Below are 127,134 nucleotides of genomic sequence, written 5' to 3'. Positions count from 1 at the left end.
ACAGCAGCAGCAGCTGACGGCGGTACAGCAGCAGCAGCTGACGGCGGTACAGCAGCAGCAGCTGACGGCGGTACAGCAGCAGCAGCAGCTGACGGCGGTACAGCAGCAGCAGCTGACGGCGGTACAGCAGCAGCAGCAGCAGCTGATGGCGGTACAGCAGCAGCAGCTGACGGCGGTACAGCAGCAGCAGCTGACGGCGGTACAGCAGCAGCAGCAGCAGCAGCTGACGGCGGTACAGCAGCAGCAGCAGCTGACGGCGGTACAGCAGCAGCAGCAGCTGACGGCGGTGCAGCAGCAGCAGCTGACGGCGGTGCAGCAGCAGCAGCTGACGGTGCTGCAGCAGCAGCAGCAGCAGCTGTACCACCAATAGTAGCGATGGTTGATTGGGGTTTATTATACAACCTGGCCAGCTCGGAGACACACACTCCTTTCATACTTATCAATACTCTTTTTCTTCATCTCTATAGTAATTCTCACCCTTATTGCTGTAGGGTTGGCACTAGAAGCTTTCTTGGGGCCCATGGTCACTTATTTTCCAGAAAAAATCACCAAAAACACTAATAATACGAAATGTTCCAATTGTATGCTTGGATGTTACTGCGGAGGCTGGCTGGTAAACAATGCCACCGGCGGAATATGTGAGTGTGGCTCAGGCCGCACATTGGACACGTCTCAGACGAAGGGCGGTGAGCGGGTTTTTGGGCGGTATGCGAGGCAAAATTTTTGTGAAAAAAGCGAGCGGTATGCGGATTGTACGGTATGCGAGGGTCCACTGTGTATATATATATATATATATATATATATATATATATATATATATATAAAATCACACACAGTAGGGCCCCACTTATACGGCGGGTTAGGTTCCAGGCTGTCTTAAAAACACACAGTAAAATACATTCACAGTAAATTCATTACTTATCTTAAAGTATTTGTAATCTTAATGTAGGGAGAGAGGTGAGTAGTACTTGTAGGAAGTCAGGTGTAGGTAGCACTGGCTCCCCGTCTCATACTTAATATACGATATTTAAAACATCCCAGAGAGGTAAAATACACATGCAGTACACTCATTTTTACCTTAAAATATGTGTAGTCTTAATATAGGAAGAGAGGTGAGTAGTATTTATTTGTAGGAAGTCAGTGTAGGTAGCCGGTAGGTGTAGGCCTGGGCTACACCTACCGGCTACATACACTGTGGCCCAGAGCATATTATTAACATCAACATGCCTTGTTCACTGAATTTAATCATTTCTAACAACTACCTTCAGATGCCATCATAAATGAAGGTAGAAGTAATGAATAATTCATGCCGAAAATTGTAAACAAAAGCAGAGTGAGGGAGTGGCTGGGCCAAACGCAGGTTCAGACACGTTTTCTCTGATGGCTGAGCAGAGAAAACATAATGTTGTCCCTCCACCCGGCTACCACACAGCTCCACAAGTATTATTATCAGAGCATATAAAATATGCAATAAATGCCAGACAAGTTTACACAAACTTATATTAAGTTAGCAATAGAAATAGGCATTAAAAACACAATAAAAGGTAAGATACACACAGGGTACACTTATTACTTACCTTAAAATATTAATGTGTGTGAGGTGAGTGGCAGGGTGTTTATTGAATAAAATCAGAATGGTACACCATCATCCTCTAACTTGGCACTTAAAGCAAGAGGCTTACGACTTCTCTTTTTATCACATCTAACCTTAGACGCCATCGTCAACGAGAGCCATCTAGTTAACGAGAGAGAGAACGAGAGTTGAGACAATGTAAGAACACAAACTGAACAGGTAGTGGACGATCACTTGGTCAGGCGAAATAAATGCGTATTAATGTGTGTCTGCTTTTAGTTCATTCACGTCCATTTGTAAGGGTTTGTAAAACGTTTACCTCAATATTTTTTTATTATAATAATAATTACCTCACAATACAAATACTCTTACATTGTGTACAAGTTGTACAAGTTAGTTCAAAAGAAACAAACAGCAACACACCATTTTTAGAGTGAATGAAGATAATAATATTATTATTATTATTATAAGCTCTAAACCCACAAGGGTCATGAATTGCTATATATAGAGTAAAGGCATACGAAAAGAATATTTTTTTACAGTTATCCCCCAGTTTGACTAGAGAAAACGTAATTCTTCCGACACTACACAGCTGCTTGGTAAACAAATCTCATATTTACCTCAATTTTTATTCTGTGAGTGTATGTATTATGTTTATATGCTATGTAATGGGTTTCATATATAATTTTGAGGAAAATATCATTGATGGATTAATGAAAATGCCTATATTTATGTAAAATAAGACATTTAGTGTGCCAAAGAGTGCTTATTACGTAGTATTGGCGTTATGAGTAGAGAAAGACTTAGCGACTTTAATGTGTACCTGCACACCAGCACTGTGTAAGTATATTTAAGTACAGGTACACTTAAGTATAATTATCAGAGTACATATAAAATATGCAGTAACTTTAAAACACTTGAAATTTTGGAAAGTTTCCTGACGTAATAGATGGTCACGGAAAATGTAAACAAACCGGATGGGGGCGCCGTATTTGAAAGACCGCTTGCCGTATAGCAAATTTTGGTCATAATTTGACATCGCCATATTAGCAGAACGCCGTAAGGCGAAACGCCGTAAAGCAGGGCCTTACTGTATATATACATACATACATACACATCTCATATTTATGTAAATTTTGTCTGTTGGTGAGTGTAGTATTATGTAAAGTGTTTCTTATATAATTTTGATAAAAAATATCAGATGGATTAATGAAACTATTAACGTAATATGACATTTAAAGCGCCCCAGTGATTATTATAAATATAGCAGCTTCAACACTGAGTGAGACACTGATTTTGATGTGTACCTGTATGTCAACACAGTGTGTAAGTTTAATTTAGGTACAAATACAAAAGTACGTATAATTATCGAGAACCGTGCAACTTCGGCTTACGAACGCCCCCCCCCCCCTGCGAATTTTTCCGGATACGAACTGTCGTTCGGTTGACTTTTTGCTTCTGGATACAAACGAAATTTCAGGATGCGAACTTGCCCCTCAAGGGAGGTTCCTTAACCCTTAAACTGTCCAAACTTGCATCTATGTTCGCTCGCGAAGCACTCCGAACGTAGATCTACGTTTATTTTTACATTCTTTCTTATGGAGAAAATCAAGGTTGGAGCTCTGCGTGCGCAAACATAGATCTACGTTTGGACAGTTTTAGGGTTAAATGAATAAAATATTTATTTCTTTGCAAAGGTTACAATGTGTGTTTACACATGATTGGCATAAAGAAAGCCACCATCATGCCGAGGCATTTCAGACACTTAACCTAATATACTAATAGACTGCTAAAAGTGTACTAGTAGTGGTTTCCAATGTTTTGCTGGTGGTGGTGCCAACTACTGGCAGCCTCTTGAAGTTTCTCCTTACTACTGCTGCTGCTGTTAGTATGTATGTGGTGATGGGCTATTGATCTAGGGAATTGGATCTGTGCTCCAGTTCCCTAAATTAATAATAATAATTATAACAATAATAGTAATAATTTGTCATTTTTTAGACATTTTTCATATTTTTTTTTTCCACGTTTTTGTGCCAAATGCTTCAAAATACAAATTAGTAAACCTCTGGGTGGCTGTAGCTACTGCGAGATCACGGCTATCTCAGTGCCAGCCAATGGTCAAAATGAAGAGGTGTCACTGAGTGACCGCAGCAGACCCTTGGGCTGCGTAATTATTTCTTGTATTGTACAAATTTCTTACACAATGCCTCGCCCAAAGAGACAGTATTCATGTACAATCAGCAAGAAGCTCAGAAAGCGAGTAGAAACTATGAAAAAAGCTAGAGAAACGAAGGCAGCAGCACAGTGAGGCAGATGGCCATCACCACCACCACTGGTGGCCAGTGATCATGTCTTCACCTATATATACATCTGTCTTGACCACACCTGTGGTTACATGTGAGACAACCTCACCACTAATCATAGATAAACACAAGCTAGGTGTGGGGTTATGGACTGGGAAGATACTAGTGGGAGAGTAAATGGTAAAAGCCGCTGCCGCTGGCATCGCCATCACTTGCCATATTATGACCTATTTTATTCATTTTTGAGTATATATGTTATTAATATTGTTTATTATGTCATTAGATGAATTGTGATAGATAACTAAGCCTTAGAGTTATTAGCATTATTTGTCGTGCCTCCAGAGAGGCTGAAACGGATTAATTGCATTTTAATTAATTTAAATGAGGAAAATTGACAGCATACGAACAGGTCAGGATATGAACAAGGTCATGGAACAGATTAAATTCGTAAGGTTCCACTGTATATATAAAATAGGCAATAACTTTAAGACTAAATTTTGGAAAGTTTCCAGACATAATGAAGAGACGGGGGGAGCGCGTATAATGAGTTTTGTTCATAATTTGAAATGTCCATATTAGTGAAACTGAAGATGGGCCCTACTATATATACTGTATATATTTAAATTTTATTTAGCGACCAGGATGACCCATGTTAAGGCTGCTCCTCCTCCGTTGCATACATAAGGCACACAATATGGGTTTCCTGCAGTTCTTTGAAACCTTACCCTTGGTGAGCTCGGCAAGTTTTTCTACTCCTAGCCCAGCCTTGGGCCAGTTTCATCTGGTGCTTGTCTGACCCCCACAACCATCACACCTCGATTGATCTGGCATGGAATTCCGAGTCTAGGCTTGGGGCAATGCATGTTGTCAGTGGCTTTTCAAAGTCCATTGGTAATAGGGTTATGTCAAATTTTCAAAATGTTGGCAAGACTTTGGGTCTTGTTAATAAACAAAATTCATTTGAATTGTCCATCTTGAGTCTGATCAATGGCTCCTAAACATACTCATGTTGGTACTTCAGTATCTCGTTTCTTTGCTGTCATCAGTGTAAGTACAGTCATGTCTAAGGTCAAGCCCAATACTGGTTGTGGTTTTTGTCTTCTGTTTGCTGTGTGAAAATAAATAGTATTTGTAATTTCTTAGTTTTATTTATGGCTTTTAGCTCCTGGGTCCTGCAAGATTCATTTAACTGAAGTTCAGTATTTGATATTTCCTCAGTCAGTGTTTCCTTCTGCATTTCAGGTAGTCTAGCCCTCTTGAGATGATGATTTTTTATCTTCACCTGTAAAGGGAGTCTCTTTCTAGTTTCTTTTTCATTAGGGAATGTGTATTGGGCATATTTAAACTTGCCACAGAGTTGATCCTTTCTAGACAATGATTTGTATCCATGTCATTTATAACTTCCCAGCTTGTTTCATTAAGATGATTTATTTGATCCCAGTTGATCTTGTTAGTTAAATTTGGTGAAGGCACCCTCATAACTTTGCATTTTGCTGGTCCAGGCCCCCATGCATGCAAGTCTGAACTTCGATTAGATTATAATCTGAATAACTGTTCTTGATACTGTTATATTTTGCACCAGGTCATTATTTATGAAAATTAGGTAGTGTACTTTCCAATCTTGGCTCCACTATTTGCTGGCTTAGTATATTTATTAGATTCAGAAGCCCATTTCTGTAAAATAGATTTTAATTGGTTCCTTGCCAGTAGTAATTTGAGATCATCCTCAGAGTAGCAGAGTTATTCTATTTTGGTCAGTTTTGCTGGGGGTGGGTATTCCCCCTTCCCCCCATTTATTTTGAGAGTTTATTGGGCCTTATTCGATTATGTTTGGGGTAGCATAGAATGCATGCACCAAGTGTGACAGCATAAGTTCATGGGATGAACAAGGCCAGATTTGGCAGTTGTGGCTTGCTTGAGGACTGTCTTCATTAATGATCAACTGCTTTTCCATGTCAGGCAGTGCTGTTGTTAAAATTTCTGCTATTAGAATGGCAGCTGCATCCACTACTGCTTTAAGAGGAGCAATTGTATTAGTCCAAATGTGATACTGAAACGTCTTGCAGGTTTAGTTGTGGGTATTAGCAAGTCATTGTCTCCTGACTTGATGAAGTTAATTTTAGTCTCCAGGAATTTAGTTATCTGTTTAGTTGATTATTTGTGAAAAGGTCCTTAAGCTTTATACCAAGGTTCTGCCAGTATGTGGTAACTTGTAGAGAGCACCTGTGTAGGGCATATAAAAAAAATCCAGGGAAGCAGGGAGGATTATGGAATCTCACTGTTGAACTTCGTCCTTGTTCCAAATTCAGGTTGTAACCTGGGTTTGGGGGAAACCTGATTTAGTACAGTTTGATAAAAATATTGGAAAGTGGCACATTTGAAGGTACAAAAAATTTTGTGCTAGTACATTTGACTCTGTTTAACCCCTTCAGGGTCCAAGACCAAAATCTGAAGTGGTGCCCCCAGTGTCCAAGAATTTTCCCCCCAAAAATTATTTTTTCTTATGAAATGGTAGAAAATCTTTTTGTGAAGGTAATAAAACAAAAAGTATGAAATTTGATGGAAAATTTACGAAATTATGCTCTCGCGAATTTTGACGTGTCAGCGATATTTACAAATCTGCGATTTTTGCCGACTTTGACTCCCATTTTAGGCCAATTACATCATTCCAGTTGACCAAATTCTTAGCTATTTCACTAGTATTACTTCTATTCTATCGATTGAGCACAAGAAATAGCCAAGTCAACTGTTTCAACTACAAAATAAAGTGATTGGAAATTGGTAATTTGGCCAATTTAACACAGTTCAAAATATTCCAATTTCAAAATAGCGTCCAGAATAAACAATGTAGGCATTCCTGGCACTAAACTAACATTTCCTCTGTTCATTAGTTACGTTTTGAGGCTTTACAAATAAATCCCATTTTGATTTTTTATTCACATAATGAATTTTTATTCACACCAAAAAATAGAAGATTTACTGTTATGCAATATTGTAATAATTGTGTAAATATCATCACCACATTTGTGAATGTATATTAGACCCACCAGCTCGCGTGTATTAGACGTGTGAGGTCGATTGTTTACTCTCGAACATCAGCAAAAATTTAACATTTCCGCTACTTTGAGCTCAGTTTCAAGCCATTTCTAGTGGTAAAACCAATCAAAATCATCTCTATTTCTGTAATATGTCTTCCATTCTATCAAATGAGACCAAGAAATTGCAAATACAACTATAAAAAACATACGAAAAAACACTGCAAAGTTGCTGTTTTAATCGAAAATCTTGGTTTCATTTTTTTTTCTCTCATTATACACAGTGTGCTGCAGGATTTGTTTTATGTGGTGCACACATACCACATAGATGTATTCTCTCATATCTAGGCCCAAGTGTACCACTCAGTTTATCAGAGAGAGCTGAGCTCATGAGGTAGATCTATGGTTTGGACCCTGAATGTAAAGCCGTAGATCTACGGGACGGACCCTGAAAGGGTTAAGGTTTGACTGCTTGCATCATAACCTCCACAGCTCCTGCTGTCTCCATATTTTTTCACCTCTGCATTTGACTGAGGAAGACTACTGCATATGTAAAATTGTCTTAAGAAAGATGCCTAGCTGTTGAGCTTGTTTTGTTCATATAATAAATAAATTTATAAAATGTTTAAGGGAGGGGCGAGCCTTTTTCCAGTTTCAGGAAATTAAAATTGAAAAATTATGGAAAAAATGTTCTTACTGAAAAATAGTACAAAATTCTGGCAACATTTTGATGTAATCTGCTAGTTTCTATCATATTTCTAAGTATGTTTTTCATTAACCCTTTCAGGGTTTTGGCCGTACTAGTACGGCTTACGCACCAGGGTTTTTGACGTATGTACTAGTACGCCTAAATTCTAGTGCCCTCAAATCTAGTGAGAAAGCTAGTAGGCCTACATATGAAAGAATGCGTCTATGTGGTCAGTGTGCGCAGTATAAAAAAAAATCCTGCAGCACACTGCGTAATGAGAAAAAAAAAACTGACCGTGTTTTTGGTTTAAAACGGCGACTTTGCACTGTATTTTCGTATGGTATTTATTGTTGTATTCTAGTTTTCCTGGTATCATTTTATAGAATGGAAGACATATTACAGAAATTGAGATGATTTTGACTGGTTTTATCAAGAAAACTATCTTGAAATTGAGCTCAAAGTAGCAGAAATGTTCGATTTTTACCAAAGTTCAAAAGTAAACAAATCATGCTATGCATCCAATACACGTCAACTGGTGAGTCTAGTATTCTTTCACAAGTGCGCTGATATTATTTATACGATTTCTACACCAATGCAGTAGTCTGCATAACAGTAAATCTTCTATTTTTTTTGTGAGAATAAAAATTCAAAGTGGAAAGCAAAAGAATGTAAGAGGGGCATGGGGATGTGACTAATGAACAGAGGAAATGCTATTTTAGTGCCAGGAATGTCTTTCTTGTTTATTCTGGACCCTATTCGAAAATTGGCATCTTTATAAATTTGTGTGAAATTGGCAAAATTGCTAATTTCTGACCACTTTATTAGATAGTTGAAATCAGTAAATGGGTGGTTTCTTGTACTCATTCAATAGAAAAAAATGGAGTTCTAGCGAAATAGTTATGATTTTTGTCGACTAGTACACTGGAATTGGCTGAAAATAGGGCTCAAAATGGGCGAAATCACCGATGCATAAACATCGTCAAGACTGCTGACTTCATGAGCGCATAATTCCGTAAGTTTTCCATCAAATTTCATACTTTGGGTGTCATTATGATCGGGAAAAGATTCTATCTTTTCATAAGAAAAAATTTTTTTTTAATTTGGCCGACCGTGAGAAGTCTCTGAGAGGGCCTTTCGACCATGAAAGGGTTAAATGTATTTTTTTTTTTTTGCTGCTGCTGTCAGCAAAAATACATGTTGGCAATTGGTATTGTTTTTTTTTTTTATGATTGTTACATTGTAAATACTCTACATGGCATCTTCTGTGCTAGCTAGTGTGTGGAGTGCAGTGAGGGAGTCCCTCAGTGTCCTGCAGGCTGTCAACAAGCAAGGAGGGGTGCAACACGCTTAGATTTGGCGTGCCATAACCGTAGAGTTTCACACCAAACAAAATCGATAATAAATCAGAAATAAGTTATTGACATTGTAATACCTATCCTGCGATAAATATTAATAGGATTGTCATGATTTTTGCAGATGTTTTTGAGGAATGATGGTTCTAAAAACACCCAGGGTGGATTTGTGATACTGTTTACAGCTTTGTTTTTTATGATTTTTTTTTTTTTGTACAAAAAAATACTACAACTGTGTGTGTAAAATCGACTGACATTATCGCTAAACTGTCTACTAAATTGGCAAGATCATTGTACATCTTGCCAATTTAGTAGAAAAAGGAAAGTCCTAGGACCCATAAAATTGTTCAAAATTTATTTTTTTCTATTACTTGAAGGCTAGCAGTCAAAACATACACAGCCTATATGTTTTTTTATGCTGCTTAATCCAGTCACAATCCCATTGAAATCTGATAAAAAAAAAAAGTTGGCGATTCTGCTCGCCCCTCCCTTAAGCTTGTAATGTTTGCATTGTGGTAATTGTCTTGTCTATGAGTGCTCCATACAGAATTATCCTTTAGGCTTTGTACTTGTTAAATTTTGTTTAAATATTCTTGATGCATATGGGATTGCGATACCATTTTTATATAATTAAAAAAATTTATACAGTACAGGGAATTTTAACCGATTTGTATGTTTACAGCCATCCTCAAAGGTGCAGATCTTGAAACTTTATCAGCCAAAAAAGTTCGTCAGCAGCTTGAGGAGCAGCTTGGTGTTGACCTTTCAGATCGAAAAAAGGAAATAGACTCAATCATCATGGCTGATGTAGAAGATCAAGTTAACTCACACTCAGATGAGGAGGTATCAGAGGAGGAAGTTCCCAAAGCCAAGGAGGATTCAGAGTCAGAGCCAGAATCGGAGGTAAGAGATAACTTATTTCTGTAAGTAGTGGTATATGAGCTCTATAAACATTACTTGCTTAGTATCTCTAAAGCTAAAATTTAGTTTGTTCGTACATTTTGTTATATGCATCTTCTATCTAAGTAGTTTAGTTTTGTTTACTATGTGTGATTTTTAACCCTTTGTGGGTTGGTCCCGTTGTTCTACACCACGAGCTCGGTAAATTTGGGCCTAGATGTGAGAGAATGGGTCCGTGGTAAGTGTTCACCATGTAATAGGGAAATTGTGACTTGTTTTTGGTTTAAAACGGCAACTTTGTGGTTTTTGTGATTGTATTCTTGATTTCTTGGTCTCACTTGATAGATTAGAAGATATATTACATAAATAGAATGATTTTGATTGGTTTCAGGAGTAAAAGCTTGAAATCGAGTTTGAAGTAGCAGAAATATTAAATTTTTGCCACTATTAGAGTACACTTGTCCAATACATGTTCATCTGTCCAGTCTGATAGGCTTTTAGGAATACAGTGACATTATTTGTACAATTATTACAATAATACAGTAGTCTGCATAACAGTAAATTTTCTATTTTTGTGTGTGAATTAATATTCTACATGGAATTCATGTGTAATATTGGAGAGGCCTAAGAACATAACTAATGCAATTTTCGCCCACTTTAGGTCCTATTTTAGGCCAATTACATACATTGTTCCAGTCGACCAAATTCTTTATTATGCTACTATGCCTTCTATTTTATCGATTGAGCACAAGAAACTGCCTAATCGACTATTTCAGCTACTCAATAGTGATCATATATTGGTAATTTGGCCATTTTCACAAATTTCAAAATATTCCATTTTCAAAATAGGGTCCAAAATAAACAATGCAGGCATTCCTGGCACTAAAATTTCCTGTTCATTATTTATGTTCCCAGGCTTCGCACATGAAATTTCATCTTCATTTTTTATTCACACGCACCAAAAAAGATTCACTGTTATGCAATATTGTAATAATTATGTAAATATCACACATATGTGAACACAAATTAGACCCACCAGTTGATGTATATTGAGTTTGTTTACTCTTAAACATTGGCAAAAATCAAACATTTCTGCTACTTTGAACTCAGTTTTAAGCTATTTTCATTCCTAAAGCCAATCAAATCATCTTTGTTTTTGCAATGTCTTCCACTCTGTCAAACAAGACTAAGAAACCATGAATACAACCATAAAAGCCATACAAAAATACATCGCAAAGTCGCTGTTTTAATCCAAAAATATGGTTGCCGTTTTTTCCTCATTGCACTGTGTGCTGCAGGATTTTCTTTGGTGCACTTACCACACAGATGCCTTCTTTCATATCTAGGCCCAAATTTACTGCTCACAGTTAAAGGTATTTTATCATTGTGTAATATGTTCGGAGTGCTTTTCAGCATGTGTAGCTGAGGTAAGGCTATATCGAAAATAGTATGATTCTAAAAGATGATTTAATAATTTAAACGGGTGGTGTTACATCTTAAGCAGATTGGTTATGAATGCATGGAAAGGTTGAGAATATCTTGTGTAGAGAATCTGAGATTGAACAGAAGGCTATGTGAAGGAAGTGAATGCATTTAACTGCTAGTAGATTGATTGAGAAATAGTTGAATAGATAAGGAAAGGAAGGGTTAAATCTCCAATGGAAAAAGAAAGTAATGGAGCACAGTATGGTTGTGCCAATTTTGTATGGACAAGGATCATGGTCTAGAAATACTGTAGTAAGGATGTTTTAGACAAGGCTAGGTTAGATTGTTGTGTTCATGTCTTAAGTTAGAAGTTGTGCAATTTCTGCATTGGTTGGCCTTCTAATGGTCATTTGTATGAAAGTAGACCACCTAAATAACTATGGGTATGCTGTACATTGTTTTACACAATTTTACTTTGATTTCAAATACCATATTGTCCATAAATTCTAGGGTAAGGGTGGTGATGATGATGATTACGAACCCGGTTCCAAGAAAGGCGCAAGAAAACCTAAGGCTAGTCCCAAGAAACGTAAAGCTGATGATGACGATGACTCTGATGAAGAATGGGGCAAGAGGAAGAAGGTAAATGAAACTGTTAGTCAACATTTTTTTGCCCTGTTAATAGTTAGTGTTACATGAAATTAATGACATGCTTATGTGATGTATAAGTGCTACATTAATATTTCTTATTTTAGGCACCCAAAAAGGGTGGTGGCGGCGGTGGCGGTGGCCGTGGTAAAAAATCTGCTTTTACCAAGTCCTTCAAATTGTCTCCTGAATTGGCCGATGTTGTGGGCTCAGATGTGATGCCTCGTCATGAAGTTGTAAAGAAGCTATGGGCGGTCATTAAGGAACGGGAGCTGCAGGATCCTAAGAATAAGCAATATGCAATCTGTGATGACCAACTATTGAAAGTGATTGGTAAGTAAGAAAGCATTGAACAATAGGTGATTGGTAAGTAAGAAAGCATTGAACAATAGGTGATTGGTAAGTAGGCAGGGATAGGATAATCAGTTAAGACTTCATGTTTAAACCTGGGGTGTTTAACCCCTTTCAGGGTCGAGAGGCCCTCTCCTAAACTTGTTCTCGGGGTCGATTTTTTTTTTTGGGGGGGGGGGGATTTTTTCTTATCAAATGAATATTTTTTCAATCATACTGACACCAAAAGTGTGAAATTTGATGGGAAACTTAAGAAATTATGCTCTTGCGAAAATAATGGTCTCGATGGTGTTTATGCATCGGTGATTTCGCCCACTTTGAGCCCTATTTTCGGCCAATTCCAGTGTACTAGTCGACAAAAATCATAACTATTTCACTAGAACTCCATTTTTTCTATCGAATGAGTACAAGAAACCACCCATTTACCGATTTCAGCTATCCAATAAGGTGGTCAGAAATTGGCAATTTTGCCAGGTTCACAAATTTCAAAAGATGCTAATTTCCAAATAGGGTCCAGAATAAACTAGACATATTCCTGGCACTAAAATAACATTTTCTCTTCATTAGCCTCTAACATTTCTTTTGCTTTCCACTTTAAATTTTTATTCTCGCAAAAAAATAGAAGATTTACTGTTCTGCAGACAACTGCATTGGTGTAGAAATGGTATAAAAAATATCAGCGCACTTGTGAAAGAATATTAGACTTCCCAGTTGACGTGTATTGGAAGTGTGGCATGATTTGTTTACTTTTGAACTTTGGCAAAAATCGAATATTTCTGCTACTTTGAGCTCAATTTCAAGGAACTTTTCATTGTGAAACCAATCAAAATCATATAAATTTCTGTAATATGTCTTCCATTCTATAAAATGAGACCAGAAAAACTAGAATACAACCATAAATACCATACGAAAATATACTGCAAAGACGCTATTTTAAACCAAAAACACGGTCAGAGTTTTTATTATTATTATTATGCACTGTACTGCAGGAATTTTTTTATACTGTGCACACTGACCACATAGACCCATTGTTTCATATGTAGGCCTACCAGCTTTCTCTCGCTAGATTTGAAGGCGCTAGGATTTCCTCATACTAGTACGTCAATAACCCTGGCACATATGACATACATGTACTGTACTAGTACATCGGAAACCCTGGAAGGGTTAATGGGGAATTGTTTTGAGAGGAAAAAAAAAAGTTAGTGGGTTTCAGCTAAGTGTGCTGTGTGGGATTTGCAGAAGTTAGCTAGCTAGACTGCTGCAATGCATTGCCTGCATTTTTAAATTGATTGAAACTTGTGGTTTACAGAGTTTAGATTGAAATATCAGCACTTGTGATGGATGTTTAATTTTGGTCACCCTTGCTTAGAAATGGCAACTTTTAATACTACAAGTGGGTCCTGCTTTACAGCATTTTTCAGTTATACCCATTTTCCATTTACTCAGGTCTAGCTCAATTGCTCACTTAATATATGATAGGGTACACACGTTATCAGGCTTTTATATACAATTGAAAGTTAAAATAAAAAAAAAAAAAGCTATGACTTCCTTTGGTCATTTTTGCTTTGCAGCAGTAGCCTGGAATCTAACCTGCTTTATAAGCAGGTTAGATTCCTGTAATTTTAACCGATTTACGTTTAAACACACCCTAAATTGCCAGCTGAAGGTCAGATAACTAAAAATTTGTAAGGGGAAAATCTTCTTTTCTTCTTTCTTTCAACACACAGGCTGTATCCCACCGAGGCAGGGTGGCCCAAAAGGAAAAACAAAAGTTTCTCCTTTCACATTTAGTAATATATACAGGAGAAGGGGTTACTAGCCCCTTGCTCCTAAGGGGAAAATATCTAGTGTTTTTTTTTTTTTTTTTTTCTCAAATTACTGAGTTGTCTGCATTTTATGGAGTAATACTGATAGTTAAATGGGTAGTTGCATGTGTTTCTCTGATAGAATGAAAGGCATACTGTTGAAGTAGTTGGAAAAAAAAAAAAACTTTGTTGAATTGAGCAGTGGAATTGGTTTAACCCATTAACTTTCCTAACGTAGATCTACGTTCTTACCGTTAGCGCTCCAAATGTAGATCAGCGTTTTCTTTTTCCTGCCTCCAAATTTGGGACAATTGGCCTGAGATGTCTGGTCATTATAGAACGAGTCTTCACACTTGGTGTGCACAGTATTAAAAAAAAAAATCTGGGAGCCCCAGTTCAGTCGAGCACCAGCTAGAGCAAAGAACGTGGCAAACACCAGGGATACACTGATGTCATGTCTTCACTTTCCTCTTAAAAGGGGAATGTTATGTTGACCCTGAGTTTAGTGGCTTTGAGATGGATATGGCCACAAGTGGTCAAGGAAATATAAAAAACCTCGGTAATAACCAATGTGCAACATTTGTGTAACATCCTTTCAATTTTGATACCACTGGTAGTGTCATCCTGCCAGAAAGTCCTATAACCTATGTCGTAAGTAAAGATAAATAATTCTGGAATGTGTGTAATACGTGTTTGGCAGGCTGGGTGGCTAGCTGATTGACTGGCTGTCTGTCTGTCTGTCTGTTTCTATTTCTGCTGTCTGTATCATGGGTACACAAAAATAGTTATCATACATAGTGTAGGATAACTCAAAAAATCCATACAGTGCTTGTGATGTAAGGTATAATAAGCATGATTGCCAAGTAATACACATTTTCACTTATTCAGGAATTAGATGTGACAACTCTGCATCATGTGTAATACCTGTTAGTTCGTGAGCAGCTCTGAACCAGAAAGAGAGAAGCTGACACACACAGGCAGACAAATAAGCAGAGACAGAGCTAGACATACATGTTAAAATTTTATTATCACACTGGCCGATTCCCACCAAGGCAGGGTGGCCCGAAAAAGAAAAACTTTCACCATCATTCACTCCATCACTGTCTTGCCAGAAGGGTGCTTTACACTACAGTTTTTAAACTGCAACATTAACACCCCTCCTTCAGAGTGCAGGCACTGTACTTCCCATCTCCAGGACTCAAGTCCGGCCTGCCGGTTTCCCTGAATCCCTTCATAAATGTTACTTTGCTCACACTCCAACAGCACGTCAAGTATTAAAAACCATTTGTCTCCATTCACTCCTATCAAACACGCTCACGCATGCCTGCTGGAAGTCCAAGCCCCTCGCACACAAAACCTCCTTTACCCCCTCCCGCCAACCCTTCCTAGGCCGACCCCTACCCCGCCTTCCTTCCACTACAGACTGATACACTCTTGAAGTCATTCTGTTTCGCTCCATTCTCTCTACATGTCCGAACCACCTCAACAACCCTTCCTCAGCCCTCTGGACAACAGTTTTGGTAATCCCGCACCTCCTCCTAACTTCCAAACTACGAATTCTCTGCATTATATTCACACCACACATTGCCCTCAGACATGACATCTCCACTGCCTCCAGCCTTCTCCTCGCTGCAACATTCATCACCCACGCTTCACACCCATATAAGAGCGTTGGTAAAACTATACTCTCATACATTCCCCTCTTTGCCTCTAAGGACAAAGTTCTTTGTCTCCACAGACTCCTAAGTGCACCACTCACTCTTTTTCCCTCATCAATTCTATGATTCACCTCATCTTTCATAGACCCATCCGCTGACATGTCCACTCCCAAATATCTGAATACGTTCACCTCCTCCATACTCTCTCCCTCCAATCTGATATTCAATCTTTCATCACCTAATCTTTTTGTTATCCTCATAACCTTACTCTTTCCTGTATTCACCTTTAATTTTCTTCTTTTGCACACCCTATCAAATTCATCCACCAATCTCTGCAGCTTCTCTTCAGAATCTCCCAAAAGCACAGTGTCATCAGCAAAGAGCAGCTGTGACAACTCCCACTTTGTGTGTGATTCTTTATCTTTTAACTCCACGCCTCTTGCCAAGACCCTCGCATTTACTTCTCTTACAACCCCATCTATAAATATATTAAACAACCACGGTGACATCACACATCCTTGTCTAAGGCCTACTTTTACTGGGAAATAATTTCCCTCTTTCCTACATACTCTAACTTGAGCCTCACTATCCTCGTAAAAACTCTTCACTGCTTTCAGTAACCTACCTCCTACACCATACACTTGCAACATCTGCCACATTGCCCCCCTATCCACCCTGTCATACGCCTTTTCCAAATCCATAAATGCCACAAAGACCTCTTTAGCCTTATCTAAATACTGTTCACTTATATGTTTCACTGTAGACACCTGGTCCACACACCCCCTACCTTTCCTAAAGCCTCCTTGTTCATCTGCTATCCTATTCTCCGTCTTACTCTTAATTCTTTCAATTATAACTCTACCATACACTTTACCAGGTACACTCAACAGACTTATCCCCCTATAATTTTTGCACTCTCTTTTATCCCCTTTGCCTTTATACAAAGGAACTATGCATGCTCTCTGCCAATCACTAGGTACCTTACCCTCTTCCATACATTTATTAAATAATTGCACCAACCACTCCAAAACTATATCCCCACCTGCTTTTAACATTTCTATCTTTATCCCATCAATCCCGGCTGCCTTACCCCCTTTCATTTTACCTACTGCCTCACGAACTTCCCCCACACTCACAACTGGCTCTTCCTCACTCCTACAAGATGTTATTCCTCCTTGCCCTATACACGAAATCACAGCTTCCCTATCTTCATCAACATTTAACAATTCCTCAAAATATTCCCTCCATCTTCCCAATACCTCTAACTCTCCATTTAATAACTCTCCTCTCCTATTTTTAACTGACAAATCCATTTGTTCTCTAGGCTTTCTTAACTTGTTAATCTCACTCTAAAACTTTTTCTTATTTTCAACAAAATTTGTTGATAACATTTCACCCACTCTCTCATTTGCTCTCTTTTTACATTGCTTCACCACTCTCTTAACCTCTCTCTTTTTCTCCATATACTCTTCCCTCCTTGCATCACTTCTACTTTGTAAAAACTTCTCATATGCTAACTTTTTCTCCCTTACTACTCTCTTTACATCATCATTCCACCAATCGCTCCTCTTCCCTCCTGCACCCACTTTCCTGTAACCACAAACTTCTGCTGAACACTCTAACACTACATTTTTAAACCTACCCCATACCTCTTCGACCCCATTGCCTATGCTCTCATTAGCCCATCTATCCTCCAATAGCTGTTTATATCTTACCCTAACTGCCTCCTCTTTTAGTTTATAAACCTTCACCTCTCTCTTCCCTGATGCTTCTATTCTCCTTGTATCCCATCTACCTTTTACTCTCAGTGTAGCTACAACTAGAAAGTGATCTGATATATCTGTGGCCCCTCTATAAACATGTACATCCTGAAGTCTACTCAACAGTCTTTTATCTACCAATACATAATCCAACAAACTACTGTCATTTCGCCCTACATCATATTGTGTATACTTATTTATCCTCTTTTTCTTAAAATATGTATTACCTATAACTAAACCCCTTTCTATACAAAGTTCAATCAAAGGGCTCCCATTATCATTTACACCTGGCACCCCAAACTTACCTACCACACCCTCTCTAAAAGTTTCTCCTACTTTAGCATTCAGGTCCCCTACCACAATTACTCTCTCACTTGGTTCAAAGGCTCCTATACATTCACTTAACATCTCCCAAAATCTCTCTCTCTCCTCTGCATTCCTCTCTTCTCCAGGTGCATACACGCTTATTATGACCCACTTCTCGCATCCAACCTTTACTTTAATCCACATAATTCTTGAATTTACACATTCATATTCTCTTTTCTCCTTCCATAACTGATCATTTAACATTACTGCTACCCCTTCCTTTGCTCTAACTCTCTCAGATACTCCAGATTTAATCCCATTTATTTCCCCCCACTGAAACTCTCCTACCCCCTTCAGCTTTGTTTCGCTTAGAGCCAGGACATCCAACTTCTTTTCATTCATAACATCAGCAATCATCTGTTTCTTGTCATCCGCACTACATCCACGCACATTTAAGCATCCCAGTTTTATAAAGTTTTTCTTTTTCTCTTTTTTAGTAAATGTATACAGGAGAAGGGGTTACTAGCCCATTGCTCCCGGCATTTTAGTCGCCTCATACGACACGCATGGCTTACGGAGGAAAGATTCTTTTCCACTTCCCCATGGACAATAGAAGAAATAAAAAAGAACAAGAGCTATTTAGAAAAAGGAGAAAAACCTAGATGTATGTATATATATATATATATGCATGTGCGTGTCTGTGAAGTGTGACCAAAGTGTAAGTAGGAGTAGCAAGATATCCCTGTTATCTAGCGTGTTTATGAGACAGAAAAAGAAACCAGCAATCCTACCATCATGCAAAACAGTTACAGGTTTTTGTTTCACAGTCATCTGGCAGGACGGTAGTACTTCCCTGGGTGGTTGCTGTCTACCAACCTACTACCTATGTTAAAATTTAACAGTGAAAAATAAACAAAGCCAAGGCAGTGCACGGTCATCATATGTCACAGCTGCAATGTCAGCATTGGAGTGACAGTCTTACACCATGCTTCAAGGAGTTTCATATATAATGTAACATGTCTTAAACATTGCTTGGACTTATAATTCCCCCCCCCCCCCCCCCCCAACAAGTCGGTCGTCTCCCACCGAGGCAGGGTGACCCAAAAAAAAAGAAAGAAAATCCCCAAAAAGAAAATACTTTCATCATCATTCAACACTTTCACCACACTCACACATTATCACTGCTTTTGCAGAGGTGCTCAGAATACAACAGTTTAGAAGCATATACGTATAGAGATACACAACATATCCCTCCAAACTGCCAATATCCCAAACCCCTCCTTTAAAGTGCAGGCATTGTACTTCCCATTTCCAGGACTCAAGTCCGACTATATGAAAATAACCGGTTTCCCTGAATCCCTTCACTAAATATTACCCTGCTCACACTCCAACAGATCGTCAGGTCCCAAGTATCATTCGTCTCCATTCACTCCTATCTAACACGCTTATGCACGCTTGCTGGAAGTCCAAGCCCCTCACCCACAAAACCTCCTTTACCCCCTCTTTCCAACCCTTTTGAGGGCGACCCCTACCCCTCTTTCCTTCCCCTATAGATTTATATGCTTTCCATGTCATTCTACTTTGATCCATTCTCTCTAAATGACCAAACCACCTCAACAACCCCTCTTCTGCCCTCTGATTAATGCTTTTATTAACTCCACACCTTCTCCTAATTTCCACACTCCGAATTTTCTGCATAATATTTACACCACACATGTCCCTTAGACAGGACATCTCCACTGCCTCCAACCGTCTCCTTGCTGCTGAATTTACCACCCAAGCTTCACATCCATATAAGAGTGTTGGTACTACTATACTTTCATACATTCCCTTCTTTGCCTCCATAGATATCGTTTTTTGACTCCACATATACCTCAACGCACCACTCACCTTTTTTCCCTCATCAATTCTATGATTAACCTCATCCTTCATAAATCCATCCGCCGACACGTCAACTCCCAAGGATCTGAAAACATTCACTTCTTCCATACTCCTCCTCCCCAATTTGATATCCAATTTTTCTTTATCTAAATCATTTGATACCCTCATCACCTTACTCTTTTCTATGTTCACTTTCAACTTTTTACCTTTACACACATTCTCAAACTCATCCACTGACCTTTGCAATTTTTCTTTAGAATCTCCCATAAGCACAGTATCATCAGCAAAAAGTAGCTGTGTCAGTTCCCATTTTGAATTTGATTCCCCATAATTTAATCCCACCCCTCTCCCGAACACCCTAGCATTTACTTCTTTTACAACCCCATCTATAAATATATTAAACAACCATGGTGACATTACACATCCCTGTCTAAGACCTACTTTTACCGGGAAGTATTCTCCCTCTCTTCTACGTAACTTACCACCTATTCCATATACTTGCAACATCTGCCACATTGCTCCTCTATTCACTCTATCATATGCCTTTTCTAAATCCATAAATGCAATAAAAACTTCCCTACCCTTATCTAAATACTGTTCACATATATGCTTCAATGTAAACACTTGATCTACACATCCCCTACCCACTCTGAAGCCTCCTTGCTCGTCCGCAATTCTACATTCTGTCTTACCTCTAATTCTTTCAATTATAACCCCTACCGTATACTTTTCCTGGTATACTCGGTAAACTTATTCCTCTATAATTTTTACAATCTCTCTTGTCCCCTTTCCCTTTATATAAAGGGACTATACATGCTCTCTGCCAATCCCTAGGTACCTTCCCCTCTTTCATACATTTATTAAACAAAAGTACCAACCACTCCAACACTATATCCCCCCCTGCTTTTAACATTTCTGTCATGATCCCATCAGTTCCAGCTGCTTTACCCCCTTTCATTCTACGTAATGCCTCACGTACCTCCACCACACTTACATTCTGCTCTTCTTCACTCCTAAAAGATGGTATACCTCCCTGGCCAGTGCATAAAATTACCGCCTCCCTTTCTTCCTTAACATTTAAAAGTTCCTCAAAATATTTTCGCCATCTACCTAATACCTCCCTCTCCCCATCTACTAACTCCCCTACTCTGTTTTTAACTGACAAATCCATACTTTCCCTAGGCTTTCTTAACTTGTTTAACTCACTCCAAAATTTTTTCTTATTTTTATTAAAATTTCTTGACAGTGCCTCTCCCACTCTTTCATCTGCTCTCCTTTTGCACTCTCACCACTCTCTTCACCTTTCTTTTACTCTCCATATACTCTGCTCTTCTTATAACACTTCTGCTTTGTAAAAACCTCTCGTAAGCTACCTTTTTCTCTTTTATCACACCCTTTACTTCATCATTCCACCAATCACTCCTCTTTCCTCCTGCCCCCACCCTCCTATAACCACAAACTTCTGCCCCACATTCCAATACTGCATTTTTAAAAATATTCCAACCCTCTTCAACCCCCCCACTACTCATCTTTGCACTAGCCCACCTTTCTGCCAATAGTCACTCATATCTCGCCCGAACTTCCTCCTCCCTTAGTTTATACACTTTCACCTCCCTCTTACTTGCTGTTGCCACCTTCCTCTTTTCCCATCTACCTCTTACTGTAATAGTAGGTGACCAAGGCAGATGAAAATGTTCACCTGTCCGTTGGTGTTTGACTGAGTACTATTTCAGTACCTAATATTAGTGTCAGAACAAACATTGGCTATGAAATCACGAAAACTACTACAAATTGTAATTATCAGTATGTAAAAATTATATGAATTAAAAAATGAGAAAAATAAAAGGTATATCGGCAACAGTTCTGCAAGCGGCAGGACTACATGTTGCCTTCAGGTGAGCATCCAGTGCCAACTTCATGGTCTTGTATCAGTAAGTGCTGACCCTAAAAAAAAAAAAAAAAAGTCTTATTACACACAAAATTGCCCTCTAATTTGAGAAAAAAAAAATTCTCAATATTTGGAGTGCTGGGCGACAGAATTTAGATCTACGTTTGGACCGTTAGTAGGGTTAAAATAGGATGAGGGGGGGGGGGTGAAGTAGAACAAATGTTGACCAGTCTACTTGGTAAGCTTTAGATTGGGGGATGAAACGGGTGCATTTTCATTGGAATGTTACAAGTATCTGGTTTTTAAATTTCACAGAATAGATGGTAATGTAAAATTGTAAAGGAAGTAAATGCTAGGGTGTTTGGGAGAGGGGTGGGATTAAATTTTGGGGAATCAAATTCAAAATGGGAATTGACAGTTACTTTTTGCTGATGATACTGTGCTTATGGGAGATTCTAAAGAAAAATTGCAAAGGTTAGTGGATGAGTTTGAGAATGTGTGTAAAGATAGAAAGTTGAAAGTGAACATAGAAAAGAGTAAGGTGATGAGGGTATCAAATGATTTAGATAAAGAAAAATTGGATATCAAATTGGGGAGGAGGAGTATGGAAGAAGTGAATGTTTTCAGATACTTGGGAGTTGACGTGTCGGCGGATGGATTTATGAAGGATGAGGTTAATCATAGAATTGATGAGGGAAAAAAGGTGAGTGGTGCGTTGAGGTATATGTGGAGTCAAAAAACGTTATCTATGGAGGCAAAGAAGGGAATGTATGAAAGTATAGTAGTACCAACACTCTTATATGGATGTGAAGCTTGGGTGGTAAATGCAGCAGCGAGGAGACGGTTGGATGCAGTGGAGATGTCCTGTCTAAGGGCACTGTGGCTGTATAGATAGCCCTTGTGGCTTAGCGCTTCTTTTTGATTATAATAATAAGGGCAATGTGTGGTGTAAATATTATGCAGAAAATTCGGAGTGTGGAAATTAGGAGAAGGTGTGGAGTTAATAAAAGCATTAATCAGAGGGCAGAAGAGGGGTTGTTGAGGTGGTTTGGTCATTTAGAGAGAATGGATCAAAGTAGAATGACATGGAAAGCATATAAATCTATAGGGAAAGGAAGGAGGGGTAAGGGTCGTCCTCGAAAGGGTTGGAAAGAGGGGGTAAAGGAGGTTGTGGGGGCAAGGGGCTTGGACTTCCAGCAAGCGGCGTGCATGAGCGTGTTAGATAGGAGTGAATGGAGACGAATGATACTTGGGACCTGACGATCTGTTGGAGTGTGAGCAGGGTAATATTTAGTGAAGGGATTCAGGGAAACCGGTTATTTTCATATAGTCGGACTTGAGTCCTGGAAATGGGAAGTACAATGCCTGCACTTTAAAGGAGGGATTTGGGATATTGGCAGTTTGGAGGGATATGTTGTGTATCTTTATACGTATATGCTTCTAAACTGTTGTATTCTGAGCACCTCTGCAAAAACAGTGATAATGCGTGAGTGTGGTGAAAGTGTTGAATGATGATGATAAGTATTTTCTTTTTGGAGATTTTCTTTCTTTTTTTTTGGGCCACCCTGCCTCGGTGGGAGACGGCCGACTTGTTGAAAAAAAAAAAATTGTAATGTGTAATTTAGTCGCATATACAATAATGACTTAATTTACTTTTCATAAATCCCTATTCTTTTTTTCATCTTACAGGTGTAAAGCGCTTCCGTACTTTTGGCATGATGAAACACCTAAAGGATCACTTCCTGGAGGCTGCATAAGAAACTTCATATAATAGGGACCCTGTCAGTCTCCAATGCCCGGCACACCACGGCAGTCGACGTCGCCAAAAGCTGCTGTTCTCACCCATATTCACTACCAACTTTGCTTAGTTAAGAAGCCCCGTTTTCTTTTTTCTTCCCCTATGCCTCATTTTATGCAAATGTGATTTGATAGATGAGGTCTCTGCTTAAAACATAAATTGATTCAGTAGCATTATTACTGTCATAGAAAATCTATAAATTAGGTAAACTGTTATAGGGGTTTAGCTAAGGAGGACATGTTTTGTCCTTTTAAAGCATTGTTTGGTGTGTGCCTTTTTTGTATCCTTTGTCAGCAATGGAAACGGATTAGTTGATGTGCTTGTTTTTGTCAGGTAAGATTGTTTATTCATATGTTGGAGATTACCCCCTCCCGATGTCTAATGTGTTCATAAAAATGGAGAGTTAACCACTCCTTTGCAGACTCACTTCTTCATATATATAACATTGTCATTAATCATTACATTTCCGTTTTGGACAGTAGCAATGTAATATAAAATATTATAATTTTTCTGTGGCTTGGAGTAGATAGGTTCTGCTTTATAGGTTATATTATTTATCAGGTTACTGCATTCCACATGCTTAGAATGCTTTGTGACTTGGAATTTTGTGGAATATGTTAAGGACTTAAGAATTATTTTTTGAATTATCTTGTGTTTGTGATATAAATAGCCACAGATAGTTAACAAATTAATATTAAAAATCTGTCACAATGGTACGTCTTTTAATAAAATATTTTGTAAAATGTAATGGATTAATTAATCCTCGCATTTTTGTCGATGACACTTTCGGTTTGTAAAGTTGTATGTGGTAATGCAGCGAGCATGTACTATAGGAAATGATTACCATCTCTAGATGGTAGTCACTTTAAAAAAAATCCCAAGAGGTTCCTTGATGCCAGGGAGGGGCTTTGATCCAAAGAATGACTTTACTTGGCATTAACCTGATTACCTCTCATTCCTCCAGACACTATGACCCTTATGATTTGAAGGCTTCCCTTGTATAATAAATGATAAATGGCTTTCTAACTTGTATATGGTATGGACAAGTTAATCCAAAGGTTGATGGTGAAAAATATATTTACATCTTTTAATTTTATTTGAGCATACTACTTTTAGGCTCTTCATTATTGTAATAATCTTAAGTGCTATTGGAGTGTGAGCAGGGTAATATTTTATGAAGGGATTCAGGGAAAGTGGTTAGCTGGGCTGGAGTCCTGGAAATAGGAAGTACAGTGCCTACACTTTAACCCTTTCAGGGTCCGTCCCGTAGATCTACGGCTTTACGTTCAGGGTCCAAACCGTAGATCTACGCCATGAGCTCAGCTCACTGATAAACTGTGAGTGGTACATTTGGGCCTAGATATGAGAGAATACATCTGTGGTATGTGTGCACCACATAACAGATCCTGCAGCACAGTGTATAATGAGAAAAAATGAAATCATGATTTTTCGATTAAAACAGCAACTTTGCAGTGTTTTTTCGTATGTTTTTTATAGTTGTATTTGCGATTTCTTGGTCTCATTTGATAGAATGGAAGACATATTACAGAAATAGAGATGATTTTGATTGGTTTTAGCACTGGAAATGGCTTGAAACTGAGCTCAAAGTAGCAGAAATGTTAAATTTTTGCCGATATTCAAGAGTAAACAAACTACCTCACACGTCTAATACACGTCAGCTGGTGGGTCTAATATACATTCACAAATATGGTGATGATATTTATACAATTATTACAGTATTGCATAACAGTAAATCTTCTAATTTTTGGTGTGAATAAAAATTCATTGTGAATAAAAAATCAAAATGTAATTTATTTGTAAAGCCTCAAAACATAACTAATGAACAGAGGAAATGTTAGTTTAGTGCCAGGAATGCCTACATTGTTCATTCTGGACCCTATTTTGAAATTGGAATATTTTGAACTTTGTGTTAAATTGGCCAAATTAACAATTTCCGATCACTTTATTTTGTAGTTGAAACAGTTGACTTGGCGATTTCTTGTGCTCAATCGATAGAATAGAAGTAATACTAGTGAAATAGCTAAGAATTTGGTTGATTGGAATAATGTAATTGGCCTAAAATGGGAGTCAAAGTCGGCAGAATCGCCGATTCGTAAATATCGCTGACACATCAAAATTCGCGAGAGCATATTATTATTATTATCAAAAAGAAGCGCTAAGCCACAAGGGCTATACAGCTCGCGAGAGCATAATTTCGTCAATTTTCCACCAAATTTCGTACTTTTTGTTTTATTACCTTCACAAAAAGATTCTCTACGATTTCATAAGAAAAAAAAATAACAAATTTTTTTCTTGAAAATTCTTGGACACTGGTGCGTGACTCCAGATTTGGGCCTTGGACCCTGAAAGGGTTAAAGAAGGGGTTTGGGATATTGATAGATGACAGCATAGACATCCCTCCAAACTGAGTGCCTCTGCAAAGACTGATTATGTATGAGTGATGGTGAAAGTGCTGAATGATGAAAGTTTTTTTTTTTTATTTTTTGGGTCACCCTGCCTCGGTAGGAAATGGCAGATGTGGGTTGTTTCAGTGCTAAACTCTTAAGGGTCGTACAGCATTGCTTTGGGGCCTTTCAGGGTAGGTACTTCAGATGGTGAAATGCTCTTACTCCAAGGAGTTGTAGCTACCCTTTATCAAATCTAACATGTTCTCCAGGCTTATTCATGGTCATAATTATTCAGGTACTTTTGGGAACCATTTGACAGCCTAAATTTAAAATGTTAGTATTTTGAAAATTGAAGGCAGCCCTTTTCAAAAAGCAATGAAATCTACTATTTGCTTAGTTAAAATATTGCTCTTTTATTTCTGATAGTTTGAATATAATAATTTAAGCACTAAACCGAGTTATAATGTACTATCTCCATCTATTATAATAAAAAAAAGCAGCACTAATCCTACAAGGGTCATACAGCACCTTCATCTTGAGAGCCCTTTGAGGGTACTGCTTTGATGCCAGTGAATGTATCTTGAACTCGAATTTCCCCTTTAATTATTGCCAAAAAGAATCCCCTTTAACTGTAAGACTTCATTTCCCAGGCATTATATGAATTGAGTTTTGTGCTTGATCCCTGATTAAAAGTATACTTTCAGAAAATATATCTATAATGGAAGGGGGGGGGGGGAATCCTCGAGAGGTCCCTTCCAAGAAATGGCACTTTCCCCTAATTAAATTGGGCCTCTGGCCTATATATTCAATGTTCAAAAGGGTCATATTGTAAAGCGCTAAACCCGAAAGACTTGAGGCTTTGGGGTGTAATATATGATCATGCCTAAGTGCTAAACCCACAAAGGTCATTCATCTCTTGGGTGTAGGGCTTCCTTGAGAATACACGTATAATCAACACTTGAAAATGTAAATGCTTTCCCATAAACATTGTGGGTTTATTTATTTCTTGCCTTGAATTTTATGCTGTGTGTATTGCAAAAAAGTTCATGCTACTGGTTTGTGTAGGTTATTGTTAGAGGGAAAGTGCTGTTATCAAAACTCGCTAAGCCACCAGGGGTCATACAGCTCTGGTGGTAAGTGCTAAACCTGTAGGGCTTGTACAACTAGGAAATGGTAGACCATCAGGTTCAATCCAAAGAGGATGAGCACAATTCTGTTGATCAAGAACCCTTCAACACCAAGGAACCTCCAATGAGGGAGGGGGGGGAGCTGCATATGTATGTGCTCTGTTTGTTGAAGGCAATTACTGGAATGTAACAATGAAGCAGCAGCTTTACTGAGAGATTACCAGTTTAGAACAAAATCTTGGGCTTTTCTATCTTGGAAAAAGCTGTCCAGGATAATTAAAAAAAAAAAATGTTCGAGGCAATGAGCAAGTGGACTCTGCTATGCCATCAGCTGTTCACGAGTTCTATTCTCAGACTTGTAGAGATACAGCAACATTGTGGCGTTGTATGATCCTAGTGGGTTTAGCACTTGGTTTTGATAATGTAGACGCCTCAACCACTGGCAACATCGGTGGTCAAGAGTGGATACCTCTCGTGAATTATTATTACAATTAAGGGGAAGTGCTAAAGCCGTAGGATTATGCAGCCCTCTCACTCGTGAAGAAATGGCTAACGCCACTAAATTGTCAAGTTCTTGTCAGTTCGCCATCTAATACTGTTCTGTATCAGCAGACACCCAAAATTTACCTATGGCATCATCACCTCTAACAAGCTTAATTGATCTAGCCTTCTTGCCGACGGCTCCTCTGACAGTCAATGACACATGCATTTTCTAAATAGCTATAATCATAATGGCTAGTGCATCTTGTGTAAAGGATACCCATTAGGGCTTAGGCTGTGGCAGGTCAGGATTTGGTAGTTTTCTAACAGTTTATTAACTTTAAATTGTTGGGCACTATGATGACCCTTGTGGGTTTAGACCCCCCCACCCCCAGGGCGGTTCCTTGACGCTGGTGAGGGGTTCTATATAGGGAATTAATCTGTGCTCCGGTTCCCTTTCCCCGTGTGCGCTGTATAATCCTATGGGTTTAGCGTTTAATTTTGATAATTTAAATTGTTGGATTCTGTGCATTATAATGAAGCGTTAAGCCTGTAGGATTATACAGCACGTGGGGGGGGGGATGTACTCAGGCTCAATTCAGGGAACCGGAGCACAGATCCAATTCCATAGATCAAGAGCCCCTCATTAGCGTCAAGGAACCTCCCTTGAAAGGTGGATTCTGCAATAACTGGATAATTAGACAATTTTTAGAGATTTTTTGCCTTGCATTGATTCTGGGTTGTGCAAGTTGTTTTAATTTGCTAATTTTATTAAAATTTGAAATTACTAGAAAATGCCTCTCAATTAAATGCTTCTAACCTTGAAAGCTGGTGTACTTAGAGGTTTGGATTGTTCTTAAGCAGTGTAGGTGTTAATATCAGAAATTTGGAAAACTTACACTTTTTTACAGGAGATAATTTGTGAATTCCTTGTCAAATCGATCTTAAGCCTTCAATTAAACACTGATGACCTGAGAATGCAAACTTGAGCAGCTTCTATGAATGCAGGAGTACCTTAAGTGGATGGCAGTGAGACTGGGCTGTTATCAATTTGCCACTTTTATTGAGGAACAGTTTCTCTTCATATTAACTTTAAATCTTTAAGCTGATATGTAGCTCCAATATAAACTTAGGCAGCACTCTGTTCCTTTTGTGTCTACCGAGAAAGATGAAGCTAGGCTTATGTTTGCTTGTCACCCCCAAGAAACGTAAGTTAAAGTTTTAAGCAGATTCAGGTGGCTACGAAAGGCAGCCATTAACGCTATGAGAACCTTCTAGGACATGTGACGGATTGAGAAATTTGACTTGCTCAGAAATACATGAAACCATGCGGGAATAGAACTATGAGGTATATTAAAATTAATTTAAGGCTAAACTCGGGTTATACAGGGCTGCAGGGAGGGATGTGAAAAGACTAGGAGTTAAGGGGTAGGGTGTGCGAGGATGGGGATTTCTCGAGACTGCAACAGTAAACTTTAAACCAAAGTTGTGCAATAGGCTCCCTGTGAAAGCAAAAGACGGCAGGAGGTGCAACATCCTCCAGTGACAAGCAGGGGTGCTGCTAGTACCCATCTCGAGTGTGGGTGCAAGCCTTCTGTACAAGAAGGATCAGAAGAAAGAAAAGAAAAAGAAAACTTTAGAAACAATAAATAGGAGTATACCTCATCGTAGGCCTTTTATAACAATTTGTGTATGGAGATAGTGCAATAATTGTCAAGAGGCTAAAATTGTTTAATTGCCTCTCAGCATACATAAGGGGAATTACCAATAGACCTCTTAGCTGTCTTCCAGAGGGAGCTGGACAGATACCTAAAGTTGGTACTTGACCGACCAGGCTGTGGTTCGTACATTGGATTGTGTGCAGCCAGCAGTAACAGCCTGGATGAAAAGGCCCTGATCCACTGCAAGGCCTGAGTCATGGGCTGGGCTAGTGGACCGTTAACTCCCGGAACACTTCAAGTTGGCTAGTTTCTGTTCAAGTCAGTCTACGTCAAAGGTAGGACTGTCAGTGAGGTCATACTAAGTGTGTTGGGGCGTTGGAAATATAGGAAGTGAATCCTGTGTGCCCGCTGACAGACGGGAAACTTAGTTTATGGTAGACTGATGTGACCTAACAGTCCTCACAGGAAGCGGCCGGGAGTGGTCTCCATGTGATATCCATGAGAGTTACGTGTCAAATTCCTAAAACTGGAAAGTAGTGTCCCAGACACCACAACGGTTTGAAGATAGCCAGAATTATAAACTAGGTTTGATAGAGTTGTTATAATCAAAACTAAGCACTACCTGCCTGGAGTCTACCTGGAGGTTATTCCGGGGATCAACGCCCCCGCGGCCCGGTGGACTGACAATGTTGCCAGCGGTTGCAGAGTAGTTGAGAGGTGAATGAAAAACGCCGAGAAAGGAATACTCCGTGGGCAATCAGAGGGTTATGAATAGCTGACCATATGATTGAGTCTGCGTGTTAATCGCCCTGAACATATCGACAAATCCAGGGACCCCAACAAAACAATGGCTTTTTGTTTACTAGAAATGTGACCTAACCAAAGCTGTATATGAAGGCCCCTCAAGGAAGGCTCCTTGACGCTGGTGGGGGGCTCTTGATCTAGGGAATTGGATCTGTGCTTCAGTTGGATCTGTGCTCCAGTTCCCTGAATTAAGCCTGAATGCCTTCCATCCCCCCATAGGCGCTGTATAATCCTACGGGTTTAGTGCTTCCCCCTTGATTATAATAATAATAATGTATATGAAGGACGATGGGAGTCGAATTTTTTGTCAGCTTGTAATGCATTTTATAAGTCCGTAACTACGAATGACAAGGCGGACATGGACAAAATGTGTATGATAGTGAGAATTTCACGTGACTTGTGAAACACTGGCCTATTCTAATAAATGATCTCGGGTTATTCCTTCAGGAAACACAGCTACATATCCGACGCCATTATGGGATTTAGAAAAATCGTGTTCACTACAACAGCATGAGAATGAGAACAGAAGTGGCCAATAGAGTGGGAAGTTTTAGTAGGCAAGCGAGGTTTTTGCACATGGAAGTGGGGAGGAGCAAACATGAATCGTCAGAACTTCCCAGGGCGGGGGTCAAGATACAAGGGGACCGTAAAGGGGATGTAAATTAAGGAAACCTACTTTTGAGCAAATTAAGGCTAAATGAAGGTGAATGATTTTTCTATTACCCCCCGCACCCCAAGAACGATGGGCCAAAGTTTTCTGGAAGTTATAGCGGTTATGAAAGCTACTTGTCATAACCGCTATATTATTATTATTATAATCAAGGGGGAAGCGCTAAACCCGGAGGATTATACAGCGCCTGGGGGGGGGATGTGGAAGGCATTCAGGCTTAATTCGGGGAACTGGAGCACAGATCCAATTCCCTAAATCAAGAGCCCCTCACCAACATCATAACCGCTATAACTTCCAGTTTTCTGGAAGTTATAGCGGTTATGATGTTGGTGAGGGGCTCTTGATCTAGGGAATTGGATCTGTGCTAAAATTCCCCGAATTAAGCCTGAATGCCTTCCACACCCCCCCCCCAGGCGCTGTATAATCCTCCGGGTTTAGTGCTTCCCCCTTGATTATAATAATAATAATATAGCGGTTATGACAAGTAGCTTTCAGGGAGGTCATGTGAGGATTCCAGCAAATTCGATGATCAAACAGAAGACTGAGAAATTTGACCGTATCCTGTTCAGAGATATGGGTGCCATGCAGGTATAGAACTGCACAACGGATAATGGAATCTTTGTGAAGGTCAACTGGTGTGTTTTAGGAACAAAACTTAAACCCACGAGAGTCATATTCATAGTTAAGAGACCATCAGGGTACACATTTTCGGTAATGTTTACCCGAGATAGCAATTAATGCTGCAACAAGAACAGAGGTGTTAAACGTTAAAACAACGCACCTGAAAATGATAAAGCAGGATCAGGAAAAGCTGTGTGGCGTGTATAAAGGACCCAATTTGCCACGATAATAATATTCTTACACCCGTTGGGTGTAAGAATAAGTAATGAAGGAAATGATCACTGTCATTATCTCACTGTCAAGTATCTCTCTCTATGCTCGTCTAGAGCATAGAGAGAGATACAGAAAGTTGTCTAAATGTACTCGCTTATTTGTGGTTGCAGGGGTCGACACAGCTCCTGGCCCCACCTCTTCATTGGTCACTACTAGGTCCTCTCTCTCCCTGCTCCATGAGCTTTATCATACCTCGTCTTAAAACTATGTATAGTTCCTGCTTTCACTACATCACTTGCCAGACTATTCCACTTCCTGACAACACTATGACTAAAGAAGTACTTCCTAACATCTGACTCATCCGAGTCTTCAACTTCCAATTGTGACCCCTGGTTTCTGTGTCCCATCTCTGGAACATCCCGTCTCTGTCCACCCTGTCAATTCCTCGCAGTATTTTGTATGCCATTATCATCTCCCCCCTAACCCTCCTGTCCTCCAGTGCCGTCAGGCCAATTTCCCTTAACCTTTCTTCGTAGGACATTCCCCTGATCTCTGGAACTAGCCTTGTTGCAAATCTTTGCACTTTCTCTAATTTCTTTACGCTTTTGACCAGGTGTGGGTTCCAAACTGGTGCTACATACTCCAGTACGGGCCTGACGTACACTGTGTATAGAGTCTTGAACGATTCCTTACTGAGGTATCAGAACGCTGTTCTCAGGTTTGCCAGGCGCCCATACGCTGCAGCAGTTATCTGGTTGATGTGCGCTTCAGGAGATGTGCTCGGTATTATACTCACCTCAAGATTCTTGTCCTCGAGTGAGGTCTGCAGTCTATTTTGCCCTTCCCCAGTCTTCATGACTTTTCATTTGGCGGGGTTAAGTTCGGGGAGCTTGTTGCTGGACCAGGTGCCCAGCCTTTCCAGGTCTCTTTGTACTCCTGCCTGGTCCTCATCTGATTGAATTCTCCTCATTAACTTCACATAATCTTCAAACAGGGTCACTTATGAGTATATCTCTTCAGTCATGTCATGTATACCAAAAATAGCACTGGTCCTAGGACTGACCCCTGTGGAACCCTGCTTGTCACAGGTGCCCACTGTGATACCTCTCCATGTACCATGATTCATTGTTGCTTCCCTGTCAGGTATTCTCTGATCCATTGCAGTGCCCTTCCTGTTACACGTGCCTGATCCTCTAGCTTTTGCACTAATCTCTTGTGAGGAACTGTGTCGAAGGCCTTCTGGCAGTTTAAAAAAATGCAATCTACCCACCTCTCTCTCTTTCTTACTTCTGTTACCTTGTTATAAAACTCCAGTAGGTTTGTGACACAGGATTTGCCTTCCATGAATTTATGCTGGTTATTGTTTATAAGCTTGTTCCATTCTAGGTGCTCCACCACACTACTACTGATAATCTTCTCCACAACTCTGCATACTATACATGTCAGTGACACTGGTCTATAGTTTAGTGCCTCTCCTTTCTTAAAAATGGGACCTACATTTGCCATCTTCCATACCTCAGGTAGTTGCCCAGTTTCAATGGATGTATTGAAAATTGTGGTTAGTGGCACACAGCATCTCTGCTCCCTCTCTAAGGACCCATGGAGAAATGTCCAGTCCCACCACCTTTGAGGTATCAAGGTCACTTAGCAGCTTCTTCACCTCCTCTGTTGTGTGTATTTCATCAAACACTTGGTGTACCCCTCTGTTTTGACCTCCCAGAGACCTTTCTGTATCCACTGTAAATACTTCCTTAAATCTCATGTTGAGCTCCTCACATACTTCTTTGTAGTTTTTTGTGAGCTCCCCACCTTTCCTCAGCCTGATTACCTGATCCTTGACTGTCGTCTTCCTCCTGATGTGGCTATACAACAGCTTCGGGTCAGACTTTGCTTTCGTTGCTATGTCATTTTCGTAGCTGTATAGCCCTTGTGGCTTAGCGCTTCTTTTTTATTATAATAATAATATATCGTTTTCGTACTGTTGCTGGGCCTCCCTCCTTATCCGTGCATACACATTTCTGTTTCTTCAATTGATCTCTGTTTTCCTGGGTTCTTTGTCTTCTGTACTTTTTCCATTCTCTAGTGCACTTAGTTTTTGCCTCCCTACAACTTTGGGTAAACCAAGAGCTCGTTCTGGTCTTCCCATTACTTCTGTTGCCCTTGGAAACAAACCTTTCCTCTGCCTCCTTGCGTCTTGTTATTACGTAGCCCATCATTTCATTTACTTTCCTACCAATTCTCTTTCCCACTGAACCTGCATGGGTACTGGTGTTTAAGACATGGAGATGGAGAGAAGTGAGAAAAGCCTGTAACTGGTCCCCACGAGAGTTGCAGCAAGACCCTCCCCAGAGAAAATGAACATTAAAATCACCCAATAAAAGGGGTGACATAGGTAAGGAAGAAATTGGACATCAGATATAGATAAAGGGCAAGAAGGGGGAAGATACAAAGAGCAAACTGTGTACATTATTATAATCATGGGGGAGCGCTAAACCTGTAGGATTATGCAGTGCATGTGGGGGAGATGGAAAGTATTCAGGTTCAATTCAGGGAACCTGATCACAGATCCAATTCCCTAGATCAAGAGCCCCTCAGCATCATCAAGAAACCTCCCTTGAGGGGCAAACTGTGTACAACTTGCCTTAATAAACACGTCCTACAGTTTAATGGAGTATGACCTGAAAGCAGGAGAAAAAGTTGTATCATTGCATACAAGAAGTGCATTTTTGCTGTACGTCTCTTTAGGAAAAGGGTCAGGGATTATACTAAAACATGCCCAGAGATTGGCATGCCAACAGATGAACATAACTTGGGTTTCTGTAAAGAACTGCATCGGGAAAACTGGGAGCGCAACATTTGGAGTTACCCTAATTTCCTCTATCTAACCTTTGATATTCCACTGTAATAAAGCTATTAGCTGTGATCAGTAAGGAGCAATGGGTGTGGAACCATAGATGGAAGATGTAGGGCAGGAGCAGATGTAGAGGGTGGGAAGGTGAAAGTAAGGGAGAGGGGTCGACGTCCATCACAAGTTTTGTCTCTCCGATAAAAGTCGAAGTGGCCTCAATAGTTTCTGAGGTTATGGTAGCATGACTCAAGAGACGGAAGAGAAAGATGGAACAGAGTGATGAGAAAGTTAGCTGCCAAAATGGGAAGAGAAAGAGGGGAAGAATGAAGGAATCTGAGTGGGGACAGGGAAATGGGGTAGTGGCAGAATGTGGGAGATGGGTGGACTTCCACAACTGTCAGACACAGGAGGCGGCAAGGGGCAAGACACCGAGGAAGAGATGAGGGCCCTGCCGGGAAAGGCTGTAGGTGGAGAAAAATAGGAAATGGGAAAGGATGAAGTAGTAAGAATGAGAGGTAAAGAGGTAGGTATGTTAGAGGTGAAGACCTCATAAGGGTTAGACACAGGCAACAGTACCGAACAGCTCTGGAGTAGAAGAGATGTGATAGTCATCCCAAGGGACGGAATCTAGTCATTCATAGCGTACGAAAGACTTTCCCCTCGAGACAATAGATTTTGCTTTCTCATAAAAAAACGGGCAGTGGCGGGCATACGCCAGGTGAGCTCCACAGTCGAGGTAAGTGAAGGATTGGGGAGGGGGCCTGGCTACAAAGGGATTACCCCTCAAGGAAGGTTCCTTGATGTTGGTGAGGGGCTCTTGATTTAGGGAATTGGATCTGTGCTCGTTCCCCGAATTAAGCCTGAATACCTTCCACATCCCCCCCCCCAGGTGCTGTATAATCCTCCGGGTTTAGCGCTTCCCCCTTGATTATAATAATAATAATACAAAGGGATTATTATCAGCTGCACTGCAGACTGAGCATTCTGCCAGTGATCTATAATACTTGGCTGGGTGGGCAAAGTATAAGCAATGTCTTCATTGATGTGTTGGGAGCAGTTCCTACACTTGTAAGAGCTGTCCTGCTATATAAACTGAGGCTAAAAGCTCCTGACAGTCGGTTAGTTTGGCAGTGTTGCTTGGATACATCTCCATCCTCGGGCAGGACACACACGTTTCCACTTTGTCAACGAAGGTTCTGGAGCTCAAGGTGCGCAAATTCTTGTTAGACTAGAATGTGCAGGATGAGGACAGCACTGTAGCTATAACTGAGGAAGGAATGCATGTATTGTGACTAGTATCGTCGATAGGACAAAGGGAAAGATTGTCAGCTTGTTCAGGAACCTTTACAGTGACAATATGCATCTCACTCTTGAGGGCATATTAGGATATGTTTTGACCAACATGCCTCTTGAGTGTTTTCCTAATGCTTTGACCAGTTAAAAAAAAAAAAAAAAAAAAAGTCGGAGTCGTCGGTTCAGGAAAAGAGAATTTCGACTGTTTGAAATACAGATTGTAGGGAAAGACGCTGCCAGGACGAGTGTTTCTTAGGACAGGAACGAGGAGTGTCAGTTTATCGTGTCAGGATTAAATGTGGGTCGAGGTAGCTTGGAGGACTGTTTCGAGCCAGGCTGTCCTATGATGTGCGAAGGATCCGAAAATCGACGCACCACTGAGGAAGAGGTAGTATTTAGATTCGATCAGAGAAAAGGGTCTAATTCCTAGGATCGAGAGCCCATTCGGCCAGGCTAAAGCATAGACCCCCCCCCCTTTCCCTGAAGGAGGGTCAACTAATAAAGCTCCTGTCGAATGAAATATTTAAATGTTTTATTATTGCAAAAGTGTCTACTCGTCTAACATTTCGTGGGAAGTTTTAATCATTCTTTTGTTTAATATACAGTAACTGGCAGCCTTAATGACCTAGATGTAGTCGAGAGACTTTATACCTAACTAAATAACAATAAAATATACTTTAATGCACTGAGGGGGGTTCAAAAGGTGACAAAACATTTATGAGTCATTTTCTGGCAAATTTCATGATATGCACTTTCACCTGTTTTGGGTGCGTCGCGCACTGGTGGACCACACAGTCAGAAAGTTGAAACACAGATATTTAAGGCAAGCCTTTGATGTGTCGTAATGGTGTATTGTCCTGCAAGTCTTCTTGCTGATGAACTTGCAGTGGGACTTCTTGATGTAGAGTTTTATGAGAAGCGTGGAGTGTTCCATGTCCACTATGTAGCCAGGGATGTGCGGATAGGGGTCTGCAAATAACCTCCCCGTTGGAAAGTGAAGCAGCAGTGTCTGTCGTGCAGAGGAAAGTGAATGAAAATGGCATATTGCTAATAAGTATGAAGACGGACATAAGTTGCAGAAGCTTATACTGAGACACGGAAACTGCTACAATAATAGTTTAACTGTCTTTTTTTCGTCTTCATGCAGAGGATTCATTTATTGCTTTGCTATTGGGGGTAAACACTCATTGAAACTAAAGAGCTCAAATAATAGGCAACAATATCACTAGTAAAATATTACTATACTTTTAAATGGATTTTAAACTATCTGTATAAAATGGAAGAAACTTTACCATATTAATAAGAAGCACTATATATCTTGAGCATTCCGAATTATTTTACATACGTATATAATTTTTAATGTCAGTAGGACTAAACCTTACGTTGGAAGTTCTAATCATGGAGATGCCTTGATGTCGGCTAGGGGCTCTTCATCTAAGGAACCGAACCTGTCCTCTTCCTTGGATCGAACCTGATTGCCTCCCATTTCTCTGGCGTCATATGACGACCACGGGTTTAGCACTACCCCATAACGAAATGCATTAAAAAATAGATGAAAAATAAAAGGTTATCAGGTTGTCATAAAATGCATGTTGAGTATTGCAATACCTTAACATCAAAGTGTTGGCTGTAAAGGACATCCATTATTCTTTTCTCGTCCTCATCGACTCCCGTAGCTGAGCTGAGGAAGTCTATGGTGGTAATGTTGGCAGCCAGCAGGAGTGTGGAGAGAGGCATACAGGGGACATTCACGAAGCTCCCTCTCTCTTCATCCTGCAAGCACACTCGTAATAAAAGAGCACTGCAGTAGTCCTAACAGAACATGCAAGGCACGTACTGCTCCCATCAACCCATTTCCACTCGTGTATTTGTCTAACCTGTTTTTAACTAAAACTAACCACAGTTTTCTCTTTAACGGAGCTACACGTCTAAAACTGTTACAAAACCAGTGCTTTCCTGAACAAGTCCCCTCATGGAAGGTTCCTTGATGTTGGTGAGGGGCTCTTGATTTAGGGAATTGGAACTGTGCTCCAGTTCCCCGAATTAAGCCTGAATGCCTTCCACATCCCCCCCCCCCGGGCGCTGTATAATCCTACGGGTTTAGCGCTTCCCCTTTGATTATAATAATAATCCTGAACAAGTACTGGGATGTTAATACCATCAGGCAAGGAATAAGACAACCATGCACACTCCAGCCACTGACTGAAGACTCCGCCACAGGTGAAAAGTCACTAGTGGAGAAATGTCCCATTCAATAATGTTTTAATAAACGTGTATTTTATTTCCACTGCTTTCCTATATCCTTTTAAATTTCAATTTATCTCACCTGAATCCATTGCTGAGAGTCTTATCTATATAACACTTTCAGCACGTTATTTATTCTGAAGTTGCAATTAACACTGGCTGTAATCTGCATTAGTGAAGTGTTAACAGTTTTCTTACCATAGCTTATCCTTCAAGGAAGGTGCCTTGATAATGCTGGAGGGCTTTTGACCCAAGGATTTGAAACTATCCTCCCCTTTTAGATTATACTAGATTACTGCCCTCTCTCATTTCTCATACGTTGTAAGACTAAAGGATTTAGAGCGTCCATAAACAAACTAAAAACTCACCAAGACAATCGAGACAAAAGCCAATATAATCAAGACAAGAGTAATGAAACAATAGGGCTGTGATACAAATGCTGGAACAAACAATATATAAAGAAATTTCAATGTAGACGAGACTACTGTTCCCTAGATCAAGTTGATGACCAAGACACGTGAAGCACCTACACAGCAACTTCATCAATTTAATAGAGGCATGAAGGGGAAACTTTTTATACTGGAGCCAGTGGAAGAAAAGGGGAACTGCAGTAGTTTAGGTCTTCACATGTAAACGGGGCCCACCTTAGGGTCCTAACCTACTTCCAGTAGTGGGCCCTGCCCAGATATTTTTTAACTGCTCCACATTTTTTTCCCTAGCTGCAGGACAAAGGGTTCCGTCCTCATGCCTCTATTAGACTGATACACACTTGTTAAAATTGGTGATCTTGGGAGACTACTCATAAAATGACTTCGAAGAACTGTAAATAACAAAGATCTGAGAAACGTCTTGAGCCAACATGAGTAAAAGAAAACTGCAAAATTGGTATTTCCTGCAAGTGAAGTGGTCCAAGTAACCAAATATGAGGAAGTTCTAGAAGCCAGTGACCACGTTACAACTACCTGGTGGAGGTATTACTGCAGAAAAGCATAAAACAGAACAAGAGGTAATTACTACACAAGAATGAGGGGGCTTTTTGAATACAGTATTTTTTTTTTTATTCGCCGGTATTCTCCCGGCCCGGGTCTTTTCCAAGTAGTGGTGACCCGGCCTTGGCTCCCTATCTGGGGAGGAGGTACAAGTACCTCCTCATCTTTGGGACCAAGTGTCCCCAGGCCTAGCCACATTCCCCGCCCTTACGGGGCTCGTAGGGAGAAGCTAGGCCTCTGGTCTAGCTTCTGCCCCGCCCCAAAGGGGCTCGTGGGGATGGCAGTCTTATGAGCTGCAGATGGTAGCAAGCTCAGGCCGTTTGAATACAGTAAAGAGAAATGAAAGGGAAGGCAGCACATGAGAGGACAGATGACTAAAGCGTAACACACATTCGTACCAGCAAGGCATTATGGGGGAAAAAAAAAGCCCATAGCCGACTGAAGTGTAGAGAAGCCAAAGACCCGCAGTAAAATAGCACTAAAACAAAAAGCATGTTGGAAAATAAATAAGCAGGAGAGTTAGTAACGGTAACTATTAATGAGAGAGAACCTAGGGGGTGAACATCACACTGAAATTATCGATAGGGACAAAATGGGATAATTTCAGATTTAAACAATGTTAGCAAATGTAATGAAATCTACGAGGATTCTCCACAAATGGCAGGTACTAGTTATTTAAGGGATAAACAGGTAAGCTAGTGGAAGGCCTCTGTCAGATGGCCAAAAGCTCCAGTGGCGGGTTATATGACTAAGACCCGTGTCAGGAAGCAACTGTTTTGTTTCCTAACAAATTTCACCAAGCCTAACCTCCACAAATGGCAGTTATTTTCTTTATCCTATGGTACTACATCAAAGACAGTATTAGTCATCAGGTGAATTAAACACGTGTGCCTTCCTCTTAGCTGACCGAGATGGAGCCTACAACACTCCGTAAACCGTGACCTACACAGGTTTAGCATTTAACAAAAACAATCTACAAGTAGAAAAGGCAGGAGGGATGCAAGGTCAAGATTGGTACTAACCCCAGTGAGTATGTCGTCGATCAGTTTACTGCGTGCCATCAGCAGCTGCAGGAAGTGATCAGGAAGGTCCTCGTCCAGGTCTCTCAGCCAAAACTTTCTCTGTACAATACATCTTGCTATTTAATTAAGCTTTTACAGTGTACTACCTCAGCACAATAGTCATATTGCCAACATTGAAACTAAGCTATTTTTCTTTCACTTTAAATGATCTGATGCTACATATTATTCCCAAAGTCAATCAATAAAACTTGACAGTAATCAGCTAAACTGTTGTATAGCGGTTACTAACTAAACTGCTGTCTGGCAGTTCTTAACCAAACTGTTGTCTAGCTTTTAATAACCCAACTGTGTAAATATTGGCAATGCAAGGTAAAAAAAATGAAAAGAGCGACTAACGAGACATTTATTACGGCTGTCCCTTTCCAGGAGCTTTGTCAGGTCGACAAGTCGACTCGCAACCTAGAAATCTAATATAACAAGAACGCCTATCCTTACTGAGAGGGGTGCCAGCGACACCGGAACTTCTATGAAACAATTTTTGGGTTTTACAGCCTATAAAAGCCCGGAATGGAACACTATCCTATTAATAATATCTATTTCTACATGTACAAGGTATACAGGCCAAGCAACATCAATGACATACTATATTGAAAGCTGCTTCTTTTTTATAATAATAATAAATAATAATAAATAATAATAATAATAATAATAATAATAATAATATATTGAAAGCTCCTTGTTATGCAGAGCATTTCGGGCAAATTAGGTCAATTTTGTCCCAGGATGCGACCCACACCAGTCGACTAACATCCAACTACCCATTTTACTGATGGGTGAGCAAGGACAATAGGTGTAACGAAACACTCCTAATGTTTCCACCCTTGCCGGGAATCGAATCACGGAACCTCAACGTATGAAACTAGAGCTCTGCCTACCAGGCAAATCTCCCGAGAATAACCTGGAGAGCATTGTCATGATACATAATTTACCTGCGTGAATGGTGGAGTGCTTACCACGAAAGGATAATTGTTGTGGATGCAGACGGGGGAGGTCCAGGCGTTGCGGCGGCGCTCCTGCAGGATGCGGTAGGAACGAGGATCCGGCTCGATCAGGAGACCCGTCCAGCTCAGGTTCTTTTCTAGCATCAACGTCTGGCTCATGAAATCCCCGTCCACTGCCCCGATTTCCACGAACATCCCTGGACCCTGCAAGGTAGTGTTTCTCAGTGTCCCATAGCCCATTCTGACCTCCAACACCTCAGGAGCCTATATTTCAGTTTAACTCGGGGTCTTGTGCCTTACTCTATCAACACTCCAGCACCAGTGTAGAAGACGAATGTTCCGAAGCACACATTTTTATCTGGACATTTCATTCTTGCGTAGAGTATTATAGTCATAGGACTACCTTTCAAACAGGGACAGACTCACACTAATTTATGCTGTAAAAATTACCTTAATTTTCTAAAAATCGTTACACACACAAAAAAAAAAACGACTTACCATATACAATATGCCTGAACGAGAAGAAATCCCAATCCAACTCTAGATCTATATCAAGTTAATCACTGATAATTTACAACTTAACCTCAGAACAAAACGCAATCAGCGTGATAACCAGGATATACAGAATTACCAATAGCAGCAACAGAATATTTTAATACACAAATAACTCATGCATAGGAGAAACTGACTAGTTAAAAAGGGGCCAAGTCGAACTGAAACTTCTTAAGTCTCCTATATAAGGGTTATTTGTGTATTGTCCCAGTCACGGTATTTTGTTTTTTATTCTTATTTGTAATTTACTCAAATACAGAATTATTGGTGGGGTTTGCAAAGAGGAAAACTCAATTCACATAGTCAAGAATCCACTAAAACCACAACAGATTAGTACAAATATAGGATGCTGAAGTTTATAATGCAGAGTCAATGTCGTGGATGGAACAATTAGCACAACTAACCCACAAACTGGAGATGAAAGCAGAAGACATTTCAGCCCACCATCGATTCAATTATTCTGGACGGACCGAAACATCTCTATTGTAAATAGTGCATATTAATACAATGAATTATATCTGAAACACTTATCTACAGTTGGATATAGTCTTACATTACTATAATTATTACATTTATGAGAACGCTAAACCCGTGTAGAGGTCATACAACACCTGGGGTAATGGGAGGTAATCAGGCTTAATCCAATTAAGTGAATTTCATGACCAGTTCCATTGATTAAGTGCCCCTCACCAGAGTCCAGGAACCTACCTTGAACACAGTACTAAAAGCCCAAGCCAATTTGCCTTCCAACCCCAGAAGTGGTACAAATTTTGCCATACTTAAAATTCTTAATGTACTTTACCATACATATGACCAAAGTTAAAAAGCACAAACTAAAACACTGCTAAGATACACCAGCTTTGGAAGCTTAAAGCTGGTAAGGGTCATTGTCCCAAAATACACCCACACTTCGAGTTACAAACATTTAGAAGTTGCATTCTCAGCCATTAAAGATTGAATATTTTCATGATCATTTTCAAGTTTTTTTCCACGGGAAAATATATTATACTAGTAAACTGGCGCCTAAACATTCCATCAACAATCCTAGCTTTCCTTGAAGTAGAATGCACCAATGTTGAATATTTGAAGTCTAAGAGAACAACTCTTACCATGCTGGCTTCAAGTGACGAGTTGCCACACGGAAACCTAAATCATGAACTGGCTGTATAGACCTTACCAGAGGGGCACCTACACATGTCAATAGTTACTTAGACCTTTCCTTATTTACAACCAAAGGAAACCTTGGAGGGGTAAAAATAAACTGTCAACCATATAAAGGTGTCCCTTAGAGGATACCTAATAAAGAACTCAAAGTACGGATGCATGCGAGCTGTAAACCTTGAAGTTACAGTGAAATAAATGACACTAATACAAATATATATACTGTACTGTAACAGCTAAACATGACTATTTACATTTATCCTAATGTGTTTAAGCTTATATTCCTAAAATATCTTTATTAGTAATACAGAGTAATTATTGTAATAACAAAGGCACAATACCGTGACTGGAACGAAATCACTGTGTGAATGTAAATGGTCCAAGTCAGACCGAAACGTCGTTGTAAGCTCCTCTATGTGCAGGTTATTTGTGTAATTATTGTAATTCTACATACAACCATTTATTGCAATAGTACCGTTGTGTTTCAAAAGCAAGGGAGGAAGGGGGAGGGGGTGCCATAATGCTGATAAAAGGATTCTTGATCGAAGGGACTTGAGTTACCCTTCCCTGTTTGGATCGAACCTAATTTCCTCCCCATTCCCAAGACGCCTACGGGTTTACCACATTCCGATTAATGTGATTATTTTAAACTCAAGTGAAGATCTACATTTTAGATAAAATCACACTACGTATTTATTTAATGATTTCAAACTGTATGACCCAAGTGGGTTCAGCGCTTAGTTATGATTGCAATAATAATGATTTCAAATGGTTATAATCCAATATATGCTCAGTCGTGTTGCTATTACCATTAACTTGCTTGAATGTGGTGTTGCCCTCTTTGAGGCTTAATTATAGTTGTACTTCTGAATAATTTTTCAGCAGGCGTAGTGAAGAATGACAGTATTATAAGAACATAAGAATGGAGGAACACTGCAGAAGGCCTACTGGCCCATACAAGGCAGGTCCTTATCAAAACGACCTTTACCCAAAGTTTTTTTTTTTTTTTTTTTTTTTATTTAAAATTCAGGTACAAAATATATATGGGCACATAATCAATATGTAACAAGATACAAGCAGTAAAACGATAATCTGCAGTGACTACACAAATACCAAAGAAGCGACATCGGCAAGTTTGCCGATGACACCAAAATAGGCCGTCGAATCCATTCTGACGAGGACATTCGAGCACTCCAGGAAGATTTGAATAGACTGATGCAGTGGTCGGAGAAGTGGCAGATGCAGTTTAATATAGACAAATGCAAAGTTCTAAATGTTGGACAGGACAATAACCATGCCACATATAAACTAAATAATGTAGATCTTAATAGAGACAGAGAGAGAGGGTGAAGACGTGTCACCGTGTGCTCCACAAACTTTCTTAATATTACTTAAATACGAGGGTTGGTGAGGATAAAAACTGTTCAGTGACGTAGTACTACTTACAACACATTAGTACAAGTAAGCCAACTCCTCCACTGAGGTGAATATAAGCAATATCAGTGATATTAAGTGTGGTATGTTGAAGGCATGGTGTGAGGGGACTGGCAGGCCTTAGGAGTGTCTTCACTATTGCCTTCAGAGTGAGCGTCTAATATTATGTGTGTTTTGTGCTATGTACTAGCATCTGGTGCTTTATAACAACGTGGCTGGTACAATGCAACACAGTGATTTGTGTAACATCTTCCTTTAGTGGAAAAGTGGACAGCATAAACAGTGTTTATTAAGTGATAGTGAGAAGGCAACACTTCCAGCTAGTGGCCCACTGCCGCCCGCCCTCACTACCCACCGGCTATAAACACCCCCACCCACCCACACTCCACCCCACCCACGTATCACCACCCACCCTCTCTCTCTCCTGTGAACTTCAAATTATACAAGCCTCCTCTGGGATGACTTCACACCGCAAAATAGCAAGATTATCTACGCTATCTGGCTATTGTCCCAGTAGATACTGCAGTGTTTGTGGGTATACCACAAGGGACAAAGATCTTCTTGGATGTAAAGAGCCTACTTGTTCCAACTACTGCCACACAGATTGCACTCCAGAAGAAGAATTTTGTTGCAGCCAGGTTGAAAATTTCAGAAAATTTAAGGATATCCATAATCCTGTGGTATATGTGGATACAAGCCTGGAGCTACAGGAGGAAGGTTCAGAAGTCCTACCTCAGGGACTCCTGTCCAAAGATCAAGACTGCCCTCTTGGGCTGTGTTGTAAAGTTGCAGCTAAGATAATCCATCACAGGGAAGCACTTCATGAGCTCCTCAAATCATTAGATAACCTACAAGCTATTGTAGAAGGCCAGTGCAAGCCTACATCAAGTGACGCAAGCTGCTCAGCTGATGGTGACACTATTGACAAAGACTGGAAGTCCCACACTGAGCTTAACTCAGGGGTAAACATCTGGTGGAATTCTGTCATCGCTAAGGTCCCACAGACTGACAGAGTTCAAAACACTACCTTTGGGAATTCTAACACAATTCCTCTGACCACCACAGAGGGAACAAATCCTCTTCCCAGCAACGTGGGAAGCCTTGGATCTGTTAATTCTCCTACACCTGACATCTCTGCTTCAGCCACTGCCAGTCTACTTGACAGTGCACATACCATCCCTGATCCTACACCTGTCAGCACACCTGCCGATACTATTCTAGAATCTGGTAGTAGTGCTTCGACAGCAAGCTCTGAGCCAGGAGTTTCTCCACCAGAGAACGGTGCAGTTAGTGATCAGGGAACTATCACTGCACCTGATCACCTGCTACGCCGAAGTACGAACAGCAGGGACACATCTGTCAGAACTGGTAGAGGGCGGGGTAGAGGACGTGGAGGAAGACGTGGTGGAGGAAGACATCTACAGCCGTCTCACCCTCCACTAACACAGTTCCAGCGGCAGAATCCGAGGACAAATCTGCGAAACACAGGAGGTACAACAAATCCTAGTCCACCCTCCCAGGCACCTAGGCTGTGCTCTCGCTGTCACCGGAAGGGGCACTCTGCCAACAACTGCCTGCGAGATACCAGGTGTAACTACTGCTACAAGAAAGGACATAAGGAGGACCAGTGTCGGAAGAAAAAGGAACTTGACAGACAGGGCCACCTGTTTAGAGACCTGTTCTCAGAACAAACCAGCAGGATCTCTGAATTGGTAAACACTCTCACACGTCACCCACTTAGCTACTCCTATCCCAGCCCATCAGGTGGGATTGGGCCTTATACAAGACCACAGACCTACATCCCTGCAGCTGCCTCAGTACCCTACCTCTCTCAAGGGCAGGCACCTTACATTCCCTACACACCCACCACCTCAAGCTGACCACTTCATCATGAGGAGCCAGTCTATCAGCATCCTGTCGGCCAACATTAGAGGTTTCATTACTAATGTTGGAGAGCTCACACATAGCTTTGTGAACACTCGACGTCCCGACATGATAGCTGTTGTTGAAACATTTTTGGATGACAGGACTCCAGAAAATTTTGCAAGAATTGCTGGCTACACCTCATGGATGAGAAGAGACAGGCAAGGGCAAGGAGGTGGTGTTGCTGTGTGCTTCTCTAAAAGTGTTCATGCCCAGCACATAGATGTTGCCACCCCTACACATCTTGAAATGATGTTCTTCAAGCTCTGTATAAACACTAGTACCTCTGTACTAGCATGTGCAATGTACAGACCTCAGTGGCAACATGCAGACCCTATCAACTTCCTAATGGAAAATATTGACTCCCTTCTGCTACAACACAACTGTCAACATATTATAATTGTTGGTGACCTCAACCAGCACCTTATACAGAGGGACTTTGATGACCTTCTTGCAGTGTTTGACATGAGAAACTTTGTTGATTTCCCTACTCATATCTCTGGCTCCTCCCTTGACCCAGTAGTGAGTGATCTGGCAGAAGGCATAGTCACTTGTCAACCCCTCGGCTACGTTGGATCGTCTGACCACAAGGCTGTTTTTACCACACTTAAGATCCCAACAGAACGAGGTGAGGAGTCCACACGCACAACCTGGCTATGGGAAAGAGGTAATTGGCCAGCCCTTTGCTCTGAGCTCGCCACCACCGACTGGAATGCTCTTCTCCAGGGGGATGTTGACAACCAAGTGAAAGCCTTCACTGGACACATCCTTAATCTGCAACAAGAACACATTCCTCACCGGCAATATGTGACAAAGCCTACAGATCAGCCTTGGTTTGGCTTTCGTTGTAGAGAGGCTGCTACTGCTAAGTACAAAGCATGGCGAAGGTATAAGAGACATCCTACCACCTATAACAGGAACTTGCACATGCAAGCCTGTAGGCATATGGGTGATGTTCAAAAGTGGGCCATTACTAAATGGGAGGTGGACACTAAAAGAAAGTTAGCATCAGGTAGGGTAGGCTCCAAAACCTGGTGGTCCCTGGTCAAGGACAGACAAGGTTATCTGCCTGATGAACTTATTCCACCTCTAAATCGACAGGATGGGACCACCTCTACTAGTAGTCAAGAGAAGGCGGACCTCTTTGCTGAACACTTTGCTACCAAAATGCAAGTTCCTGATCCAGCAAGGGACCCTCCTTGGCTAGCTGCAAGAACTGTGTCAAAACTGTCAGTGGTGACAATAAGGCAGGAGGAGGTGCATTTCCTTCTTAAATCACTTGACCAAGAAAAGGCTGTGGGCCCAGACAAGTTGAGCCCAAGATTGTTGAGAAGATGTGCAGACCAGCTAGCAGCACCTCTAACTCGCATCTTTCAGCACTGCCTAGTACAGTGTAAATGGCCCTCTCCATGGAAAGAGGCAAATGTAGTCCCTGTTCACAAAAAGAAGAGCAGAGCAGAAATCAGCAACTACAGACCAGTGTCACTCCTGTCAATCACTGGTAAGATCCTTGAGACAATAATCTCAAGACAAATGACAGATTTTTTTGACTACCACTCACTACTTTGTGATCGTCAATATGGCTTCAGGAAAGGTTACTCTGCTGCTGATCTGTTGTTAAACCTCTCCACTAAGTGGCACCAGTCACTGGATGAATCCAAAGTCAGCTGTGTGGTAGCACTGGACATTGCTGGCGCTTTCGACCGGGTGTGGCACCAGGGCCTCTTAGCAAAACTTCAAGCACTGGGAATTGCAGGCTCTACGCTATGTCTCCTCAGTGATTACCTTCATGGTAGATCTCTAAGTGTAGTCCTCAATGGAACGGAATCAGCAAGGCATCCTATTGGGGCAAGCGTTCCACAAGGAAGTGTGCTGGGTCCACTGTTATGGAATGTCTACTTCAACGACCTTCTTCATCTCATCCCAGAATCACATGCATATGCAGACGACTGTACACTGACATTCACTTATCCAAGAGAAGAAATGCCAGCTGCTCTAAGCTACATCAATCACCAGCTGAGAGCTATATCAGCTTGGGGAAATAGATGGCAAGTAACATTTGCACCTGAAAAAACGCAAATGATGTTCGTCTCTAGGCACCATGATGGTAATGCTGGCGCAGTAGTAAGGATGAATGGGACGATGTTGGCACCTGGAGAAGAAGTTGATATCCTTGGGGTGAAATTTGACTCCAAACTAACCATGAAGAACCATGTTGTAAATCTTGCAAACAAGGCAGCCAGGAAGCTTACAGCACTTCGCCGTATCTCGCATCTGCTTGACAGTAGGGGTTGCAAGATCCTGTACGAGGCACAAGTACGCTCACACCTTGAGTATGCTCCACTTTCTTGGTTTGCCTGCCCCCCCTCTCATCTGCGACTGCTTGACAGAGTAGAGAACAGAGCAAGACGTCTCATCTCTCGCCTGGACCCATCCTGGATAGATCTGTCATTTCAGCAGAGCCTTCAACATAGGAGGGATGTGGGTGGCCTTACTGTTATGTACAAGGCCAATATTGTCAAAATACCACACTTGGATCCACTTCGAGGACAGCGTGAAACAAGCTTTTATGCCACAAGACGGGCAGAAAGCAGCAACTTCACTCTGGCTGTACCCTTCTCCAGAACATCACTCCATCTGAGATCATACATACCCAGGATGACTCGAGTATGGAACACATTCGTACAGCATAATGATGTCAACGAGATAACGTCAGTTGATCAAATGAAAATGCTGGCCCACAGATGGCTCCAACTTCGTCCTGTTCCCTACTTGTATGTCTCATAACAAAAATGCTTTCAAATGAGCTGATGTAGGTAACAGCTCTTAGCTTGCCAATAAAGTTAGGAATCCTTAACCTGTAAATAGCTGTCAATAAAGCTAGGGATCCTTAACCTTGTCAAACCCTGTGTAAAAAAAAAAAAAAAAAAAAAAAAAAAAAAAAATATTACGGATTGCGAAAAAGATTTAGGAGTTCTGGTTAGCAGTAATCTGAAACCAAGACAACAGTGCATAAGTGTTCACAATAAAGCGAATAGAATCCTTGGCTTCATATCAAGAAGCATAAATAATAGGAGTCCTCAGGTTGTTCTTCAACTCTATACATCCTTGGTTAGGCCTCATTTAGATTATGCTGCACAGTTTTGGTCACCGTATTACAGAATGGATATAAATTCTCTGGAAAATGTACAAAGGAGGATGACAAAGTTGATCCCATGTATCAGAAACCTTCCCTATGAGGATAGACTGAGGGCCCTGAATCTGCACTCTCTAGAAAGACGTAGAATTAGGGGGGATATGATTGAGGTGTATAAATGGAAGACAGGAATAAATAAAGGGGATGTAAATAGTGTGCTGAAAATATCTAGCCTAGACAGGACTCGCAGCAATGGTTTTAAGTTGGAAAAATTCAGATTCAGGAAGGATATAGGAAAGTACTGGTTTGGTAATAGAGTTGTGGATGAGTGGAAAAAACTCCCAAGTACCGTTATAGAGGCCAGAACGTTGTGTAGCTTTAAAAATAGGTTGGATAAATACATGAGTGGATGTGGGTGGGTGTGAGTTAGACCTGATAGCTTGTGCTACCAGGTCGGTTGCCGTGTTCCTCCCTTAAGTCAGTGTGACCTGACCTGACTAGATAAGATAAGATAAGATTTCGTTCGGATTTTTAACCCCGGAGGGTTAGCCACCCAGGATAACCCAAGAAAGTCAGTGCGTCATCGAGGACTGTCTAACTTATTTCCATTGGGGTCCTTAATCTTGTCCCCCAGGATGCGACCCACACCAGTCGACTAACACCCAGGTACCTATTTGCTGCTAGGTGAACAGGACAACAGGTGTAAGGAAACGTGTCGAAATGTTTCCACCCGCCGGGAATCGAACCCGGGCCCTCCGTGTGTGAAGCGGGAGCTTTAGCCACCAGGCCACCGGGTGCATTGGCTTAAGCCGGTAGGAGACTTGGACCTGCCTCGCATGGGCCAGCAGGCCTTCTGCAGTGTTCCTTCGTTGTTATGTTCTTATGTTCTTATATAATGACATCAGAATTGGCTGCTGCACTCCAAACACTACTTTTATGTACTGTGCTTCACGTGAAAAGATGGTCTTATAATAAAAACGATAGTCCTACCTAGTAATGCTTACACTCCCCCCCCCCCTTGAAAAACATACCACTTTCACCTTAGTATACTCATTGACATCTCTTATACATTTATTAGAGCATTAAGGACATTATTGACAACATGTATAAACACAATCCAGCCATCTAAAAGGCTGACTATAATACAAGGAATATCTGAACATGATGGCACACATCCACCAAAGAAACCAATCCACACTCTAACCCTCATATACCCCATGATAACAATCAATATCGTGGACGGTGGTGGGTTTAATACACTACCGCTGACTCTTCACCCCCCCCCCCCCACATGCCTAGTAACTGTGTCTGCTGTCACCACTCATAACCTCCATCAGTCACTGAATTTAAAAATACATTAAAATACAATAACATAAAGGAATATGAGAACCTCTTATCGTCTCCGCCACAGAAAAATAAAATTTTTACATTTTCTAAATACATACTGCTGATTCATCTTTGTGCTTACAAAATATCCCCCATCCCCTATGCTTTTTATCTCTTTACTCCAAAGCTAAAAACCAGATTATACATTTCATCAATCAATTATATTACAATAAGCATAATAATATCAATACTTAGGCTCCAGGCGGACATCAACCAAATCTTTCAGTGGGCTGCAGAAAACAATATGAAGTTCAACGATGAGAAATTTCAATTACTCAGATATGGTAAACATGAGGAAATTAAATCTTCATCAGAGTACAAAACAAATTCTGGCCACAAAATAGAGCGAAGCACCAACGTCAAAGACCTGGGAGTGATTATGTCGGAGGATCTCACCTTCAAGGACCATAACATTGTATCAATCGCATCTGCTAGAAAAATGACAGGATGGATAATGAGAACCTTCAAAACTAGGGAGGCCAAGCCCATGATGACACTCTTCAGGTCACTTGTTCTATCTAGGCTGGAATATTGCTGCACTCTAACAGCACCTTTCAAGGCAGGTGAAATTGCCGACCTAGAAAATGTACAGAGAACTTTCACGGCGCGCATAACGGAGATAAAACACCTCAATTACTGGGAGCGCTTGAGGTTTCTAAACCTGTATTCCCTGGAACGCAGGAGGGAGAGATACATGATTATATACACCTGGAAAATCCTAGAGGGACTAGTACCGAACTTGCACACGAAAATCACTCACTACGAAAGCAAAAGACTTGGCAGACGATGCACCATCCCCCCAATGAAAAGCAGGGGTGTCACTAGCACGTTAAGAGACCATACAATAAGTGTCAGGGGCCCGAGACTGTTCAACTGCCTCCCTGCACACATAAGGGGGATTACCAACAGACCCCTGGCAGTCTTCAAGCTGGCACTGGACAAGCACCTAAAGTCAGTTCCTGATCAGCCGGGCTGTGGCTCGTACGTTGGTTTGCGTGCAGCCAGCAGCAACAGCCTGGTTGATCAGGCGCTGATCCACCAGGAGGCCTGGTCACAGACCGGGCCGCGGGGGCGTTGACCCCCGAAACTCTCTCCAGGTAAACTCCAGGTAAACTTATCATCCGACTAATAGGTGTACATTATTATCACCCTGAGTTCCATGAAATTTACATAAGAATTAATACATATATTGACAATCCTCACAATCCTTCCCGTCTTCTAAATACAGTGTACATATATCCAATGACATTTCGTTATGATCCAATCATATTTACTTTACACTTCCCCTTTTCCCCAGTGCAAGATAAATGCCACTTGCACTAGAGTCACAACACCTTACATTTGTTCACTTAAAACGTATAAAATAAGAACTAACATAAATAACTTATAACAATATATAGATAGTAATTATTTGACAAAGTGAAGAATACCAACTAATATGGTAACAGTACACTAGAAATTGTAACTCACTCACTAATACATATTCCCATTTTTTATGTATTATCATGTTCAACAAGATATATATGTTTATTAACAATGTTCCAGAGCATTATCAGACTTACTCTGTCACGCACTAAGTTACACAATATAACTTATGGCTCCTAATAAAACATGTACCGGGCAGTACTACCTCAATCATTAACAAAACCAACCTGGCAAAAGACACTTCAGAAAGCCACCCCCTGCCATCCCCTGACCCCATGCTATCTGTATTAAAAACACAAACTCACGTACCCTTCCATGCTCAAGTTCGTACCTGACGTCGAAAGTCATAGAACCCCTGTCTCTTAACTAAATGTCACCAGTTCACCCCCCCTACGCCCCCCCTCATTCCTAACGACTTTACACCCATATGCTCCACTACCACACTTTTATTCCACCTTCCATCCTCCACTAATCTCAAAAAAGAACAAGAATGCCAGTTTAGGGAGAACCAGCCCAATCCAGCTCTAAACTACACCCAACCCTAACATTACACCTACCGTCAGGTTACGATAACCCAAGGGAAAACTATTTACCCACAACCTCCCATATAGTAGCCTATTTCTGCATACTGTACGATACACACTCGCCGCAAGCGCCCGCACCCTATATTCACCCCCCACCTCCCGCATGCACCAAGACATACAAAAAATCTCCCACTACATACATCACTGCCCTCCGAATGTCCTTGGAAACCCCTCCCACATCAAAATGCAAAGCCCTCAAAGTCGAAATGTTTCTCCCCCCTCCCGCCACTATACCCAGAACTCTCGCTAACCATGCCCTTACAAAACCCAAGTTTTCACAAAAATATATGGCATGAAAAGCCGTCTCCTCTTCCTCACAATGCAAACAAGTGCCAGCACCTACATAACCCATTCTATATAGCACTGACCTTGTAGCTAGAATTCCCATAAAGAATCTATAGACCACTTCACGAACCCTTGGCTTTAATCTGATCTTCCGAAAGTCTTCCCAAATGCCCCTCCAATCATACATTGGGTATGTAGCTACTCCCTGTATCACTGTACCCTGCCAACCTGTCCTCCCAAGCCTACTTACCCTTACTTTTTTTGCTTCCCTTACTGCCAACAAATTTCGCACCATCTCTTCACACTCCAGTAGTGCCTTTCCCTTCCACCATTTTTGCACATCCTTCATGACCTCTCCCACCCTTCTACCCCTCTCCCCTCCCAACCTCAAGTACTGCTGATTCACATACACTGCCTTCACTCGTGTGTCCAAAGGTATAAGACCCAGCCCACCCTGCCGCACGCCCATCATCACCACCTCCTTCCGTAGCCATGGCTTCCCATAACCCCACACATACCTCAAAACCACCCTCTCCAGTTCCTGAATATCACACGACCTCAGGGGATATATTTCTGCCACGCCCCACACTTTACTGTACACAAGTGTATTTACTACCACCACCCTCTGCTGCAATGTTACATCCCCAGCCCTCCACCCGCGCATCCTACCCATCGCTCTACTCACTACTTCCTTGGAATTTATTCTCTGTGCCTCCCCAGCGTCCGCCATATACACAACCCCACATATCTTAATTCTATCCACTACGTTCCACCCATACTGTTCCCCCAACCCCCCCCACCCACGTGCCTTCTAATAACTTTGACTTTGCTCCATTAACCCTCATCCCTGTCGCCCCACCAAAAATCTCTATTATACGTCCCACATTCCCCAATCCTATTTCCCCTCCTACCAAAACTGTGGTGTCATCCACATACCCCACAATACCACATCTCCCAGGACCCACCTCTCCCTGTTCCCACACTCCTTCCTCTATAAGCCTATAAAAAGGGTCCTGCATGCATGCAAAGAGGATTTGAGACAAGGGGCAACCCTGTCGCAAACCCATCCCCATCTGCACCGGCAACCCTAACTTCCCATTAACCTGTACCCTGACCGTTGCAGGCGTATACAAAGTAGTCGCCCAGCGCACAATCTCATCACCAAAACCTTGTTTTTTTAAAATACACCACAACATATGTCTATCTACACTGTCATAAGCCTGCTTCCAATCAATCCCTAAGATCCCCCCCATTGTCTACCCTCCACAAAATCCTTAATTCTTCCATGCCCCTCACGCATACTTCGACCTGGAATCCCACACTGTCCTCTATGTAGGACTTGGTCAAGCACCTTTTTCATACGGTTACCTAAAACCTTCGCAAAAACTTTATAATCTGCACACATGAGGGAGATCGCCCTAAAAGCACCCAAGTTCTTCCCCCCCCTCCCTTATAGACCAAAACTAGTACCTCCGTGCCCTGCGATTCCCCCAACACTCCCCTTTCTTTCATACAGTTAAACAACCGGACCAAACATTCCTTCATACAATCCCAATGTGTAATATAGAAATCATTAGGAATTCCATCAATGCCCGGCGCTTTTTCCCTACTCAAGCCCATTATCGCCGCCTCCACCTCCTCCTCACTGATCCTACCCTCTATCACCGCACTCTCCTCCTCCCCTAAAATACCTCGAATTCCTTCTCCCAGAATCTCTCCCTCCCTCTCTCCTCCCTCCCTCTGCTTAAAATTCTCCCTAAACCAATAATCAGCATAATTGCTCATTCCATCGGTGGTACTAAGTACCTGCCCCACCCTATATCCCCCACCCCTTTACACACCTCTAATCCCATAATCGTGGTCATCTGTTGCCTATTCCTAAATCTCCTCAAAACACATCCTGACGGTTTGTCACCCCCATAGAACCTCCTCTAAACCTTCCCTCACACGTATCGCATCAAAACGAGAATTTTGTATATCCCTCAATCTTCCCCTTAAAACCTCTATTTCTCCATGTCTATCCCCCCCTCCCCTTTCATAACAATCATTTAGCTGCCCCTCTAAATATTTCTGTAAACCATACCTCCACCTCGCCTCATCCCGTCCTCTATGCTGGTAATACTCCCTAATCTGCAATTTAGCGTGCTTCTCCCACCATTCCAAGACATCCTCCTCTTCGTTGCGAGCCTCCCATAGTTGCTTCCACCATTCCCTAAAAAACAACCCCTCCCCCTCTCCCTGAAGTAACCTCACATTCATTTTCCAATAACCCACATACCTACGAACCATCCCTTCCCATGCCATCTCTGCCAAAACGGCACGATGGTCCGAAAAACCTAAATCTATCGTCATTACACGTTCTACTGTTATATCTCTAGTTATATATATACGATCCAACCTGGCCGCATAACCCCTCCGCATAAACGTGTGCTCTACTTTCCACCCATCGCCCCTGACTATGTCATAAACCCCTGCATCCCCCAACAAATCCCTCAATACCCCAAGCACACACCCTGCCCCTCTCGGCTCCACATCCTTATTCCTGATTACACAATTCCAATCCCCACCTATTATAGAAACCACTGGTAAACCCCGCATGTAGAAAAGCAAAACCTCCCTTACAAAATTCACCTTTACCCGTATGTTACTATCTGCCGGCATATATATCCCCAGAAAACATACTCTAATCTCACCCCATATCCCCTCCACCCTCACCACCCTCCCCTCCCCTCCCTCTTCCCAATTGAGCACGTGGAATGGGCTGGACTCCCTCACTGCCACTGCCACCCCACCCTTTAATTTCCCTGAACTACCAACATACATCCTAAAACCGTTCAGCCTCAACTCTCTGCCATACTTGAAATTGTGTTCTTGAATAAAACACACATCAATGTTAAAACGCCGCAAAACATCCTCCAACCATACTCGTTTACCGTCAGCTCTAAGGCCATTCACGTTTATCGTTAGACACTTAAAGATTCAGAAAGGGTGGCTTTCCTCTATGTCTCTGTGTCCTGTCTGTTCCACTTTTTGCTACTTCTGTCTTTTCCCGTGCACTCTTTCCCGCCTGTACCCCCTCCCCCCCCTGTGCACTACCCTGCCCCTTCTTAATCACTCCCGCCCACGTCTTCTTCCCTGTACGCTGAGCTGGTGTTATAACCTCCTCATCCGACGAGCCTCCAGCCCTCTTTCTAGATGTGCCCTCAATTTTCATATCAGTATTTCCATTCCCCTTGTGCACCTCATTTCACCTGTAGCAACTGCAACATGCCAGGCTCTGACCCCAGAGGCTCTGGAATCTGCTCAATCAAGTCCTTCTCAACCATCAGAATTCTCCTGTCTGTAGATGGGTTCTCCTCCGCAGGCACGTCCAGGAAAGACTTAATCATCTCCTGTAGGGGCGTAGATAACTCCTGTGTATCACCGGTCTCTCCCACCCTCACAGGCTGCTGCTCAACTCCCGGGCCCGTTTGCGGGGGAGCATCCGAAGCCACTGGTAGTGTCACACAATTCTCTAACACGCCCTCCACTTCGTCCGCCCAATTACCTTTGCCTGCTGCACTCAAAGTCTTCGGCAGAGGTACCGCCTGAGACTCTGTGACTACTTGCCATTCCCAAGGCCGCGGCGCTGCTGCTTTACCACATCCAGCCGCCATGTGGTCAAAAGCGCCGCACAGGCGACACGTCTTGCGTTGTCCCGCGTAGGTCACATACAGCTGTGTCCTAAAATCCTCCAGGACAACATACGATGGAATAGGTCTTCTTAAAGACATCTTGACGGTGTAAGATCCAGCCGGCAACCCTTCATAGATTCCCTCCGTCCATCGAACTGAAGTTATATCATGCACCTCACCATATCTTTGAAATGTCTCTCTGATATCCACATCGTCTGCCTCGAAAGGAACGTTGCGGATCCTCACCCAGGTGTAGTATTTTGAGGCATCCCGCAGGCGTACCTCCAGACCAGATGATACGGTGATGTTCTTCTGGTACTGAGTCACCGTCCTTTCATATGTCTCCACTGTGCAGAATTTTATGAAGATTCGTGATGAACCATTAAGTGCTATTCCGTGCAATTCTTCAACTTCAATGCCAAACGTGTCCCGTATAATCGTTGGTAATAAAACAGAGGCATTCATAGGGTAAATTGCGCCTTTAACAAGGTCAACACACACGGTGTTGCTCCTCCTGCAGTAGCTGGCAGCCATCTTGGTGAAAACAGGAAGTTGCGCACCAGAGAAAGCAGGAGCTGTTTGCGCAGTGCGTCCACTCAGCCCGAAAGCGAAGAGGACAATGTTACCCAAAGCTACCCAAGAATTAACTCCCGTACCCAATGACACTAATCAAACCCAGCCCCTCCCACTCATATATTTGTCCAATCTCTTCTTAAAGCTACCCAAGGTCCTAGCCTCTATCACCCCACTGGGAAGATTGTTCCACGCATCCACAACTCTGTTAGAAAACCAAGACTTACCTATGTCCTTTCTAAATCTAAATTTATCCAACTTAAATCCATCATTTCTGGTTCTTACCTGGTTCGACACCCTCAATACCTTATTAATATCTCCTTTGTTTATGCCCGTCATCCACTTATACACCTCAGTGATATCTTCTCTCATTCTACGTCTCTCCAGAGAGTGAAGATTAAGGCCTTAAGTCTATCTTCATACGGGAGATTCTTTACACAGTAAATCATTTTAGTCATTCTTCTCTGTATGTTCTCTAATGAGTCTATATCCATCCTGTAGTAAGGAGACCAAAACTGAGCAGCATAATCTAAATGAGGCCTCACCAGTGATGTATAGAGCTGTAAAATAATTTTTGGGCTTCTGTTACTTATACTTCTTGAGATAAATCCAAGTAATCTGTTTGCCTTGTTGCGCACAGTTAGGCACTGCTGCCTTGGCTTTAGGTTTCTGCTTACCATGACTCCCAAGTCCTTTTCACACTCTGTATGATAAAGCTCTACTTCACCTAGTTTATAGCTTCGAGGGTTATTTTCATTACCAAGGACCAGTACCTTACACTTATCCACATTGAACTTCATCTGCCATTTTTCAGACCAAGACATTAATTTGTCTAAATCCTCTTGCAGTTCATTGCTATCCTCCTCAGAATGAATCATACGGCCTATCCCTGCATCATCAGCAAACCCGCTCATGCCACTCGTAATCCCTTCATCAAGGTCACTAACGTAAACTACGAACAAGAGAGGGCCCAAAACTGATCCCTGCGGAACGCCACTAGTAACCAAGCCCCATTCTGATTTGAACCCATTAATGGAAACTCCCCGCTTTCTATTGGTAAGCCACGCCTCCATCCATGCTAGAACTTTACCTCCTATACCATGAGCTGCCACCCCTCTCAAGAGTCTCCCGTGAGGCACTCCATCGAAGGCCCCACAAAAATCCCAATAAACACCATACTCCTTATAACTGTCCATCGCCTCAAACGTTCTATTGAAGAACATCAATAAGTTTGTCAGGCAGGAACGACCTCTCGTAAACCCACGCTGAGATTCATTTATAAAGTTATGCTCTTCAAGGTGACTCCTAATAATGTCAGCTACAATTGATTCCAGTAACTTGCCAACCATAGATGTCAGGCCCACTGGACGGCAATTTGAAGGAGTGGACCCTTCAAATTGCAATGAAAAAAAAAAACAATATAACACAAGGAAAAACTTAATATGACCACTGAGGCGGTGGCCCCATGAGTGGAGCAGTGTTCTACGTACCTGCCCCTGCCAGATCTCCTTCAGTTGCTCCTGCACCACATTCCAGTCTACCAGTCTGCTCCACACTGGCTCGTTAATGTCGATGGGTGTGGTGTCTGGATTAGCAGGTGGTGGAGTTAGGTACTTTTCCCTCACCATCGACAATAGTGCCGGGTCTGTAAAGTTGGGTGGACCAGCGAAGTATGTATCCAAGCATTCTGTTGGGAGAATTCACGACTTAATAAACAACTCAGTACTATTTAAGTGAAAAATTTTAAGTAGTTCATTACCACTAACTTGCTTAGCTATCAACAATGTTGGGGGCCATAGTCCTTAGATTCAATATGTGCCACTAAACTGTTTGGAGAACAGTTATCAATTTCAGAGACACCTGTAACGGCAGTACGTCATTAAAGATTATAAATTCACGAAAGTTAAACACGTTTAATTTCCCAAGCTCTGACGTTCATAACATCAGTGAATCTTAGCATTGTTCTGTATAACAGCACTCCCCTGAGATGTAAATAACGAAAGCCCCTGGATTTTTTCCTTTAAGGTGAATTGCATAATTGCGATTGTTGCACACGACGAAAAATTTAAATTGCTACATAACTAATGGTGTAGTTAAGAGGTACTGACGGTTGTGGCAGGAGCTGGGCAGCCAGGGAAAGAGCGAGGAGTAGGTGTTGAGGAGGTAGCGGGAGAGGAACACTGCTGCAAACACCACCACCAGCAGGTTCAACACCACACTGCTCTGGTACATTACCTGTCAACAACAACAACAGCTGTACGTGCTGCACACCCCACATGATGTACCTACACTTCCCTTCAAGGATGGGGGAGGTATTTATTTTAGGTCTCAGACACTCCTTAAAGAGGGAGCCAAGGCCGGGCCACCACTTGGAAAAGGCCCGGGCCGGGAGAATACCGGCTAATCTTTAATAATAATAATTAGTATTACGCGAGTGTTGAAACTAAGGCAAGAGTGAGGATAATGCTATAATGGCTTGACAGACCTAGGTAGGCAAAGCACTGCCTTAATGTCTCATGTTGCATATATATCCGTTTATCTATTTCCAGTATTATTACCGATCATTATATATTCTTATATTTTTAGTCTGGCTGACACACTGAGAGGAGAGTGACACACCAAGAGGTTACTACCTCTAGACATGAACCACTCAAACTTCAATACCTAATTAAGGTGACCCAGCTTTTGGAAGAGTAGAAGACACCTCAGTGGTAATGAATTACACTAAGATATTTATAAGGCAAGGCCCGGGAGCTGTCAACCACGTAAGCACAACTATGTAGGAATACGCGTACATATTTTGAACAGTTTACTTTGTTTTCATTTATACAGAGATATTAAAAAAATCCAAAACTTTAAGAGATTCACTTGACTGAATTTTGTATAAAAGTATAAAAAATAGGGAAATATGCGAATTTACAATGCTAGAACAACACTGTTTATCTCACCATTGTGAAGACGCTGTCACACTAGCCTCTAAGTCGCGCACACTTCAATTTTGGTTAGTTTTCCTGCAATTCCCTTCCTCGTGCAAGTGTTACACACACCAACAGTTGCAACTTGTCAGTACCCAGATGTTAGCAGGGATAAACTCCGGGACTGGGCTGTACCACGTCATCATCCACGTAATTGTCAGACTCAATGGACAAGTTTCCTCTAAACTCGTTGAGTTTCTCACTGCGCGCACGCACGCACACACACACACACACACACACACACACACACACACACACACACACACACACACACACACACACACACACACACACACGACGGAAGGAATAAACTCCGAAGTGTCCCTGAGAATTCAATCGAACGAGGACCAGGCAGAACTACAAAGGGATCTGGAGAGGCTGCAGGTCTGGTCCCGCTACTGGTTCTTGGAGTTCAGCCCTGCCAAGTGCAAAGTCATGAAGATTGGGGAAGGGCAAAGACGACCACAGACGGAGTACAGTCTAGGGGGCCAGAGACTACAAACCTCATTCAAGGAAAAGGATCTTGGGGTGAGTTTAACACCAGGCACATCTCCTGAGGCGCACATCAACCAAATAACTGCGGCAGTATACGGGCGCCTGGCAAACCTGAGAACAGCATTCTGACATCTTAATAAGGAGTCATTCAGGACCCTATACACTGTGTACATTAGGCCTATACTGGAGTATGAAGCACCAGTTTGGAACCCTCAGCTAGCCAAGCATGTAAGGAAACTAGAGAAAGTGCAAAGGTTTGCACCAAGACTAGTCCCGGAGCTAAGGGGTATGTCCTACGAGAGGGGGAAATCAACCTGACGACACTGGAAGACAGGAGAGAGAGGGGGGTATAAGATAACAACATATAAAATACTGAGAGAAATAGACAAGGTGGAGAGAGACAGGATGTTCCAGAGATGGGACACAGCAACAAGGGGTCACAGTTGGAAGTTGAAGACTCAGATGAACCACAGGGATGTCAGGAAGTATTTCTTCAGCCAGAGTTATCAAGAAGTTGAATAGTCTGGGAAGTGATGCAGTGGAGGCAGGATCTATACATAGCCTTAAGGAGAGGTATGATAAAGCTCACTGAGCGGGGCCAGGAGCCGAGACTCGACCCCTGCAACCACAACTAGGTGAGTACACACACACAAAAGGATACCAGGTGTTAGTCGATGTTTGTGTAGCAAGCTGAATATAAGCTGCTGGTTTAATATAGTATAATACAGACAAATACAAAGTTCTAAACATTGGACAGGAAAATAACCATGCCACATATAAACTAAATAATGTAGACCTTAATATTACCGATTGCGAAAAGGATCTGGGAGTTCTGGTTAGCAGTAATTTAAAACCAAGACAACAGTGCATTAGTGTTCGCAATAAAGCGAACAGAATCCTTGGCCTCATATCATGAAGCATAAATAATAGAAGTCCTCAGGTTGTTTTTTCAACTATATATCCTTGGTTAGGCCTCACCCAGATTATGCTGCACAGTTTTGGTCACCGTATTACTGAATGGATATAAATGATCTTGAAAACGTACAAAGGAGGATGACAAAGTTGATCCCATGTATTAGAAATCTTCCTTATGAGGATAGGCTAAGGGCCCTGAATCTGCACTCTAGAAAGGCGCCCCTCAAGGAAGGTTCCTTGATGTTGGTGAGGGGCTCTTGATTTAGGGAATTGGATCTGTGCTCCAGTTCCCCGAATTAAGCCTGAATGCCTTCCACCCCCCCCCCAGGCGCTGTATAATCCTCCGGGTTTAGCGCTTCCCCCTTGATTATAATAATAATAATCTAGAAAGGCGTAGAATTAAGGGGGATATGACTACGGTGTATAAATGGAAAACAGGAATAAAGGGGATGTAAACAGTACTAAAAATATCTAGTCAAGACAGGAAAAATTCAGGTTCAGGAAGGATATAGGAAAGCACTGGTTTGGTAATAGAGTTGTGGATGAGTGGAACAAATTCCCAAGTACAGTTATAGAGGCTAAAACGTTGTGTAGTTTTAAAAATAGGTTAGATAAATATACGAGTGGGTGTGGGTGGGTGTGACTTGGACCTGACTAGCTTGTGCTACTGGGTCAGATGCCGTGCTCCTTTTTTAAGTGAATATGACCTGACCTGACTAGGTTAGCGCATTACCTTAAGCCGGTAAGAGACTCGGACCTGCCTCGCATGGGCCAGTAGGCCTGCTGAGGTGTTCCTTCTTTCCATGTTATGTCAGATGTTCAGTACGAGCGAGGAGAAAGAGGCATTCCAGGAAATATATTCTGATAAGTTTTCCTCGTGGAAGTTGGGAGGAAAAAGCTTCCAAAATCAATTTTCCATAAAAACGAACAGTTATCCCTTGAATAATATATCATTGTTTTCATTTAAACAGAGGAAGCGCTAAACCCCTAGGAAACAGCGCCTGGGGAATGAAAGGCAATCAACTTTGATCCAAGGAAAGTGAGGATAAATCTAGTTCATTGGATCAAGAGCCCCTAACCGGCATCCAGACACGAGCCCCTAACCGGCATCAAGGGAGTCATTAAAACACTGTCCTAAATCTCGGAAAGAAAAATGGATTACCGGGTAAATCTCAAGAGCCGAGACAATGAGAGTTGACTGCCACGGTGGCAGCGCTGAGAGAGAGGCTGTATTATCACCAGCGAGGCTGCTGCTGCTGCTGCTGCTGCTGCTGCTGCTGCTGCTGCTGCTGCTGCTGCTGCTGTCACCAGTCACTCTCTAGTAACCAGTTAACACCACAGGTGTCTCTACTATGTGCATGTTGATGTGCGAGAACTGTGCTGATATATATGCGAGTACTGTATTGTGATATGTGCAAGTACTGTACTGTGATACGTGCAAGTACTGTTTACCTGGAGTTTACCTGGAGAGAGTTCCGGGGGTCAACGCCCCCGCGGCCCGGTCTGTGACCAGGTCTCATGGTGGATCAGAGCCTGATCAACCAGGCTGTTACTGCTGACTGCACGCAATCAAACGTACGAGCCACAGCCCGGCTGGTCAGGTACCGACTTTAGGTGCTTGTCCAGTGCCTGCTTGAAGACAGCCAGGGGTCTATTGGTAATCCCCCTTATGCATGCTGGGAGGCAATTGAACAGTCTTGGGCCCCGGACACTTACTGTGTTGTTTCTCAAGTGTACTCGTGGCACCCCTGCTTTTCAGTCAGAAACAAGTGACCTCTGCTAATTATTATTATTATAATCTAAAAGAAGCGCTAAGCCGCAAGGGCTATACAGCGACCTCTGCTAAGAAAATTAGATCTTCATGCAATCATAGCCAGCCTAAAAAATGTACTTCCTCTGTTTTATATATAATGGTAGCAGCAGCTTGAGATAATATGGTAATGGCTCCTAACATCATGATATAATCAAAACCAAGTGCTAAACCCACTTGGGTCATGCAGCGCTGCTACATTAATAAGTTTACTTCTTTCAATAACCCACTGAACTGGAATTCATTATAGTGTTCATCTGTGGCAATGCGTTTTAGTTCAAGTTCTTAAAAGTAGTTTCCTTGGCTGGAATGTGATTACCTCCCATTCCACAAGTTTTGTGTGACCCCCATAGATTTAGCGCTTCCCTTAAATATAATTAAAAGTAGAGCTAATTTGTCCTTACATTACAGGTGCTGGATATTTAAGAGGTGTTATGGAGTGCTGGGGTGGGAGAAGAGCACAACACATGCGGTGTGAAGGGCTACATGTCAGCAGTGTGGTGGTGCTCGTGGCGCTTGGGACAATGGCTTACTACATCACTAGTCACCTGCCTACACCCCTGACCTGGTTCACACCCTCATGTACACTAGGTTAGTATTCAACTACACTTCAGTGGTTAAGGTGCTTAAATTTCTTAACCTAATGATAACTCATACTGCTGACTCCCATTCCCTCCATAGTTGACTGACACTTAGGTCAATTAAAGTTCAATTTTTTTCTCAATTTCCTATTTAATGAATCCTGAAAAAAATTAACTATGTTCGAGCAATGGGTCAAGCCAACGTTGTGGTACCCTCACCGACTACAAAATCAGTTTAAAAGTTATTTAACCCCTCGACATGGCTAGTCCACAACTCAGAAAAAAAGTAAGAATACTATTTACTTAATTTTAAATAAGAATGTATGTGGCTTTTACATTAGAATGTGTGGAGACGTACTTCGCTGGCAAGAACAGCTTGGGGAATCCTGCTCTGATACCAGTGTTGAGGGACAAGTACCTTCACCCTCCCCCGGCCACTCCTAACACTGAGGGGTTCGACATCTACCGTCCTCCATGGAGAGAACTTCTGAACTGGTACAAAGTCCAAGAAACCCTCAAAGAACTGTGGGAAGACCAGGTATATTCTTCCTAGAAGTAGGTTGCGGTACCTGGTAGGCTTTAAGAGGGTCGAAATTTGCAGTAGTGTTCGTCAAGCCTAGGAGGTGAAGTACACCTAAGAAAGTCTGCTGATACTGGTAGTGGGTGACGTACAGATACTGGTGGTGAGTGACGTACAGATACTGGTGGTGGGTGACGTACAGATGCTGGTAGTGACGTACAGATACTGGTAGTGGGTGACGTACAGATACTGGTGGTGGGTGACGTACAGATACTGGTGGTGAATGACGTACAGATACTGGTGGTGACGTACAGATACTGGTGGTGGGTGACGTACAGATACTGGTGGTGGGTGACGTACAAATACTGGTAGTGGGTGACGTACAGATACTGATGGTGAGTGACGTACAGATACTTGTGGTGGGTGACGTACAGATACTGGTGGCGAGTGACGTACAGATACTGGTAGTGACGTACAGATACTGGTAGTGACGTACAGATACTGGTGGTGGGTGACGTACAGATACTGGTGGTGAGTGACGTACAGATACTGGTGGTGGGTGACGTACAGATACTGGTGGTGGGTGACGTACAGACACTGGTGGTGGGTGACGTACAGATACTGGTGGTGAGTGACGTACAGACACTGGTGGTGGGTGACGTACAGATACTGGTGGTGGGTGACGTACAGATACTGGTAATGTGAGTGACATAATAATGGTATGGGTGACATAGCTAAGAAAAATTAACTTTCTGGCTCTTGGGAGGTTTGAAGGCCAGGGCGAGACAATTATTAATAATTATCAATTATTTATTTTTTACATTAATGGGGAGCGATAACCCATAATGGGTCATACAGTGCCTGGGGGAATGAGAGGTAATCATATTAGATATAAGGAAAGGGGGGGGGGGAGGGTTTGGTTCTAATTTCTTGAATCAAAGATGCCCTTGAGGGGCATGTAGCTTGACAGATACCAAGAGGATAGACTTCAGTGGTATCACGAAACTACAATTTTCATGTAAACCGGTTTAAAAAATATAAATAATAATTTTACGTATAGGTCATTTTGGACCCAATCCACTAATTTCATAAATTTTAAAAATTCCGATTGACAGTAATCGCTAAGACACATCCTAACCGATTCTTCATGAAAACCAATTATTTAAAATTATAAAAACAAAAACTACTTATTATGGTGATTTTCGAATAACAATTCTATCAATAAAAGCGTCATTGCAAACGCTCAAAAAAGTGAAAACAACGAGAACTAAAATAACCTTTCAACCACTGCCGAGGTCGGCGACGCACTGAAGGGGATCTCCATCTTTTCAGCACATCATCTGTGGTTGGTTGGTTAATGAGGTTTAAAGCCTGTCGACTACACTAGGATCATTAAGGCTTCAAATAACCTTTCAACCACCAGATAAGACTACTTTAATCTATAAAATAGCGTTTAAGTAAACTTAGCATACGCCCGGTGGCCTGGTGGCTAAAGCTCCCACTTCACACACGGAGGGCCCGGGTTCGATTCCCGGCGGGTGGAAACATTTCGACACGTTTCCTTACACCTGTTGTCCTGTTCACCTAACAGTAAATAGGTACCTGGGTGTTAGTCGACTGGTGTGGGTCGCATCCTGGGGGACAAGATTAAGGACCCCAATGGAAATAGGTTAGACAGTCCTCGATGACGCACTGACTTTCTTGGGTTATCCTGGGTGGCTAACCCTCCGGGGTTAAAAATCCGAACGAAATCTTATCTTATATGCGCTGAAATACACCTCGGGGTATTTATCCTGTACTCATATCTACATGTTGCAGGGGTTGATTCTCAGCTCCTGTACTTACCTATTTGTGGTTGTGGGGCAGATTCACAGCTCCTGGCCCCACCTCTTCGCTGGTCGCTACTAGGACCACTCTCTCCCTGTTCCGTGAGCTTTATCGTACCTCTTCTTAAAGCTATGTATGGATCCTGCCTCCACTACATTACTAACCAGATTGTTCCCCTTCCTAACAACTCTATGACTGAAGAAATACTTCCTAAAATCCCTGTGACTCATCTGAGTCTTCAGTTTCCAGTTGTGACCCCTTGCCATCTCAAACATCCAGTCCCTATCCACATTTTCAGTTCCTCTCAGTATTTTATATGTGGTTATTATGTCTTCCCCCATCCCTCCTGTCCTCCAGTGTCGTCAGGTCGATTTCCCTTATCCCCTCCTCGTAGGACATACTCCTTAGCTCCGTGACGAGTCTTGTTGCAAACCTTTGCACTTTCACTAATTTCTTGACGTGCTTGACCATGTGGGTTCCATACTGGTGCTGATTATTTCAATACACTTCTGACGTACACGGTGTACAGAGTCATGAACGATTCCTTACTAATGTGTCGAAACGCTATTCTTAGGTTTGCTAGGCGCCCGTATGCTGCAGCAGTTATTTGGTTGATGTGCGCCTCAGGAGATGCGCTTGGTATTATACCCACCCCAAGATCCTTTTCCTTGAGTGAGGTTTGCAGTCTTTGGCCTTGCCCAGTCTTCATGACTTAACACTTCGTGGGATTGAACTCCAGGAGCCAGTTGCTTGACCAAGCTTGCAGCCTCTCAAGATCCCTTTGTAGTCCTACCTGAACTTCATCCGTATGAATTCTTCGGATTAACTTGACATCGTCTGCAAACAGGAACACCTCTAAATCATTCACATATACCAGAAACAGCATCGGCCCTAGGGCTGATCCCTGTGAAACCCCGCTCGTCACAGGCGCCCACTCTGACACGTCACGTACCAGCACTCGTTGTTTCCTTCCTGTCAGGTATTCTCTGATCCATTGCAGTGCCTTTCCTATTATACCTGCCTGCTTCTCTAGCTTTTGCACTACTCTCTTATGTGGAACTGTCGAAAGCCTTCTTACAGTCCAGGAAAATGCAATATACCCCCCATCCCCTCCCTCTCGTTTTACTTCTGTCATCTTATCGTAAAACTCCGGTAAGTTTGTGACATAGGATTTGTCATCGTGTATTGGTGCTCCACTATTCGTTTTCCGATAATCTTCTCCATGATTTTTGCATACTATATGTCAGTGACACTGGTTTGTAGTTTAATGTTGTCTGTCTCCTTTCTTAAAAATTGGGACTACATTTTCTGTCTTCCACACCTCAGGTAGTTGCCCTGTTTCGATAAATGTATTGAAGATTGTTGTTAGTGATACACACAGTGGCTCTGCTCCCTCTCTCAGGACCCATGGAGAGATGTTATCCGGTCCCACCGCTTTTGAGGTATCCAGTTCACTTAGCAGCCTCTTCACCTCCTCCTCGGTTGTGTGTATTGTGTCCAGCACTTGGTGTTCCCCACCATTCTGGCTTTCTGGAGTCCTCTCTGTCAAAACTGAAATTAATTCCTTAAATCTCGTGTTGAACTCTGCACATACTCGTTGGTCGTGTCTTTTGATCTCTCCTTCCTTCCTCAGCCTGATTACCTAGTCTTTGATTGTTGTTTTCCTCCTGATATGGCTGTACAACAGCTTTGGGTCAGATCTGGTTTTCGATGCTGTCATTCTCGTATTGCCGCTGGGTCTCCCTGCTTTACTGTGCATATTCGTTTCTTGCTCTTCGACTAATGTCCTTATTTTCCTGGGTTCTTTGTCTTCTATACTTTTTTTTTTCATTTTCAAACGTCCTTAGTTTTGGCTTTACACATGTGGGTGAACCAAGGGCTCGTTCTGGTCTTCCCATTGTTTCTGTTGCCTTTGAGTATGAACCTCTCTGCCTCCTTGTATTTTGTTGTCCTGTACCATCTGTGACGTGTTGGTTAGTTAATTAGATTTAAAAGCAATCAACTACACGGAGGTCATGAAGACTTCATGTAACCTGTTCGCCACTAATCAAGAACAATTAATTCTTAAAATATGAATTAAAGTAAGCTCTCAGTATAGATATACATTCAGAGATACAACACTCGGTGAATAATATAATGTTCAGTGTGGTGTGGAGGGGACGGCTCGCCTGGTTACAAGTGTTACCATTGTGTAATATACAAAAATTAGTATTTACATGTGAAAAATTCAAACTGACACAAATAATCACAACATTGTGACGACGTCATCATTGCCAATTCGTAATTAGGCAGAACATTACAGATGTCCAAGTTGCTTACTCCTTGGAGAATTTTAATTGCCTGATTCATAGTTTTTAATACTTTATTTTTATAAAATGTCATCCTCTTTTTTTCAAACTATGCTCGTGGGGTGTTGGTGGTGGTCAGGGTGAAGTACAAGACCGAGATAACTTACAGGTTCCTGGGGTGTTGGTGGTGGTCAGGGTGAAGTACAAGACCGAGATAACTTACAGGTTCCTGGGGTGTTGGTGGTGGTCAGGGTGAAGTACAAGACCGAGATAACTTACAGGTTCCTGGGGTGTTGGTGGTGGTCAGGGTGAAGTACAAGACCGAGATAACTTACAGGTTCCTGGGGTGTTGGTGGTGGTCAGGGTGAAGTACAAGACCGAGATAACTTACAGGTTCCTGGGTGTTGGTCGTAGTGACATAACACAATTTCCTAGGGTGTTGGTGGTGGTCAGGGTGAGGCACAATATATTGAGATAACTTAACCTACAGGGTCCTGGGGTGTTAGTGGAGATGGAGGTACAGGTCACTAGAAACATTAAATTACAGAAAATTATGTGGCCGAGAATTTTCTGCTGCTTTAACATATTGTGAAATTCTTATTTTATTAACTTAAGGGTCCAGGGGTGTTCGTGGAGGTCGGGGCAGTGGATGGTGAGTTCATGAGTCAGACTCTGGTCCTGGAGAAGAATCTGAGCTGGACAGGTCTCCTGATCGAGCCAGATCCTCGTTCCTACCGCATTCTACAGGAGCGCCGCCGCAATGCTTGGACCTCCCCCACCTGCGTCTACCCCAACACTCCCAGTGCGGTATGTCAGTACCTTGTTTATACAAACAAATTTAATTTTCATGCAAAATCTGCGGACATAACACCGCAAAGGATGCAGATTATCATTATTACATAAGGGGAATAGGTAATTGAGGGAATAGGTAATTAGGATCGATCCAAGGAAGGAGATGAAAAGTCCAATTCCTTGGCTCAATAACTTCTCATCAGTATCAATAAACCTTCCTTTAGGGGAAGGATGCAGTAGAGCAATGACACAGATTATAGCCCAGTAGCTATAATATCGTATATTTAATACTTTGAGGGTGTTGTGTCATCTTAATGATTTTATAAAAACCACGGAACTAGTCTCAAGCTTAGTGGCCGGAGGAACAAGCCTCCACCACTCAATGAGATGAATTACTCAAGCGGGTTCAAGTGGCAGTGTAACTGATGCAGTTTAGTAAGTAAGTAAGTAAGTAAATTTATTCAGGTATACACAATACAGTTACATAGAATTATCATACATAGCAGCATATGTGTAGAGAACCTAGGATAACCCAAAAAAGTCAGACAGAGTGACTTATTTCCATTGGGGTCCTTTTACCTTATTATTATAATATAAAGGTTATAATATTTTCTTATTATTCTATAATGAAGATAACATCTTATTATCATACTAAAAAGACTATCTACTACACGAGGGTCATTAAGACTATCTACAATACGAGGGTCATTAAGACTATCTACTACCCGAGGGTCATTACGACTATCTACAATACGAGGGTCATTACTAGGAATAAGGTAAAATTTACACGTATTTTAGCTAAAAAACAGAAAATCATTCCCCTCCCTTTCTGTTGCTTCATTCATCAGACACTTTTTGGCAGTCTTCTTGAACTGGTTCAAGCTATGACTGGCCTTGACATTTGTGGGTAGTCTGTTCCATTCCAATAAAAATGCGTGAAGTGTCTCTGTGACACGTCATTAGACTGACTTATTTTCGTTAGGGTCCTTTAAACCTCTCTCTCCCAGGATGCGATCCACGCCATTTGACTAACACCCAGGTATCCACTTACTGCTAGGTGAATAGAAGTACTAAGAATAAATAATGCCTGTATCTACTCGTCCGGGGAAAGGGGGTCGATCTCTCACATTGTGTGAGGTGCCAGTTAAGCCACGATGATACACTTACGGGTATCCTAAAGACAAAGTAATTTTTATGTGCCCATAGCATGTACTTAACGATACTGGAGGGTCAGTGAATTGAATGTAAACGTTTCTTTTGTTGATGGTTCTGTTCACCAATCCACTGGTGCAGCTGGTAGTGCTGCTGTTGTCGTACAGAGTGATGGCTCTCTTAAAGAAATTGGAGCACGCATCAATAATTGGGCCTCTACCCTTCAGACAGAACTGTTTGCCATACTCCTTGCACTGAAATGCATCTATGTATCAAAGATTGACAGTTTAATTGTAACTGATTCTCTGTCATCCATAAATGCTCTCAACTCATTAAGCATAAATTGTGGCATGCTTGTGTCAGAAGCCAGACACAGGTATGGTAGGATTGTGGACAGTGGAGTCAGAGTGCACATGCTGTGGATTCCATCTCACATTGGTCTTCAGATGCATGATAGAACTGATAAATTGGCTAAGCTGTATGCTTTCAAAGAGGGAGTAGATTACAATCTTGGCTTGTCAGGTAGTAGTTTGAGAACAATAATACGAAAAGAACTTCAGCTGAATTTTATGGACTTAAGGCTCAGGGAGATTGACACCAGTGAGTCCATCTATCATCATTCTATCATGCAGGAGGAGCCACATGTCTATGGTGCATCCAACAAAATAAGCAGACTCTTGGATGTCACTACCGCCCGGCTCCGGCTGGGTTACAAGTATCTTTGGCAGGTTAAATCACCACCACCAGATGTAGACCAAACGAAATGTAAACTTTGCCAGATGGATTATTGTCACACCCTGCGTCATTATGTACTGGAGTGCGATAAAATTAATGAATTTAGAAACAACTCACTCAGAAGTGTTCAAGAAATGGCTAAGTATTTTATCCACAGTGGTATATTACAGACCATTCTGGAGAAATACCCTGACTTTGCTAGCTGTAAATAAAGCATTACCACATGTGTGCATGTGTGTGTGTGTGTGTGTGTGTGTGTGTGTGTGTGTGTGTGTGTGTGTGTGTGTGAGTATGAGTGTGTGTGTGTATGAGTGTGAGTGTGTGTATGAGTGTGTGTGAGTATGAGTGTGTGTGCGTGTGTGTATGAGTTTGTGTGTGTGTGTGTGTGTGTGTGTTTATGTGTGTGTGTGTATGAATTTGTATGTGTGTGTGTGTGTGTGTGTGTGTGTGTGTGAGAGAGAGAGAGACTCAGCAATCAACATTTGCACCAATAACTCACTACAGTTGTGACCGGGTGTGGAAGTGTGAATTGCTCATTACTCTAAAATTTGTTCATGATTGCAGCCATGTATAAACGTAAGTAACCATTCTTACAGTATTCATTACCTTTGTAACTTGTGAGTTCATTACCTTTGTAACTTGTGAGTTCATTACCTTGTACCTAGTTCAGCCATCAAAACTTTGGAGCCCGGTCCCTGGACCCATTGTGTACCTCTGTAATCTGTAAATACCTTTGTAACTTGTAATGATTGTGACTAGACCTACCTGGAGTTCATTACCTTTGTAAATTGTGAGTTCATTACCTTTGTAAATTGTGAGTTCATTGCCTCTGTAGCTTGCTCAGCTATCAAAACTTTGAGGCCCAGTCCCTGGACCCATTATGTACCTCTGTAATCTGTGTCTGTACCCCTTGTATATTTTCATTTTTTGTGAAGCAGGACCTGACAGTTTTCTGTGGTTGTGTTTCAGTATACACTATGGATGAGGGATCTCATAGAAGACCTTCCCCAGGAGCTACAGGGTCTCGTCATGGCCAGAAGTAAATTATCTCACGAAACAACATTAATGGTAAGTCTCTTAGTCCCTGTTTAAGAATACCTAATTGCAGTCTAGAAAGAGCAAACCGTTTTATTAAAATATACGTTTTTAAGCCAGTATACCACAATAAAAGTTTCATTGCTACTAGTATCCACACAAGACAGGACTCCCAGTAATGAGTCTAAGTTTGACAAATTCAGATTTAGAAAGAATATAAGGAAGTACTGGTTTGTCAGTCGAATTAGATGAGTAGGAAAAACCTCCCAAGAGCGTCATTGAGGCAAGAACCTTGAGTAAGGTGGGTGTGGTTAAGTGCGAGTTGGACCTGCATAGCCTGGGCCAATATGCTTTCTTCAATGTTCCTTCATTCTTATGCTCTTATATCTACCACTTTTCACGTCTTTAACATCATAATATTTATAAGTGAAGTTAGAAGTATCAGTAATACCAAAGGTCACGTTTATTCACTCTTTACACTGAACATAGAGTTTATATATGGCCGTAGAGTACCTTGTAGAGCAGTCTAGCTGAACTTTATACGAATTGTTCACCCGGAGTTTTGGTAATACAGAATAACCCAAGAAAGCCAATTAGTGGAAATAAATGGTATAAAATACCGACACAATGGCAATATAAACACAAATGCAGTATAATGTGATCCTTTATTGACTACGTTTCGCCCACACAGTGGGCTTTTTCAAGTCACAAACACGCAGGCTTCTTCCTGCGTGCACTCAGAATCTGCAGCAACGAGTTCCTTGAGGAAGAATGCACTATAATTGAACAGGTATTTTCCAAACTCCACTATCCTCGTCACTTCATCAGAGACTGCAGACGGCGAGCACTAAACATCTTCAACACACCCAGAGAAGACACTGCCGAGAAGAGATACATAGAGATACATTGCCAAACATGTTTCCAACATCTTTGCCAAAACATCATTCCAAGTATCTACCTCCACAACCACGACCATCAAGGACATCACCAGTAGTAGGCAGGACAAGCCTCCATCCTCTGCAGGGGTATACATAATCCCTTGTAATGACTGCAACAAGTTATACGTGGGCGAAACATCAAGGGACCTCCAAACACGTATTTCAGAACACCAATACGCAAGCAGGTCTGACGACACAAGGAATGCCTGCGTACAACACCGTAATTCACACAACCACTTGATAAACTACAGAAACTCAAGACTTATCGCCACAGAAGACAACACCCAATACCGAAGAATCCTGGAATCATCACTTATTTCTATATCCGACAACTTCAACCAGAATAGTGGCTTCTATAACATAGCTGAACCACTTGCCAAGAAACTTCTTCATCGCTATCCCACATAAGAACACTGTAGAAGGTCTGCTCACAAACTTGTCCAGTCTCCTTTCCAAGCTACCCAAGTTTTTAGACTCTACAACCCAACTCGGTACATCATCAGATGCAGCATTCTTCACCTGACCTCAGCCGGACTATAAATACTCGCGTTCCTTCCACCCCAGGTAGTTCTGTTTGTGACTTGAAAAAGCCCACTGTGTGGGCGAAACGTAGTCAATAAAGGATCACATTATACTGCATTTGTGTTTATATTGCCAAAGCCAATTAGTGCTGCTTATTTCATTTGGAGTACCCTGGGGCCTCTTCCCAATGATGTGACCCCACAAGTTCATCAGTGTCTTTTCCCACATACAAGCCCCTATTAACTACTAGGTGAGCAGATTAGAAACTAATACGTTTTACTAGAGAAAGTAAACTAAGTTTTGTAGTAGCCAGACTACACCTGGCCTCCAACACTTATTATACTACAACGGTCTTATTCTTAACGATAATGAGCTGGAATAAGCTAGCTCATTATGTCAAGGCCAGTCATAGTAAAGCTCAATTTCAGAATGGAGGTAAATAATATCTAACATATGAAGCTACAGAAAAGAAGACAAGCTATTTTTTGTATTGTTAAGACATGAACAAACAAGATTCAATAGTGTAGCAGTGATCATACGTATATGCTTTTGTTTTGCTGTAATGAACCGACCTCGTATATTCAATAGACTAAATAAAGATTGGGAGACAATATATTCAAAGTACTGAAAATATGTGACTTGTTTCTATTGTGCAGGACATGCAGCAGGGCAAGTTGACGTACGTGACGTGTGTCCCACTCTCCAGACTACTGTTAGCTGCTAATATGACCCAGATCGACCTCCTCACCATCGCCACAGGGACAGAAGCTGATCAACTGAAAATCAGAGACGTCATCTTCAACTCTAAGACATTCACCGTCAAAGTGAGTCTGCTGCGACTTCCATGGAGTTGTTGCTATATATGTACGTATATGATGTAAATGGTTTAGGTAGCCATTAGGAAGGCTCTCCACAGAACTTTAGAGTAACACTGATATGAATAATTCTAGGTCTTTTGAGTCGGTTCAGAGTTCAGCTAATTTGAAGATACTCACTTCTGATCCAGACTTAAAGGTACCAGCTTAAATCTGTCTGACTAGGGTGACCACTTTATTTGGAATCAAAGGTCCCTTCATTACCCTCCAATCTCTCCACACAATTTTTCGAACTTTCGAACTGCTGCTCTAAAGGACTAGCCTCGTAACCCCCCCCCCCTTCCTTTAAACTACTGCTCTATATTATGTCTAGATCTGGGCACTAGTAATTTTTTGAAAGATCAGTCGGTTTGAGATAATTTCTGACACCCCTTAATTAATTAGATAAATGAGGCAGCTGGAATGTAGATAAGGACTTATTATTGTTTAATTTGAAAATAAGGATCAATAATAAATGATGGATAATTCGAAATAAAGAACTATAAATGCTTAATAATACACTTATATCACAACTAGGTCGTATTTTGTATTTAGTTTAGCAACAAAATTATAGCCTACAGTTAACTAGGCCTACCGTAATCCAAGAAACATTAATAAAGTCAACCTAACAAGCAGGAGACACTGAGGTGCAAGATACAGTGTCCACTGGTTGATAGGTCTTGTGCAACCAACCTGTAAGCCACCTTGAATAAATTATACTAGTAATAAATAATAGAAGAACAGATAAGTACAGTAAACTGACATAAAAGAGTACCAAAATAATTTACGAGTACCCAAGTTACTGGTAAGGGGTTTGAAAATAAGTGTCTCTTAGTCTAGAATTAAACTTTACAACGGGTAAATGTTTATTTAAACATCTGCTAAATACAAGGTATTACACAAGGGGTTAAGTATAGTAATTAAATATATGTACAAGTTGTTTGAATTGCGGTGCCTAATCTAAAAGCTATACACATAAGTGACTTAATGTGAGTCTTTCAGTGGTAACCCGGAGACAACACTGTAAGACACTCACAGGTTTAGTGTCTGTCACAACCTTCTCTTATCAACATCATTAATATTATTGCTACTATAAACATCATCATCACCAGTCACTAAAACCACATCAAACATCAATCATTAATATTATCATCATCATAACAATCACTATCAACTCTACATCAACATATAACCTCCCACAAACATTATCAGTACTCATCAACACATCACCAGCACAATTCTGGGAGAACATAAAGCCATGATCGCCTCGCTGTTACAGACGCTGCTAATCCAGTACCCGAGATCGTACTTGTTGGATCACCCGTACCCTATTATCCGTGGCTACATACACGACACTGTGCGGTCACAGCTGCTGGTGAGGCTCTACTGGCGCCTCTCAGACTGCCGACTGCTGCAGAAGGGCTCCTGTTGGAGGAGCAAGCACTACGACCTGGTCGACTCCTGCTTGATGTACCGCTGCATGGGATTTGCTACTGTCTGGACCTTTGATATGGAGTCATTGCAGACGAATAATACTCAAACTCAAGCACCCGTAACTGAATAAAAATATGTGCTCTTCGAATTTTATTTGAGAGGGAATTTCGAATCTGCATCTGGTCCCGCCTCCATGACTGCTGTGATTCCTATTACCAATTACTGGCTTCTTGGGCCTTATCATAAATCCATAGTCAATCAGTTAATCCTATTTTTTAAGAACTGTATTAAGTTTGCTTCTTTATTAGTCATTCCACTTTTCATCCATCCTAAGAATAAACAAATACATCCTAACATTTCTGTGGAAAATTGCATTTATCTGAATGTTACTAATTATGTACATAACAGTAAATGATAACAAAGATAATTATTATTTATCAATGTTACATAGACAAGTAGGAATTTGGGACACCTAGGTCGCAAAAAATGTCCCCCTTCGATACCTACCACTGTCATAACCACATGTTGCTCTGGACCTATTAATTAAATGAAATATACATACACCAGGAATACTGGTAAATATATAAATTTGTGGACTGTATATTAAAAATAAATGGTTATATATATATACACAATTACATAACAGAAGGAAAATGTATCTAAATATCACTCACCAATTTGACTGGAGATTAATGTGTATCATACTCAGAAAACCTCACTCTAACTAAATCTATGAAAATAATGCTGGCCAGAATTATACACAAATCTAGAGAGCTTATCTGAGGTTCCTGGAGCTGTCTTGTCCAGTCGTCTGATATCTCACGTTATGCAGGAATGCACATCCACCAATTTCGCCTCCTATTTGAGAGGTGTCAACACAATTTTAACCTCTAGAGCACGAAAAATTCTTCCCATTACACCAACGTTTGTACAAAATTCAAAACCAAGATGGCGAGTCTCCTGCCCAGACGCAGGCTTTCCGTTTTCTATGACGAATATTATTAAATACAGTATAGGCCATCTATTTACATATAAATACTGAATTTCTGGAAAATATATACAGTATTTTCCACAATTTCAATGATTTCTGTGTCTCAAGTTTTAACCTGTGTTCAGTTTTTCCATTTGTCTATATATATTTATCCTATTAATTTCTCATGTAATTATTTGTCATTATCATATCCATTTTTCCGCCGACGTCGTCAGGTTCAGTTTTGTCAATTTCTTCTAACAGCAATTTTTTTTTGTGTGTATGTACACAAAGTGGAAATTAGCCACAATAATATTGTGGAAAATTTTGATAATTTTCCTATTATTTATAGATAATAATTTATGGAGATAATAATGTTGTGTAACGTTGATGTGACTTTTGAAAGGCAGTAAGGTAATTAAGTGGAATTATTGTAATATTAAAAAATAATATTCTGTAAAAAATATATTACACACCTAGAAATATCACTAAATTTGAATAAAAATCTGTGTACAAAATAAGAGTTAAAAGAAGAAACAAATATGGCGTTACGGGGAGGACGGATCAGTGAATTTGTGAATATCGAATTTAATAGTGGCCGACAGAAATATTATCGGCGGCTTTTTCACTACACGATAAGTGAGAAGGAAATACATCTGGGTCTAGATATATAATAAAACAGCAGCATAAGAATATTATGGATGAAAAACAGGACATGGTAGCTGAGACGCCATATTATCTACCACATACATCGTCCAGTAATAATTAATGTGCGCCTCCTAGTGTGTATTATAAATCACACAACAGGTAAGGTATCTAGATGGTGGCTAATTTTCTAGTTGCTTTTTCTTGTTGAAGGCATCAGGTTACATCAGGGAAATAACCTGGTAATAATATATGTTCTTCAGTCAGTTGAAATAATGTTTAATAATTGAAAAAATACATGAAATAAAATATTTAAAGCTTTCAAGTTCGAATAAATTCTTTATAATTATACAGTCCACTAAATTCGCCAGTTTTACGGGCTAAATTTTCATAATATATATAAATATATATATATATATATATATATATATATATATATATATATATATATATATATATATATATATATATATAGGAACCATATGTTCCTAATCTAGGGTCCCGGAGCTAGATGGTGAGCTGAGATGGACACTGAAGGAGGGACACTGTCACCTCAGTGTCAAGTAAGTCACACATATCTCCTAGAGTTGTCTCCAGTGTCGAGGTTAATTCCAGATTGTTTTCTCGTGAAAAATCTCTCACGTAATTTCTAACAAATATAGTTGGTAAATGAAGAGTGAATAAGGGTTAATACTTGGAAAGGAGAATGGCTGCTTCACCTAGCGGAGAGATTTACATATATATATATATATATATATATATATATATATATATATATATATATATATATATGTTGGAGTGGTTGGTACTTTTGTTTAATAAATGTATGAAAGAGGGGAAGGTACCTAGGGATTGGCGGAGAGCATGTATAGTCCCTTTATATAAAGGGAAAGGGGACAAAAGAGACTAAAAATTATAGAGGAATAAGTAGGGTTATAATTGAAAGAATTAGAGGTAAGACAGAATGTAGAATTGCGGACGAGCAAGGAGGTTTCAGAGTGGGTAGGGGATGTGTAGATCAAGTGTTTACATTGAAGCATATATGTGAACAGTATTTAGATAAAGGTAGGGAAGTTTTTATTGCATTTATGGATTTAGAAAAGGCATATGATAGAGTGGATAGAGGATCAATGTGGCAGATGTTGCAAGTATAAGGAATAGGTGGTAAGTTACTAAATGCTGTAAAGAGTTTTTATGAGGATAGTGAGGCTCAGGTTAGGGTGTGTAGAAGAGAGGGAGACTACTTCCCGGTAAAAGTAGGTCTTAGACAGGGATGTGTAATGTCACCATGGTCGTTTAATATATTTATAGATGGGGTTGTAAAAGAAGTAAATGCTAGGGTGTTCGGGAGAGGGGTGGGATTAAATTATGGGGAATTAAATTCAAAATGGGAATTGACACAGTTACTTTTTGCTGATGATACTGTGCTTATGGGAGATTCTAAAGAAAAATTGCGAAGGTTAGTGGATGAGTTTGAGAATGTGTGTAAAGGTAGAAAGTTGAAAGTGAATATAGAAAAGAGTAAGGTGATGAGGGTATCAAATGATTTAGATAAAGAAAAATTGGATATCAAATTGGGGAGGAGGAGTATGGAAGAAGTGAATGTTTTCAGATACTTGGGAGTTGACGTGTCGGCGGATGGATTTATGAAGGATGAGGTTAATCATAGAATTGATGAGGGAAAAAAGGTGAGTGGTGCATTAAGGTATATGTGGAGTCAAAAAACGTTATCTATGGAGGCAAAGAAGGGAATGTATGAAAGTATAGTAGTACCAACACTCTTATATGGATGTGAAGCTTGGATGGTAAATGCAGCAGCGAGGAGACGGTTGGAGGCAGTGGAGATGTCCTGTTTAAGGGCAATATGTGGTGTAAATATTATGCAGAAAATTCGGAGTGTGGAAATTAGGAAAAAGGTGTGGAGTTAATAAAAGTATTAGTCAGAGGGCAGAAGAGGGGTTGTTGAGGTGGTTTGGTCATTTAGAGAGAATGGATCAAAGTAGAATGACGTGGAAAGCATATAAATCTATAGGGGAAGGAAGGCGGGGTAGGGGTCGTCCTCGAAAGGGTTGGAGAGAGGGGGTAAAGGAGGTTTTGTGGGCAAGGGGCTTGGACTTCCAGCAAGCGTGCGTGAGCGTGTTCGATAGGAGTGAATGGAGACGAATGGTACCTGGGACCTGACGATCTGTTGGAGTGTGAGCAGGGTAATATTTAGTGAAGGGATTCAGGGAAACCGGTTATTTTCATATAGTCGGACTTGAGTCCTGGAAATGGGAAGTACAATGCCTGCACTTTAAAGGAGGGGTTTGGGATATTGGCAGTTTGGAGGGATATGTTGTGTATCTTTATATGTGTATGCTTCTAGACTGTTGTATTCTGAGCACCTCTGCAAAAACAGTGATAATGTGCGAGTGTGGTGAAAGTGTTGAATGATGATGAAAGTATTTTCTTTTTGGGGATTTTCTTTCTTTTTTGGGTCACCCTGCCTCGGTGGGAGACGGCCGACTTGTTGAAAAAAAAAAAAAAAGAATATATATATATATATATATATATATATATATATATATATATATATATATATATATATATATATATATATATGTCGTGCCGAATAGGCAGAACTTGCGATCTTGGCTTAAATAGCAACGCTCATCTTACCATATAGGACAAGTGAAAATTTGTGTATGCAATAATTTCGCCAAAATCATTCTGAACCTAACGAAAAAAATATATTTCACTGTGTTTGTTTAGTATTAAATTATTGTAAACAAATCTAAAATATATTTAGTTGGGTTAGGCTAAAATAAATTGTTCTTGTTATAATAAGGTTAGGTAAGTTTTCTAAGATTCTTTTAGAGCAAAATTAAAATTTTTTACATTAACTTAATGAAAAAAATATATCTTTAAACGTATAAGAGAAAATTTTAGAAAGGACTTAATTTTAAATGAGTTCTTGCTAATTGACCAGTTTTACATATTCGGCACGACATTATATATATATATATATATATATATATATATATATATATATATATATATATATATATATATATATATATATATATATATATATATATATATATATATATTGCACTTGTAAAAGATATTTGGTTACCCTTGAGATCGCAGTATGATGAAAAAGCACTACAAGCTTTTTGTGGGGGTCAGCTGTATTTTGTAACGTGTATCATCATCAATGTATGTCAACCCTAATTCGAAAGTGACTGCCGCATGCGGCCTTAGGTGTCACAGGCATCCCTAGGGTCACAAGCGGCCTTAGGTCACAGGCGGCCCTAGGGGTTACAGGCGGCCCTAGGGGTTACAGGCGGCCCTAGGGGTTACAGGCGACCCTAGGGGTTACAGGCGACCCTAGAGGTTACAGGCGGCCCTAGGGGTTAAAGGCGACCCTAGGGGTTACAGGCGACCCTAGAGGTTACAGGCGGCCCTAGGGGTTACAGGCGGCCCTAGGGGTTACAGGCGACCCTAGGGGTTACAGGCGGCCCTAGAGGTTACAGGCGACCCTAGGGGTTACAGGCGACCCTAGAGGTTACAGGCGGCCCTAGGGGTTAAAGGCGACCCTAGGGGTTACAGGCGACCCTAGGGGTTACAGGCGATCCTAGGGGTTACAGGCGACCCTAGGGGTTACAGGCGGCCCTAGAGGTTACAGGCGGCCCTAGGGGTTACAGGCGGCCCTAGAGGTTACAGGCGGCCCTAGGGGTTACAGGCGGCCCTAGAGGTTACAGGCGGCCCTAGGGGTTACAGGCGGCCCTAGGGGTTACAGGCGACCCTAGGGGTTACAGGCGGCCCTAGGGGTTACAGGCGGCCCTAGGGTCATAGGCGGCCTTAGGTTACAGGCGGCCCTAGGGGTTACAGGCGACCCTAGGGGTTACAGGCGGCCCTAGGGGTTACAGGCGGCCCTAGAGGTTACAGGCGGCCCTAGGGGTTACAGGCGGCCCTACAGGTTACAGGCGGCCCTAGGGGTTACAGGCGGCCCTAGAGGTTACAGGCGGCCCTAGGGGTTACAGGCGGCCCTAGGGGTTACAGGCGACCCTAGGGGTTACAGGCGGCCCTAGGGTCATAGGCGGCCTTAGGTTACAGGCGGCCCTAGGGGTTACAGGGGGCCCTAGGGTCATAGGCGGCATTAGGTTACAGGCGGCCCTAGGGGTTACAGGCGGCCCTAGGGTCATAGGCGGCCTTAGGTTACAGGCGGCCCTAGGGGTTACAGGCGGGATTAGGTCACAGGCGGCCCTAGGGGTTACAGGCGGCCCTAGGGTCATAGGCGGCCTTAGGTTACAGGCGGCCCTAGAGGTTACAGGCGGCCCTAGGGGTTACAGGCGGCCCTAGGGGTTACAGGCGGCCCTAGGGGTTACAGGCGGCCCTAGGGTCATAGGCGGCCTTAGGTTACAGGCGGCCCTAGGGGTTACAGGCGGCCCTAGGGTCATAGGCGGCATTAGGTTACAGGCGGCCCTAGGGGTTACAGGCGGCCCTAGGGTCATAGGCGGCCTTAGGTTACAGGCGGCCCTAGGGGTTACAGGCGGCATTAGGTCACAGGCGGCATTAGGGGTCACAGGAGGCCCTAGGGCCACGGGTTGGTGACCCCTTGTGTCAAGCATAAGAGTGAAGAGAATAATGCAGTGTTGTGATCTGAGTTGCATTGCGTCATGGGACAGTTCCGAACCTTAAAATAATCCAAAGAGCCCAACCATTTATTCCTTGTCATAATAAGAAAGCATATTTACATTTTCGCTTGTCTATATTATTATTGTTATTATGCTGCTGATAATAATAATAGAAAATTTTTACAAATAACCTACACTTAAGAAAGAACACTTAAGTGCAGTATGACGACTTTTTCGAAAACGAATTTTGACAACATCTGTGTTATTTAAGACAGGACCAGAGTTCAAATAGTCATCCCCCATCACCATTTTTTATTTCATTTATCCACCAGTTAAACCTCTTGTAGCGAATTAAAAGAAAAATATTCAGGATAGGGCGGGTTGGCTTTTCTGCACAGTCTTTGAGACCCAAGGTGATAGCTCCTGGTCTCAGTGCTTTTCATTATCACTTTTGTTGATACTGTGGAATGAAAAGCCGAGGAATTCCGCGTTGTCTTCATTCAGAGTGACGCTATAACAACGTACAGATATAACTTGATTATCAGTGATATAAACAAAAGACTACCTGTAGATCTGAAGGTACTCGTCGGTACTCCGGGAGTACATAACACTCTCAATACCCAGCAGTTCTTAAATAGTTTGTTTATTTCTTCTTTGGTTACTTTGATTTGCTTCATCTCAATTGGCTGTTTGAGAGTTTAAGTCAGCTTTAATTAACAGTGTTGCTTGAGTCAACACACACTGGCACTTGGTGTTCAGTGTCTCACGTTTCTTTCTCATTATGCTATGTCTCTTTACTGGAAATCTTTCTCTCTTACAATTAATATTTTTTTATATAAGATGGAATATGAGGTTTAATTCTGGTTCGCTTTTATCAAATATTTCTCTTCCAGCTCATTTCTTCTTTCCTGTCTGGTATATTATTCTCTCTCTCTCTCTCTCTCTCTCTCTCTCTCTCTCTCTCTCTCTCTCTCTCTCTCACTCTCTCTCTCTCTCTCTCTCTCTCTCTCTCTCTCTCTCTCTCTCTGTCTCTCTCTCTCTCTCTCTCTCTCTCTCTCTCTCTCTCTCTCTCTCTCTCTCTCTCTTACACACACACACACACACACACACACACACACACACACACACACACACACACACACACACACACACACACACACACACACACACACACACACACACACAGGGAGGCCCAGCGACAGTATGAAAACGACATAGCATCGAAAGTCAAATCTGACCCGAAACTGCTGTATAGCCACATTAGGAGGAAGACAACAGTCAAGGACCAGGTGATAAGGCTGAGGAAAGAAGGTGGAGAACTCACAAGAAACGATCAAGAGGTATGAGGAGCTCAACACGAGATTTAAGGAAGTATTTACAGTAGAGACAGGAAGGACTCTGGGGGGGACAGACCAGATGGGGACACCAGCAAGGAATACACCAACAAGTGTTGGACGACATACATACAGATGAGGAGGAGGTGAAGAAACTGCTAAGGGACATCGATACCTCAAAGGCAATGGGACCGGACAACATCTCCCCGTGGGTCCTTAGAGAGGGAGCAGATATGTTGTGCGTGCCACTTACCACAATCTTCAACACGTCCCTGGAAACTGGGCAACTACCTGAGGTATGGAAGACGGCAAATGTAGTTCCCATTTTTAAAAAAGGAGACAGAAAAGAGGCACTAAACTATAGACCTGTGTCATTGACGTGTATAGTATGCAAAATTATGGAGAAGATTATCAGGAGGAGAGTGGTGGAGCACCTGGAACTGAACAAGAGTATAAATGCCAACCAGCACGGATTCACGGAAGGCAAATCCTGTGTCACAAACCTTCTGGAGTTTTATGATAAAATAACAGAAGTAAGACACGAGAGAGAGGGGTGGGTTGATTGCATCTTCTTGGACTGCAAGAAGGCCTTTGACACAGTTCCTCACAAGAGATTAGTGCAGAAGCTAGAGCATCAGGCGCATATAACAGGAAGGGCACTGCAATGGATCAGAGAATACCTGACAGGGAGGCAACAACGAGTCATGGTACGTAATGATGTATCACAGTGGGCACCTGTGACGAGCAGGGGTCCCACAGGGGTCAGGTCCTAGGACCAGTGCTATTTTTGGTATATGTGAACGACATGATGGAAGGGTTAGACTCAGAAGTGTCCCTGTTTGCAGATGATGTGAAGTTAATGAAGAGAATTAAATCTGATGAGGACCAGGCAGGACTTCAAAGAGACCTGGACAGACTGGACACCTGGTCCAGCAAATGGCTTCTCGAATTTAATCCTGCCAAATGCAAAGTCATGAAGATAGGGGAAGGGCACAGAAGACCACAGACAGAGTATAGGCTAGGTGGCCAAAGACTGCAAACCTCACTCAAGGAGAAAGATCTTGGGGTGAGTATAACACCGAGCATGTCTCCGGAAGCACACATCAATCAGATAACTGCTGCAGCATATGGGCGCCTGGCAAACCTGAGAACAGCATTCCGATACCTTAGTAAGGAATCGTTCAAGACACTGTACACCGTGTATGTCAGGCCCATACTGGAGTATGCAGCACCTGTTTGGAACCCGCACTTGATAAAGCACGTCAAGAAACTAGAGAAAGTACAAAGGTTTGCGACAAGGTTAGTTCCAGAGCTAAGGGGAATGTCCTATGAAGAAAGATTAAGGGAAATCGGCCTGACGACACTGGAAGACAGGAGGGTCAGGGGAGACATGATAACGACATATAAAATACTGCGTGGAATAGACAAGGTGGACAAAGACAGGATGTTCCAGGGAGGGGACACAGAAACAAGAGGCCACAATTGGAAGTTGAAGACACAAATGAGTCAGAGAGATATTAGGAAGTATTTCTTCAGTCATAGAGTTGTAAGGCAGTGGAATAGCCTAGAAAATGACGTAGTGGAGGCAGGAACCATACACAGTTTTAAGACGAGGTTTGATAAAGCTCATGGAGCGGGGAGAGAGAGGGCCCAGTAGCAACTGGTGAAGAGGCGGGGCCAGGAGCTAAGACTCGACCCTGCAACCCCAAATAGGTGAGTACAAATAGGTGAGTACACGTACACACACACACACACACACATATACACACACACACACACACACACAGGTGGAAGTTGAAGACACAGATGAATCACAGGGATGTTAGAAAGTATTTCTTCAGCCACAGAGTAGTCAGCAAGTGGAATAGTTTGGGAAGCGATGTAGTGGAGGCAGGATCTATACATAGCTTTAAGCTGAGGTATGATAAAGCTCAGGGTTCAGGCAGAGTGACCTAGTAGCGATCAGTGAAAAGGCGGGGCCAGGAGCTTGGACTCGACCCCTGCAACCTCAACTAGGTGAGTACACACACATACACACACGCACACACAGACGCAGACACAGAAACACACACACACACACACACACACACACACACACACACACACACACACACACACACACATACACACACACACACGTAGAGCCAGAAACGAATATGCACAGATAAGAAGGGAGGCCCAAAGACAATATGAAAATGACATAGCAGCGAAAGCCAAATCTGACCCGAAACTGTTGTACAGCCACATCAGGAGGAAAACAACAGTCAAGGACCAGGTAATCAGGCTAAGGAAGGAAGGAGGAGAGACAACAAGAAATGACCGTGAAGTATGTGAAGAACTCAACAAGAGATTCAAAGAAGTGTTCACAGAGGAGACAGAAGGGACTCCAGAAAGACGGAGAGGTGGGGCACACCACCAAGTGCTGGACACAGTGCACACAACCGAGGAAGAAGTGAAGAGGCTTCTGGGAGTGAGCTAGATACCTCAAAGGCAAGGGGGCCAGATAACATCTCCCCATGGGTATTGAGAGAGGGAGCAGAGGCGCTATGTGTACCCCTAACAACAATATTCAATACATCTATCGAAACAGGGAGATTGCCTGAGGCATGGAAGACAGCAAATGTAGTCCCAATCTTTAAAAAGGAGACAGACATGAAGCATTAAACTACAGACCAGTGTCACTGACATGTATAGTATGCAAAATCATGGAGAAGATTATCAGGAGAAGAGTGGTGGAACACCTAGAAAGGAATGATCTCATCAACAGCAGCCAACATGGTTTCAGGGACGGGAAATCTGTGTCACAAACCTACTGGAGTTCTATGACATGGTGACAGCAGTAAGACAAGAGAGAGAGGGGTGGGTGGATTGCATTTTCTTGGACTGCAAGAAGGCGTTTGACACAGTTCCACACAAGAGATTGGTGCAAAAACTGGAGGACCAAGCAGGGATAACAGGGAAGGCACTACAATGGATCAGGGAATACTTGTCAGGAAGACAGCAGCGAGTCATGGTACGTGGCGAGGTGTCAGAGTGGGCACCTGTGACCAGCGGGGTCCCGCAGGGGTCAGTCCTAGGACCAGTGCTGTTTCTGGAATTTGTGAACGACATGACGGAAGGAATAGACTCTGAGGTGTCCCTGTTTGCAGATGACGTGAAGTTGATGAGAAGAATTCACTCGATCGAAGACCAGGCAGAACTACAAAGGGATCTGGACAGGCTGCAGACCTGGTCCAGCAATTGGCTCCTGGAGTTCAATCCCACCAAGTGCAAAGTCATGAAGATTGGGGAAGGGCAAAGAAGGCCGCAGACGGAGTACAGTCTAGGGGGTCAGAGACTACAAACCTCACTCAAGGAAAAAGATCTTGGGGTGAGTATAACACCAGGCACATCTCCTGAAGCGCACATCAACCAAATAACTGCTGCAGCATATGGGCGCCTAGCAAACCTCAGAACAGCATTCCGACATCTTAATAAGGAATCATTCAGGACCCTGTACACCGTGTACGTTAGGCCCATATTGGAGTATGCGGCACCAGTTCGGAACCCACACCTAGCCAAGCACGTGAAGAAACTAGAGAAAGTGCAAAGGTTTGCAACAAGACTAGTCCCAGAGCTAAGAGGTATGTCCTACGAGGAGAGGTTAAGGGAAATCAACCTGACGACACTGGAGGACAGGAGAGATAGGCGGGACATGATAACGACATACAAAATACTGAGAGGAATTGACAAGGTGGACAAAGACAGGATGTTCCAGAGATTGGACACAGTAACAAGGACACACAGTTGGAAGCTGAAGACACAGATGAATCACAGGGATGTTAGGAAGTATTTCTTCAGCCACAGAGTAGTCAGTAAGTGGAATAGTTTGGGAAGCGATGTAGTGGAGGCAGGATCCATACATAGCTTTAAGCAGAGGTATGATAAAGCTCACGGCTCAGGGAGAGTGACCTAGTAGCGATCAGTGAAGAGGCGGGGCCAGGAGCTCGGACTCGACCCCCGCAACCTCAACTAGGTGAGTACAACTAGGTGAGTATATACACAGACACACAGACACACACACAGACACACACAGACACACACACACAGATAATCTCCTGAGAAGATTATCAGGAGGAGAGTGGTGGAGTACACACACACACACACACACACACACACACACACACACACACACACGTACACACACACACACACACACACACACACACATGAACACACACATGAACACACACACACACATGCACACACACACACACACACACACACACACACATACACACACACACACATACACATACACACTTAAGCTGAGACAAGCTAAATTTTACAACCTAGCTACTTTCTGAATTTTAGAAGTAGAATCGATAAGTGTTACAAGTATTGGTAAGCTTAGAATTACTGGTATCTACCGGTATTTATTAGCAGTATGAATACTTAGAAGTGGGGGCGCACACACATACACACACATACACACACATACACACACATACACAAACACACATACACACACACATACACACACACATACACACACACACACACATACACACACACACACATACACACATACACACACACATACACACACAGGAACAAGCACTTGTAAGCTGTAGTACACACGCAAACACACATACACAGGATTTCACACCGTCCTGTGAACTGACCATCTGAACCTTTCTCCTCTCCCCCCCTCTTTCTACACTAAGTAGACCTATCTCTACCTCTCTCACTCTTTACCTATATCTCTCTCTCTACCTATCACTCTCTACCTATCTCTCTCTCTCTCTTCCCTCTCCCATCTTTCCCCTCTAACATCTCTTACCTCTAACACCTCCCCCCCTCTAACATCTCTCCCCCTCTAACATCTGTCCCCTCCCATTATCTCTCCCCTCTCCCTTTCCCCACCTCTCTCCCATCCTCCCCTCCCTCCCCCCCCTAGCCTCTCTCCCCTCTCGCTCTTCCATCTCCCCCCTCTTTCTCCCTTCTCCCCCTCTTTGCCTTCCCTTTCTCCCTCCCTTTCTCCTTCCCTCCCTCCCTCCCTCCCTCTCTCTCTCTCTCTCTCTCTCTCTCTCTCTCTCTCTTTTTTTTTTTTTTTTTTTTTTTTTTTTTTACACAGGGTTTGACAAGGTTAAGGATCCCTAGCTTTATTGACAGCTATTTACAGGTTAAGGATTCCTAACTTTATTGGCAAGCTAAGAGCTGTTACCTACATCAGCTCATTTGAAAGCATTTTTGTTATGAGACATACAAGTAGGGAACAGGATGAAGTTGGAGCCATCTGTGGGCCAGCATTTTCATTTGATCAACTGACGTTATCTCGTTGACATCATTATGCTGTACGAATGTGTTCCATACTCGAGTCATCCTGGGTATGTATGATCTCAGATGGAGTGATGTTCTGGAGAAGGGTACAGCCAGAGTGAAGTTGCTGCTTTCTGCCCGTCTTGTGGCATAAAAGCTTGTTTCACGCTGTCCTCGAAGTGGATCCAAGTGTGGTATTTTGACAATATTGGCCTTGTACATAACAGTAAGGCCACCCACATCCCTCCTATGTTGAAGGCTCTGCTGAAATGACAGATCTATCCAGGATGGGTCCAGGCGAGAGATGAGACGTCTTGCTCTGTTCTCTACTCTGTCAAGCAGTCGCAGATGAGAGGGGGGGCAGGCAAACCAAGAAAGTGGAGCATACTCAAGGTGTGAGCGTACTTGTGCCTCGTACAGGATCTTGCAACCCCTACTGTCAAGCAGATGCGAGATACGGCGAAGTGCTGTAAGCTTCCTGGCTGCCTTGTTTGCAAGATTTACAACATGGTTCTTCATGGTTAGTTTGGAGTCAAATTTCACCCCAAGGATATCAACTTCTTCTCCAGGTGCCAACATCGTCCCATTCATCCTTACTACTGCGCCAGCATTACCATCATGGTGCCTAGAGACGAACATCATTTGCGTTTTTTCAGGTGCAAATGTTACTTGCCATCTATTTCCCCAAGCTGATATAGCTCTCAGCTGGTGATTGATGTAGCTTAGAGCAGCTGGCATTTCTTCTCTTGGATAAGTGAATGTCAGTGTACAGTCGTCTGCATATGCATGTGATTCTGGGATGAGATGAAGAAGGTCGTTGAAGTAGACATTCCATAACAGTGGACCCAGCACACTTCCTTGTGGAACGCTTGCCCCAATAGGATGCCTTGCTGATTCCGTTCCATTGAGGACTACACTTAGAGATCTACCATGAAGGTAATCACTGAGGAGACATAGCGTAGAGCCTGCAATTCCCAGTGCTTGAAGTTTTGCTAAGAGGCCCTGGTGCCACACCTCTCTCTCTCTCTCTCTTGCTCTCTCTCTTGCTCTCTCTCTCTCTTGCTCTCTCTCTCTCTTGCTCTCTCTCTCTCTTGCTATCTCTCTCTCTTGCTCTCTCTCTCTCTTGCTCTCTCTCTCTCTTGCTCTCTCTCTATCTTGCTCTCTCTCTCTCTTGCTCTCTCTCTCTCTTGCTCTCTCTCTCTCTTGCTCTCTCTCTCTCTTGCTCTCTCTCTTGCTCTCTCTCTCTCTTGCTCTCTCTCTCTCTTGCTCTCTCTCTCTCTTGCTCTCTCTCTCTCTCTTGCTCTCTCTCTCTCTCTTGCTCTCTCTCTCTCTCTTGCTCTCTCTCTCTCTCTTGCTCTCTCTCTCTCTTGCTCTCTCTCTCTTGCTCTCTCTCTCTCTTGCTCTCTCTCTTGCTCTCTCTCTCTCTTGCTCTCTCTCTCTCTTGCTCTCTCTCTCTCTTGCTCTCTCTCTCTCTTGCTCTCTCTCTCTCTTGCTCTCTCTCGTCCCCATTTTCCCTTCTAATTCTCCCCTCTCCTACTCTTCCCTTCACTCTCTCTCCCCCTCTACCTTTCCCTTCTCTCTTCTCTCACAAAAAAAAAAAAAAAAAAAAAAAAAAAAAAAAAAAAAAAAAAAAAAAAAACTGGTGGGGACTCGCAGGAACCAAGGATCAGATGAGAATGGTTCGGGTAGGGAGGAGTGGATGGAGGAGCAGTGGAAAAGGATGGAACAAGAGTGGGAGAGAAAATTAGGAGAGCTTTCTGAAAAAATGGAGAAAGAGCTCTCTGTGAAATTGGAAAGGAGGTTGGAGAAGGAGACAAAGAATTGGGAGGCACAAGTCGAAACTGCAGTAGCCAAGATAAGGGTCCTAGAAGTTGAGATAAATAGGCTGAAGCGAGTTACAGGGGCAGTGACCAGAGAAGACACAGCATATGAAGCTGCGAGGCTGAACAGGAAGGAAGGAATTATGAATTATGCTAAGGTCACATCAATCTGCCAAGGAGGACCAAGGAGTGAAAGGGAAGATCAGCTGGTTGCAGATGGAGAGGGTGATAGGTCGAATGCTGAGGCACAACAAGGCTATCAAGAGCCACTGGAAAAATCAAGGGAGAAACTGACCACATACAGGCAGGATCCAGAGTCACAGAGGGTGAGGCAATGGGAGGAAGAAAGGGCAAAATCAGTGTTTATCCATGGGCTTCAGGAGAGAGAGGAAAGGACACACACTGAAAGGAAGCAGGAAGAAAGAAAGGAGATTGAGAAAATCATCACGGAAATAGGTGAAGAGATGGACGAGATTGTAAATTTTCAGAGAATAAGGGGGTACTCGAAGGGGAGAAACCGACCAATTAAGCTGATTCTCAGGACGGAAACAGTGCGGAACAGGATCCTCCAAGAGAAACCACGGTTGAAATACTCGGAAGAGTACAAGAGGGTGTTCCTAGACAGACAGAACAAAATCAAAACGACAGCAGCTGAGGGAGAGGACAAAAAAACGAAAGGAGCTAGGAAAAGAGACAAGGATGGAACCAGCAGAGGTCAGTCAGAGCAGAACAGAACAGCAAGGGCAAGCACACACACAACTATTCTCAGAACAATACAACCTATCACACCATCCCAACACACACTACAATCCATACCCACAGCCTCCACCCAACACCGAGCTATAGAATCCCACAGTATGCCACCAGGTCTCCCACCCTCACAGGCCCCCCAAACCACAGTGTTGGAAAGGAAACTGAAGGTATGGTACACAAACGCTGATGGAATAACAAATAAGTGGGAGGAGTGGCATGAAAGAGTCAAAGAAGCATCACCGGACATCATAGCTCTCACAGAAACCAAGCTTACAGGTATGATAACAGATGCCATCTTTCCAACGGGATACCAAATCCTGAGGAAAGACAGAGGGAACAGGGGGGGTGGAGGAGTGGCGTTGCTGATCAAAAATCGCTGGAATTTTGATGAGCTGGAGAGAGGAGACAGCGGAGAAGAAAGTGATTACATAGCGGGAACACTTCACTCTGGAGATCCCAAGGTGGTAATAGTAGTGATGTATAACCCACCACAGAACAGCAGGAGGCCAAGGCAAGAGTACGACGAGAGCAATAGAGCGATGGTTGACACACTGGCTAGAGTGGCCAGAAGAGCTCATGCATGCAGGGCAAAGCTCCTGATCATGGGTGACTTTAACCACAAGGAGATCGATTGGAAGAACTTGGACCCACATGGGGGCCAAGATACATGGAGGGCTAAGATGATGAAGGTGGTACTGGAAAACTTCATGTGCCAACACGCAAGGGACACTACAAGAGAGAGAAGAGAGGATGAACCAGCAAGGCTGGACTTAGTATTCACCTTGAGTAGTGCAGATATCGAGGACATCACATATGAAAGACCCCTTGGGGCCAGTGACCATGTGGTTTTAAGCTTCGAATACACAGTAGAGCTACAAGTGGAGGGAGAAGCAGGAAGGCCAGGACGAATGAAGCCAAACTACAAGAAAGGGGACTACACAGGAATGAGGAACTACCTGAACGGGGTTCAGTGGGACAGAGAACTGGCAGGGAAGCCAGTTAATGAGATGATGGAATATGTAGCAACAAAATGCAAGGAGGCTGAGGAGAGGTTAGTACCCAAGGGTAACAGGAATAATGAAAAAGCCAGGATGAGCCCATGGTTTACCCAAAGGTGCAGGGAGGCAAAAACCAAGTGTGCTAGGGAATGGAAGAAATATAGAAGGCAAAGGACCCAGGAGAATAAGGAGAACAGTCGTAGAGCCAGAAACGAATATGCACAGATAAGAAGGGAGGCCCAAAGACAATATGAAAATGACATAGCAGCGAAAGCCAAATCTGATCCGAAACTGTTGTACAGCCACATCAGGAGGAAAGCAACAGTCAAGGACCAGGTAATCACGCTAAGGAAGGAAGGAGGAGAGACAACAAGAAATGACCGTGAAGTATGTGAAGAACTCAACAAGAGATTCAAAGAAGTGTTCACATAGGAGACAGAAGGGACTCCAGAAAGACGGAGAGGTGGGGCACACCACCAAGTGCTGGACACAGTGCACACAACCGAGGAAGAAGTGAAGAGGCTTCTGAGTGAGCTAGATACCTCAAAGGCAATGGGGCCAGATAACATCTCCCCATGGGTATTGAGAGATGGAGCAGAGGCGCTATGTGTACCCCTAACAACAATATTCAATACATCTATCGAAACAGGGAGATTGCCTGAGGCATGGAAGACAGCAAATGTAGTCCTAATCTTTGAAAAAGGAGACAGACATGAAGCATTAAACTACAGACCAATGTCACTGACATGTATAGTATGCAAAATCATGGAGAAGATTATCAGGAGAAGAGTGGTGGAACACCTAGAAAGGAACGATCTCATCAACAGCAGCCAACATGGTTTCAGGGACGGGAAATCCTGTGTCACAAACCTACTGGAGTTCTATGACATGGTGACAGCAGTAAGACAAGAGAGAGAGGGGTGGGTGGATTGCATTTTCTTGGACTGCAAGAAGGCGTTTGACACAGTTCCACACAAGAGATTGGTGCAAAAACTGGAGGACCAAGCAGGGATAACAGGGAAGGCACTACAATGGATCAGGGAATACTTGTCAGGAAGACAGCAGCGAGTCATGGTACGCGGCGAGGTGTCAGAGTGGGCACCTGTGACCAGCGGGGTCCCGCAGGGGTCAGTCCTAGGACCAGTGCTGTTTCTGGTATTTGTGAACGACATGACGGAAGGAATAGACTCTGAGGTGTCCCTGTTTGCAGATGACGTGAAGTTGATGAGAAGAATACACTCGATCGAAGACCAGGCAGAACTACAAAGGGATCTGGACAGGCTGCAGACCTGGTCCAGCAATTGGCTCCTGGAGTTCAATCCCACCAAGTGCAAAGTCATGAAGATTGGGGAAGGGCAAAGAAGGCCGCAGACGGAGTACAGTCTAGGGGGTCAGAGACTACAAACCTCACTCAAGGAAAAAGATCTTGGGGTGAGTATAACACCAGGCACATCTGAAGCGCACATCAACCAAATAACTGCTGCAGCATATGGGCGCCTAGCAAACCTCAGAACAGCATTCCGACATCTTAATAAGGAATCATTCAGGACCCTGTACACCGTGTACGTTAGGCCCATATTGGAGTGTGCGGCACCAGTTTGGAACCCACACCTAGCCAAGCACGTGAAGAAACTAGAGAAAGTGCAAAGGTTTGCAACAAGACTAGTCCCAGAGCTAAGAGGTATGTCCTACGAGGAGAGGTTAAGGGAAATGAACCTGACGACACTGGAGGACAGGAGAGATAGGGGGGACATGATAACGACATACAAAATACTGAGAGGAATTGACAAGGTGGACAAAGACAGGATGTTCCAGAGATTGGACACAGTAACAAGGGGACACAGTTGGAAGCTGAAGACACAGATGAATCACAGGGATGTTAGGAAGTATTTCTTCAGCCACAGAGTAGTCAGTGGAATAGTTTGGGAAGCGATGTAGTGGAGGCAGGATCCATACATAGCTTTAAGCAGAGGTATGATAAAGCTCACGGCTCAGGGAGAGTGACCTAGTAGCGATCAGTGAAGAGGCGGGGCCAGGAGCTCGGACTCGACCCCCGCAACCTCAACTAGGTGAGTACACACACGGCACCAGTTTTGAACCCACACCTAGCCAAGCACGTAAAGAAACTAGAGAAAGTGCAAAGGTTTGCAACAAGACTAGTCCCAGAGCTAAGAGGTATGTCCTACGAGGAGAGGTTAAGGGAAATCAACCTGACGACATTGGAGGACAGGAGAGATAGGGGGGACATGACAACGTCATACAAAATACTGAGAGGAATTGACAAGGTGGACAAAGACAGGATGTTCCAGAGATTGGACACAGTAACAAGGGGACACAGTTGGAACTTGAAGACACATATTAATCACAGGGATGTTAGGAAGTATTTCTTCAGCCACAGAGTAGTCAGGAAGTGGAATAGTTTGGGAACCGATGTAGTGGAGGCAGGATCCATACATAGCTTTAAGAAGAGGTATGATAAAGCTCACTGTTCAGGGAGAGTGACCTAGTAGCAACCAGTGAAGAGGCGGGGCCAGGAGCTTGGACTCGACCCCTGCAACCTTAACTAAGTGAGTACACACACACACAGGCAGGATCCATACATAGCTTTAAGCAGAGGTATGATAAAGCTCACGGTTCAGGGAGAGTGATCCATTAGCGACCAGTGAAGAGGCGGGGCCAGGAGCTAGGACTCGATCCCTGCTACCTCAACTAGGTGAGTACAACTAGGTGAGAATACACATATACACACACACACACACACAGGTGGAAGTTGAAGACACAGATGAATCACAGGGATGTTAGGAAGTATTTCTTCAGCCACATAGTCAGGAAGTGGAATAGTTTGGGAAGCGATGTAGTGGAGGCAGGATCCATACATAGCTTTAAGCAGAGGTATGATAAAGCTCACGATTCAGGGAGAGTGACCTAGTAGCGACCAGTGAAGAAGCGGGGCCAGGAGCTTGGACTCGACCCCTGTAACCTCAACTAGGTGAGTACACACGCCTGGCAAACCTGAGAATAGCGTTCCGGTACCTCAGTCAGGAGTCGTTCAAGACTTAATACACTGTGTACATCAGGCCCATACTGGGGTACGCAGCACCAGTTTGGAACCCACACCTGGTCAAACAGGTCAAGAAATTAGAGAAAGTGCAAAGGTTTGCAACAAGGCTGGTTCCAGAACTAAGGGGAATGTTCTAAGAAGAAAGGTTAAGGGAAATCGGTCTGACGACACTGGAGGACAGGAGGGTTAGGGGAGACATGATAATGACATACAAAATACTGCGTGGAATAGACAAGGTGGACAGAGACAGGATGTTCCAGAGGTGGGACACAGAAACAAGGGGTCACAATTGGAAGCTGAAGACTCAGATGAGCCAAAGGGATGTTAGGAAGTATTTCTTCAGCCACAGAGTTGTTACGAAGTGGAATAGTCTGGCAAGTGATGTAGTGGAGGCAGGAACCATACATAGTTTTAAGACGAGGCATGATAAAGCTCATGGAGCAGGGAGAGGGAGGACCCAGTAACGGTCAATGAAGAGGCGGGGCCAGGAGCTGAGACTCGACCCCTGCAACCACAATAAGGTAAATACACACACAAATTCGGTGTATGTACTCTCATATATACACACTTATCGGCGCATACACCCTGAAATATAGACATCTCTCGATGTCTACATCTCAGGGAGATAGATCTACCGGAGCTGAAGATCAATAATAATTTCCTTAATAAAGTGATATTATTATGAGGATCAATAAAGAGCGGATTATTAGGGTCAATAAATATGGTGGACTATTATCGTTAATAAAGATAGCGAATTATGAGGGTCGATATAGGAAACTATTAGTTAAAAAGATAGTGGACTATTAACATGAATAAAGATAGTGAACTGGTCTATTAGGGTCAATTCAGTGGACTGTTAGAGTCAGTAAAGACTGGATTATTAGGGTCAATAAAAATAGTGGACTATTAGGGTCAGTGGCAGCGCTGTATGACCCTTGTGGGTTTAGCGCTTAGTTTTAGTAGTAATAATACACTGGGTCAGTGAAGACAAATGGTTGATGGTAGTGATGTATGGTTGATGATAATGATGTATGGTTGATGGTAGTGATGTATGGTTGATGGTAGTGATGTATGGTTGATGATAATGATGTATGGTTGATGGTAGTGATGTATGGTTGATGATAATGATGTATGGTTGATGGTAGTGATGTATGGTTTATGGTAGTGATGTATGGTTGATGATAATGATGTATGGTTGATGGTAGTGATGTATGGTTGATGGTAGTGATGTATGGTTGATGATAATGATGTATGGTTGATGATAATGATGTATGGTTGATGGTAGTGATGTATGGTTGATGGTAGTGATGTATGGTTGATGATAATGATGTATGGTTGATGGTAGTGATGTATGGTTGATGGTAGTGATGTATGGTTGATGGTAGTGATGTATGGTTGATGATAATGATGTATGGTTGATGGTAGTGATGTATGGTTGATGGTAGTGATGTATGGTTGATGATAATGATGTATGGTTGATGGTAGTGATGTATGGTTGATGGTAGTGATGTATGGTTGATGATAATGATGTATGGTTGATGGTAGTGATGTATGGTTGATGGTAGTGATGTATGGTTGATGATAATGATGTATGGTTGATGGTAGTGATGTATGGTTGACGGTAGTGATGTATGGTTGATGGTAGTGATGTATGGTTGATGGTAGTGATGTATGGTTGATGGTAGTGATGTATGGTTGATGATAATGATGTATGGTTGATGGTAGTGATGTATGGTTGATGATAATGATGTATGGTTGATGGTAGTGATATATGGTTGATGATAATGATGTATGGTTGATGGTAGTGATGTATGGTTGATGGTAGTGATGTATGGTTGATGATAATGATGTATGGTTGATGGTAGTGATGTATGGTTGATGGTAGTGATGTATGGTTGATGATAATGATGTATGGTTGATGGTAGTGATGTATGGTTGATGATAATGATGTATGGTTGATGGTAGTGATGTATGGTTGATGGTAGTGATGTATGGTTGATGATAATGATGTATGGTTGATGGTAGTGATGTATGGTTGATGGTAGTGATGTATGGTTGATGATAATGATGTATGGTTGATGGTAGTGATGTATGGTTGATGGTAGTGATGTATGGTTGATGATAATGATGTATGGTTGATGGTAGTGATGTATGGTTGATGGTAGTGATGTATGGTTGATGGTAGTGATGTATGGTTGATGGTAGTGATGTATGGTTGATGGTAGTGATGTATGGTTGATGATAATGATGTATGGTTGATGGTAGTGATGTATGGTTGATGATAATGATGTATGGTTGATGGTAGTGATATATGGTTGATGATAATGATGTATGGTTGATGGTAGTGATATATGGTTGATGGTAGTGATGTATGGTTGATGATAATGATGTATGGTTGATGGTAGTGATGTATGGTTGATGGTAGTGATGTATGGTTGATGATAATGATGCATGGTTGATGGTAGTGATGTATGGTTGATGGTAGTGATGTATGGTTGATGATAATGATGTATGGTTGATGGTAGTGATGTATGGTTGATGGTAGTGATGTATGGTTGATGGTAGTGATGTATGGTTGATGGTAATGATGTATGGTTGATGGTAGTGATGTATGGTTGATGGTAGTGATGTATGGTTGATGATAATGATGTATGGTTGATGGTAGTGATGTATGGTTGATGGTAGTGATGTGTGGTTGATGATAATGATGTATGGTTGATGGTAGTGATGTATGGTTGATGGTAGTGATGTATGGTTGATGGTAGTGATGTATGGTTGATGGTAGTGATGTATGTTTGATGGTAGTGATGTATGGTTGATGGTAGTGATGTATGGTTGATGGTAGTGATGTATGGTTGATGGTAGTGATGTATGGTTGATGGTAGAGATGTATGGTTGATGGTAGTGATGTATGGTTGATGGTAGTGATGTATGGTTGATGGTAGTGATGTATGGTTGATGGTAGTGATGTATGGTTGATGGTAGAGATGTATGGGTGATGGTAGTGATGTATGGTTGATGGCAGCGATGTATGGTTGATGGTATTGATGTGTGGTTGATGGTAGTGATGTATGGTTGATGGTAGTGATCTATGGTTGATCGTAGTGATGTATGGTTGATGGTAGTGATGTATAGTTGATGGCAGCGATGTATGGTTGATGGTATTGATGTATGGTTGATGGTAGTGATGTATGGATGATGGTAGTGATGTATGGTTGATGGCAGCGATGTATGGTTGACGGTAGTGATGTATGGTTGATGATAGTGATGTATGGCTCATGGTAGTGAAGTATGGTTGATGGTAGTGATGTATGGTTGATGGTAGTGATGTATGGTTGATGGTAGTGATGTATGGTTGATGGTAGTGATGTATGGTTGATGGTAGTGATGTATGGTTGATGGTAGTGATGTATGGTTTATGGTAGTGATGTATGGTTGATAATGATGTATGGTTGATGGTAGTGATGTATGGCTGATGATAATGATGTATGGTTGATGATAATGATGTATGGTTGATGGTAGTGATGTATGGTTGATGGTAGTGATGTATGGTTGATGGTAGAGATGTATGGTTGATGATAATGATGGATGGTTGATGGTAGTGATGTATGGTTGATGGTAGTGATGTATGGTTGATGGTAGTGATGTATGGTTGATGATAATGATGTATGGTTGATGGTAGTGATGTATGGTTGATGGTAGTGATGTATGGTTGATGATAATGATGCATGGTTGATGGTAGTGATGTATGGTTGATGGTAGTGATGTATGGTTGATGATAATGATGTATGGTTGATGGTAGTGATGTATGGTTGATGGTAGTGATGTATGGTTGATGATAATGATGTATGGTTGATGGTAGTGATGTATGGTTGATGGTAGTGATGTATGGTTGATGGTAGTGATGTATGGTTGATGGTAGTGATGTATGGTTGATGATAATGATGTATGGTTGATGGTAGTGATGTATGGTTGATGATAATGATGTATGGTTGATGGTAGTGATATATGGTTGATGATAATGATGTATGGTTGATGGTAGTGATGTATGGTTGATGGTAGTGATGTATGGTTGATGATAATGATGTATGGTTGATGGTAGTGATGTATGGTTGATGGTAGTGATGTATGGTTGATGATAATGATGTATGGTTGATGGTAGTGATGTATGGTTGATGGTAGTGATGTATGGTTGATGATAATGATGTATGGTTGATGGAAGTGATGTATGGTTGATGGTAGTGATGTATGGTTGATGGTAGTGACGTATGGTTGATGGTAATGATGTATGGTTGATGGTAGTGATGTATGGTTGATGGTAGTGATGTATGGTTGATGATAATGATGTATGGTTTATGGTAGTGATGTATGGTTGATGGTAGTGATGTGTGGTTGATGATAATGATGTATGGTTGATGGTAGTGATGTATGGTTGATGGCAGTGATGTATGGTTGATGGTAGTGATGTATGGTTGATGGTAGTGATGTATAGTTGATGGTAGTGATGTATGGTTGATAGTAGTGATGTATGGTTGATGGTAGTGATGTATGGTTGATGGAAGCGATGTATGGTTGATGGTAGTGATGTATGGTTGATGGTAGTGATATATGGTTGATGGTAGTGATGTATGGTTGATGGTAGAGATGTATGGTTGATGGTAGTGATGTATGGTTGATGGTAGTGATGTATGGTTGATGGTAGTGATGTATGGTTGATGGTAGTGATGTATGGTTGATGGTAGTGATGTATGGGTGATGGTAGTGATGTATGGTTGATGGCAGCGATGTATGGTTGATGGTATTGATGTATGGTTGATGGTAGTGATGTATGGTTGATGGTAGTGATCTATGGTTGATCGTAGTGATGTATGGTTGATGGTAGTGATGTATAGTTGATGGCAGCGATGTATGGTTGATGGTATTGATGTATGGTTGATGGTAGTGATGTATGGATGATGGCAGTGATGTATGGTTGATGGTAGTGATGTATGGTTGATGGTAGTGATGTATGGTTGATGGCAGCGATGTATGGTTGACGGTAGTGATGTATGGTTGATGATAGTGATGTATGGCTCATGGTAGTGAAGTATGGTTGATGGTAGTGATGTATGGTTGATGGTAGTGATGTATGGTTGATGGTAGTGATGTATGGTTGATGGTAGTGATGTATGGTTGATGGTAGTGATGTATGGTTGATGGTAGTGATGTATGGTTGATGGTAGTGATGTATGGTTGATGGCAGCGATGTATGGTTGATGGTAGTGATGTATGGTTGATGGTAGTGATGTATGGTTGATGGTAGTGATGTATGGTTGATGGTAGTGATGTACGGTTGATGGTAGTGATGTATAGTTGATGGTAGTGATGTATGGTTGATGGTAGTGATGTATGGTTGATGGTAGTGATGTATGGTTGATGGTAGTGATGTATGGTTAATGGCAGCGATGTATGGTTGATGGTAGTGATGTATGGTTGATGGTAGTGATGTATGGTTGATGGTAGTGATGTATGGTTGAAGGTAGTGATGTATGGTTGATGGTAGTGATGTATGGTTGATGGTAGTGATGTATGGTTCATGGTAGTGATGTATGGTTGATGGTGGTGATGTATGGTTGATGGTAGTGATGTGTGGTTGATGGTAGTGATGTATGGTTGATGGTAGTGATGTATGGTTGATGGTAGTGATGTATGGTTGATGGTAGTGATGTATGGTTGATGGTAGTGATGTATGGTTGATGGTAGTGATGTATGGTTGATGGTAGTGATGTATGGTTGATGGCAGCGATGTATCGTTGATGGTAGCGATGTATGGTTGATGGTAGTGATGTATGGTTGATGGTAGTGATGTATGGTTGATGGTAGTGATGTATGGTTGATGGTAGTGATGTATGGTTGATGGTAGTGGTGTATGGTTGATGGTAGTGATATATGGTTCATGGCAGTGATGTATGGTTGATGGTAGTGATGTATGGTTGATAGTAGTGATGTATGGTTGATGGTAGTGATGTATGGTTGATGGTAGTGATGTATGGTTGATGGTAGTGATGTATGGTTGATGGTAGTGATATATGGTTGATGGTAGTGATATATGGTTGATGGTAGTGATGTATGGTTGATGGTAGTAATGTATGGTTGATGACAGCGATATATGGTTGATGGTAGTGATGTATGGTTGATGGTAGTGATGTATGGTTGATGGTAGTGATGTATGGTTGATGGTAGTGATGTATGGTTGATGGCAGCGATGTATGGTTGATGGTAGTGATGTATGGTTGACGGTAGTGATGTATGGTTGATGGTAGTGATGTATGGTTGATGGTAGTGATGTATGGTTGATGGCAGCGATGTATGGTTGATGGTAGTGATGTATGGTTGATGGTAGTGATGTATGGTTGATGGTAGGGATGTATGGTTGATGGTAGTGATGTATGGTTGATGGTAGGGATGCATGGTTAATGGTAGTGATGTATGGTTGATGGTAGTGATGTATGGTTGATGGTAGTGATGTATGGTTGATGGTAGTGATATACGGTTGATGGTAGTGATATATGGTTGATGGTAGTGATGTATGGTTGATGGTAGTGATGTATGGTTGATGGCAGCGATATATCGTTGATGGTAGTGATGTATGGTTGATGGTAGTGATGTATGGTTGATGGTAGTGATGTATGCTTGATGGTAGTGATGTATGGTTAATGGCAGCGATGTATGGTTGATGGTAGTGATGTATGGTTGATGGTAGTGATGTATGGTTGATAGTAGTGATGTATGGTTGATGGTAGTGATGTATGGTTGATGGTAATGATGTATGGTTGATGATAATGATGTATGGTTGATGGTAGTGATGTATGGTTGATGGTAGTGATGTGTGGTTGATGATAATGATGTATGGTTGATGGTAGTGATGTATGGTTGATGGTAGTGATGTATGGATGGTGGTAGTGATGTATGGTTGATGGTAGTGATGTATGGATGATGGTAGTGATGTATGGTTGATGGTAGTGATGTATGGTTGATGGTAATGATGTATGGTTGATGATAATGATGTATGGTTGATGGTAGTGATGTATGGTTGATGGTAGTGATGTATGGTTGATGATAATGATGTATGGTTGATGGTAGTGATGTATGCTTGATGGTAGTGATGTATGGTTAATGGCAGCGATGTATGGTTGATGGTAGTGATGTATGGTTGATGGTAGTGATGTATGGTTGATGGTAGTGATGTATGGTTGATGATAGTGATGTATGGTTGATGGTAATGATGTATGGTTGATGATAATGATGTATGGTTGATGGTAGTGATGTATGGTTGATGGTAGTGATGTGTGGTTGATGATAATGATGTATGGTTGATGGTAGTGATGTATGGTTGATGGTAGTGATGTGTGGTTGATGATAATGATGTATGGTTGATGATAGTGATGTATGGCTCATGGTAGTGAAGTATGGTTGATGGTAGTGATGTATGGTTGATGGTAGTGATGTATGGTTGATGGTAGTGATGTATGGTTGATGGTAGTGATGTATGGTTGATGGTAGTGATGTATGGTTGATGGTAGTGATGTATGGTTGATGGTAGTGATGTATGGTTGATGGTAGTGATGTATGGTTGATGGTAGTGATGTATGGTTGATGGTAGTGATGTATGGTTGATGGTAGTGATGTATGGTTGATGGTAGTGATGTATGGTTGATGGTAGTGATGTATGGTTGATGGTAGTGATGTATGGTTGATGGTAGTGATGTATGGTTGATGGTAGTGATGTATGGTTGATGGTAGTGATGTATGGTTGATGGTAGTGATGTATGGTTGATGGTAGTGATGTATGGTTGATGGTAGTGATGTATGGTTGATGGTAGTGATGTATGGTTGATGGTAGTGATGTATGGTTGATGGTAGTGATGTATGGTTGATGGTAGTGATGTATGGTTGATGGTAGTGATGTATGGTTGATGGTAGTGATGTGTGGTTGATGATAATGATGTATGGTTGATGGTAGTGATGTATGGTTGATGGTAGTGATGTATGGATGATGGTAGTGATGTATGGTTGAGTGATGTATGGTTGATGGTAGTGATGTATGGTTGATGGTAGTGATGTATGGTTGATGGTAGTGATGTATGGTTGATGGTAGATGTATGGTTGATGGTAGTGATGTATGGTTGATGGTAGATGATGTATGGTTGATGGTAGTGATGTATGGTTGATGGTAGTGATGTATGGTTGATGGTAGTGATGTATGGTTGATGGTAGTGATGTATGGTTGATGGTAGTGATGTATGGTTGATGGTAGTGATGTATGGTTGATGGTAGTGATGTATGGTTGATGGTAGTGATGTATGGTTGATGGTAGTGATGTATGGTTGATGGTAGTGATGTATGGTTGATGGTAGTGATGTATGGTTGATGGTAGTGATGTATGGTTGATGGTAGTGATGTATGGTTGATGGTAGTGATGTATGGTTGATGGATAGTGATGTATGGTTGATGGTAGTGATGTATGGTTGATGGTAGTGATGTATGGTTGATGGTAGTGATGTATGGTTGATGGTAGTGAGGTATGGTTGATGGTAGTGATGTATGGTTGATGGTAGTGATGTATGGTTGATGGTAGTGATGTATGGTTGATGGTAGTGATGTATGGTTGATGGTAGTGATGTATGGTTGATGGTAGTGATGTATGGTTGATGGTAGTGATGTATGGTTGATGGTAGTGATGTATGGTTGATGGTAGATGTATGGTTGATGATGTATGGTTGATGGTAGTGATGTATGGTTGATGGTAGTGATGTATGGTTGATGGCAGCGATGTATGGTTGATGGTAGTGATGTATGGTTGATGGTAGTGATGTATGGTTGATGGTAGTGATGTATGGTTGATGGTAGTGATGTATGGTTGATGGTAGTGATGTATGGTTGATGGTAGTGATGTATGGTTGATGGTAGATGATGTATGGTTGATGGTAGTGATGTATGGTTGATGGTAGTGATGTATGGTTGATGGTAGTGATGTATGGTTGATGGTAGTGATGTATGGTTGATGGTAGTGATGTATGGTTGATGGTAGTGATGTATGGTTGATGGTAGTGATGTATGGTTGATGGTAGTGATGTATGGTTGATGGTAGTGATGTATGGTTGATGGTAGTGATGTATGGTTGATGGTAGTGATGTATGGTTGATGGTAGTGATGTATGGTTGATGGTAGTGATGTATGGTTGTATGGTATGGTTGATGGTAGTGATGTATGGTTGATGGCAGCGATGTATGGTTGATGGAAGTGATGTATGGTTGATGGTAGTGATGTATGGGTGATGGTAGTGATGTATGGTTGATGGTAGTGATGTATAGTTGATGGTAGTGATGTTATGGCGATGATGTTGATAGTTATGTATGGTTGATGGTAGTGATGTATGGTTGATGGTAGTGATGTATGGTTGATGGTAGTGATGTATGGTTGATGGTAGTGATGTATGGTTCATGGCAGTGATGTATGGTTGATGGTAGTGATGTATGGTTGATGGTAGTGATGTATGGTTGATGGTAGTGATGTATGGTTAATGGTAGTGATGTATGGTTCATGGCAGTGATGTATGGTTGATGGTATTGATGTATGGTTGATGGTAGTGATGTATGGTTGATGGTAGTGATGTATGGTTGATGGTAGTGATGTATGGTTGATGGTAGTGATGTATGGTTCATGGCAGTGATGTATGGTTGATGGTAGTGATGTATGGTTGATGGTAGTGATGTATGGTTGATGGTAGTGATGTATGGTTGATGGTAGTGATGTATGGTTGATGGTAGTGATGTATGGTTGATGGTAGTGATATATGGTTGATGGTAGTGATATATGGTTGATGGTAGTGATGTATGGTTGATGGTAGTGATGTATGGTTGATGGTAGTGATGTATGGTTGATGGAAGCGATGTATGGTTGATGGCAGCGATGTATGGTTGATGGCAGCGATATATCGTTGATGGTAGTGATGTATGGTTGATGGTAGTGATGTATGGTTGATGGTAGTGATGTATGGTTGATGGTAGTGATGTATGGTTGATGGCAGCGATGTATGGTTGATGGTAGTGATGTATGGTTGATGGTAGTGATGTATGGTTGATGGTAGTGATGTATGGTTGATGGTAGTGATGTATGGTTGATTTTAGTGATGTATGGTTGACGGTAGTGATGTATGGTTGATGGAAGCGATGTATGGTTGATGGTAGTGATGTATGGTTGATGGTAGTGATGTATGGTTGATGGTAGGGATGTATGGTTGATGGTAGTGATGTATGGTTCATGGTAGTGATGTATGGTTGATGGTAGTGATGTATGGTTGATAGTAGTGATGTATGGTTGATGGTAGTGATGTATAGTTGATGGTAGTGATGTATGGTTGATGGTAGTGATGTATGGTTGATGATAGTGATGTATGGTTGATGGTAGTGATGTATGGTTGATGGTAGTGATGTATGGTTGATAGTAGTAATGTATGGTTGATGGTAGTGATGTATGGTTGATGGTAGTGATGTATGGTTGATGGTAGTGATGTATGGTTGATGGCAGGGATGTATGGTTGATGGCAGTGATGTATGGTTGATGGTAGTGATGTATGGTTGATGGTAGTGATGTATGGTTGATGGTAGTGATGTTTAGTTGATGGTAGTGATGTATGGTTGATGGTAGCGATGTATGGTTGATGGTAGTGATGTATGGTTGATGGTAGTGATGTATGGTTGATGGCAGCGATGTATGGTTGATGGTAGTGATGTATGGTTGATGGTAGTGATGTATGGTTGATGGTAGTGATGTATGGTTCAAGGCAGTGATGTATGGTTGATGGTAGTGAGGTATGGTTGATGGTAGTGATGTATGGTTGATGGTAGTGATGTATGGTTGATGGTAGTGATGTATGGTTGATGGTAGTGATGTATGGTTGATGGTAGTGATGTATAGTTGATGGTAGTGATGTATGTTTGATGGCTGCGATGTATGGTTGATGGTAGTGATGTATGGTTGATGGTAGTGATGTATGGTTGATGGTAGTGATGTATGGTTCATGGCAGTGATGTATGGTTGATGGTAGTGATGTATGGTTGATGGTAGTGATGTATGGTTGATGGTAGTGATGTATGGTTGATGGTAGTGATGTATGGTTGATGGTAGTGATGTATGGTTGATGGTAGTGAGGTATGGTTGATGGTAGTGATGTATGGTTGATGGTAGTGATGTATGGTTGATGGTAGTGATGTATGGTTGATGGTAGTGATGTATGGTTGATGGTAGTAATGTATGGTTGATGGTATTGATGTATGGTTGATGGTAGTGATGTATGGTTGATGGTAGTGATGTATGGTTGATGGTAGTGATGTATGGTTGATGGTAGTGATGTATGGTTCATGGCAGTGATGTATGGTTGATGGTAGTGATGTATGGTTGATGGTAGTGATGTATGGTTGATGGTAGTGATGTATGGTTGATGGTAGTGATGTATGGTTGATGGTAGTGATGTATGGTTGATGGTAGTGATATATGGTTGATGGTAGTGATATATGGTTGATGGTAGTGATGTATGGTTGATGGTAGTGATGTATGGTTGATGGTAGTGATGTATGGTTGATGGAAGCGATGTATGGTTGATGGCAGCGATGTATGGTTGATGGCAGCGATATATCGTTGATGGTAGTGATGTATGGTTGATGGTAGTGATGTATGGTTGATGGTAGTGATGTATGGTTGATGGTAGTGATGTATGGTTGATGGCAGCGATGTATGGTTGATGGTAGTGATGTATGGTTGATGGTAGTGATGTATGGTTGATGGTAGTGATGTATGGTTGATGGTAGTGATGTATGGTTGATTTTAGTGATGTATGGTTGACGGTAGTGATGTATGGTTGATGGAAGCGATGTATGGTTGATGGTAGTGATCTCAGTAGTAGTAACGTGTCATCCACTCCTCCGAGTTTGTTCATTCCTTCCAGTAAGAAAGAACCGATCCCATGTGGTCTGGTGTGATTCGATTCCTGCTCCAGGAAGATCATTCTGACTGTGAAGCCACCAGCACCATCAGTGACTTTCTCATGAACCACGAATTACTGTATCGAACAGCCGAGTTGGGTACTCCTAGCAGAAGAGTATACCAGTTAGTAATTCCACAGTCACTAGTGAATGTAGCCTTACAGCTAGTTCACGATGTACCAGGTGTTGCACACCCTGGTATGGATCGTTCAGTAAAACAAGCCAGATTGAAATACTTTTGGCCTCGTATGGCAACTGATATTTCTGAGTATGTTAGGAAATGTAGTGTCTGCATGTAACATAAAGGCAATGCTAATGGTCCTAATCCAATCCAAGTGTATCCAACTACTAGCGAACCTTGGGAAAGAGTTGCGCTAGATTTGTTAACTAATTTCCGATGTTCCCTCCAAGGTAACAAACATCTGTGTGTTATGGTAGACCATTTCACCAGATATTGCGAGTTAGTTCCTATTGCAGATAAGACTGCCGAGACAGTAGCTAAAGCGTTTAAAGAACGCATTATCTGCAGGCATACCACCCCTAAGTCCCTAGTAACAGATAATGGAGGTGAATTCTGTAATGAAATTCTTGAAAATTTGTGTACCTTGTACAAGATCTCTAAGTCCACCATTGTTCCTCATCATCCTGCCAGCAATGGGTTAGCGGAACGAACCAATAAGAAAGTACTTGATGTCTTGAGAGCCACTATCAATCCCAACAGTGAAACTTGGGATGAAGTTATACCTGATGTGCAGTGTGCTATAAATTCTGCTTACAATGTTTCTATAGGTGACACTCCACATTATGCATTGTATGGTGTAGATAAACGTTTGCCTTATGAGTTGTTGTATTCTAATCCGAAACCAAATTACAACCCTGATGATTTCGTAGCAACTCGTACCAGCTTAGCTCAAAGTGTTTTTAGAAGAATCCGTGAAACACTTCATAAATCAACAGCTGAATTCACAAGAGTCGCAAATACTCGAGTAAAGCCATCCAAAATCAAAGTAGGTTCGAGAGTTATGCTGACTAATTTTAACAAAACGTCTGCTATGCCAAAGCTTGATCAAAAGTTTGTTGGTCCTTATCGAGTAGTTGAACATATCACTGGAAATAAGTATAAGGTTAGAGAGATTAGTACTGGTCAGTATAAAGAATCGCATTTGGATCATATGAAGTTAGTATGTGATGATAATGATGTTCCAACCCAGACTAATGTGACAGACTCTGACAATCCTCCTGATCCTGTACTCTCTTCCTCTGATACTCAGTCAGACGATCAACCTGAATGTCGTTATTCCCTACGTACACGACAGGTATTGAGAAATCCTCAAGTATCATTTGTAACTTCCAATTCAGATTTGCCTCAAATACAGCATGAGTTAGCCAATGCTACAGAGTTTGATCCTCCCAGAGATGACACCCATTCTGCATATGCCAATCTTGCCTTAGCAGAGTTGGGGTTAAATGTAAATAACCTGTATAGATGAATAATTACAGTATCAACTTATCAGTATTCAAGAATTTTTTTTTTGTGTTCATGTTCTCTCCGCATTCTGAGAGTTAACAGTCTAGATTTGCGTGCACCGAATCTGCCTTTCTGTTAAACACTCTTTCTTTGTATATATTCCTTCCTCAGAATCCGTAGATCACACGAATACAGATCGATCGATCAAAATTTTTGTTTTTGTCACTTGTAATCTCAATGTTGAGTTCGTTGTTCATTTGTTGAGTTTTAAGTTGTACTATAGTATACCTTGTATTACATTACAGTTTCAGTTACGTAAGCTTTCATTCCAATGTTCTACTTATGTATCTATAATGTTCATGTTGTGTACTTTGACATTGTATAGAATCAGCCCAAGCCGTATACCTGCCATCTCTAGTTTGTATTAGTTGTATGTCGGGACGACATACGTTAGCGTCGCCGAGCTCTCAGTAGTAGTAACGTAGTAACCAGTTACCAGTAATCTCAGTAGTAGTAACGTAGTAACCAGTTACCAGTAACCAGTGTCCGTTGACTCACGACCAACCGTCTTGAGTCACGTCTTCATATTGTGCTGAGCTGACACTATTTCAAAACACCCACTGCGGGGTACTGGCCAGCCGCCTAGCCAGTGTTACGAGTGGAAGCAAGGAGATAGGTACGTCTGGCGGGCATTCTCCACATAACAGCAATTATACGTATAACAGCCTACGTGAGTATTTCTACCCTAATCCACGTATCGAACTCCCACATGATAGTGATGTATGGTTGATGGTAGTGATGTATGGTTGATGGTAGGGATGTATGGTTGATGGTAGTGATGTATGGTTCATGGTAGTGATGTATGGTTGATGGTAGTGATGTATGGTTGATAGTAGTGATGTATGGTTGATGGTAGTGATGTATAGTTGATGGTAGTGATGTATGGTTGATGGTAGTGATGTATGGTTGATGATAGTGATGTATGGTTGATGGTAGTGATGTATGGTTGATGGTAGTGATGTATGGTTGATAGTAGTAATGTATGGTTGATGGTAGTGATGTATGGTTGATGGTAGTGATGTATGGTTGATGGTAGTGATGTATGGTTGATGGCAGGGATGTATGGTTGATGGCAGTGATGTATGGTTGATGGTAGTGATGTATGGTTGATGGTAGTGATGTATGGTTGATGGTAGTGATGTTTAGTTGATGGTAGTGATGTATGGTTGATGGTAGCGATGCATGGTTGATGGTAGTGATGTATGGTTGATGGTAGTGATGTATGGTTGATGGCAGCGATGTATGGTTGATGGTAGTGATGTATGGTTGATGGTAGTGATGTATGGTTGATGGTAGTGATGTATGGTTCAAGGCAGTGATGTATGGTTGATGGTAGTGAGGTATGGTTGATGGTAGTGATGTATGGTTGATGGTAGTGATGTATGGTTGATGGTAGTGATGTATGGTTGATGGTAGTGATGTATGGTTGATGGTAGTGATGTATAGTTGATGGTAGTGATGTATGTTTGATGGCTGCGATGTATGGTTGATGGTAGTGATGTATGGTTGATGGTAGTGATGTATGGTTGATGGCAGCGACGTATGGTTGATGGTAGTGATGTATGGTTGATGGTAGTGATGTATGGTTGATGGTAGTGATGTATGGTTGATGGTAGTGATGTATGGTTGATGGTAGTGATGTATGGTTGATGGTAGTGATGTATGTTCGATGGCAGCGATGTATGGTTGATGGTAGTGATGTATGGTTGATGGCAGTGATGTATGGTTAATGGTAGTGATGTATGGTTCATGGTAGTGATGTATGGTTGATAGTAGTGATGTATGGTTGATTGTAGTGATGTATGGTTGATGGTAGTGATGTATGGTTGATGGTAGTGATGTATGGTTGATGGTAGTGATGTATGGTTGATGGTAGTGATGTATGGTTGATGGCAGCGATGTATGGTTGATGGTAGTGATGTATGGTTGATGGTAGTGATGTATGGTTGAGGGTAGTGATGTATGGTTGATGGTAGTGATGTATGGTTGATGGTAGTGATGTATGGTTGATGTTAGTGATGTATGGTTGATGGTAGTGATGTATGGTTCATGGTAGTGATGTATGGTTCATGGCAGTGATGTATGGTTGATGGTAGTGATGTATGGTTGATGGTAGTGATGTATGGTTGATGGTAGTGATGTATGGTTGATGGTAGTTATGTATGGTTGATGGTAGTGATGAATGGTTGATGGTAGTGATATATGGTTGATGGCAGTGATATATGGTTGATGGTAGTGATGTATGGTTGATGGTAGTGATGTATGGTTGATGGCAGCGATGTATGGTTGATGGTAGTGATATATGGTTGATGGTAGTGATGTATGGTTGATGGTAGTGATGTATGGTTGATGGTATTGATGTATGGTTGATGGTAGTGATGTATGGTTGATGGTAGTGATGTATGGTTGATGGTAGTGATGTATGTTCGATGGCAGCGATGTATGGTTGATGGTAGTGATGTATGGTTGATGGTAGTGAGGTATGGTTAATGGTAGTGATGTATGGTTGATGGTAGTGATGTACGGTTGATGGTAGTGATGTACGGTTGATGGTAGTGATGTACGGTTGATGGTAGTGATATATGGTTGATGGTAGTGATGTATGGTTGATGGTAGTGATGTACGGTTGATGGTAGTGATGTACGGTTGATGGTAGTGATGTACGGTTGATGGTAGTGATATATGGTTGATGGTAGTGATGTATGGTTGATGGTAGTGATGTATGTTCGATGGCAGCGATGTATGGTTGATGGTAGTGATGTATGGTTGATGGTAGTGATGTATGGTTGATGGTAGTGATATATGGTTTATTGTAGTGATGTATGGTTGATGGTAGTGATGTATGGTTGATGGTAGTGATGTATGGTTGATGGTAGTGATGTATGGTTGATGGTAGTGATATATGGTTGATGGTAGTGATGTATGGTTGATGGTAGTGATGTATCGTTGATGGCAGCGATGTATGGTTGATGGTAATGATGTATGGTTGATTGTAGTGACGTATGGTTGATGGAAATGATGTATGATTGACGGTAGTGATCTATGGTTAATGGTAGTGATGTATGGTTGATGGTAGTGATGTATGGTTGAGGGTAATGATGTATGGTTGATGGTAGTGATGTATGGTTGATGGTAGTTATCTATGGTTGATGGTAGTGATGTATGGTTGATGGCAGTGATATATGGTTGAGGGTAATGCATAGTTGGCAGCAGTGATGTTCTCAGTAGTAGTAACGTAGTAACCAGTTACCAGTAATCTCAGTAGTAGTAACGTAGTAACCAGTTACCAGTAACCAGTGTCCGTTGACTCACGACCAACCGTCTTGAGTCACGTCTTCATATTGTGCTGAGCTGACACTATTTCAAAACACCCACTGCGGGGTACTGGCCAGCCGCCTAGCCAGTGTTACGAGTGGAAGCAAGGAGATAGGCACGGCTGGCAAGGGCTCTGTCCACATAACAGTAATTATACGTATAACAGCCTACGTGAGTATTTCTACCCTAATCCACGTATCGAACTCTCACATGATAAATGGTGTACAGCGGTGTGGAGCGTGGATTTACGTTTTTAAGGGTAATTCAAGGCGTTTGAAGACTGTTGTGAGTAGCCGGCAGGGTCAACGGTGAATGCCCTCCCCTCACACCCACCAGCCACTACCCATCCGCACCACCTCGAGCCAGCAGCTTATACCCTCACAGCTTCAGCCTGCAAGCCTGTTGCAGCCGTTTCAAGCTTCCTGGCTTAGTTCGTGTGCTAATTGCTTCAATCTCCGAGGGGTTGACCCGGATTTTGCAATTAAGCCAGTCAGTAAGCCAGACTGTGGAAGTGAACGCCAGTCAGCCTATCATCCAGCCTGTCTCCTGTCATCCAACTGCTCCTCCGTGCTTTGTGCATCGTTACACGTCTTCCAGTCATCCATTCTCGTGGGGTAAGCCAGCCAGCCAACCCAGCTTCTAACCCAGCTGAGAGAGAGAAGTAAGCCACGCAGTAAGAAGTAAGCCAAGTTCCTCTGAAGTATTGTGTATCTCGCTTTGTGCTTCCTGTTGGATGCTAAGAGTGGTTTTTACCATTCCTGTGGCATAGAGTGGGTTAAGACATCTTCGTGGGTGAGTGGGGTACGCGGCAGCCTCACCGTCCCCCCCCCACCACACTCTCCCACCACCCGGGGTGCGCGGCAGAAGCATCCACCCACCACCACCACCAGCCATCCACTCATCTACCTGTGGTTGTTTGCACCCTTGTACCGGGTCCTAGTACTGTTTTGGCTCACATAATTGGTCAAGAGATTGTAGCTGGTGCCAACGAGATAAAGCCAGTTATGTGAGTTCGCCTAGAAGCACATTCTTCACGACAACAGTGAATGTCGGAGGCGTCATCACCTCACCGCGAGGGACACCATACACCCGCCCCCACCAGTACTCACCGTCCGTCTCCTACTCTCGACTTCAGTGATAATTTCTTGAGACATTTTTCTTGCATTTAAAGACATTTGCGTGTGTGAGACATTTATAGTAAATTGTTTGTGTACTCTAAACCTTGTGTTTTCAGTGTAAACGCAGTATTTCTTTAACTCAGTATTTTTCCAATATTTTTCAGTGTTTTCACTTATCTTATATTATTCTGCTGTGTTTTTCTTTATGCTATTCGTCTGTCGTAAGTATTATTGTGTAGTGTACCAGTCAGTCACCTGTGTGAAGTGATTCATTTTTTTTTATTGTATTCTTTCAGCGTTGTATTCTGCAGTGATATTTACCCCAGTATACCAAATTTTCCATTTATTTCTATGTGTGTCATTTTTTTTTCGTATGCCAACAGTGTCTCATTTCTCTAATTTTTTCGCAGACTGTGTACCATTATTTTTGCCAGCAAAATTTTTGTCGTATCAGTCACAGCAAGATTTTTGTTGTATCAGTCACAGCAGGATTTTGTTGTAAGAATATTAATTTAAGAAGTGTGCTCCGTCATTGTAAGTGTTATATTCCCTGTTTTGTACCTGTGTTTTAATTTTTTTTCATATTTTTATATTCTTGAACAAATTCACTCTTGATGTAATTTCAATTACTTTTAACGTAAAGTGTTTTTCTTACTCTGTTTGAGTAAATTGTTTTGTCTAATTTACAATTAAGAGTTAAAGTGTTCAATCAGTTTATTTTTTTGATCTTCATAATTTTAATTCATTATTTTACCTGAGTTTTCCCAGTGACACTGTATTACTGCAGTGATTATTTCTATACTTTATTTTGTTGCACTTGTTCTGAAGTGAATTATTTTTGAACTTGTTCTGCAGTGAATTATTTTCTTTTATTGATATCTTGTGAATTATATTTTAGTTTTGTCTATGCATTCTTAGAAAATATTTAAAATTTCCCAGTTAACAATTTAATAATTTTATTTTACACTTTCACATTGATTTAAAATTTTAATTAATTAATTTCTTTAGTAGCAAGAGTAAAGACAGCTCATTTTGCATTTAATTCAGTCTCCAGTAATATTTTTACTTGTATATTTCAATGTAAATTTTTTTTCCTTGGTCAATAGTCCTTTAAATTGAGTTTTCATTCCTCTTGCAGTGTATTTAAACATTATTCTGCAGAATTAGTTGTATATCTTTTCATTTCAATTCTAGAATTTTATATCATTTTTATTGTTCATTATTTTTGCCTTATTTGTTCTCGTGCTACTTTGCCATTATGTCTCACATACCGTCAAGTGATACTTTAGTGAATGTCGACACTCAGACCTCTCAGGCTACTACTGCTGGTCCTGTCATCAGTCCTCACAGTTCCTTACCGACTGACAGACCGACTCAGACACCGAGATATTATAGTTATACTCGTGATTCCCTTGATGCGTTACCTTTATTCAATGGCCATGTACATAGTCTTGAAGCATGGTTTGCGGTCATGTCCCAGTCACTTTTGAATGTTCACTTAGTGTATCATGCCTGTCAAAGTCAATATGAATCAGTCTACAGTACCAACATTCCCTTACTGACTGAAAGACAATACCTAGCCCTTGAGCAATGTGTTTGTTCTCACAGCTTGTATCTGAGATTTGTTAAAGTGCTGCGAAATGTGAAGTTCAGATTAAGTTCCTATAGATCCGTGAATTACTTATTAACGTAGCCGAGCGGTCAGGCACTAGTAATGCTGTCACTCCTGTCTGGACTCCAGCCACAATATCGTGCACGCAGGATAGTGCGACTATCCTTGCGATGGCGACTTGTTCAAGTATTCGTTCCTTCCCAGGGGACGCTTTGAGAAGAACTTTACTTGCAACGAGTTATGCCATCTCTTGCTGATGCCACCAGCCATTGCAGAAAGACGTTTCTGTGGCTAGTGTGCTCACTTGAGTGTTGTTGTTGTCCCTTGTGTTTCAGATTGTGATCCCATCCTAGTTGACAGTAATCAGTGCATTGTAAGAAGTTATTTCTCGAGTAACTTCCATGTTGTTAATGTTTGCAAGTGAAGTTTATAGCTGATACCTCATGTCACTGTGTGCGACTCAGAATATCAGCATTGTTCACCGTGTTCATTTCTTTTCTCCTGTGCTTGTAGTTTGAGATAGTAGATTCGTTCTCCCTTGCTCATATTGCGTGTTATAGCGTTAATTTTTTTTTTTTCAACCGGGGGGAGTCATCCACTCCTCCGAGTTTGTTCATTCCTTCCAGTAAGAAAGAACCGATCCCATGTGGTCTGGTGTGATTCGATTCCTGCTCCAGGAAGATCATTCTGACTGTGAAGCCACCAGCACCATCAGTGACTTTCTCATGAACCACGAATTACTGTATCGAACAGCCGAGTTGGGTACTCCTAGCAGAAGAGTATACCAGTTAGTAATTCCACAGTCACTAGTGAATGTAGCCTTACAGCTAGTTCACGATGTACCAGGTGTTGCACACCCTGGTATGGATCGTTCAGTAAAACAAGCCAGATTGAAATACTTTTGGCCTCGTATGGCAACTGATATTTCTGAGTATGTTAGGAAATGTAGTGTCTGCATGCAACATAAAGGCAATGCTAATGGTCCTAATCCAATCCAAGTGTATCCAACTACTAGCGAACCTTGGGAAAGAGTTGCGCTAGATTTGTTAACTAATTTCCGATGTTCCCTCCAAGGTAACAAACATCTGTGTGTTATGGTAGACCATTTCACCAGATATTGCGAGTTAGTTCCTATTGCAGATAAGACTGCCGAGACAGTAGCTAAAGCGTTTAAAGAACGCATTATCTGCAGGCATACCACCCCTAAGTCCCTAGTAACAGATAATGGAGGTGAATTCTGTAATGAAATTCTTGAAAATTTGTGTACCTTGTACAAGATCTCTAAGTCCACCATTGTTCCTCATCATCCTGCCAGCAATGGGTTAGCGGAACGAACCAATAAGAAAGTACTTGATGTCTTGAGAGCCACTATCAATCCCAACAGTGAAACTTGGGATGAAGTTATACCTGATGTGCAGTGTGCTATAAATTCTGCTTACAATGTTTCTATAGGTGACACTCCACATTATGCATTGTATGGTGTAGATAAACGTTTGCCTTATGAGTTGTTATATTCTAATCCGAAACCAAATTATAACCCTGATGATTTCGTAGCAACTCGTACCAGCTTAGCTCAAAGTGTTTTTAGAAGAATCCGTGAAACACTTCATAAATCAACAGCTGAATTCACAAGAGTCGCAAATACTCGAGTAAAGCCATCCAAAATCAAAGTAGGTTCGAGAGTTATGCTGACTAATTTTAACAAAACGTCTGCTATGCCAAAGCTTGATCAAAGGTTTGTTGGTCCTTATCGAGTAGTTGAACATATCACTGGAAATAAGTATAAGGTTAGAGAGATTAGTACTGGTCAGTATAAAGAATCGCATTTGGATCATATGAAGTTAGTATGTGATGATAATGATGCTCCAACCCAGACTAATGTGACAGACTCTGACAATCCTCCTGATCCTGTACTCTCTTCCTCTGATACTCAGTCAGACGATCAACCTGAATGTCGTTATTCCCTACGTACACGACAGGTATTGAGAAATCCTCAAGTATCATTTGTAACTTCCAATTCAGATTTGCCTCAAATGCAGCATGAGTTAGCCAATGCTACAGAGTTTGATCCTCCCAGAGATGATACCCATTCTGCATATGCCAATCTTACCCTAGCAGAGTTGGGGTTAAATGTAAATAACCTGTATAGATGAATAATTACAGTATCAACTTATCAGTATTCAAGAATTTTTTTTTTGTGTTCATGTTCTCTCCGCATTCTGAGAGTTAACAGTCTAGATTTGCGTGCACCGAATCTGCCTTTCTGTTAAACACTCTTTCTTTGTATATATTCCTTCCTCAGAATCCGTAGATCACACGAATACAGATCGATCGATCAAAATTTTTGTTTTTATCACTTGTAATCTCAACGTAGAGTTCGTTGTTCATTTGTTGAGTTCTAAGTTGTACTATAGTATACCTTGTATTGCATTACAGTTTCAGTTACGTAAGCTTTCATTCCAATGTTCTACTTATGTATCTATAATGTTTCATGTTGTGTACTTTGACATTGTATAGAATCAGCCCAAGCCGTATACCTGCCATCTCTAGTTTGTATTAGTTGTATGTCGGGACGACATACGTTAGCGTCGCCGAGCTCTCAGTAGTAGTAACGTAGTAACCAGTTACCAGTAATCTCAGTAGTAGTAACGTAGTAACCAGTTACCAGTAACCAGTGTCCGTTGACTCACGACCAACCGTCTTGAGTCACGTCTTCATATTGTGCTGAGCTGACACTATTTCAAAACACCCACTGCGGGGTACTGGCCAGCCGCCTAGCCAGTGTTACGAGTGGAAGCAAGGAGATAGGCACGGCTGGCAAGGGCTCTGTCCACATAACAGTAATTATACGTATAACAGCCTACGTGAGTATTTCTACCCTAATCCACGTATCGAACTCTCACATGATAATGTATGGTTGATGGTAGTGATGTATGGTTGATGGTAGTGGAGTTTGGTTGATGGTAGCGATGTATAGTTGATGGCAGTGATGTATGGTTGATGGTAGTGGAGTCTGGTTGATGGTAGTGATCTATGGTTGATGGTAGCGATGTATGGTTGATGGTAATGATGTATAGTTGATGGCAGTGATGTATGGTTGATGGTAGTGGAGTCTGGTTGATGGCAGTGATGTATGGTTGATGGTAGTGATGTATGGTTGATGGTAGTGATGTATGGTTGATGGTAGTAATGTATGGTTGATGGTAGTGATGTATGGTTGATGGAAGTGATGTATGGTTGATGGTAGTGGTGTATGGTTGATGGTAGTGATGTGTGGTTGATGGTAATGATGTATGGTTGATGGTAGTGATGTATGGATGATGGCAGCGATGTATGGTTGATGGTAGTGATGTATGGTTGATGGTAGTGATGTATGGTTAATGGTAGTGATGTATGGTTGATGGTAGTGATGTATGGTTGATGGTAGTGATGTATGGTTGATGGTAGTGATGTATGGTTGATGGTAGTGATGTATGGTTTATGGTAGTGATGTATGGTTGATGGTAGTGATGTATGGTTGATGGTAGTGATGTATGGTTGCTGGTAGTGATGTATGGTTGATGGCAGTGATGTATGGTTGATGGTAGTGATGTATGGTTGATGGTAGTGGTGCATGGCTGATGGCAGCGATGTATGGTTAATGGCAGTGGAGTCTGGTTGATGGTAGTGATGTATGGTTGATATTAGTGATGTATGGTTGATGGTAGTGATGTATGGTTGATGGAAATGATGTATGATTGACGGTAGTGATCTATGGTTAATGGTAGTGATGTATGGTTGATGGTAGTGATGTATGGTTGAGGGTAATGATGTATGGTTGATGGTAGTGATCTATGGTTGATGGTAATGATGTATGGTTGATGGTAGTTATGTATGGTTGAGGGTAATGTATAGTTGACAGAAGTGATGTGTGGTTGATGGTAGTGATGTATGGTTGATGGCAGTGGAGTCTGGTTGATGGTAGCGATGTATAGTTGACGGCAGTGATGTATGGTTGGTGGTAGTGGAGTCTGGTTGATGGTAGTGATGTATGGTTGATGGTAGTGATGTATGGTTGATGTTAGTGATGTATAGTTGATGGCAGTGATGTATGGTTGATGGTAGTGGAGTCTGGTTGATGTTAGTGATGTATGGTTGATGGTAGTGATGTATGGTTGATGGTAGTGATGTATGTTTGATGGTAGTGATGTATGGTTGATGGTAGTGATGTATGGTTGATGGTAGCGATGTATGGTTGGTGACAGTGATTTATGGGTAATGGTAATTATGTATGGTTAATGGAGCTGGAGTCTGGTTGATGGTAGTGGAAGTCTGGTTGATGGTAGTGATGTCTGATTAATGGTACTAGAAGTCTGGTTGATTATACTAAAAGTCTGGTTGATGGCACTAGAAGTCTGGTTGATGGTAGTGTTGTATGGTTGATGGTAGTGATGTATGGGTGATGGCAGTGATGTATGGTTGATGGTAGTGATATATGGTTGATGGTAGTGATGTATGGTTGATGGTAGTGATGTATGGTTGATGGTAGTGATGTATGGTTGATGGTAGTGATGTATGGTTGATGGTAGTGATGTATGGTTGCTGGTAGTGATGTATGGTTGATGGCAGTGATGTATGGTTGATGGTAGTGATGTATGGTTGATGGTAGTGGTGCATGGTTGATGGCAGCGATGTATGGTTAATGGCAGTGGAGTTTGGTTGATGGTAGTGATGTATGGTTGATATTAGTGATGTATGGTTGATGGTAGTGATGTATGGTTGATGGAAATGATGTATGATTGACGGTAGTGATATATGGTTAATGGTAGTGATGTATGGTTGATGGTAGTGATGTATGGTTGAGGGTAATGATGTATGGTTGATGGTAGTGATGTATGGTTGTTAGTAGTGATGTATAGTTGATGGCAGTGATGTATGGTTGATGGTAGTGGAGTCTGGTTGATGTTAGTGATGTATGGTTGATGGTAGTGATGTATGGTTGATGGTAGTGATGTATGGTTGATGGTAGTGATGTATGTTTGATGGTAGTGATGTATGGTTGATGGTAGTGATGTATGGTTGATGGTAGTGATGTATGGTTGGTGACAGTGATTTATGGGTAATGGTAATTATGTATGGTTAATGGAGCTGGAGTCTGGTTGATGGTAGTGGAAGTCTGGTTGATGGAAGTGATCTCTGATTAATGGTACTAGAAGTCTGGCTGATGGCACTAGAAGTCTGGTTGATGGCACTAGAAGTCTGGTTGATGGTAGTGATGTCTGGCTGATGGGCCTCATGCACTGGATGCCTCTAGCAACCAGCGAGTCACAATGCAAGAAGCAGCTTGCAACATTGAGTACATAACAAGGGCAGGTCATCTCCAGTGCTGTTTGAGAATACGAAACTGTATGTTGTTGACGCTATTAATGACGTCACTAGACGGGTGCCACACTCGATATTGTTATTAGTTATTTTTAAATACGCTAAAATTGTCAATTTATTTTTTATCAAGCATGCTCTGGCGTTAGTGACTTTATTACAAAGGGTTTAATTTATAGATAATGTGTATGTGTATGTGTATGGTGTATTATAGTGGTGGTGGGTAGTGGTATATGGCAAGTGAGGTCTGTGCGTGCTCTGACGTCACTGGGAGTGTCCCACACACTATTTTTATCAGTAACTTTTAAACACGTTGAAAATACCTGTATTAGTTAATTTTTTTAACCTACATAATGAGTGGCCGTCGATGTCATTACAGAAGGGCATACCTTATAGATATTTTGTATGTGATGGTGTATGGTGAATTAAAGTGGTGGTGTGTGGCAGGTGAGTCGCCCTGACGTCACTGGGGGGCTGATGACGCACGAGGCTCGTCCCGTCCTAATGTTCTCCTCGCAGTCTGACCTCCACAATTTGTTTTCCTGTATACCTTGAGAGCTTTATACCTCTGCCTCACTGTCTACTTACCAGCGATTGATTCCACTTGGCAGTGCTTGAACCTTGTGTGCAGCTCTAGTAACACTTGAGGCTACAGAAGAGGCTGCCAGCTGGGATTTTTTGCGTCCTGGTTGAGGATGAATTTGAATGCTCTTCCTGACGTTGGATTTTTTTTTTTTTGGGGTGGGGGCAATACAGAGGAAAGAAAACCTTTAGAAGAGAAGGAAGGCGGGGGAGGGGGGAGTGTCAGTAAGCGTTAGGGGTAATGGGGGTAAGGGGAGGGGTGTTTGGGGGCGGTGGTAGGAGCGGCCTTGGCCACACTGACGTAGAATGAGAGGTTGTGGTAGCGGGGGCCAGGTGGCCAGGGGGCCAGGCCAGCACACGCGCCTGTGCACATCACTGTATTGATTACTTCTCCTGCCCTCAGCATCCTTGCCAGGCGACCTACCTACCACTCACACTCACACCTACACCCATATTACACCTTCCACTGCCTCGACGTGCCAATACGCACGTCTGTGTGGAGGGAAGACGTCGCCGAAGGAGGGAGGTGGTGGAGTGCGAATGTTGGAGTAACACGTGACACCTCGAGTACGACCTCCGCCCTGCCCTCACTCCACCTCTCCCAGAGTACACGGGAAATTATCACACGGCTTCGTTCATTCAGAAGAAACAGTTTAAAAAGCAACAGCCTAATTGCTTCCGTTGAGCGTCCACCAGACGATAATTGATCAATCCAGCGGAAGGTTGATGTTTTAGCAGGTCAAGGGAATGCCCAGGAGGGAGGGAGGCGAGTCAAGGCGAGGCTGGGAGGGTCACACAAACTGAAGGGAACACATCGAAGCAAGTTGAGTGTTGTGGTGTTGTGGCCAGGCCGGTAGGTAGGTGGTGGTCTGCCAGCACATACACACACACAGCAGGGCCAGGCCACCCTCTTACCACTCATACACCAGGGATACTCACACCAGGGATACTCCTCACACCGGGGATACTCTCCTGCACGCCGCCTGGCCCCTCTACACCACGTTGCACGCGTCCACCACTGACACAACAGGTCGCAGGCGCCATTTTGGACTAACCAGCTGCTTCGTCTTGCAAGTTCTGGAGGACACTTTTGCGCGGGAAACTACCCAACTGTTGCTTATGATTGGCGGCCAAGAATTCAAAGGGACGGCCAAGAATTCATAGTGACGGCCAAGAATTCAAAGTGACGGCCAAGAATTCAAAGTGGAGGCCAAGAATTCAAAGTGGAGGCCAAGATTTCACAGTAGAGACCAAAATTTCAAAGTAGCGGTCTGAATTTCAAAGTGGAGGCCAAGATTTCAAAGTGGCGGCCGAGATTTCAAAGTGGCGGCCGAGATTTCAAAGTGGAGACCAAGTTTTCACAGTAGGGGCCAAGATTTTACAGTAGTGGCCAAGATTTCAAAGTGGCGGCCTAGATATCACAGTGGTGGCCAAGATTTCAAAGTGTAGGCCAAGATTTCTAAGTGGAGGCCAAGATTTCACAGTGGCGGCCAAGAAAACACAGTGGCGGCCAAGATTGCACAGTGGTGACCAATATTTAACAGTGGTGGCCAAGATTTCAAAGTAGTGGCCACGACTATCCAGGTTGGGCCAAGATTTCACAATGACAGCGAAGACTACCTAACTGGAAACCAAAACTATTTATTGATGGCCAAGATTTCACAGAGGTGGGCGAGCTTTACACAGTAGTGGACAAGACTTCGGATTGGTGGCCAAGACTTCACAGTGGTGTCTACCAGATCTCTGTCGAGCACACAGAACGTGACAAGTAGGTTCACTGATGCCTTGTACCGTCCCTCTCCTTCCTACCCTTGTGTACCGTCCCTATCCTTCCTACTCTGGTGTACCGTCCGTCCCTCTCCTTCCTACCCTTGTGTACCGTCCCTATCCTTCCTACTCTGGTGTACCGTCCGTCCCTCTCCTTCCTACCCTTGTGTACCATCCCTATCCTTCCTACTCTGGTGTACCGTCCCTCTCCTTCCTACCCTTGTGTACCGTCCCTCTCCTTCCTACTCTGGTGTACCGTCCCTCTCCTTCCTACTCTGGTGTACCGTCCGTCCCTCTCCTTCCTACCCTTGTGTACCATCCCTATCCTTCCTACTCTGGTGTACCGTCCCTCTCCTTCCTACCCTTGTGTACCATCCCTATCCTTCCTACTCTGGTGTACCGTCCCTATCCTTCCTACTCTGGTGTACCGTCCCTCTCCTTCCGACTCTGGTGTACCGTCCCTCTCCTTCCTACTCTGGTGTACCGTCCTTCTCCTTCCTACCCTTGTGTACCGTCCCTACCCTTCCTACTCTGGTGTACCATCCCTCTCCTTCCTACCCTTGTGTACCGTCCCTATCCTTCCTACTCTGGTGTACCGTCCGTCCCTCTCCTTCCTACCCTTGTGTACCATCCCTATCCTTCCTACTCTGGTGTACCGTCCCTCTCCTTCCTACCCTTGTGTACCGTCCCTCTCCTTCCTACTCTGGTGTACCGTCCCTCTCCTTCCTACCCTTGTGTACCGTCCCTATCCTTCCTACTCTGGTGTACCGTCCCTCTCCTTCCGACTCTGGTGTACCGTCCCTCTCCTTCCTACTCTGGTGTACCGTCCTTCTCCTTCCTACCCTTGTGTACCGTCCCTATCCTTCCTACTCTGGTGTACCGTCCCTCTCCTTCCTACCCTTGTGTACCGTCCCTATCCTTCCTACTCTGGTGTACCGTCCCTCTCCTTCCTACTCTGATGTACCGTCCCTCTCCTTCCTACCCTTGTGTACCGTCCCTATCCTTCCTACTCTGGTGTACCGTCCCTCTCCTTCCTACTCTGGTGTACCGTCCCTCTCCTTCCTACTCTGGTGTACCGTCCCTCTCCTTCCTACTCTGGTGCACCGTCCTTCTCCTTCCTACCCTTGTGTACCGTCCCTATCCTTCCTACTCTGGTGTACCGTCCTCCTTCCTACCCTTGTGTACCGTCCCTCTCCTTCCTACCCTTGTGTACCGTCCTTCTCCTTCCTACCCTTGTGTGCCGTCCCTCTCCTTCCTACCCTTGTGTACCGTCCCTCTCCTTCCTACCCTTGTGTACCGTCCCTCTCCTTCCTACCCTTGTGTGCCGTCCTTCTCATTCCTACCCTGGTGTACCGTCCCTCTCCTTCCTACCCTTGTGTACCGTCCCTCTCCTTTCTACCCTTGTGTACCGTCCTTCTCCTTCCTACCCTGGTGTACCGTCCCTCTCCTTCCTACCCTTGTGTACCGTCCCTCTCCTTCCTACCCTTGTGTACCGTCACTCTCCTTCCTACCCTTGTGTACCGTCCTTCTCCTTCCTACCCTGGTGTACCGTCCCTCTCCTTCCTACCCTTGTGTACCGTCCCTCTCTTTCCTACCCTTGTGTACCGTCCTTCTTCTTCCTACCCTTGTGTACCGTCTTTCTTCCTACCCTTGTGTACCGTCCCTCTCCTTCCTACCCTTGTGTACCGTCCCTCTCCTTTCTACCCTTGTGTACCGTCCCTCTCCTTCCTACCCTTGTGTACCGTCCCTCTCCTTCCTACCCTTGTGTACCGTCCCTCTCCTTCCTACCCTGGTGTACCGTCCCTCTCCTTCCTACCCTTGTGTACCGTCCCTCTCCTTCCTACCCTTGTGTACCGTCCCTCTCCTTCCTACCCTTGTGTACCGTCACTCTCCTTCCTACCCTTGTGTACCGTCCTTCTCCTTCCTACCCTGGTGTACCGTCCCTTTCCTTCCTACCCTGGTGTACCGTCCCTCTCCTTTCTACCCTTGTGTACCGTCCTTCTCCTTCCTACCCTTGTGTACCGTCCCTCTCCTTCCTACCCTGGTGTACCGTCCCTCTCCTTCCTACCCTTGTGTACCGTCCCTCTCCTTCCTACCCTTGTGTACCGTCCTTCTCCTTCCTACCCTGGTGTACCGTCCCTCTCCTTCCTACCCTTGTGTACCGTCCCTCTCCTTCCTACCCTTGTGTACCGTCCTTCTCCTTCCTACCCTTGTGTACCGTCCTTCTCCTTCCTACCCTGGTGTACCGTCCCTCTCCTTCCTACCCTTGTGTACCGTCCCTCTCCTTCCTTCCCTTGTGTACCGTCCCTCTCTTTCCTACCGTTGTGTACCGTCCCTCTCTTTCCTACCCTTGTGTACCGTCCCTCTCCTTCCTACCCTGGTGTACCGTCCCTTTCCTTCCTACCCTGGTGTACCGTCCCTTTCCTTCCTACCCTGGTGTACCGTCCCTCTCCTTCCTACCCTGGTGTACCGTCCCTTTCCTTCCTACCCTGGTGTACCGTCCCTTTCCTTCCTACCCTGGTGTACCGTCCCTCTCCTTCCTACCCTGGTGTAGGCCAGGAGGATAGGAAAGAGAGGGACTGACCCCCTGCTAGACTGAGGAGGGCCAGTGTCACAAGAATTGCCCTATGAGCATCTCTGTCTACCCGAAATGCCGGGAAACAAATATTTGTTATTCTCGGTTAAGCTAGGTTAAGTTAGGCACGTTAAAGCTAGGTTAAGTTAGGCACGTTAAAGCTAGGTTAATTAAGTTAGGTTAATTTTAAATTAAATTAGTTATTAATTATATTTTAGTCAGGGGGAACGTACTAGATTCCTTCATTCACTCTTTTATTCACTTCCTCCTTCATTAACTCTCTTGCTCCTTTATTCAATCCCTCCTTCATTCACTCACTCTTTCATTCACTCCCTCACTCACTCTCCTTCATTCACTCCCTCACCCCTTCATTTACTCCCTCCTTCATTCACACCCTCCTTCATTCACACCCTCCTTCATTCACACCCTCCTTCATTCACTCCCTCATTCATTCCTTCGCTCTCTCACTTCATCACTCCCTCATTTACTCTATCCTTCATTCATAATGTGGGACTATACCTAGTACTGTGTTCCTCACCTCTCATAATAATAATAATAATAATAATAATAATAATAATAATAATAATAATAATAATAATAATAATAATAATAATAATAATAACAGTGGCTTGACTCTGGTTTAATTTGGATTAAATTATGGCCATGAGGTATCTCTGGAGATAAAAGGTTTAAAATACCGATACGATGAAAAAAATAGGCACAAATACGGTATAATGCGATCCTTTATTGACAACGTTTCGCCCACACAGTGGGCTTTATCAGGTCACAAACAGATCTACCTGGGTAAAGAATACATGATTATGTGTGTGGAGAGTTGGGTAGGTTATATTTGAGACGAACCTGCCCGGGACGGGTCAGTGTGTATGTGTAGGATAACGATGGCCAGGTGTTCAGCTGAACACCTGGCCAGGAAACTTCTTCATCGTTATCCTACATAACGTAGACACTGACCCGTCCCGGGTAGGTTCGTCGCTAACACAACCTACCCAACATTGTGAGAGTAAGACACATGTGCAACATCTGGGTATCTTTATTGTAGACGTTTCGCCATCCAGTGGCTTTATCAATACAAATTCTAGGACATAACTTGAAGACAGTAGAACTATGTACAGAAGATGAGGTAATCAGTCCCTCAACCTAGGAGTAGGTGCGAACAGCACCATAGTCGTGGAGATTCTGCTTACTCTCATCTTGTCGGTATTATATACCATTCGTACACTACCCAACATTCTCCAACTGACTCTCCACACTATATATACTTATGTACTTTTTGCCCAGGTAGATCCGTCTGTGACTTGATAAAACCCACTGTGTGGGCGAAAAGTAGTCAATAAAGGATCGCATTATACTGTGTTTGTCTTATATTTCCATGATTTTTCTCTTCAGTGCTGATGTGTCCCTTGTATCGAACAATCCCAGCCCTCTTAACTTTCCTGCAACAATAACACCCAATATTTTATGACTCCAAAGAGGGAAACACATTTACCAAGGTCCCAGGACCGAAACGTTTTCTAATAAATATGTTATAGTGTTTGCTTACGTGTCTTTCTAAACCAACTTGTCGGTATTTATTACCAAGGTTTATACCACATTTACCATTATTCGTTCAGCAGCTGCCTTGTCAGAATGACCCTACGAACTGACCCCCACTCTTCCCCTTAAGTCCACTGTTGTGGAAAAAGACACTTTTGTTGAAAATTATATAAAATACCGACAAGTTGAAGTGAAGACATGTGGAACAGTTGGGTGTCTTTATTGTTGAAACAGTTCGCCTACACAGTAGGCTTCTTCAGTCAAATACAGAGGCTGCAGGTGTAGTAGTGAAATGAAGATGATGTAATCAGTCCAGCAACCTTGGAGAAAAAGTATTTGAGGTAGTCAGTCCCTCAGCCTGGAGAAGAGTTCAGCTCCAAAAAGCCACTTATGTACAATTGAGGACATTTACTGCAGGAAACGTTTCGCCACTCGTGGCTTCT

The 127,134-nt window shown here is 42.2% G+C and overlaps 4 protein-coding genes across 11 annotated transcripts in view; 3 read left to right on the top strand and 1 right to left on the bottom strand.

The window, feature by feature from the left end:
* The first annotated feature begins 9,605 nt into the window (after positions 1 to 9,605).
* Non2 (upstream activation factor subunit spp27 homolog Non2) lies at positions 9,606 to 24,114 on the top strand. Of its 2 annotated transcripts, none has more exons than XM_070083577.1 (4): positions 9,606 to 9,854; positions 11,787 to 11,918; positions 12,032 to 12,257; positions 23,263 to 24,114. In XM_070083577.1, exons 1-4 carry the CDS (start codon positions 9,624 to 9,626, stop codon positions 23,328 to 23,330), a joined length of 657 nt encoding a protein of 218 aa, XP_069939678.1. In that variant the 5' UTR covers positions 9,606 to 9,623; the 3' UTR covers positions 23,331 to 24,114. The 2 variants fall into 2 exon arrangements, with proteins under 2 accessions (XP_069939678.1, XP_069939677.1); XM_070083576.1 differs by having other exon boundaries at positions 11,787 to 11,930.
* Positions 24,115 to 36,006: 11,892 nt separating this feature from the next.
* LOC128687899 (uncharacterized) lies at positions 36,007 to 65,498 on the bottom strand. 5 transcript variants are annotated; one of them, XM_070083572.1, is made up of 7 exons: positions 65,459 to 65,498; positions 58,994 to 59,120; positions 58,376 to 58,572; positions 40,765 to 40,956; positions 39,752 to 39,850; positions 37,105 to 37,269; positions 36,007 to 36,505 (listed from the first exon to the last, which is right to left on the bottom strand). In XM_070083572.1, the coding sequence occupies exons 2-7, from the start codon at positions 59,115 to 59,117 to the stop codon at positions 36,251 to 36,253; spliced, it is 1,032 nt and encodes a 343-aa protein (XP_069939673.1). In that variant the 5' UTR covers positions 59,118 to 59,120; positions 65,459 to 65,498; the 3' UTR covers positions 36,007 to 36,250. The 5 variants fall into 5 exon arrangements, with proteins under 5 accessions (XP_069939673.1, XP_069939674.1, XP_069939672.1 ...); XM_070083573.1 differs by lacking the exon at positions 65,459 to 65,498 and adding an exon at positions 64,020 to 64,140; XM_070083571.1 differs by lacking the exon at positions 65,459 to 65,498 and adding an exon at positions 63,485 to 63,619.
* Positions 63,515 to 77,650, top strand: LOC128687869 (uncharacterized). The gene is made up of 6 exons (XM_070083569.1): positions 63,515 to 63,671; positions 64,003 to 64,199; positions 68,912 to 69,103; positions 71,945 to 72,043; positions 74,127 to 74,294; positions 75,604 to 77,650. The coding sequence occupies exons 1-6, from the start codon at positions 63,515 to 63,517 to the stop codon at positions 75,886 to 75,888; spliced, it is 1,098 nt and encodes a 365-aa protein (XP_069939670.1). The 3' UTR covers positions 75,889 to 77,650.
* Positions 77,651 to 121,124: 43,474 nt separating this feature from the next.
* LOC128687764 (NACHT domain- and WD repeat-containing protein 1) overlaps positions 121,125 to 127,134 on the top strand; it is a 191,691-nt gene continuing 185,681 nt past the window's right edge. For 2 of the 3 annotated variants that reach the window (XM_070083565.1, XM_070083566.1), the window contains exon 1: positions 121,126 to 122,563. The gene's annotated coding sequence lies outside the window, so the exon portion shown is untranslated. Of the gene's footprint in view, positions 122,564 to 127,134 lie in introns of all 3 variants that reach the window. The other variant, XM_070083567.1, reaches the window with a different exon arrangement.

This window comes from Cherax quadricarinatus, chromosome 10 (genome assembly GCF_038502225.1).
Source record: "Cherax quadricarinatus isolate ZL_2023a chromosome 10, ASM3850222v1, whole genome shotgun sequence".
In the NCBI taxonomy this organism is placed as follows: Eukaryota; Metazoa; Arthropoda; class Malacostraca; order Decapoda; family Parastacidae; genus Cherax; species Cherax quadricarinatus.
The sequence above is the reverse complement of the archived record's forward strand: the minus strand, read 5'-3'. Positions and strand labels throughout refer to the sequence as shown.

Excerpts from the sequence above, each read along its gene's own strand:
- Non2 (XM_070083576.1), top strand. The coding sequence starts at position 9,624 with ATGTTTACAGCCATCCTCAAAGGTGCAGATCTTGAAACTTTATCAGCC. Across the intron at positions 11,931-12,031 it reads GGAAGAAGGTAAATGAAACT|GCACCCAAAAAGGGTGGTGG; the intron begins GTTAGTCAACAT and ends TTCTTATTTTAG. Across the intron at positions 12,258-23,262 it reads CCAACTATTGAAAGTGATTG|GTGTAAAGCGCTTCCGTACT; the intron begins GTAAGTAAGAAA and ends TTCATCTTACAG.
- LOC128687899 (XM_070083570.1), bottom strand. Across the intron at positions 40,957-58,375 it reads AGGAGATCTGGCAGGGGCAG|GGTCCAGGGATGTTCGTGGA; the intron begins GTACGTAGAACA and ends ACTACCTTGCAG. Across the intron at positions 36,506-37,104 it reads GCCAACACTTTGATGTTAAG|ACACTGCTGCTTCACTTTCC; the intron begins GTATTGCAATAC and ends TCTGCACGACAG.
- LOC128687869 (XM_070083569.1), top strand. The coding sequence starts at position 63,515 with ATGGAGTGCTGGGGTGGGAGAAGAGCACAACACATGCGGTGTGAAGGG. Across the intron at positions 69,104-71,944 it reads ACCCCAACACTCCCAGTGCG|TATACACTATGGATGAGGGA; the intron begins GTATGTCAGTAC and ends GTTGTGTTTCAG. Across the intron at positions 74,295-75,603 it reads CTAAGACATTCACCGTCAAA|ACGCTGCTAATCCAGTACCC; the intron begins GTGAGTCTGCTG and ends TCGCTGTTACAG.